At 41.9% G+C, this 144,179-nt stretch overlaps 2 protein-coding genes across 8 annotated transcripts; one reads left to right on the top strand and one right to left on the bottom strand.

The window, feature by feature from the left end:
• Positions 1-29,794: 29,794 nt before the first annotated feature.
• On the bottom strand, positions 29,795-92,370 carry CYRIB (CYFIP related Rac1 interactor B). Of its 7 annotated transcripts, none has more exons than XM_075211711.1 (13): positions 92,226-92,370; positions 62,095-62,198; positions 55,342-55,379; positions 45,466-45,554; positions 40,648-40,769; positions 40,205-40,310; positions 38,413-38,549; positions 36,898-36,975; positions 35,910-36,026; positions 35,149-35,228; positions 34,318-34,444; positions 32,195-32,265; positions 29,795-30,665 (listed from the first exon to the last, which is right to left on the bottom strand). In XM_075211711.1, exons 4-13 carry the CDS (start codon positions 45,536-45,538, stop codon positions 30,602-30,604), a joined length of 975 nt encoding a protein of 324 aa, XP_075067812.1. In that variant the 5' UTR covers positions 45,539-45,554; positions 55,342-55,379; positions 62,095-62,198; positions 92,226-92,370; the 3' UTR covers positions 29,795-30,601. The 7 variants fall into 7 exon arrangements, with proteins under 7 accessions (XP_075067812.1, XP_075067810.1, XP_075067809.1 ...); XM_075211709.1 differs by having other exon boundaries at positions 62,125-62,198; positions 92,226-92,369; XM_075211708.1 differs by lacking the exon at positions 45,466-45,554 and adding an exon at positions 44,581-44,663 and having other exon boundaries at positions 92,226-92,367.
• A 43,102-nt stretch (positions 92,371-135,472) lies between these two features.
• LOC142157610 (elongation factor 1-alpha) lies at positions 135,473-142,125 on the top strand. Its single transcript, XM_075211211.1, has 7 exons — positions 135,473-135,758; positions 138,016-138,195; positions 138,269-138,565; positions 139,476-139,626; positions 140,628-140,884; positions 141,240-141,474; positions 141,904-142,125. Exons 1-7 carry the CDS (start codon positions 135,612-135,614, stop codon positions 141,984-141,986), a joined length of 1,350 nt encoding a protein of 449 aa, XP_075067312.1. The 5' UTR covers positions 135,473-135,611; the 3' UTR covers positions 141,987-142,125.
• The last annotated feature ends 2,054 nt before the right edge of the window (positions 142,126-144,179 follow it).

The following is a 144,179-nucleotide window of genomic DNA, read 5'->3' as shown; positions in this document are numbered from 1 at the left end:
CCACAGCTTTAGACATGCATGAGGTTTAACTGAACAGTATTTAAGGAACCACAATTTGTAATTAATGAAGGCGGCAGTCCTATGACAAAATAAGAGACTCTATAGTGACTATGTTACTGTTTTAAACATGCATCATTTATGTATCCTTAACACACAGATATAAATACTCCCTTCTGCAGGGTAGTTATCCCAAAGACCAGGAGTATGGCATGCACTTTGAAATGCGCTAGCCAGGCAATTGGGCAATTATTTTGGTTTATAAATAACCCTTAAAGGGAAGAATATTTGATGTGTGTATTTATGTATGTATTTATGTATGTATGTATTTATGTATGTATGTATTTATGTACGTATTTATGTATGTATGTATTTATGTATGTATTTATACGTAACAATGTTGTTTAGCTGTTTAATTTGCACATAGTTCAATGTTCCTCTAACTTCTGTTTGTTTGGTGCATAGACCTTCATAAAAACAAAGTGTGTTCCGTCATTCCCCCTTTTGAGCTGGTTTATACAGCAAGCACAAGCCAGCAGTGTCATGATCACTGACACTGCTGGGTTGCACGGCTGTAGCTGCTGTCTCCTAATCACTGGCTGAGATTTCCTGACGAAAGCACATACATAGCTGTTCTCCGGGGGTAGTACTGTTACTATGTCCCCAGAGCCTCAGAAGTGCTGCTCACATCAGTATAACCTGTGCCAGTGCAGATTAATGTAGAGTGAGGGTTGGGTGGGAGCTTCTAAAAAAGAAGTTTATCTCTAAAGAAAAGACCTTTGGGAAAGAAAAGCTGCAAAGTACAGACAACTGTTGCATACTGTTGAATTGTAGATGTTTTTTCAGTGTACCAACTGCCTATACATAGAGGATATAGGCATTAGCTGTGCCATACCAATATTCAGCTTATTATTTCACTGAGAAATAACAACATCACTTAGGCATGAGGTTACTTCCGTGTCCTCGGCTCCACACTATTAGCAGTGGCACGAGACAGCCAGACAGTCCCCCAGAATCGGGACTATCCCACCTAAATCAGGACCCTTGGGAGGTATGAACTATGTACTGATAAGAGGTAGACTTTTAAACCCAATTTAATTGTTAAACGACTGAGGCAAGTATGGAGACAATGTGGCAACTACACTGATGTACAGGGCTGGAAGAGGAGGCAACATGTGAGACGATAATAAAAGTCTTCAGTCTGTTACTGAGGGTATTTCCACTGTATGCTCCATTCCCTGTTCCATTCTACGCATTCAGTGTCAGCTTCACATGGACCCTTCTGAGCCTCATTTCCATGAATCTGCATGTCTCAGACAAGAGGGCAACGTCCTTCTCAGCTTTCCATTATCCAGCGATCAGCTCTGGATTCCGGCCAAGCAGATTCCTCCGTAACTCATCCTATGTTACTAGAATGATTTCACCACCCCTCAGGTGCTATAAATACATTTCCCGGGAGTTTGAAGGTACTTGACTAAGCACATGCTTCTGAGTACTCTACAAGTGGAATTATATCGTCTACTTCACTCAAATAGAGAAAACGGATTTCTTTTCATGGCAAGAAGTTTATGGTGGATTATAGAAGGTGGGTTGATTAATGGCTTATTCCAAAGTTTAAGAAAAATGTGTGTAAAAATAAATCCCAAATCTCTTTTGCCTGAAATGTGGGGGTCCTATGATGAAATTAAACTTCCACAAAACACAACAGGCAGCATAACATCAATTTTGCTTCCTGCCACATCGGTCAATCATTTCAACCTATCATCGTCATACATCGATGCAGCAATACAACTGTGGCCACTGTTGGCTCTGAGGCTTTAAAGGGGTTGTAAGGGGTATAGTGAAGAACAATAGAGGCTCTGCTAAGGCCGTGCTCTGCAAACCATGTCCTTCTTGCCAACAGTACCATGAAAGGAGGTTCTGGTGAGGGACCACGAAATCCAGGTAGCAAAGCAAGAGATGAACGTTTATAAACATTTTTAGCCTTTAGAAACATGGTGCAAAGCCTATCCCCCTACACAGGAACAATTTGGCTCTTCCCACAGTAAGCGCCTTTCAAGCCCCCACTTTCATTTATCACAATATCCAGGGACTTTCCTGCTGCAGCCAATGCTATACCCAGCACTGTTTTGTCTAAAGCGGAGCTTCCCTTCAATTGCAGAGCTGTACATGTGGGAATTTTTCCCAAATGCATCCTCTATAGCCACGCTGCTGCTGTAGCAACCCCCCTTCTCTATGGGGACACTTGTTAGGGGGAACTTTACATCTCTCCTTTTACTGCTCCTTCTATACTGTAGCTTGTAATATCACAGGAGCCTGTAAAACATCTCCCACATCCAGAGAATTGTTGTCATCTGGCCACTGACACTGGTGCTGACTCCTCAGGGAAGAGGCTTCTATTGTATATGGATCCTCTTGGCTGTTGGGGGCTCTTAGTTATTGAGGACTCTCTACCCCTTTTCTTTACAATGTCTTCTTGTAGCAGTCGCCACACACTCGGCCCTGCTGGAGGTTACTTGGGGTGCCCCTGGTGGTGGGGGCAAAAAAAATCGACACTATAAGACATTTTAAATAGAGATGCTCACTGACCTCCGTGAACTGGTTTTGGTTTTGGTTTTGGATCTGGATTAGCTTCGTGTTTTGGTTTTGGCAAAAACGCCCTCGTGTGTTTTGGTTTTGTATTTTTTAGAAAAATACTAAAATATGCTAAAATTACATAATTTTGCTCTTCTTTTGTTCCTACATTATTATTAACCTCAATAACACTAATTTCAAGTCATTTGCAGTCAATTTTGACCACCTCACAGGTCACAATATTATTTTCATACACTTTCGGACAAATACTGCAGTGACCTGGCTGGATGGTAAGCGACAGAGCAATGACACAAACACACGGCAGTTCCTAGCACATCTAGGACACATTGGCAGAAAAGAACAATGGGGGTCCGCCCGATTATGTTGGATCTTAAAAAGGATTCCAAAACTCGCGAGGTCCACCAACGTAACGATAAAGTTTTGCCTTGTTTTCAAATCTGAGGGCGTACGACAGTACTGAGCCAGCTGGGCTCGGTACTCGGATCCCCTAAGTTCGGTTGTGTTCGGTTCTCGAGGAACTGAGCCTGAGCATCTCTAATTTTAAAGGATCCATTTATTATATGGCGAAAAGCCCATACATAGGTCTTTGCCCTATATATGCACACTATCGCCGGCAGTAGTCCTAGCCAACGTTAAGATTTGCCCGGTCTCGCCTATTTGTTAGGGATCGTGGTGATAAAGACATTGTCACAATCATTCTCCTGTTATCTTACCCTGTCCATCCAAACATAAAGCATCACCTAGGTGCTAATCATTGGCGTAACCAATGACCAACATTATACGTGAATTTATTTAGTTGCAGTGATTTGCATCAGTTTTGCCTTACAACTAATATATACACTTACATCCCAGCCTAGACATACGTGTCAGCGCTGCATATCTATCATCATCATCACCATTTATTTATATAGCGCCACTGATTCCGCAGCGCTGTACAGAGAACTCACTCACATCAGTCCCTGCCCCATTGGAGCTTACAGTCTAAATTCCCTAACACACACATACAGACTAGGGTCAATTTTTTAATAGCAGCCAATTAACCTACCAGTATATTTTTGGAGTGTGGGAGGAAACCGGAGCACCCGGAGGAAACCCACTCAAACACGGGGAGAACATACAAACTCCACACAGGTAAAACCATGGTCGGGAATTGAACTCATGACCCCAGTGCTGTAAAGCTAACCACTGAGCCACCGTGTTGCCCATATCTATGGATAATCAGGCTCCTGTCACAGCCGTGTAACTGAATTTCCCACTGTTCTCCAGTAATAGGTTTACATTTGTGGCCAATGATTTGATTTACCCTGAACAGAAGGCAGACATGGCAGCACAGTGGCCTAGTGGTTAGCACTTCGGCCTCACAGCACTGGGGTCATGAGTTCTATTCCCAACCATGGCCTTATCTGTGTGGAGTTTGTATGTTATCCCTGTGTTTGCGTGGGTTTCCTTCAGGTGCTCCAGTTTCCTCCCACACTCCAAAAACATACTAGTAGGTTAATTGGCTGCTATCAAAAATTGACCCTAGTCTCTCTGTCTGTCTGTCTGTGTGTGAGTGTGTGTCTATATTAGGGAATTTAGACTGTAAGCTCCAATGGGGCAGGGACTGATGTGAATGAGTTCTCTGTACAGCGCTGCAGAATTAGTGGCGCTATATAAATAATAAATGATGATGATGATGATGATGATGAATTGCCCTGTAAGTAAATGCACTATCTAATGTAAACCTTGGGCACGTTACTGTTGCCATGTCTCTTAAACGAATTACATCATGGACAGCTCCCACTGCTTCTTATCCCTTTCCAGAAAACAAATTCAGCTATTGTTTTATATTTATATAGATTTACGATCCGATACGCCAAACACAGGCTAGGATGCATTTCACAGTATAGAACAAAACGTCAGCAGCTGTACTACATTCTCTCTGCATTTTCTTTCACAGTCACAATCTGACAACAATCAATCGGGTGTCTGTTCTTTTCTCAGCAGCTGCACAAAAAGAAATAGTTGGGTTTTTTTAGCGGGGGGGGCAGTTATTTTTTGGATTTTCATGCCATCTTGCAGAGGGTAAATTGTCGCTGAGTATTCCCAGGAGAGGAGAGGAGGGGGGTGTCTCACACAAGACCTATCTTAGGAGAAATTGTACGTCCATTTCTCGGAAAAGCAGTGGTGGGTAAAAGGGTCTGCACATAAAAATGACAAAACCACATCCTACATTCGTTAACTGAACTTATACATGATCGTTTCCACATCACTGAAGCCAGCTCTGGGATACCATGAAAATGACTAGGCAGAAAAACAGGCATATTACATATTATGTGGTTGTCTGAAAAATATGCTATATTATACTAAATAATATATTATATTATACTAAATACTAGTTAACAAAGTAGAGAGTAGAAGGTGTCCTAACAGGTGAATGTCATACTGTACACAGTGCTCAAAAATTAGGGTAAAGTTATGGTCTTGTACCATAAGACTATAACCCAATAAAATTGCTCCGAGAGATAGGCTTTGGATCTTCAAATTATGGGGGCTATTTATCAAGACCCCCAGGTATTTTTTAAAGATTTTCTTTCTCTGCCTATTGCAACAAAATAAAATCTTTGCCCACCCAATATATTATTATCTTTTATTTATACAACGCCACAAGGGCAGCTTCGTACATTGGGTTAGAACATACAACAAAATGACATAAGTACGTACAGATAAGAACAATAGATACAGATAAGCAGAATAATAAATGCATGGATGTAATTAACAGAACAGACCGCATAGCAGACAGAAACAATTCAGTATAAGACAAAACAGTGGCAGAGAGGAGGGAGGAGAGTGGGCAGATCGGGGACAGGGTACAGCGCACTCACCAACATTTTACTCTGTGAGGGGAGGTGAAGTGTAAGGACGGAGGGGGGGCAGGGCGAGGTGAATAGCGTCTTTTTTGGCCACACCCTGCGATGGTATAGTGTTGTTTTGCCGGGGGAAAGGGTGGGGTCAAATGACACAACGCTGCACTGCATATCACATCATGGAGACTCCTGTCCTACCTATTTCACTAGGAATGGCCCTCTCTCCCAGGAGTCCAGGAGACCTATCTGGAATTCGGAAGTCTCCCAGATATCCGGGAGAGTGGGCAATTATGGAGTACAGACAGGAAACACAGAGTACAGACATGAGATATTGGGGAAGACTCAAGTAGCCGCAAAGTGTCTCCGGAACGTCCACGAGAGACTTCACGGTGGAGATTTTGACAGAAATCTCCGCTCATTTTACCTCGTACCTCTATGCACATCTCCTGCCTACTCCGTGCCGTCGGAAGACTCTAAACTGAGTCTAAGTGTAGACGGGTAAAGTATAGGACGTGAGAGGAAGACCTCCAGCTTTGAGCTCACGCAAAGTTCAAGTCCAAGTGTAAATGACTGTGAGCCCCTCCACCCAGCCAGGAACACCCCTAAAATCCACCCTCTCCAACCCTTTATCTCTCTCGATAATCTTGCACGGCTACTGCTCAAATGCCGCCATCTTGTGCCGTGGCAAATAACTAAGGCGGAGCAAAGCTGATTACGGACTACTCGGTGGATACTTTGCTCTTCGTAAAAATGTCCTCTGCAGACAGAATCCAATGAAAGAAATCGTAATTAAAGCATAATAAATAAATATTTTCATTGGTCGCTCCCTGGGCAGAGAGGTGTGGCCTGTGTTACTTTCTCCATGGAACTGAAAAAACCTGTAATCCAGGAATAATGTAGCTGGATGACAGACCCAGGGAAAGGATCAAGTTTCAGCTGGAGAAAAGACTCTTTCGTTACACATATTTCCTTCGACATCTAAACACAACTTAGATTAATGGGAACTTATAGCAGCCAATCAACAGTTCAAAGGAGCCCAACCAGATAGCTGTGAATAATGCAATGATGTTATTCCTGATCACTTAGGGGCACATTTATCAATCTTCTCATAGAGTGAAAAATAGTTTTCAATCCTTATCGCATTGATAAGGATTGAACTATTTCTCAAATTTATGAAAAACGCAACACAGAAACAGCATTTCCGATAAACTGCTGTTTTTGTGATAAAAAAAAACATACTTACCACGTCCTCTTCGCAATGCGCTGTCTCCGGATCTCCTCCTTGTCTTCTTCGTTCTTCTTCATACTGCAACTGCACATGCGCACAAACATCTCCGCTCTGTCTCTGCAACTATAGTTGAAGAGAGACAGCGGTGATTGACAGGGAGGGATCATGTGATCCCCCCACACATGCGCTGTCCAGCTCTGCTCTTCGGAGCAGAGCTGACAGCACTGAAATCTTTCAATTATGATAATGTACGTCAGCTTCAGTCAGCTTATTATGACAAGTTACCGAAAAAAAAAAAAATTTCGGAACTTGTTAGATTGTGGTAGGGAGCAGTCACCATACTGTTGTATGGTGATTGCTCGCAAAACGAAACAGAATGCAAAGCAGTAGATATCCACGATATCTTCTGCGATGCACCTTTCTTAAATATGAGTAACACTCCAACTTGCGTTGGAGTTCCGGAAACATAGAGATAGTGCACTAACACCACTTCATAAATATACCCCTTTGTCCTCAGTGTATACACAGTACTGCACAACGCCACGTGGGGCGACCTCTGCTCTAAACACATTCAGGAAGACAAATTAAAGGACAGACCAATGTAAGGACAGCCCCCATTCCACCATAATTATAAAGGAGCGCTACCTGCGGCTTTCTGCGGGACTCAGCTGTTTATTACAAATGTGTCACTTTTCATATGCACAGCTGCATTCCTGAGGTCTCTATATTAACCAGCTGTAGTGGAAAGTGTCCTCCTGTGAGTGCGTCTTATGGGGAGTGGAACGAGTAGCATTGTCAATACTGCATTTTTATTCTGCATAATTGTTAAGTAGCTCAGTATACTTTATAACAGAAAGCCCCCCTGCTGTGCGCAACAAAGTGTAAACAGGTTTGATTAATGAATATTTTGCGGCATCACATTGATTCATTTAATTATGTAAAAAAAATAAGATGCTGATTCTTTAGCCAGAACTTTGTATTTTTTTTATAGTAACTGAAAACATTGTATCCCTGTATGCAGATTATATAGACCACTGATGATTTCGGAGAGACCTGCAAAGTGCTCGCCCCTCCCCTCCTAATCAGGGCTAGTGAGTGTGAGGTTCTTTGTCTTTCATAAATCAAAGTCGGTCCCTACTCCTAAAGCCGCAGTGACTTTGGTACTAGTTCTTACTCTCTGCCTGCTTTTTGTAACCATACCTCCGAAATCCCAACTTGCAAGTCCCCGTCAGCGGGAAGGGAGGCGTGGCTATGTAACAATGGGGCAAGACTACGCCAGTGTGGGGGCATGGCCACAGCCCCAGAGGGCTGGACAGCGGGACAGAGACTTAAATTTGCGCTACACCTCCGGCCCTAGCTATTACTAAATAATTATAGAGAGGGATCTGAGGGGTGTTTTGGAGGGAGTGGGGGGTTTGAGTGACATGTGGTGTCTCTTCCGTTGATAAAATGTATGATATTAGCTTATTACTAAGGTTAAGGGTCCACGGAGTGTATCTGATTGCCCATCATTATCCTAGAGTGTAATGGGGAATCGATCGGAAGGACCATAAAAGTGACGGAGCTGCTTTTTCTTATCAGTACGGTTTGTATGAGTTTGTAGATAGACATAGGATGTGGTCTCTCGTATCGGGGTCATTAGACCCTATAACCTTTTGCCAACCAATCAATGTAAATAATTTCCCCTGAATCTGGTTAGCTGGTAAACCCAGTGCTTTTTTTTTTTAAGAAAAAAAGGTGCGGGAACTCACATCACGTAGTCAATCACTGTACACACACCCACACACGTCAGTTGTGTAACGAAACATAACGGTCGCCGCCCGCAGTAAGCACTCAGCGCGCTAACAAACGACCAATCACAAGCTGAGCAGCGCCACAAGCCGAGCAGCGCCATCACAACCAGAGCGGACGATGTACGCATGCATCTGACTCGACACACAAGCAGCCTGCATGCACCGTTTTAATGATTTTGCCACCAACCTTCTACGCTCGACAGGGCGATCGATTCAAATCCACGTGGACCAAACATCAAATGTTCAAAAATGACTTTCAAAACTTGGAAAATCCGTTGAAAAAAGGTGTTGGAAATAAGTTCCGGTGAGTTCTATGACAAAAAAATGCACTGGGTAAAGCCATTACCCGTTCAGAGAGAAATGTGATGCTTTTTTTTAATTGAATGTAGTCCTGTTCAATGTATGTAAAATGCAAGTCCTGGGAAATGCTAGAGGCGATTACACATGGACATCAGTTCTCAAAGCGGATTACATTAGGCCTCCACAAACCAGGTTGAAACAGGCCTAAAATCTAGAGGCCCATTATAATAATTGGTACAATTAATGTAATAAATGTTATTATTAGTAAAGCAACAACATCTTCCATGGCACTGCACAGTGAACAGCACATAAAAGGATTTATAATTTTTACATTATTATAACATTTACATAACATGGAGACACAACAGAAAAAAAAACAATGATCAAAAGAGCTTACAATCTAAAGGTAGTTGATATGCATATATATAGCACAATCTCAGTGCAGCCAAACAGTTTGTGTATTGCATTAGTATTACATGGCTGACCTGTCACCCTGAGCAGCACATAGTACGAGGATTCACCCTGAAAACTCTATTCAGAAATATGGACAAAGAAGTTGTACAATGCAATTCATCATCATCAGTCTTCCAAACACAGACACACAAGAGAAAATTGTAAAACCAGAGGATGTCCTAGTAAATTGGAGACAAGTTACAACTGTGGACTAATCTTTGGATTGAAATACACCCATCACTTCTACTATATGTACACAATATAATAACGTAATGACGTATACACAAGAGAAAAAAGTTTCAAGACAGTGTTATTAATAAAGGCGAAAGTTGCATTTACCTTATAAAATATAATTAATTGGAAATTAAATTAAATACAAACATCTGTTTTTCCCCCCTCCCCTTTAAAAATGAAATGGCAATCTTCTTCTTTCCTGCTGCAGTCCAAATAAACAAGTGTTACTAGCTATAACAAGCAAATCTGACAATAAAGCAAGAAGGAGCTGGGGGCCACAGGTGAGGTCTCGGAGGGCCACGTGCGGTACTAGGGATGCCTGTTGCCTTTTGCTGATATAAGTACTAGAGAGGTCAATCTTCAATCAGCCAATCGGACGCTGCTAGATAGTGTTGGTGATTGTCATCATAGCATCTCGTTGCACTAACCCTCCAGCATCCGCATGAGATGGAGCTTCTGACCGGCCGTAAGCTGCTTCTCTGGTACCTAGTTAGGCCCATGGATATAATAATACAACACAAACATTTATATTCCATAGGTCCATCTAGTGAGCGACAGCGGGCAATTCTGTAGAAAACTAACAGATGTCCGTAGCAGGCAGAGTCCTACAGCAACCAATGGGAATGCACCTAGGGAAGAAAAGAAGATAGTTTGACATTTTTTCCTCTAACGTCTTCCCCCATTCAGTTCATTGACACAATTTTGTCTCATTCTATCAATAAGGCTAAAGTGGTCTACCCATGGCCTTTACTTCCTGAGGCACATAGTGGTACTTCAGCCAACACTCGTTCTTCATCCTATAATACAGATGTTCCTGGTTGTAGGCACGTCATGGACTTCTCCTAACATACGACTGGACAACCCAACATCATTCAGGATATGTATCTCCATCCCATGATAGTAATCCTTAAAGTCCAAGAGATTGGCCTGGATAGGATTCCCTGTTATTCTCCAGTGTCTTCAACACTGCTGAGAAATCCACCATAGTCTTCTCCAACATCACCCATGAGCCAAGCCCAAGATATTCACTGAAAGAGTGCTAAATGCTGTCCATAAGAGAACTACTTTATCCCTCTTATAGACCCTTAGCAATAGCAAAATTTGAACGTTGTTGATGCATGACAACCTTAGCTGAAATCTCAACACAAAGACTAATGTTGCCTCTGGGGCAACTTGTGTTGGTATCATGCTCTAACCAAACCCCATCTCTTTTGGAATGTTACATGATCTCTACATAAATTGCTGCTCGTCAAATTGACCTTCAGTTTCATACCTGCAGCTCCCATGTATACAAAGTGTGGTGGGGGGGGCTTATGATAGTGCTCTCTAGTTTACTATTTTGGTGATTTTTCTGGACATGTGTTGCTTTGATTATGTATTGAAAACTTTCTAACAAAGTTATTATATCTGACAATCCTGCATGATCTAAACAGAACAGTCTATAAATTTAACATAACCAATTTTGGAAATACTTCAGGAACACTATACAATATAGCGACACTATGCTATACAACTACAACACTATACTATACAACAAGATATACTATAATACTATGTAATACAACACTAGAGAAGAGGAAGAACCATCTCGCTCACACCAGTTCTGGTTGCACAAAGGACATGTAAGAAGTAGGCATCTAAGTGCATTCGTAATTAAAAGCAAATTTGCTTCTCTCTGGGGAAGGGGGAGATAGACGAGGTTGATCTAATTTTGGGTTGGTTGTGTGTGCTCACCAGTCATGGATGTAAGTAAGGCGTCTCCTCGGTCGCAACCACCATCAATCAACCAAAATGTGGCAGCTTCTGGAGGAAGGGAAACAAGAAGTGAAGCTGGTGAAAAGAAGGACTTCTACACGAGCACCTGCTGGGGTCCTTGTTTATCTGTTTTAATTGTTTAAGTGAAACATTTGCAAAATCTGGTGGTCACATTGCCCTAATATGGTTTGGTCAAATAAAGGGGGGCAGGGGGGTTCGAACAAACATGAGAATTAGAGGTCATGGGCATTTATAAAGACACAGCAACAGTGAAAAGCAATAGAATACCATTGAGAATTGTGGATGTTCAAAGAGAAAATAGTCAAAACAAATGACATTTGACCATCCCTGTCTCACAAAGGAGCGCTTGCACTAGGACAATACCTCGTAGATCTCTAATACAGACAGGGGAAACGTCCACAAGACAAATCACATGGGGATCAATGGTTCAATTTGTTGAAACAAAATATATTTTTTTTAAAAAAAAAAAATTTAAGGGTACAAAAAATAGTTTATAAGGTACGGTGGTTGAATTTATTGATTTTTTATTTTTTTTTAATTAAAGACATTTTAAAAGTCAATTATTTTTTTTTAACCAAAAAAGACATTTAAAATAAAAAAATAATAATAAATTAAATAAATAACAAAAATGTAAAAAAAAAAAAGTGTGCCAAATTCTGAAACTTTTATTAGTGTAACTTTCCTGAGCAGTTTTGATGTTTGCAATATACTAGATTTCATAGAAACTCAGAATTTCCTTTAAAAAAAAAAATGTGAATTTTAGATATATAATTATAATTATTTATTGATAATGTTCATTTGTATAGCTCCAGCATATTCCTTAGCAAATTACAATTGGAAAATAGCAGACAAAGGTTACACAGTATTTATCCAGCAGACAAAGGGTACACAGATTATTTCTATTAATGTTTATAACATGATCTAGAATTCTACATAGATATGTTGGTTTTGCTCAGAACAACACATTATAGCAGTGGTCAGGGAACAGGGGTAAATTACCCCAAATGGGGTAAAAATTAAATTCCTGGGGGTAATGCTGCCAAGTCACATGCTGTCAGTTGGATTATAGACCCCTTTAAATGTGAAATTGCTGTTGTACCAGAAGAGCCTCAAGGGTTGGCAGAGGCACTTCTTGAGCTTCGATGTAATAATGAAGCACGTGTTGCATTTGAAAACAAAGCAGATCTGTCATATTTTTGGATGTCAACAGCTGCAAAGGCATCAAAATTGCCCATGAGGAGGCAGTCAAAACGTTGCTGCCTTTTGCAACAACCGACCTTTGCGAACAAGGATTTTTCACTCTAACGAACATTAAAACAAAGCAGAGAAATCGATCGGACACTGAAGACTGTATCCAAATTGCTCTGACATCAAAATGGCCCGATATTGATGCTCTCGTATCAAAAATGAAGCAACATCATTTCTCCAAAACCTGAAGTTTTGAAGTTGAAGCTTTCAAAGAAATTTTGAATAGATTAAAAAAAAAATTGAATTCCAATAATTAATAATATATGATTTCCTTCCTTTCAAATCAAGGGGGTAACGTCGTGTATCTAAATATATTTGGGGGTAAAAGCTAAAAAAGTTCCCTTTTTTAGCTTTTAGGAACCCATGTGACTGCGGTAGCCATGTACGGAGTTCCCAAAACTTGGGCGTGTTCGACCTCTTATGAGGTTTGTAGGGCAGGGAAACTTACCTTATCAATCCAGGCTTCTGTTGTTCCCAGTCATTGTCAAACCATTACTGTGAGTGCATTGTCATGTGCAGACCACAGAGCACACTGATAAAGATAACGATAACATTGCACAATGACTTTGTAGCCATAGCAACGGGGTGGGGGGCATTTCCCATGGCAATCCCTTGCACCAATTTCTCAATAAAGTGTATTCTCAGGCCAGATTCCATCCCAAGGCTCTGGAAGACATAATAAATGACATGTAATGCGGAAATATGAAAGGACGGCATTCCAATAGCATATATGTATAAGACCATTATAGTAATCAACAGCCAAACGCGCTCCCTTTATAAGTAGGCATTCAATGTTAGTATGGGAACTGATGTATAAAGGATGGGAGTTAAATAAGGAAGAGAAAAGGGGGGACCTGCTCCTTTTATCTCTTCCATAAAGACCTCACAAACACTGGTCATTATGGAGGATTAGGTCTCTGCGTTTAGGAGACTTGAAAGCTGGGGGTCAGCCCTCCTACCAAGGTACTTTTGTGATCGGCTTCCACTTGTTAACGATGCAAGAGGCACCTCCACCTTTGTGCTCCGGTCTGTCACTGCTTCTCTGGCTTGAGCAGATCTTTTGGTGATTTCTAAAGGCGGGAAATGAAAAAAAAAAACTTTCAAATACAAATTCTTGAAAGCGTTTCACAGCGAAGCTGACACGGGAACCAGTAAATGGAAAGAACAGCTCAGGTTTTCAGGATTTTATCATGTCTTTAAAAACATTTACTGCAAATTTATATGTGCGATACCGCGTGCTTTGGACGCAAAGATTAATTTTTAGATGGTCGATATGTAAAGACATGTGGCGATATATATAAGGCTACAAAGATTTCTTACCTAGCAGTAGTGTGTATTGAGTCTTTGTTTCATTTTGTTTTGTTACTATTTTGTTACCTTTTTGTATATATGATACAAGCATTCCATGGAATGAAATAGAGATTATGGGATAAATATTGCAAAAATTGCCTCTTGCACACCATGTTGCATTGTAAAGGGGGGGGGGGAGTATTTTTTAAATGTTTGCATAGCGTATATTTGAGTTTTTTGCACTGCACATGCCAGATAGTGAATATAAGAACTGCGGCTATTGAGATCTGCGACTTTTTGGCACTTACCACTCAGACTTATGCCTGAAGCAGTATGACGGGGGAGGTAAGGGGTGTTCTAACGTAGGCAATGTACAGTAAGGGCATGTTCGAGTAATTGTGTACGGATTCAAACCGGACGTAGTCGCAGATACGGCTGAAAAAGCGATTTAGTTTGCGGGTGGTGGGGGACAGGTGTAAAAAGCCGATGATGATAATTACAAACATACGAATTAGAGAATTGCTTGTAGTTAGAGGTTTGCAAATGACTCGCAGACAATTACTGAGTCTTTATTAATCACCATTAATTTATATAGCGCCACTAATTCCGCAGTGCTGTACAGAGAACTCACTCACATCAGTCCCTGCCCCATTGGAGCTTACAGTCTAAATTCCCTAACATACACACACACAGACTGAGAGAGACTAAGGGCAATTTAATAGCAGCCAATTAACCTAGGATAAGGCCATGGTTGGGAATTGAACTCATGACCCCAGTGCTGTAAGGCAGAAGTGCTAACCACTGAGCCACCGTGCTGTCCTTAGTCGTTCTTTTATTAGTCGCTCGGCCATAGATTAAGATTTGCCGAGTGTGGTGAAGCAAAGTTAAAAAAAATTCTTTGCATGCACATCAAGTAGTTGACCCTGGTGTATTAGCTAGGTTATTCAGTTTTAAATGACGCTTCACATCAATTGTGATCATAACATTTAAAATAAAAGGTTTTTGTACATGTTGGCAAGAGGAAGCGTCTGTTACTCATTCAGCGCTGAATACGGAGTACGTACGTGCGCTTACATGCAACTTTTTCCATGGCAAGTTACGCTTACACTTGCATTCTCTGAGTCCGTCCCGCGTGGTATCTGATTTGTTCCATAAACTGATAAAGTCAGTTGAGGTTTCTCATTGCATCTCATTCCCTGCAGCAGCGAAGATGAAAGGTTCAATGGTGACACAAGATTCCCCCAGGGTCTATTCTCTGTGTCCTTTGTATATTAAATCCTGTATTTGTGGTAACCCAGGACCTTGCCGTGGCAGAGGGCAGGAGTTGGATACACGTGCAGACAGTCCATCCATCCTGATGATGACAGGGGCCCCGCGACCTGGGAGTAACAGCTGTTGTCATCTAACAAGTGAGAAAATTGAATTTTCACTCTCACTGACTGCAGTGGAGGTCGGATTATCAGGGACACAGCCGGGCTCTCCGTCAGGTTACTAAATAATCATTTTGGTAGTGGAAGAAATGATACCAGAGATGATTGCCGTCCAAATACAATATAGCAGCAGGGTGCAGATTACTCAGTGTCACAGTAAGATTGTATCGATGCTCTCAGCATACAGTACAAATAACAGCACGGTTACAATGTAACAATAGTGAAGCATGATTTACCTGAAATAATTCTATTACTGATACATCTGGGAGCAAAATCTGCTGATCCAGAGACCCAGCCTTGGGGATTAGAGTACACGACTTTCTGTCCATTTCTGTCACTTCTATTACAAGAAAAGAGAGATATGTTGCAAAACCATTGTTTTGCTATTGACAGTAACCCTTGAAGCTGAAGTGGTTAGCACTTCTGCCTCACAGCACTGGGGTCATGAGTTCAATTCCCGACCATGGACTTATCTGTAAGGAGTTTGTATGTTCTCCACGTGTTTGCGTGGGTTTCCTCCGGGTGCTCCGGTTTCCTCCCACACTCCAAAAACATACTAGTAGGTTAATTGGCTGCTAACAAATTGACCCTAGTCTCTCTCTCTCTCTGTCTGTCTGTGTGTTTCTGTATGTTAGGGGATTTAGACTGTAAGCTCCAATGGGGCAGGGACTGATGTGAATGAGTTCTCTGTAATGCGCTGCGGAATCAGTGGCGCTATATAAATAAATGATGATGATGATGATGATAAGAAAAAAATGTGTCTGTCACGATTTCCCCTGCCTGCAGTCCAGCATCTTCTCCCTAGATGACGCTGAGCCTTCATCTGTTCTTGCCAGCAAGAGGTTAAACCTCCTTCATGTTTCCTGATCCTAATCACCTGCCCTTTAAGAGACTGCCTTTCCCAGCTGTCTGGGCCAGTTCATCAATTGTCTTTGCTGCTGATTTTCTCCGCTTAACTCCTGTGATTTGATCCTGACTTGCTCCCTGGTATTTGACTTCTGCCAAGTAATCATCTCTCTGCAAGTATCCTGCATCTCCAAAGTGCATATCTTTCTGCAAATACCCTGCGTTACCAAGTGATCATTTCTCTGCAAGTAACCAGCATTTCCTGCTCCACTGGCTAAACCAGGAATTCCAGTCTCCTTGAACCTGTCTGTGATAAGATAGCACAGACAGGTTGTATCAAGTAGTGGAGGAAAGGGATATGTTCAGATAAACCATCCTTCACCGTGTTCTCCACAAACACCTGCATAGACGTGTTGCCCACATAAGTAACCCTACAGCCCCTGCGAGCTTGTTTCCATTAGTGAAGGGGTCCATAATGTTATTGGGTACATTTTCCTGGCATGGTTTGACTCCCTTAGAATGCAAAGTCAATGCTAATCGCTGGTACTGAGTGATTGTCTTCACCAGGGCTGTCTTTCCTCCTGGGCCTGCTGGGCAGTTGCCCAAGGGCCCCGCGAGCATAGGGGCCCTATAGGCAGGGCCCAATAGGAAAAAAATCTATTCACCTATGTATCAAGGCACAGCTGTACAGCGTGTTTTTTAATGGTTAAACACTGATTTTTGTTGCAGGTACTAATAAATATAAACTTAATTTTATTGGTAAATTACACTTTTATTCCTGTGAGTGATTGTGTAGGTAGGGGCCCCAGTGCACTGCTTTGCCCGGGGGCCCATAAAGTTGTTAAGATGGCCCTGGTCTTCAACCCATGTTGCAGAATTTCTGTCCTTATGGGGAGGGGGGTGACAATGCCCCCATCCTCACATCACCTGGGGCCACCTAATTGATGAACATGACACTTAATGTATGTTGTCCATATGCAATGCCACTCTCAGCCATGAAATCGGAACCCAATCGAGCATTTATGGAATACCGGGCTGCTTCCCAGCTGTGGAACGATCTTCCGCGTTCAATCAGGTTAGCATCTACTTTCAAAGGCTTCAAGCGTGCCCTTAAGACTCATTTCTTTATTCAAGTCAATCAGTCCTCCTCCTAGCTCCCTTGTCCTGGCTCTCTCCCCCCAATTAGTACCACTCTTTTGTGTCTCCCCCTTCCCTTTAGGATGTAAGCTCGCAGGAGCAGGGCCCTCTTTCCTTGTGTGCTCCTTCTACTGTTCCATCACCCTCTGTACCTCTTGTCCTGCTTCCCTAGCTCTGTTTTCTTAAGCTTCGGCCTTCTTCTCGCTGATTTCTACCATCACTTTCACTATCTGTTAGATATAATCTGATTTGCTTTATCCTGTTACCTGTGTTTCTATATATTTGTGTATCATGTTGTGTATTGGCTCTGTTTTCTGTCTATGTAATGTATGGCGCTGCGGACCCTCCGTCAACCAGGCATCAATTGATTGACTTTCTTGTGGAAGTATGGTGCTAGATCCCTCAGGGCTTACACCTAGTCCAACGTCCTAAGTACCTCGTTATTGGTATTTCCATTTTTCAGTCTGCTCATTATTTATATCAGAAAACTGGAACACCCAATGATACATTTACTGATTATCATATGATACTTAAAATTTGTCAAAGCTCTTCCATTGCCATCGGGTTTCCTTTGACCATGATACGTATACAGCACAGTATTTAATAGCTATTTATCATTGTCACGTGCGGTTCCAGGATTTGTAGAAAAGCCATATAGCCCACAGAGATAGTTCCAGTTTAAAGGTCATTAATGTTTTGTGTATGGAATCTAGTGAGAACAATGACATTGACCGATTTACAAACTGTATATCCTGGGGAGTGAATTTCAAGAGTCCGAATTCTAGTAAAGTCAACTTTGCAATAGTTATAGCTGGGTAAACCCAGAGCTGGTGGGAGGTACTAGGCAACCTAGTTGGCCCTCCCCACCACTTCCTACCCTGTGCGGACCAAGCGGAGGGCAGCAACAGGTAGAAGTGGAGGATCACTCTCATTTATATTTTCCGATAGCCAGATAAGAATCAGTGATGGCATTGTACAGTATGGACTATGGATTCCCCTGATGCTCCTTCGCAGCAGAATATAGACTTCAGTGCTAGATATGAACCCCTCTGTCTCATTGCGACCAGGGGTGCAGAGAGGGGGGCGTTCACAACGTACTGTTGCCCAGGCCTGCCTGGGGAGCCTGGACCACCTCTGGAAGCAAGCAGACACGTAATTAATTACTTCTTTTTTTTTTATTTCAATTAAAAAAAATTCCCACCAGGTGGCGCCTGCGGGTCGTACGCCTGCGCAGGGGAGATGGTGAGGGGGGGAGGGGGGGGTGTTAAGGAGGAGAGAGGGAGCTGTTAGCTTCTCTCAATCCCCGAACAGTGTGTGTCATCACATCTTGTGAGTGTTTCCAGTTTCGCTGCTATTCTATTACGATTAAGAGCCATTCCTGGTAAAAAGGACATTTATAGACGACACCTCCTAAGAGTGAGAAGAGTGATGACCCTCCCCCAAGTTCCAAGTGGATTGTTGAAGTATTTAGAAATGAAGTAAATGGGGGAGCCTCCGACCTCGACTCCTTAGGACCTTAACCAGGGTTTAAAACTAGGGGCCTGATTCATTAAGGATCTTAACTTGAGAAACTTCTTATTTCAATCTCCTGGACAAAACCATGTTACAATTCAAGGGGTGCAAATTAGTATTCTGTTTTGCACATAAGGTAAATACTGATGTAGCACACAAATACTTGATAACTTATTTGTACACTGAAATTTAAAGTTGATATCTGTGTGTGCTACATGAAAATACAGTCAGTATTCAACTTATGTGCAAAACAGAATACTAATTTGCACCCCTTGAATTGTAACATGGTTTTGTCCAGGAGACTGAAATAAGAAGTTTCTCAAGTTAAGATCCTTAATGAATCAAGCCCTAGGTGTTCTAAGTATAGTACACAGGTGACACTAATATATGTCTCCCCCCAGGCTCCCCTCCCACCACGACCTCTCTATCACCGTCAACAGCACCACCATCTCTTCTGTCACCCAACTTCGCTGCCTGGGCGTTACCTTCGACTCCTCTCTCTCTTTTGCACCCCACATTGAATCCCTCGCCCAAGCCTGTCGCTTCCAGCTTCGCAATGTTGCCCGCATCCGGCCCTTCCTCTCTCAGGATGCCACCAAAATCATCATCCACGCACTTATTATCTTCCGCCTCGATTATTGCAACCTCCTCCTCTCTGGCCTCCCCCTCTGCCACCTTGCCCCCCTCCGCTCTATTCTCAATGCAGCTGCAAGACTCATCTTCCTCTCTCGCCGCTCCTCCTCCGCATCCCCCCTCTGCCTTGCCCTTCGCTGGCTCCCCATCCCCTACAGAATCCTTTTCAAACTCCTGACCACCACGTTCAAGGCTCTTTCCCAGTCCACTCCCCCCTATATCTCTAACCTCCTCTCCATTCACACTCCTGCCCGCTCCCTGCGCTCGGCCAATGACCGTCGCCTCTCCTCCACCCTGGTCAACTCTTCCCACTCCAGAATCCAGGACTTTTCCCGTGCAGCCCCCCTTCACTGGAACAACCTCCCTCGCTCCATCCGTCTCTCTCCCAATCTAAGCTCCTTCAAACGAGCACTTAAAACTCACCTCTTCCTTAAAGCCTACCATCCTTCCACCTAACCCATTTTTCCCTCTCTCCTCCCGGCCCCTTCTCCCTCCCATATGCATCAACTGACTCCCTTTGTGCCTGAGTCTTGTTTACCCTCCCTTAGGATGTAAGCTCACTTGAGCAGGGCCCTCTTCCCTCCTATATCCATACCCGTTCTTCTGCTCCGTCCTTACTGCATTAGCCTGCCTGGAGCCTCTGAAGTTTGGTATTTATTGTTTATTGTTCAGTAATGTCTTACCCTGTATAGTCTACTGTTTTGTACAGTGTACGGCGCTGCGGAACCCTTGTGGCGTCAAACAAATAAAGGATAATAATAATAATATTAATAATAATATATGTATAAACTCCCATAAATAATATCTGTATATAAACAGTGAGTGGGCTTTTTTTTGTAAAACGTGCATTATGTAGAGTGATGCAAGAACAATGAGACGTCACCCCAGGGACCCGGGTCTTGTATAAAAGCAGATGGTCTTTAAATGGTCCCAGAACTCCTTGGTGACGTATAATATCTATATAATTTACAGCAAGGTGCGCATTATCTTTTCATTTGAGCATAAAACAACTAATTTTATCATGTATTTAGAAGTGAGACAAGATAACATGAACTGATTGTAGATCATTATTAAATATTCAGATATTAATGCTTCATGGGCAGGTACAGCCACCCTCCCCCCACGGCCTTCCTGTTCTCCCTTGCTGGGGGCACTGGGGGTACCTGCGGGATGAAGCAGATGCTGCAACTTTGTCTTTTACCGTAATATTAGGAACTCCGCCCAAAACTAGTAACTGAAATTGTGAATGGGAATCAGAGGATAAAACAGTTACATAAATAGAGATAAATGGACACAACCATAACTACTGGATGGGCACAGACCCTCGCTGTGAATTATGTAAATCATGCAATAGCTTCCTGGCATTTCAACATCGCCCCATTATATAATGATAACGATCTGGAAGTGGCCAACGGCTTTCCTGCAGAAGAATTGAGTCAGTGGTTGGGGATTTATAGCGTCTCTTGTGGTTTTCTGAGTCCATCGGAGTGTGAAGATTTATGTAACAGAGATCACATGAACCGAAACTCATGCTGAGGTTATACTATCTGCTCCTCATTTACTGTCCTGGCAGAAACATCAGCTCTGCGTCTCCTTTAGAGTGTAAGCTCTAGGGATCAGGGCTCTCTTGCCTGTATTATTATCCTGATCTCTCGTGGATAGTACTGTGCTATGCTAATGGTGCTATATACATAAAGGATAATAATAAAAATAATAATAATACAGAGGACTTTATATATGGTGCAGTGCACACCCTGCTAACATTATATTCATATTAGAAGTCACCATGGTGTTCTGGGATAAAAGCATGAGGCTGCAAGCCGAGGTCACAGACAGATGACCCTTAATATCCACAATCATTTAAATACAGGAAATAATATCCCATGTTCTGGTAATTGTTTTTACATTTGTAAACAAGTTGCAGTTACATAACAAAAATCACAGGACAAAATCGCCCAGGTTCTACGCCTTGAATAATGAATTTGTCTCTTGATTTGCTGTCAGGCTGACCTTGTATAAGCATTGCATGATGAAATCAGCTGCAATGAAGTCAGGCTGCATGGACAGGATTAGACTGCCATCTGCTGGTCTGTTTGTGAATTTCACAGTATATTGTCGCTGGAAGCATCCATAAATATTTAGGTGCTTGGTAACAATTATTACATATTATATATTTAATATGTAAATGTTTCCAAAACATGGAATTATGAGCAGAGTAAGGCTGCCACCTTTTGCAGTTGTGAATGTGGCACACCCAAAAATCTGTCTAACAAAGAGTGGATGTTGAGAGAGTAAATAGTGAAGTGTAGAGAGTTAAAAGCTGGTCAGACAATCCTGAGACTGGGTCATTCTAGTACCCGCTGGTGTTAGACTTATGCGTCTATTTATGCAATGTTTTTAATATAAGGTAAATGCATGTAAACATATGTAAAACTAAAAGACATTGTATCAAGTGAACCGTTCTTACTTCTACTACAAACTGTTACATCTTTACATGCGTAGAGGTTGCATTGTGATTTCTTACTCCATTGCGGTCTGTTGAATATGTTTCAATGCAGTTTCTAACTCATACTTGCCAACTCTCCCGGAATGTCCGGGAGACTACTGAAATCCGGGTCGGCCTCCCGGCAGAGCAGGCACTTCTCCCGATTCCCGGCAGGCTCTGCAAATCAAATGGAGGGGGTGGGGTTTAGTGGTACCGTATACGCGTCATTGTGGCCCCGCCTGCTGTATTTATTGTCTTAAAAAGTGATGACGGCTCTGAGGGCGTGGCTAATGTTGCGATTCCCTCGAGCCCCGCCCCCACACACCCACCTGCCTCCCAGACCTCCCAAGACACAAGTTGCCAATGTTGGCAAATATGTTATAACTGTATGAAATGCGCAGGTTGGACCGTTAGAGTTCCAATAACTCACCACACTGTACGTTAAACGCGTTTAAAAATGCAAATATCTATGGTCTCACAATGATTTCTAGTTTCACATACGTTCATGTGCATTTAACATGCACTAAAATACATGTTATCCTGCAAAATTCTAAGGCCAGTAGGTAAGTAGCCTAAAAGAGCAGAAGAGTGTTACGTTTTTGTAGCCATCGGGCTGGTGTATTTTGATTAACTAACCTATCCCGTGGCTTCTAGCTGGTGGTCAATTTTTCAAACATATAGTACAGCTTTATTTGATCATTGATTAAAGTCTGCCGCTAGGAAATATTATTAAATGGAAACTATTTCTTATAACCCATTAGGAATGTTTCTACCTACTTTAAAGATTCTAATGTGTTGTTGTAAAAAAAAAAAAAAAAAAGAAAGAGAAAACTGTCAATATCTTAACATCCGAATTACTTTTTAGTCTGATAATTGTTCTTCCGAGGCGCCCACAGGTGGCCGTGCCCCAAATTTGCAGGTGTGGTGTGTGGAACCTCAAGTGGTTTTTCCAGGCATTGTAATAACGCAGAGTGTATAATTATACTCTGTGATCTTTCATTGAGGTCCAACAACAACCTCACAGCCTGAAATAAATGTATACAGAGGTCTCAGCAGGGTGAAAATAATATATTTTATATCACTCGCTTATAGACACAGAGTAGTCTACATAATTGTCTTATTTGGCCATTAGTTTTGAGATTTCAGAGAGTAATAAAGACATTTTTCCTATGGTTTTCTTGTATTAGACATTGTAGTGCCTACCATGGGGACTGCTGGTAACTAAGCACACGCCAATAAGCCGGTGTCTGCATGGTGCGAACACAACAGAACACAGGAGCACTCTTAGGCTTCCAGACTTCAGGCCTCTTTATTCCCTGACCCCAGGGAAAGAGACTTCAGGCCCACTTCCACACAAGCCAATGCTTTCTTCATAAACTGATCCTTCACTCCCCCAGAAAGCGGGGGGAGTGATCCCAAAGTCCTCCTGAGGGGCCCTCAGGAGGATTTTGGGATCTTGGAACCTAATGGTCACACTACTTTGACTATACTTAGGAAGTGGACTAGAGTCAGACTACCAGCTCCTGTCCATGCAGGGCACAAACAAACAAGTGAATCATTAAATAAATAGGTGCCCTTATTTGGCTTAGCCAAAAGGCCTTGGTAAAGGAAAAACAATTGTCGCCAGCAGTTTTCAAGGGCGTAGTGATAAGTGCCAGAGTAGACCATAGTTGTCACTTCTCACAATACATGACCCCGCTCCCCCTGCTAGGCTACTAGGTACACACAGCATTTTCTGTCAACAGGGCTCTTGGCCAGGTGATGAAGAAAGGCTGCCTATGTCCCCACAGTGGTGGTCCTCACTGCAGGGTATTAGAAGAGCAATCATTTTAGCCATAAGGCCAGGGTCATATTTAAAGAGACCACCAGGTTGGCAGAAGAGAATACTGCTATCTTAAGCTAGGTACACACTACACGGTTTTCGTCCAATAATCGGCTCAATCAGCCAACGACCACTCGGTCAAAAGTCGGGTCAGTGTGTGCAGTGACACGATGGTCGAAAGTCTGCCCAAATGGACGATTGTCGCCTCATTTGGTTGATCGTACCGTTTAATATTTCCGTTTCAATCTCGTTTCCGTTGTGTAGTGTGTATAACCTTCGGACCGATGTGTACGAAATTGCAATCATTGCTCACGACAACATGGCTGTAAAAAGTCGCTAAAGGGACGTCCGCTCTTCCCTTTATCGTCCTAAACAAGGCTAGTGTGTATGCAGTCCATGGACCGAGCCATCGGACCATCAATCGCATGTAAAATCGCTCGGCATAAAAAGTTGGTGGAAAATTCTGTAGTGTGTACCCAGCTTTACTATGCACTGCCCAAAGAAATTGCACAGTTCATTAACGTTAGGAGAACCCTATTAATCAAGAGCGAAATTCACCAGTCAATAATCTTCTCCTCTCACCTATTTTTCATCTTTAAATCTAAACCAGCGGTTTTGTTAAGCGCTGTCTTATTCCCCTTGCGAATGTCACTGCTAATTTTTTCATACAAATACAGTGTGGCTAAAATCATTATTGACCTGTTCAAGTTAATATTGGCCAGACTCTAGCAAAAACAGAGAACTCCACCAATATTACAAACTGAATTTATTAAGCTTATTTCACATAAATGTGTATTTGACACTTCAATCTTCTGTCATCGATGTTACAGGAGTCTCACATGACTCTGCTGTTATTAACATTGAGACGCATAGATTGGCTATTTATTAGCAGTCTCTCTGGGGCTATCTGATTGGCTAAAAACTGTTCTGAACCCACCCACTTCCTCTCCTACACATCTGTGGGTAACCAACCTTAAAGAGTGATTGTTGTTCGAGCCTAGTCAGCCACACCTAAAAATGGATGTTTATCTTCCTACGTTTATCTTTTTCTGCAAAATATACAATTTTAAGAGTATAATAGTTTTATTTTGCATTATAGGATTAAGATACATACTGAAACAGATGCTAAAGACCCTAAGGGGTATATTTACTAAACTGCGGGTTTGAAAAAGTGGAGATGTTGCCTATAGCAACCAATCAGATTCTAGTTCGCATTTATTTACTACATTCCACAAAATGATAACAGGAATCTGACTGGAGATGTTGCCTATAGCAACCAATCAGATTCTAGTTATCATTTTGTAGAATGTACTAAATAAATGAAAACTGGAATCTGATTGGTTGCTATAGGCAACATCTCCACTTTCTCAAACCCGCAGTTTAGTAAATATACCCCTCAGTTGTTTACTTCCGTTAATAAATGCTACGTCTAAGTTAAAAGATGTACAAAGGGTCAGTTATTTCCATTTATCCATTATAATTGTGGTTAGTTTTGGGATTCTTCTTCTTAAAGGAGAAACCCGTCTCCACTAAATTTGCATTCTAATACTCTCCCCCCAATTAGTTGAGCCAATAAGATGCTGCCTTGAGTTGGACTGTCCATTAGGTATCCTTGGCTCCCACCTACGGCCCAGCCGGCGCATAGGGGCCTGGATTTCTCAAATTTATTTTTATGTGGGTTTGTTTTTACAAACAGGTATGAGTGCCCAAACCAGTATCTTGCCTACGTCCTCATGGGGTCTTACACAAGCTCTTTTCCCACAAATCCTTTGCACGATACTCATCCTTATCGCTGCCCCCTCTTAGTAAATTCCTCAGGCTCCCGGGTCTGGATAATATTTAGGGTGAACAGGTCTCGGCTGACCCTCTTATCCAACCAGCCAAGACCTGACGCAGAAGTTCTGATTTGTAACACTACCATTTCTCTAGAACAAATATGAATCTTAAATGTAACAATATTGCTAAATGTGACAACTTTTAACTAGATAAGATGCTTAATAGTGTTCCAGAAATGTGTCTGTTCTGTCCAACGTCGGTGACATTTGTAAACAAATTAGAGCAGTGGGACAGGTTCAGACGGCGTTTTAATAGTAGCTGAACCTCAGGTTTGGACTTAGAATTTAAGCCATAAATTGGATATTGTGTTATAAAACTAGCAAAGGATACTAATCTCTTCTGAAAACATGGTGCAAATCAATACACTACAATTGTCTCGTAACTGGCTCACAAATGACATTAATAAACTGTGAAAGAGTTTATCCCAGTACTGGAATCACTGGTTAATAGAGCGCTTTGCATTCCTCTCGCAGCTCTGCAGGAAGGAGCTGATCATTACACAGCATTCTACAGCTGTCTGTGGCCTCTGGTATCACAGCGAGTCCTACATTCCTGCTGGCACATAGTACGACTCCTTCCCCGCTGTGACCATACATAGACTGTACTTATGCTGCGGGAGATACCGGCCTCACAAGTTTATGGGATGTCATGTGCTAGCAGAGGCCTTACGAGACGGTATAGATCCGTTTCGGTGATTAGATGAACATCGATCTGGACAGAGCATCATTGTGAACTAGAAATACACAGGCAATAGTTGGGTGTTGACAGATTATCGGTGTAACCCTCTGTTGGGAGTATCACCGCTGCGCAGCAGACACGGGGAAAGCAGAACGCTAATGTGTTAGTGATGCTTATACCCGTAACCACACAAAACTTTAATAAACTCATTTGCATTTTCTCAAGTGGCAAAACGGTCACAATTGACCGCTATGGGGCCCCTCCGAGGAACCTGCTCTCAGAAGAAAAGAGAGATGGTCTCAACTGTGCACAATTATCAGGGGAACGCTCCATGCCATGCCGGAGAACAATGCGAGACATCCCAAAAACATGAGATGTGCAAACAAGGTGCTCGTTACGCATGCGATCCTCCCTCTCACCAAAGAGAACACCCCCATCAAAATCATTAGAATAGGGATTGATGATCCCTACAGAGAAGTACAACGAAAGCTACACACACCGTGACTGCTACTTGCAGTTCTGTATTCCAGTTACAAGACGCTGTCTCGAGTCGGAAGTCAATCAAGCTACACGGTGACATTAAACATTGGAAAAAACAGATTTAGAGTTGTTTTAGCTCAGCTCTAAATTGCAGTGGTTTTTTTTTTTGCATGCATTTACCCCCCTTGCACACCATCATGGTTTGCCCAGGTGGAAACTTGAACCCTTTAGCTGAATTTGCAACGAACTGTAAATGAAGCCCATAATTCACTATGAACACACACGTACTTTTCCACCATCCCGACCGAAGACATTCTTACCCCATAGGTCAGACAATAAGCCCCATTCATTGCAGCAGGGGATGGGTGCTACACACACACACCTGCCACTGGTGCTCACGCCAACAGGTGTTTTGAGAGGGGGTAAGGGGATAGTCTAACCTTAAAAGATACTAGACATGACTCTTGTGGTGCAGCCTGTACAACCAGTATGTTCTGAGGTTGTCAGTTCAGTGTCCATGAGGAAACCCTGTGTATTATGGTTACTAAGGCCAGGGCCCTCTTAAGACCATCTTGGGCCCCCGGGCACAGCAGTGCACCGGGGCCCCTATATATACACAAAAAAAAAAAAAAAAAGATTATATATATGGGCCCTGCAGCCCAGGGGGGCCCGTCAGAGGAAGCCAAAAAAAAAAAAAAAACCTGGAAAAAGAAAAGAAGAAAATACTTACCGTGCTGTCAGCTGGCGATCTGGCTCCCTCCATGGTCTCCTCCTCCGTCGCGCTCCGCAATGGGTGTCGGGCGGGCGTGATGACGTCACACCCGACATGCACTGCGAGCGCGACGGAGGAGGAGACCAGGGAGGGAGCCGGATCGCCAGCTGACAGCACGGTAAGTATTTTCTTCTTCCAGGTTTTTTTTTTTTTGGCTTCCTCCGACGGGCCCCCTTTGCTGCAGGGCCCCCGGGCACCTGCCCATTGTGCCCTATGGGAAAGACGGCCCTGACTAAGGCGTCATTTTAGTGTCCATGATATACCAGTACCGCGACAAACTACTATTTTCTCCCACCCACCCCCAGTGCCCGCTAGTCCCTGCCCCACATACCAGCAGCAGTGACTCCATACATCAGCAGCATCCCCACAGTATTCCAGCCCCAAATATCAGCTTCTGCGTTGAACCTATGAAGTGACACTATGCTCTCGTCTGGGCCAGTTTTATTATGTACAATGTTCACTCAATGGACCACTTCCCACAAGTTGTTTCAGAAAACTCCAACGCAATGTCCTGGTTTTGCATTTATCCTGACGTTATTAAACCCTTTGATCTGTAACTCGAGCACCCACAGGACACTACATCAGAACTACAACTCCCAGCATGCTATTCCAGCCTCTGGCTGACCAGTTATGTTGGTGCAGTTGGAGAGTCACAGGTTGCCGAAATCGATATTAAAGCCATGTATACTGTAAACTATATTTAGTTTGTATTATTGACATAATTAACGCTTCTTTTCTGTATCTGTCACAGTGGTGCAGAGATTCACACATTATCAGACCTCAAACCACCAGCTGACAGTTCATTCTTGTACCATCAGGTGCTTCAGGCTGTGAACAGTTGTTTTTTTGCACAATATTGTCTACATGAGATATAATGTCTCATATAATACAAGTTGGTCCCCCCAATAGCTGCTGGCAACCAGCAACGCTCTTCACCTAACCGGATGTAGCACTGAGGTCTTGAGGATTTCGGATTATGTGGGATAATTACGGACAGATTTATTCATGGAAGAGTAAAGAAATTCTCATGGGTTTGTTGGAGATACTTGGTACCTTGTAGGACTTCTAACCACAATATCACCTGTTGGCCCTTCCAACTACCTGTCCCAGTAATGACCGGTCCATAACAGATGGACATTAGGTCAACTATTAATAACCAGATGTGAGATTGTGCCATCATCTACACCAACTGCACTCACCAGTATTGATTAGTTGGATAGTGGGTCAACATCTTCACCAATTCCAACCACAAGGCCTAGCCAGATAGGTCATTGGTAATTGAAAGTTTTAACCAGAGAAGTTGCGCCATCGGTTTCCCAAAATACAAGTACTAATTTACTTAATGGACACTAGATTATTGCCTGAATTAACCATACCCACCAGATTATATTATTTTCTATTCCAAATGCTAGTCCTAAATAGGGAGAGGACTGGGCCATTGTCCAGCTGGTTACGGTCATCATCTATACCAGTGGTCAGGGAACAGGGGTAAAATACCCCTAAAAATGACATTCCTGGGGGTAATGCTGCCGATTCACATGCTGTCAGTTGGATTGTAGACCCCTTTAAATGTGAAATTGCTGTTGTACCAGAAGAGCCTCAAGGGTTGTCAGAGGCACTTCTTGAGCTTTGATGCAATAATGAAGCACGTATTGCATTTGAAAACAAAGCAGATCTGTCATATTTTTGGATGTCAACAGCTGCAAAGGCATCAACATTGCACATGAGGAGTCCGTCAAAAAGTTGCTGCCTTTTGCAACAACCTACCTTTGCGAACAAGGATTTTCCACTCTAACGAACATAAAAGCAAAGCAGAGAAATCGATCGGACGCTGAAGACTGTATCCAAATTGCTCTGACATCAAAATGCCCCAATATTGATGCTCTTGTATCAAAAATGAAGCAACATAATTTCTCCAAAACCTGAAGTTTTGAAGTTGAAGCTTTCAAAGAAATTAATAATATACGATTTCCTTCCTTTCAAATCAAGGGGGTAACGTCGGTGTATCTAAATATATTTGGGGGTAAAAGGTAAAAAAGTTCCCTGATCTATACCAACTACACCCTTCAGACACAATCAGATAGGAGCTGAACCATGTCTATCTCCAATGCCAATCCAGACCCAACAAAGATTGAATAATTTTTTTGTTCCAACCATCATTCCTGGTCAGATACATCTCGTGTCGGTTTCCTGCTGCATCTACTTCCCCTGACCAAACAGAGATTGGGTCATTGTCGTGTATGCTTAAAGGTTCTCTATATATCTCTTCTCTGGTGTTCACAGGCCTTTTAAATTTTGCAATATGCAAAACTTTTTTTTATCCTGGGTGCAAATAAAAAATAAAATTGTGACTCCGTCGTTACATAAAATGCATCAAATGACTGTGACAAACCAGGCCACGCATTAGAAAAAATGAAAGCAGATTTCTTTTATTATTTTAACAGCCATCCAGTGGACATAAACATGCATACGTAATTCTGTTACACACACGTCACATTATTTTATGTTAGTCATCAAAGATTAAACATACAACATACATCCTTACAAAAAAAAAAAAAAAAAAAAGTCAAAATGCAACCTAAAAACTTTTTTTTTTTTCTAATTAAAAACAAAAACAAAAACCATTGTGCTGGGTACCATTTGTATTTATACAACAGTTAATTTAAACACCTTTTTCTTGGCTGCACATTTGGAGGGGGGGGGGGGGGGTGGGAGCCGCAATAGATTTTTTTTTTTCTTGTAATCGTATTTATTTTCTTAACAGCAGAAAAAAAGGCAGTTCCACCATGCAGTTTTAAGCAATATTAAATATTAGTTTCTTCTCTGGGAAAACAAACCAAAAAAAATAAAGTTTAAAAATATTTAGTTCAAGTCACAGAATCCCCCCCCCCCCCCCACCCTTTTAAATGCAATGTATAAATAGCTGCCACTGAAACGGCCACTTCCGAAACGTTATAACTGCCTTCCAAGTTTTATTTCCAACAATTTTTGGCACAAAAAGAAAAAGACGGAACTTAATTATAGAACAAGAAAGTGGTTTTTAAAAAAGGTAAGGATAGTCGGGTAAGGGCAGGGAGCGCGGGGCAGAGGGAACCGGGAAATAAAAAGAGGCGGCAGAAATGGTCATCGCAATCACTAGAATCCTGTACGTCTCAGTCATTGCAGAATACTGTCTTGTGCCCACAGCAGATATGCACTCGGCGACCACCGTTATTGCAGCATCGCCTTGATTTGCTTCGAGGTAGTCTCGTCATTCAAATGTTTCGTCGTGTACCTGTGGAACAAGAGGAGAGGAGTCCGTTAGGCCACGCGTTTCGCCTCATATTGTTCAACGTGAACAACGAGTGTCAGTGACACTTGACAGCAAAGCGACACGTTATGACCGGCGTCTACCGATCCCCAGTGAACTGAATGGCTGTAGTCTACCTCCACTGTCTCTAGGCAACGGGGTGCTCTTTAAATTTAACATAAATTAAACCAGAAAGTACAAATGCATTCCTAATACAACACAAGCCTAACCATAGAACGAGCAGGAAAAGAAACCAAGTTAACGTTTGTCATAAATAACCGCTGTTTAAGGACAAGAGGATATAAGCGGTCACTCCATAGGTTGGTATTATTATTCACCCATGGGACTTTTAAAGAGAAAGGCACCCCACTACTAAAGCTCAGGCTTTGTACTGACAATAGAGACCCCCCCCCCCCCCTCAATATTAGACCACTGAACTAACACTGAACCTCATGCATTGGTTTCCTCTTCTCCAAACGTACAAAAGAGACAAGCGCTAATGGACAGAATGGTGTATGTAATCTAGGGTACAGTTTATATGTACTGATCAGCTGGCAACAGTAGTGTAACCCATCACATTTTCCCAATAGACCGACACTGTCCCACCGGAACTGCTGTTGAACAGAGATCTTACATTTGTGTTGGGGCTTGTTTTGTAAAAGAGTTAAATTCCCTGTGCCAACTTCTAAATATAGTAAATGTATTCTGTAATCGATAAACATGAATTGTACTCTAAACTATATAGGCTATTGTATCCATTAAACACCTCTTCAACCAACACAGAGCAGCACATTAAACAGATATCTGTACAGATAACACGTAATTAATCATGTTCTATTTACAGTGTGCTACAAGAAATCATGTTCTGGGCAAACAAAACTATAGATAAGCGAGAGGACATCCTATGTCCTAGCAGGAACACGCTCACTGTGCTCCTGAGAACATCCTGTGACATCATCAAACTGCCAGCTTACAGGACATTGGCACTGAATGATCACATGAGCTCAATGTCAAAGGTCATACACCTGAAATTGGATGGCAAAGAAGAAACCCTACTGACAGCCTTCAATTGTGGGCCAGACTAATATTCCTAACCAGAGGGACTTTTGAAGAGGGGATGCTTATAATCCCCCTTTTATTTTAAGAGTCTCAAATGTAAAGTGTGTTGTTCATTACACTAAATACTGAAGAGTTTTTTAAACAGTTACAAGAACCTAGGACTATGATAACGAGCTGTAAACAAACTGCCTGGGCTATGGGACTACGCTCCATTACCTCCTGAACAGATGCTTTACATCAATGGCTGAGGTGGTCTTGGGAAAGAGACAGCGAGGAGACTCCGGTGACTCCCACTGAACACTAGGAAATGAGAAGTCACGGCCCACTGGCTCGGAGCACTTGTACATAAACATATATTATAGCAGCCTCTCCTTTACACCCTCGGATGGCTCCGCGCTAATGACCAGAGACTGACATCTTGTAATAGGAAACACAGTTGTGGCTGGATACTGTACCTGAGAGCGTTTAGCAGGCCTTCTACACTGTTGGGGGGCTGTTCTTTCAGAACCTTAATGCAGCCTTTCATCTGAAAGCACAAAACATGAATGCATTAAATGTCTGACTACTAACGTATCACTTCATTATGACATACAATATGTTATAACCCGTTTGTAAACCATTTCAGGCACATAAACTGATACATGTCAGATACAATAGGAAGTATTTCGGACACAGGGTAACCCCCAAAGCGACTAATCAGAACATTAATGTCACTGTGGACTTTGCACTACATCCATCACAACTAATTGCCGACTAGTTCCTTTGGTTACTTGTAAACTTTAGTAAGTGCAATAAGGGATTTCTTATAACAGAAGTTTTAAATGGTCCTGGATAATGATGGTTGCTATAAATGAGTTAACAGAACTAAACTGCTAAGAAATAAACTTATCATAGGAATTCTGGCTATATGGATACAGATCCTTACTCACCCCCGCTGGCCAGCTAATAATGCCTTACGCACCCCCTGCTGGCCAGCCAATGATGCCTTACCTGCCCGCCCCCCCCTGCTGGCCAGCCAATAATGCCTTACTCGCCCCCGCTGGCCAGCTAATAATGCCTTACGCACCCCCTGCTGGCCAGCCAATGATGCCTTACCTGCCCCCCCCCCCTTCCCTGCTGGCCAGCCAATAATGCCTTACGTGCCCCCTGCTGGCCAGCCAATAATGCCTTACGCACCCCCGCTGGCCAGCCAATAATGCCTTACCTGCCCACCTCCCCCCCCTGCTGGCCAGCCAATAATGCCTTACGCGCCCCCTGCTGGCCAGCCAATAATGCCTTACGCGCCCCCCTTCCCCCCCTGCTGGCCAGCCAATAATGCCTTACCTGCCCCCCTCCCCCCCTGCTGGCCAGCCAATAATGCCTTACGCGCCCCCTGCTGGCCAGCCAATAATGCCTTACCTGCCCCCCTTCCCCCCCTGCTGGCCAGCCAATAATGCCTTACGTGCCCCCTGCAAGGCCAGCCAATAATGCCTTACGCACCCCCGCTGGCCAGCCAATAATGCCTTACCTGCCCACCTCCCCCCCCCTGCTGGCCAGCCAATAATGCCTTACGCGCCCCCTGCTGGCCAGCTAATAATGCCTTACGCACCCCCTACAGGCCAGCTAATAATGCCTTACACACCCCCTGCTGGCCAGCTAATAATGCCTTACGCACCCCCTACAGGCCAGCCTGCTGTTCTCTACTTGACCCCCTCCCCCCCCTCCCTAAAGTGCTATGGACAAGTCCAAATCAGTCTCTGAATTTAAGGGGTTAAGAGAACCCACAGATCAATTTCTCACCGTGATCTGCGGGTTTTCTGATTCTGCCAGAGGAAAGGGATCACGCATGCCCATGTATGCGCTCAGGTCACTAAGTCTATGGGAAATGCAAGGCATAGGGGGATATTTTAGAGCCTCTATCTCTCTATTCCTGGCACTTAGAAAGCTGGGGGTACCCTTGTTTGAAAGAGGGAAGTTCCCATCTTCCAAATGATACCGGTTTGTTTATTGTCTGATTGAAAATGGTCAGCAGGCAATAAACAAACGTGATAAATAAATGTGACGTATTTTGCATTAAGTTTATGTTTTCCCGATATAAAAATCTGAGCATTATTTTTCAAGGGGATGTGAACATATTTGAGAACTGTAGGGGTGTCGCCCACCAGAAAGGTTAAGAGCCACTGGTACACATATGTGATGTTGGGGTGAGAAGCTCAGGGGTTCCCCAGGTTACTGATGACTGATAAGATTGAAGGTGTGATCATGCTCTTGGCCCAGGGAGCTTAAAATGAATTTCTGGCCTAACGTTCTCAACTTGAAACCTTGGATTTGCAGTGCAGCATTTCGGTAAAGGCCTTTCAGCCGGGGGTGATTTCGGGGTCACCCTGAGTCGGCAGTCTGCACAGCACCGCGTTCAGCCACCGAGCCGGCTTAGTCTGTCATTTCTGATCAGTTCTCTCCACGCCGGAAAGTCTTTCAAACTTTCCTGCTGACTGTGTGTTCTGCTAATGGAGAGCGGGAACGGACTCGCAGTGTTAATGCTCTGCCTGACGCGGGGGAAGCTGCTCTGCTTTTCAATATTCAGAGGGAACAAACGTACATCAATCTTTGACATTTTGGCAAAGGCTCCCACGGGATGCACGTGGTCATACAAGATGATTACTCCCACCATCACTCTCAGGCAGAACGACACAGTCTCTTCATTTGTAAACCGACTCCTGTATTCCCTATAGTAAAGATAAAGAAAAATGATATTATATTATATTTATCTTGCTTTCTATTTAGCTTATATACACCATTAGCCCATTTTTCCTTTGTATTTGTTGAATGTAAACAACAATCAATAAATGTTCTTGTTGCAGGACTTTATCTAGCTTCTATAAAGGTGTTACTGACTATCAAACTGAACTACACAAGCACAGAGCTGTTGTTCAAAACCCTACTTCCCCCTGGCCAGATAAGTGACACCGACCAATGCGAGCCAAAGTTTTACATGCTTGGAAGCAACCAAAAAAGGCAAATTGCTCCTGCTCAGTCCCCGTCTGTATTCACACCATGTGAACGTGTTCCGCAATGCAATGTACAACAGACAAAGGGGGACTTCAGTCAACAGACATGCAACCAAAACGGTTAGCGGCTGCTACATGAAACGGGGGAGGTCGGACAGCAATATCTCTGGGACTGGGGGGAGGTGAGCTGCATCGCTGACCCCGGACACATTATCCGCCGCACACACACAGTAAGGTGGTTACTCCAGGTGACCGGAGTTCCCCCTTCGTCAGGAAAAAAGTCACCTTTATAAGACAATCAGTTGACAACAAGTTTTCAATATTAAAAAGGAGTCAAATTTAAACATTATGTAACTCCATTTTGGAATGAATGAATTCTGACTTTAACCAAGAGAAGCTGGATAACCAGGGAAATAACTTACGGCGTCTCCAGCATTACCCGGCACACGCTGGCCATGGTACTTAAACAATCAGTGGTATTTTCTATAGGTAAATTCTTGTTCTGTGGAGTAGTAAAAGGAAAAGAAAAAACCATTAAAACCATTAGATAGCAATACTGTAAACATCATTTATAATGGGAGTTGTTTTGTTACAATAACTATTTAAGTTTGGTTTATCATAAAACTAAAAATCAGTTATCTACAATGGGAATGGGATCCGCACTGGCTGTAATAGGGCAGTCCCTGGAAACGATGGCTCTTCAGCTGCTATTAATGATTTATAATCCTTCACAGTGTCATGGACTACCATGGCAACCACAGTCACATGATGTAGTGAGCAGAGAGGCTTTGGACCATCCCTCTGAGCGCTGTTTGTTCTGAGTAATGTAAATTCCTCCTCCTCCCCCCTTTGCCTTCATACAACATGCTAAGAGCTGTGAGCCGGTGTGTGTGACTGGCAGCAATATTTTGTGACCACCGGAGAGATTTTGAAAAGGACATCATAATGTGGAGGAGGATTGAGAAGGAAAATGCATGTTTAAGAAGGTACTTAACTTGCTATTTAAAGAAAGAAAACTTCTCTCTGGTGTTGCAAGGAGAAACTAAAAAGGAAAATCGAAAAACCAAGAGAGGCGCAGAATTAACCCCCCCCCCCCCCCCCACACACACACAAGATACAAACTTCCTGATGTGCGCACTTTTCCCACTGTACATATTACCAGCTGCACGCGGCTTCCGCTTACCTCTGATACAAACTTTGTTGTAGCATCACTTAAGGTTTTTAGCATGGGCGTCGCCTCGGCGTAGAATAACGACATTCTATTGGCCAGTTCGTTATTTACCTCGTTTTCACCCTCTGCCTTTAAAAATAAACCTTTAATTAGCAAAACGGTTCTGGACGACCGCAACACAATCTCTGGTACCAGCGGTATAACACGCGGTAGATACTAGAAATATATTGAATCATGTTTTTGCATTGCTGGACGTCTGTCTATATATTATGTGAATGAAGAGACACATGGTCCTCACATCTATTATTCATTACGGAGCATCAGGTAACGAGGGGATTCATTTGAGATCTGCACACGCAGTTTTGTGGGAAGAAAAGGTCATTAACGTCACCATCTGGAGAGCTAATGAATAATGCTCAGACTGCGTCAACCCATTCACAACTAGAAAGAGAGAACTACACAGGATGCCTCTAACAACCAAAGACCGGTATTTATGTTTAGGGCCATGGCAAAAGCAGGAGGTTAGAAACACAGACAGACGGGCGGTGTGTGTGTGTGTGTGTAAGTGTGTGTGTGAGCAGGGGCACACACACAGAGTATATGTTATACAATGTAGCACAACTCTTTGCTGCTTTCTATATCTACGAAACTTAAATGGTAGTTTATTCAATCTATGCTGTTTGGCCCAAGCGACACCATCAGAGTCCAATTCGGTCAAACACGAAATCTGTGCATTCAGCGTCATTCATGTCGGTACCGATATCAGAACACTTATTTATGCAAAAACTAAGGAGTCTGTGAAGTAACATTACATGAGTCATCTACCATTGGACTATTTTTTTTAAATCCCCTGCTTGGAATTCTCATCCAATACCGGCAGCTACCCCCCCTCTCTCCCATGTGGCGACAATTCTGTAAATATGAAAGTCTCCAAGAGGGTCTGAGAAAACCGTCCCCCTACTCTCCGTTCTGACAGAAGGAAACCACGTCACGCTCTTACTGGGACATTGTTAATCCTCATACGACTCAAAGTTCTTCTGTAATAGCTGAAATCGTTCTGTATAGCGGGATTGGTCATCTGGAAAACAAAATATTTGTGGGTTATGGGTGTTCTCAATGGAATGTATGAGGTTATTCAGATTTTGCGCCCAACTCTGAATCAGGCCCATTACGTCTGTCAAATTAAACACCAGATATAAATGTGTATGTCACTCTCTGCAATGCTGGTTCATTTAACCTCAGACAACTTTAACATGTTAGATTGTTTGTGCCCTCATGCATCTTTTACTACACACAACTTTATCTTCCAGGATCTCTCGCCAAAACCGTTCTACCATTTAGTCAGTTGTGTATTTTCATTGTACACAAATTTGCCTTTGTGGTTCTTCAGTCCACAAACGGGTGCCAATTGCAAAGAAAGAAAATAAAATGATATATGCACCACTAGATCACATGTACTGAAATTCTAAATTAAAGGAAAAGATCCTGTTCAAGATTTTCAGGGACTGGTCCTGGGAAACTGGGACACATGGGAAATCTATTCATGTCGGGTGCTGCCAAGCAGTGATCCCACCGCTAGTGAAGTGGGGACTATTGGGGGGTTAATTCAATTGACCGGGAGATATTTTTTAACACAGCGTTAATCCATTTTAGCGCGGTTTTTTTTTGGGGTCATTTTCAAGCGGGTTAGATTTACCCGCTATTCAATTCCATTTTTAACACTACTTTTTTTTTTCTTTTCATGAAACGGTCCTCTCGCGCTCCAGTAGAACGTCTATTGAAAAAATAAGATGTTTGAGAGCCCGCCGCGTTAAATGCTACTCTATTGTTTTTTAACGCGGCGCATTAAAACAGGTCAATATGCTTTTTTATCTCGCACCTCTTTGGGATGTGCTAAAAATAAAAAATTGAAATGATGTAATAATGAAAAAAAAAATGATAAACTATGTTTATCAGTAATGCATGACATGTAAAAGTTGATTTTCTTGTGAAAAAATAATGAAGAAAAAAAAAATAAAAAATAAAAATCACTAATTAAATATATTTATGTATGTTTTTGGTACAAATATGTATGTACTAATGTGTTTTGACATGGTATAGGTGATTCTATAGTAAAAAAAAAAATAGTGAAATAAAAAATATGCTAAAGAAAGTACTATTATGTAGATATTATCTATAGAAAGGTTGTGTAATGCAAAAAATGAAAATGTATGCAGTCCTTTTTTTTGTGTTATACATGAACATGTTAAACAATCCCCTTCACTCCCTTAAAAACTCGCAAACACCAATGATTAACGCACGCGGGCAGAGTTCCCTCTTTTTCAATTCAACGCTGCGTTAACTACAAACGGTCACTATAGCAGTTAAAAACCTGCGTGTGATTTTTTTTTTACCGCTGCAGGGAAAAAAAAAAAAGTCTTACGGTCAATTGAACATCCCCTTAGGTGTCACCGAAAAGAAAGATTCTCTGCTTGTGTCAGTTAAGCGTTGAACATTCCATTATATTTGTTTGTACCTTGAGCTCATCGAAGCGGAGAGTGAAGTGAAGGATTTCGGCAAACTGTTTGGCAAGAGCCTGCTCTCGCTCCAGGTGCTGTGTGGGGGAGTACGGGGTGCTGGTCAGCGCTCCTAGGAGGCCACGCAATGCAGCTTCTAAACAAGGTAAAGACAGAATATGATAAAGTATTACTAGTACGCTGGAGGAACAACAGTGTGAGTAATAGGTGTAACCAGTTCACCACAGTGTGAGGACGACAGCCCTATGCACAGTATTATATAATATATAGGTGTACTCCAACCAAACTTGCTCTTCTTATGCACCAATGCAGTGTCAATAAGACTGACAGGATACCTCTGGTGGGGCACATAAAAATATTCTTATGAAGAGAAGGCAAACAAAGCCACTGTACTAAACAGTGAGCCCTGACAGCACACATACTAAGAGAAACTAGGTAAAGTCCGAGAACAAAACATCTTAAAATATCAATCCCTTAATATTTGCATTGTGCAAATGAAAAATAAATTCTTTATTGCCCATCAAACTTTGTGCATGTTTAGTAATAAAGTTAATAATACTTATGGGAAGATCTTGTATCCTGGATATTATGGCAACAACAAAGCATAATATTATGTAGCTCACGTGCAGAGGTGCCACATGAAATGTACACAAATGAATGTCAAACACTTTTTATATGCAATTAGCTGTGCACAAGATAGGCCACAGTCATGTTAAAAATAGGACCCTGCTATCGCTGCTGGAACACACAAGTTATAATAACTATTTAGACTTACACTGTTGGTGAACAAAAAGTATTTTCCTCTTAAGGCTAAATAATTATTAAAGGACACAATCATGAGAATTATATATACTTTCGTGGAGTTCTTATTTATTTAATTTAGTCATGTCTGTATTTTTAGGGGCTCCATTAAAAAAATTAAGACCCTAGAAATCTATTTCCCCCATATAGGCCCTATTGTTTCAATAAGCGTTTTCTACATAAACTCTCTCGCAGAGTGTAGATAGCGCATAACTGTCCTGAAGGTCTTACCAAACCCCCTTCCAGAGTCAACCACCGGACCCCCACCCACAGCTGCGTTACACAAACCCCAACCTTAGGTTAGGACCAAGCAACACAGATTTTCACACTACTCTGTTCCAATTCGTGACGTTAGTAAGATGAAGTGGGCGAGGAGGACGGCTACGGACAGAGGCCACATTACGGACGCCCCATCAGAAGACGGCCGGAGCTTCAGGACAGATATGTTCACTATATACAAGACAGTGATTAAAGAACACAGTTACTGAACAGAAAAGCCAGGGGTGCACCCAGAGGCGGGTTCCTTGTACCTGGAAACCCCCCTTTTCAGCCTGGGGCACTGTTTGCTTGAGGTGACCGACCCCGTGTGTATGATGGGGAAAGGAATTACCTGTGTATATGATAAGGATAGGAAGAGTTGGAGAGCAGCCCAGCAATGTCTAAAATTATAGCTACACCCCAATACATACTGGTCTTGGCCATTGGTGGCATGGTGTGGAAACCCCTCTCTAGAAGTCCTGCATTTGCCCCCGAAAGCTGTACATTTTTACAGTTTTAGTTTTAGATAAGTCTTTTGCTCAGTCTCTATGGCCTTTCACACATCACTATGTTGTACGAGATTAATAAAGTGAAAGTGGTGTCTATAGGGTGAGATCTCACTGCTGCATTAGACTCTTGTACAGAGATAGTGGCTCTGCACACACAGCGATCCCACTTACTGAAGGAGAGAGTATGTGGACGCTAACCTCCATGCATGGAGACAGGACTTACCTAGTCTTTGAGAGAATTCATAGAATTTCTTTAGTTTGCCCACTAGAGGGACCACGGCTCCCCACGCCTTTTCTTGTAACTTATCATCAGTAGCATGTTGTATCGCCTTTCAAAAAAAAAAATAACAAAAGCTGATTTAACTTCCAAACACAAAAAGCAGAAACTCAAATGCAGAGATGATAGCAACAACGTCTACTGCGTTCTCCACAGCATGCCTGGCCAACCTGCGGCTCTCCGGGTGAAACTACAAGACCCAGCATGCTTTGCCAGTGGATAGCAGCCAGGGTATGCTGGGACTTGTAGTTTCACAACACCTGGAGAGCCACTACGGCAGGTATCACCAGTCCTTTTGTTTTTCGCTTTTACAAATGTGGTTTAAACGCATATTTTAGTACATTTGTAAAATGCGATTTTTATTTTAGCAAACGTTATAAATAATTCACCTCTCGGATCTCCAGACCTGCTCCTCGGTATGACTGTAAATCATCCAAGATTCCTTCTGCGTCCTTTAACACTACATTCACCTGATTATAAATATCCTTTTCGGATTCTGTAGGTTGAGCATCTAGGTGGTATGAAATCACATTGATCATTACCAAAGATATTAAGGTGCAAGAGAAATAACAGAGAGAAGCAGAAAAGGCGCAAACCTCGGATGTTAGTGTATGCATGCTAACCCCAATTAACACAAATTCCTTAACTAGTATCATGTAATAAACTAGGATATAGTTTCTCAGACTGACTTCGTTCACACAGCTGTATATCTGTATATCATGGTTTACAGCATGATGCAAGGCGACTATATGAAATAAATCACATGAGTGGGTTATGTTGGTAGGAAATATATTTCATGTAATGTAACATTGTGTCACATGTCAAATATATAATGTATGTGTCCTATTTCGGGGTGATTGTCTATTTGTTCTTCAGAGACTAAGGGGTAACACTGATTACTCAGGAGACACCTCATTAGCTGTCCTCTAACACCCATTGTCTACACCGAAGCTATGCGAAGACCCCGAGAAATGGCTCCTAACCCTCCTTAGGGGCCACATCCTGACAGTGTTTACTCATGTGCCCGCTCAGAGACTATGCTCTAACCCTGATAATCTACTCATGTGTCCCCTCAGAGACTATGCTCTTACCCTGATAATCTACTCATGTGCCCGCTCAGAGGCTATGCTCTTACCCTGATAATCTACTCATGTGCCCGCTCAGAGGCTATGCTCTTACCCTGATAATCTACTCATGTGCCCGCTCAGAGACTATGCTCTAACCCCGATAATCTACTCATGTGCCCCCTCAGAGACTATGCTCTAACCCTGAATAATCTACTCATGTGCCCCCTCAGAGACTATGCTCTAACCCTGAATAATCTACTCATGTGCCCGCTCAGAGACTATGCTCTAACCCTAATAATCTACTCGTGTGTCCCCTCAGAGACTATGCTCTAACCCTGATAATCTACTCATGTGCCCGCTCAGAGACTATGCTCTAACCCTGATAATCTACTCATGTGCCCGCTCAGAGACTATGCTCTAACCCTGATAATCTACTCATGTGCCCGTTCAGAGACTATGCTCTAACCCTGATAATCTACTCATGTGCCCGCTCAGAGACTATGCTCTAACCCTGATAATCTACTCATGTGCCCGCTCAGAGACTATGCTCTAACCCTGATAATCTACTCATGTGCCCGCTCAGAGACTATGCTCTAACCCTGATAATCTACTCATGTGCCCGCTCAGAGACTATGCTCTAACCCTGATAATCTACTCATGTGCCCGCTCAGAGACTATGCTCTAACCCTGATAATCTACTCATGTGCCCGCTCAGAGACTATGCTCTAACCCTGATAATCTACTCATGTGCCCGCTCAGAGACTATGCTCTAACCCTGATAATCTACTCATGTGCCCGCTCAGAGACTATGCTCTAACCCTGATAATCTACTCATGTGCCCGCTCAGAGACTATGCTCTAACCCCGATAATCTACTCATGTGTCCCCTCAGAGACTATGCTCTAACCCTGATAATCTACTCATGTGCCCGCTCAGAGACTATGCTCTAACCCCGATAATCTACTCATGTGCCCGCTCAGAGACTATGCTCTAACCCTGATAATCTACTCATGTGCCCGCTCAGAGACTATGCTATAATGCTGGTTATATACTCAAACTCTCTTAGAGGTTATGTTTTAATACCATTTTTCTACTCATTAATCTCCTCAGACGCGATGTTCTAACAATAGGACGCCTGCTGATCAAACGTTAAACAACAACAACTGTGCTGATTATATTTTATACATTTCAATGTGTAGACTTTAGTCCGTAATGTTTCATGTGCACTAATGCATGCAAGTTAATGCACCGTTAAAATGTGTTAAAACATAATACTGGTAAATGTACATGTAACAAAACTGTATCCACCACTGTTATTACATTCTAATCCACTTATAAAGGGAAACATTAATGTCATGCTCAATGTAAAACAGCAAACTGTGGTGAGCAATGAGATGGATTCATGAATGAACCTGGGCATTACGGGTATAAATGTTCAAAGTGGATGAAATAAGGTTCTGTACACTTAATTCAATTACTAAGCCCACATTCTTCCCCATAACACTTGTATGTAAGTAACAATCAACTGTAATGACCCAGTGATGTGCGAGTAGAATTATAGGTCCTTTGTGTTCATGGAATGTAATAGATATTAATTCAAATTGACAGAAGAGGCCGACAGTTTCAGTGAAAGTACCGAGGGAATTTTGAGAGCTGCAGAAGACTGCTGTGTAAATGAAACATAGGTGGGTAAGATGGTACAGTAGGTAGCCGTTGGTAAAACACAACATGCATAGTACAATGCCACAATGTATCAGCACGTTAGATCAAGACTTGTTTTTGCATTTCAGAACTTTAATGCATTATTTATATGCAATAATGCATTCAAATCCTTTCTGTTGAAATTTAGGATTTGTTTAACCGGATTCAAAGACGCAACTTCAAATAGATTATAGAATAGCTGTTTTAGGGCAGGAAAACCCAATGCCTTATGACAAAGATAGTCTCCCAGAAACTAAGGGGAACCCCAAGTCTCTGCGGCACTCTCCTTGAGGTCCAATTGCCGCCATATTTGTTTTTATCAACCATTAGCATTAAAGTGCATTTAAAATGGTTTACAGAACGAACGCTGACATGGGAAAATGACGACCCTTGTGTATGAGCCTATTAGGCAACAAGTCTTGATCTTAAACCGTCTAAAATTTCTGCACATTTCCAAAATAAGAAGAGGAAAAGAAAGATGTAATATAGGCCACAGAACATGAAATAGGAACAGTAAGGTTTGGGTGAAGGGGCTTGGAGAATTCTTAGAGGATCGTTAAGATACGACACATTTTCTAGTAGAACACAACACAATACTTTACATGAGAAACACTCAAGAGACGGTAGAAGGTTAAACAAGCAACAAGGCTTCCCAGCTGTTTACACCAGGCCACAAAACAGGACATTATAAGCCAGAGTTCTAGAATGAGGACATCATTCATGGGACTTATAGTAAAAACAGTTTTACCTTAATCTGTAATAAATCTAGGAGCCATTTTTTATTATTTTAAAATCAATTAAAAAGGACCTCTGTAAAAAGCAGGGACGCCCAAGATGTAACACAGTACACAAAAGCACCCACACAGAGTACAAGGAGTCAGATTCGTCCATCTAGTATTAAATGTGTTGCACCATTTGCAAAAGAGACACCACAAACAAAATGTACTCTGCATTCTTGTCAGAGAGTACCAGCTGTCACACGGCACACTAGGATGTTAACACAGAACATACATGACCTTATTAGTTGCTTGCAGAACTATGAATATCTTCCGACTACGTCAGGTTTTAAAAAACATTTGCTTGGGTACAGTGCTAGGACCTTCTGTTACAATCAGTCCAGCATGCTATGTTTTTGGAGGTTAAATTTTCTCCTTGGGTTCCTACTTCAATTCAAAAAGGTGTGTGGGAGAAATTAAGATTGTAAACTCCACTGGGGCAGAGACCGATGTGCGTGATTAAAATCAAATTTCACAGCACTGTTCAGTATTGTTTGGTTACTTTTTCGCCATACGAAACAAGTTCTCTTTAGAACTGAATAACTTTTTGCAGACTTCAAGAGCCGTGTAAAAAGAGGACGATATTGCAAAATGCACAACGAGATTGGGTAAAGGCTACAAATTATTTGAAGAGCGTGTACCCAAAAACTGTAAAACCAAATGTCGGTCGGTGGATGATTTCATAGTCCTGATAACCAGCAGACGGACGCTGAGTGCGGAAGACGAGAGGCAGTCTACGGCAGGCAGAGAGGAATAGATATATAAAATCATATTCTCACTTTCAAAATCAAGGAAAAAATTTGGCCCTTGCTCAAGATCTGTACATGTCAAAACTTTAAGAAGGTTCCCCATGTTAAGATACCTGTCGAGACAAGAATGAGAAAAAAAGACAAAAGCAATGTCTTTATGAGACCGATCACCCTAAATACAGGAGAAGAAAATCAACCTGGAGGACAAAGTTTAGAGATCAGGGTCTTCCACCCCCTGGAGAACCTCAGGAACGTATATATATATATATATCCATTATGATCACCAGTAGTTCCACCAATTGCCTTACGTCAACAGAGGCGCTGAGCAGTGCAACAGAACCCTCAACTAGATAACTTGGTAATACCAGAACAGCTGTTATACAAATTCTGGGACGTGGATATACATTCCCGACTTAAATTGCTATCGGCATCTCTTATAAAGAACAACTTTGGGCAATTATATTCAGACTAATCACGGTCCATTAATGTTTCATGGGATTCGCTGCACTGCAGAGATACCACTGTTGAGAACAGAATTCCCTACGGTAGTTTGGTGCTTGTATTAATACTGAAAGGAAGACTGATCACAAAGGACCTTCAGGGGTGGGGGTTTCAAACCAGGGGTCGGCAAGCGAGGACGTTGGAGAAGTTACCATCTACTCCCACCACAGTGTAAAAATGGTCGGAGCAGAAGCCTGGCAACGTCCGGCAAAGCCACGCGGTTGCCTATCCCTGGGTCTTCAGGATAAGAATGTCCTCTTTGGAAGGAACATAACCCAACCTCTCGCAATATGGTGTTTTGTTTCTGCCAACTGGCAGACGCTCATTGTGGTGGTGAGAATGAGAAGTCTGAGCATGGGTTACCATTTGGAAACACACCAGCTGTGGACAGGGGGGGGCTTCGGAGAGACTTACTTTCAAAGTCCAAGAAAAAATGAGCAGCATTGTGGTCTAAGTCTCTGGTTAGCACCTTAATGAGATTACCCATTGCCAGCCAGCCCGACCTACAAATAAAAAATGGCAGCGTCATTCATTTCCAGTAAGTGAGGGAGATGAAAGCCGGCGTTCAGTTACAGCTTCGCCTCTCTTGTGGTTTCCTATGTGTGCACATGGAGAGCAGGGGGGGCTGGTGGAAGCCTCAGCAGGGCGACATGTCCATGTTAAACACCGGGAGAAAAGTCATGTTATTACACAAACAGTGACACATCCGAGCCAGGAGCCGTACAGACAGGGGCAGGTCTGCGGAGATACATTTACTCATCCTAGATTGCACAGAGTACGAGGACACTATGCTACACAAGTAACATCCTGATATATTCACACCATGATTGGGGAAATGTTTGTTTTGTTTCAATGTGGGACTAAAAGACAGAAACATTTATAAAACCTGTAAAAGAAAGGGGGAAAAAAATACACGCACAGTGTGCTACGTACTTATAATTGTGATTAGGACTTTTTATTCCCAATTTTGCAGTCTCTAAATTCTGGAGGTAAAAATGCGAGTGGGGGAAGGGGGGGGAGGTGCAGTTTACAAATTGTAGCAACACATAGTCATTAATATTGTGCGTCTGCAACGTGTTTAACATAGAAAACAGATCACCAAATAACAGCAGGAGGTGAAGGGGGGTTCTGTACAGAGAAGTGCGGCCAACTTATAGCCATGCGGCCAGTAACAGGAGTAGTAAGACATCGGGAACCCAAACTTTCAAAAAGTTGCAATATATTTATTCTTAATAAATGGCATAAAACTGTTGTACAATAATCGGCATTTGCAGGCTGAGCGCTGCGACGATGAGGTCTCTGTAAAGCAAACACAAAGTAAAGAAAATGGAAATAATCAGCTCTAATTGTTCATAATTTTCCATAAAATGCGAGATATAGTAAGACCGTACAGTGCACAATATCTATCTTCACTATAAACCTGATACTTAAAATGACTTCAATAAGCTGCAGCAAACTGTAAACGATATTATATCACCTTCCAATGGTTGTGACAATTGCTCTATTGATTCCGAAAAATCATTCAGAAGTTGCTCATTGCACAGGGTCATATTTCTGCAAAACCTATTCCACAAATCAAAAACTAAATGGTCAATGCGTGGAGGTCTTCCCTGGCTCTAGATTTGACCGGCTCCTAAATTCTACAACATCGTGCTGGGGTCATGAGTTCAATTCCCCTCCATGGCCTTATCTGTGTGGAGTTTGTATGTTCTCCCCGTGTTTGCGTGTGTTTCCTCTGGGTGCTCCAGTTTCCTCCCACACTCCAAAAACATACTGGTAGGTTAATTGGCTGCTATTAAAATTGACCCTAGTCTCTCTCTATCTGTGTGTCTGTCTGTGTGTGTGTGTGTGTGTATATTAGGGAATTTAGACTGTAAGCTCCAATGGGGCAGGGACTGATGTGAATAAGTTCTCTGTACAGCGCTGCAAAATCAGAGGCGCTATATAAATAAATGGTTATGATGATTATATTAGCAGCTTCCATTGAGAGAAGAGATTGCAGAATGGAAATATTCATTTGTGAGCTGACTGCATATTACATGGGGTTTATCACGTCAGATTAGGGTTACAGGATAAGCTACATACATATATAGAGGAACCATTTCTAAAAGAAACAAAAAAGTATTATGTAATGACCGTGGAATTCACCTAGAACACAGGATTGTTTGGCAGCGCCAGTGTCCCCCTAACATCATTCTCCTGCTATTAATCCAATTACATTTCTAATGTAGGAGGAGCTTGTTGAATTGGATGGGCGTGGCCACTGCTTATAAGCCAGTAAGAAGCCACTTAGTGAGCTGATGAATGGCTTGTGGAACTCACATTGACCAAATCTGGCAATAAGGAGGACGGCAAAAATAGAATTAACATTTGTTGAATGTTTACGTGTACCGGTCATACCTCAGTGAGGCCACAGCAACCAATCAGATTCTGCCATTTCTCCAATGTAGTTTGGAATATAAAAGTAACACATCTGATTGGCTCCTGTGAGCAGGCCCACCTTTATTTCTTTACATTAATGTGCGCCCCTTTGTGTTTCCAGGGTAAGCATGGGTACTCACCCTTTGGTAAGCCCGGTCCTATATCCCAAACCTGCACGGCAATAATATAACACTAACTGGGGGCCGTGACCATTACAATATCTCTTGTATCTGCTTCTAACAGCTCAAAAAATACATAAAACAAAACCTTCTATTTGCAGATAAAAGTCACAAAGAAATGAAATGCAGGGTGAACTTCTCAGAACAAGAAGATGGCAAAAACAGCTTTGTTATATAATACATAAAACTTTGATGTAAGATAAAAATATCATTGTTCAAGGAGAACTATAGCCCAGAATATAAGTGGTTTCAACCAATATTACACTGTTATTACACCACAATGCCTGCACCTGGCGGAGGGCACCGATCCCCCCAATATTACAGCACCTGTGTCAGCCACGTACTGATAACATCTTCCACCAGCCCGGGGCCGTGTGAGTGTAAGAGCAGGTTAATAGGTCGGTGTACCAGAGGGCTCCGAGGGATATCACCATGAGAGAGTATCACATAAAGATAAAAAGTATCTTACAGTGTATCTCCCTGTGTACACAGAATATTAGCGATTATTATAGGTGTTATTCCCACCATATAGTGGAATGTTCTCACAAATTATCAGAAATATATAGCTAAAAATCGAGAGGTCCCGATAAATCGGAGGTCAATAGAATGTGGGTTTTTTTTTTAAAAAAATATCTTTTGGAATCTTTCAAGAGTTTAAAATATCAGTTTCTAATTACTTCAAATTTGACTTTTCTGGATCAATGTTCTCCTTCAAAAGTCTATTATAAAGCACAGTTCTTGTAACAACGTGAACATGACAAATAATCTGTATTATAGTTCTGTACCAGCAGGGGCGCTATAATATATATTTAGAAAATACACAATCATCACCATTTATTTATACAAAAATGGTTCAACACCCTGATGCTTTTTGTCCTTTATTGTGTTGGGACAGCACGGTGGCTCAGTGGCTACCAGTATGTTTCTGGAATGTGGGAGGAAACCAGAGCACCCGGAGGAAACCCACGCAAAACATGGGGAGAACATACAAACTCCACACAGATAAGGCCACGGTCGGGAATCAAACTCATGACCCCAGTGCTGTGAGGTAGAAGTGCTAACCACTGAGCCACCGTGCTGCCCCAACACAATAAAGAAAAGGACAAAAACCATCAGCGTATTAAACCATTTTTGTAATTACTCTTATTTCCCGACTCCCTTGTATTTCTGGCAGTCAGCCCAGCCCCCCGGCGTCTTATCTTAAGCAGGTGGGACCACAGCACAAATGTACAATCCCCGCACTAGAATGTGTCTCCCATCTACACTAAACCGTGTGGTTGAGTTTAACAAACCCCACCTGACATGGGCACTTGGGAAAATATAAACATGTTGAAATTCCGTGGGTCACTTGTAACTGCTGGAGAGGACTGGTAGCCTTTACTTATCAACATCAAATATCCCCGTTCTATTCAATCCCTCCGATCAAGGTATGGGCACAAAGACCACACAGAGCAGGTTGTGGGAATGTGACCCACCCAGCAAGGACACAATGATAAACTTGACCTACTTATGTAGAGTAAGACATAGGGGCTTGTCAGGTCCTATTACAATCACTCCCCCCCCCCTGCTGTAGCCTTATGGGAATGGATGATGACAAGCTCCCTGTCAGGACCGGACAGGCGGAAAGCAGATACTGGAATTAAAAAACAAGCCTTGCACGCATGCCCTTCAAGCTGCCAATATCACAGCGTGATACCGAGGACAAGTACAACGTGCAAGGACAGCAATGGACCAGGTCATTGGTAGAGTGCGGTTACTAAGCACACTAGAGGGACTACTGTGGCCAACGGTGCATAAAATGTTATTGGATAGATATATACTGACTGCTAACGGCATCTGCGAAGCGCTCTGCTATGGAGCCCTGCAGCACACAGGGGGTTAACTAGTGGACCTTACACTAAGACGCCCTAGACCAATGTACACACAATAGAGGACCTAGAATAAAACTGTATAAAAGCGATCCATAATATTCATTCCACACCCCAGTACCAAAACCAACGCAGCTCACTGCGACCTACAATTGGAAGAGATTTCATCTTCACTCTCCTCTTATGCCTATAAACAAACTTTTGTTTAATTTAGAGATGAGCGGGCTCGGATTCCGCTAATCCGAGCCCACCCGAACAGTGCGGATCCGAACACTGTTCGGATATTTCCGGCGGGCAAAAAATTGAAAACAAGGCTCTGTCGTCCAAGTCTCGCGTCGAATCTCGCGAGGGGTGGGAGGGAGGGCCCAGAACAATTCCATCTTGTACCTCTTTTTTTGGCATTATGAGCTCAAGCTACCTCGGTGCAACCTTTTGGCCTAAAAACAATATTGTGAGGTGTTCAGAATAGACTGGAAATTAGTGGAAATGATTGTTATTGAATGTTATTGAGGTTAATAATAGCGTAGGAGTGAAAAAAAACAAAAAACACAGAACTGGTTTTTAGCACTTTTTATGTTTTTTCAAAATAAATCCGAACCAAAACCTTTCGTCAGGTGTTTTGCGAAACAAATTCGAACCCAAAACACAAAACACGAGACACCAAAAGTGGCCGGTGCACATCCCTAGTTTGATTATAATTCATTCCGTTTTTCCTTTCCGAAATATTTAAATGCAGGTGAAGTACTATGTTAGCTGATATTAGGAGAGGGAGGGGGGGTGTAACATTTTTATTGGGTTATTCCTTACTCAACCCAAGTGTGTATTTTTTGTTTTTTAAATTCCCTTCTCCAGAGTTTTTGGTAGGAGAGTGGTGTCTGATTATATTGTGTGAGTAAGAGAATTTAGGCTGTAAACTACGGGATTGATGCAAACTAATTAAAATATTCTCTGTAAATTGCTGCATAATAGTTTGGCGCAAGATAATTAATAAATCACAAAATAGTATTACATTTCTACAGGTCATGTAACATACATTTCTAATGTACAATGTCAATGATAGCGTCGCTTTAAATATTGGTTTTTTTTATTCATTTGGCTTTTTTCTTTTACAGATTTCCCATACTGACAAGTAAAGCAGGGCTTCCATCAACAGAGGAAACGTTTCTGTATGAGAAGGCCAATCGCAGACAATTTAGAAACTTGGCACCACCATAGATAAGGACATCTAGACGTTGTGAAACACGTCTGGGAAAGAAGGGACCATGGATTAATCAACCTTTGCACAGGTTTCTAGGTTAACCATAAACAGCCACCATAAATTACGGGAACTGTGTAACAAATTTAAAAAAAATAATAAAAAAAAATGAAGTCTGGATCACACAAAATATCCAAACGCTCCCCCACTGACAGTCAAAACAGTTCTGCACCAGCTGAAAGCTATGCCAATTGTAAAGAAATTCTGACATCTAGTGGTAAGTTTTGAGAAGGCAATGTGGAGCGACAACCTTCTTTAAATTAGCGGAGGGGGGGCTGCAGGTACTCTCTGGCCTCGGCCACATTCACAGGAATTCAGCCTATCAAAATAATAGCAAACAGCCCCCTCTTACCTCTTTGTTAATTGCCGTTTACTTTCAATTCATCAATAAAAAATAAAAAAAATTTGACCCACAAAAGTTTTTTATTCGTTTTATTTATTACTGTTTACATAGCACCAACCTATCATGCAGCGCTGCAGCTTCTTATTCACTTCTTATTCACACTCGAGCTTCTTATTCAGAAAAGCTTATTTTTAAAGGATTAAATCAAGTTTCACATCAGATTAACACTAAAGGGGGCCCCTTATACAATCTGCAATAGTATTTAGCCTGACCCAACAAAGTTTTGCCCATGAAATCAGGGGGCAAAGTCACCATATTTTAACATTTTGAATAAGTAACTGAAGTTTTGCAAGGGTTAAATGCGTTGGGCCACCAATTTGACAGTTGGAATTAATACAGGGTGGTCAGTTATATATAAAACATGTCTTTTGCCTCGCCCAACACTGTTTTGGGCATGCAATCAGGTGGAAAAATGGGCACAGATAGCATTTTGAATAAGTAGCTGTAGTTTTGCAAGTGTTGATTTTTTTTTATTAAAACTTTCAACACAAATAAATCCCAAATCACTTTGTCCAAAATAAAATAGACTATATACAACATCAAGGGGTAAAATAGACCAATACGACCGAAACTTCACATTATCATAATACCCAATTCTCCTACAATCCCTCCACAAAATCTCCTGCATCACTTCAAATGAGAATAATTATATACATCAAAGAAACATGACATCCTCTAACAAAATACTCTGCATTACACCCCGTCACCAATCTTTTGTTATAACCGCCATCAAATCTGCCATCCAAAAAACAGAACAGGACAGTTTTAATAACTGCTCTGAATTGCTGGATAGCTCACACATGCTGCTTGAACTATTTTGCCATTCAGAACATAAGAGAAAGCAACTGTTGACATTGAAATTATTTGCGCAATAATTATTTATTGATTAAAGGGGCAAAATGAATTTAATAACTTATGAGGGAATAAAAATTCATTATAATAAGAGGACAAAATTATTTAATTATTATATTATTCGGGCAATATGTAATGCCAAAACGTGCAACATGAATAATTAAATCCACCATTAACAATCTGTTAATATTATTATATATTCACATCTTATAAGTTATTAAATAAATTTTGCCCCTTAATCAATAAATAATGATTGCCCAAATAATTTAAATATCAATGGTGCTTTCTCTTATGTTCTGAATGGCAGAATGGCTCGAACAGCAGCAGTTTGAGCAATCTCGCCACTCACAACCCACTCTTTCGTTTTGGCCGTTTGGATGGGCGTTTTGCAGCTGTTTTGAAAACCCCAGTTTAGTAAATCTGGACGTTTGTATGTCCATCATTGTTAAAACCAGGATAGCGGTTTTCTAAAGTGGTGGTTTTGAAAAATGTCTATTCTGGCCGTTTTAACGGTAGTCTGGGCTCTAGTAAATCCCAGACTAAATCCCAAAATAGCCAAAAACCGGCTGTTTGACCAAACTGCCCTTTAGTAAATCTAGCCACATGTGTAAAATCTAACAACTGCACTAACTAAAAACAAGAGTCCTTTCCAATAGCCCCCCCCCCCCCACTCCTCTTTTTACCTCCACTCCCCCCTTCCTCCGCATATTTTGCACATTTCAGTCCACTTAAATGTATGTAACTTGCTCGTTCTTTTCATGTTTTTCTGTGTATTGGCTCGGCCAAGTGTACAGCCCTTGCTGCATTTATACATTGTAATTTGCTATGGCCTGTGTCAGTACTTACTTGTGGAAAATATGTGTTGGTGTTTTATAAAGTTCTTAAAAAAACAAAACAAAACCTCCAAAGAGAGACTCCTGAGACGAAGCTTCAAGAAGACGGTGCTAAGAAACAGCACTGGGTTTCCCATTCCCAGACCATGGTCATCCTTCGGTTTGTAGGCCATACTCCTCTTGATAAAGTTCAACTTGTTCATCCATAACAGCTGAAAGATCCAGGAACTGACTTCATCTCGGAAGTCTCTTTTTGGAGTCTCCCCCTCGGCGGGTAGCTGGCCTTCAAGTCTGGGTGCACTCCTTTCTCAACGCATGGTTGGATGAGTGTCCCGTAAAATATCTTTGAGTTAAGCATAAATACCTCCTGGGCTATGTGGTTCAGGGTTTGAAGGTGACAAGGAAATGGCAGATCAAACAACTCCTCTAGGAGGGTGTTGGAGAGGAGGATTTTGCATACTCACTTTGATGCGCCCCTGTTACTAAAGGATTGCCCAGGTGATATGTGCTCGAAGGGTCTGTCTTTGGTGAATTCAAAGCGGATTCCTCCAAAGTTTATAGATGTCACTTTGCTTGCGTTTCACTAGACCTCTACGTTGTCCATGGGAGAAATGTTATAGGGAGGTGGAGAATGGACGACTTCTTGCTGCAGTGTCCTTTTAATATAGAGATTTACAAGAGAATGTCCCACACTTTAGGCCTTCCCTGTCTTTTGGGACTTAGTTACCCTGACTGGGTGTATGGAGCGCTCAAAAGGTGTGGAGATTTTGAGTTAAGCACTTGTTTTTTAGTTAGAGTAGTTGTTAGATTTTACATGTCGAATGCACTGTGTTTAGTGTCCATTAGGGGCAAAACCCTTCCCTGTAGTCAGGTGGGGGATAGTATTCTACACATGGTTTGGAAAATAAGTGAAATGGCGAGGGGCCGGATGGGTGCTGGGAGCGACTCTGGCGGAGGTTGAGACCTCCCTAGGTGGTAGCTAACATCTGGCAGTCTCTCGATTCTTCGCCATCTATCCTGTTGTTTCACTAATAGATTTTGTGGAAATGTGGTTTTTTTTTTAGTAAGGTTTACATACATTTAAAGTTTATTTTCATTTCCTGACTGTAAAGGCTGTGTAGGTGGTAATATAGATTGGCGATGGGGTTGTTTAAATGCAGATTATTTTGTTAGAGGACGTCATGTTTCTTTGATGTATATAATTATTCTCAGTTGTGAAGTGATGCAGTAGTTTTTGTGGAGGGATTGTCAGAGAATTGGGTATTATGATAATGTGAAGTTTCGGTCGTATTGGTCTATTTTACTCCTTGATATATAGTTTTATTTTGGACAAAGTGATTTGGGATTTATTTTTGTTGAAATTTTTAATGAAAAAAAAAAAAATCAACCCTTACAAAGCTACAGCTACTTATTCAAAATGGTATCTGTGCCCATTTTGCCACCTGACTGCTGCCCGAAACAGGTGTTTTATATATAACTGACCACCCTGTGTTGATTCCCACTGTCAAATTGGTGGCATTTAACGGCATTTAACCCTTGCAGAACTGCAGCTACTTATTCAAAATGATAAAATATGGTGACTTTGCCCCCTGATTTCATGCCCAAAACCTTGTTGGGTCAGGCTAAATCCTAATGCAGTTTGTATAAGGGGCCCCCTTTAGTGTTAATCTGATGTGAAATCAGTGATCCAACTTGATTTAATCCTTTAAAAATAAGATTTTCTGAATAAGAAGCTGGAGCATGAATAAGAAGTGAATAAGAAGCTACCTTCAGCCTCGTTAGCGGGGGATTTAAAGGAACCGGTATAAGGTATGATTTACCATTACATTTATAACTGAACTGATATGGACCCAGATAGGGATAAAATGTAAATTAGGACAAACGCTAAACAAAGGTGGAGAATTACTACATTTACTTTTTGTCTCAATTAAAAAATAAAATATAGATAGATGGTTATTTTTAGTGGGGTTTTTTGGAACATTCAGATCTCCCTGTAGTCTTTTTACACAAGCCTCAATTCAGATCTATCTTTGTAAGAATAAGTGGTAAGTACAGGTATGGAATAAGCATCGTTCCTGCGGTCTTCTCTCAACTCTGTCACCTGTACAGTATACGATGTTTGAAATGACGCATTTGTGATTCAACACACTTGCAGCTAGCAGTGATCCTCCGAGACAAGAGTCTGAGCAACCATATAGTTATCACTGAGATCAGTCCGGTCTCTAGTTAGAGCCATTAAAGCAGCAACAATGCTGTTATGTATCACAGTTTAAAGCCTGAGAAACATCATTAACTTATGATTGTTCAAATCCCTTTATTTGCAATATAGCAGAATGAGACTATAGGAACAGTTTTCACATTAAATAACTGTTCTGATTTAAATCGGAAAAAAAAAACACAAGTTAGTTGAGGCAATTACATTGTATTAAAGAGTCAGCAAATTATATATAAAAACGTCATTAAAAGGAATAACACTCACCTACTCCCAGTGTTGCAGTCGTTCTATTAGCTCCCAGCCTGGAAAACACAGAATAAAACAAAAATAGTTATTGAACACAGAAACCACATTCCAGTCACTGGAAGCTTTAAGGAGTTGTCAATTGGGGGGAAAACAATAAATAAAAAAGGTCTCAAATAGAACATACACGATTCAACAACTAAAATACAACCCTGAAATAAATCTGGTGCACTTCATATGTGATAGAATGGTCTTCTCTGCCCCCTGGGATTATAACTATAAAAGTAAGTTCCTGAATATCTGGTCTTAGGGACAGAAGGGAACAAATATGTGACATGTTGTTTCATAATGTAACAAGTTAGATTTATAACCTTCTTTTCATATAGAGGAACCTGTGACAGCATAATCTTCCTGCAGCACTCTCATGGGAGCCTGACATCATTACTCTGTGCTGCTGGGAACCCTGCTCCTTCCACTATATAACTCTCAGTCTGTGGCTTCCTGCTGCCTCCATTCCCCTCCTCACATCATGTCACTGTCCCTGTCACATGCAGCCCTGTCCTCACTAACACATCACTCATCTCCTGATATACTCTGTGCTGCTGGGGACCCTGCTCCTTCCACTATATAACTCTCAGTCTGTGGCTTCCTGCTGCCTCCATTCCCCTCCTCACATCATGTCACTGCCCCCTGTCACCCGCAGCCCTGTCCTCACTAACACATCACTCATCTCCTGATATACTCTGTGCTGCTGGGGACCCTGCTCCTTCCACTATATAACTCTCAGTCTGTGGCTTCCTGCTGCCTTCATTCCCCCCTCACATCATGTCACTGCCCCTGACACATGCAGCCCTGTCCTCACTGACATAACTGCCTACCACATGATAGGTGCACTCAGATCCTGACATACTTTGTACTGCTTGTAATTTGTTCTACCACTGGCCACTTTAAGACAAGGTTCAGATGGACACACAAGAGATGAGGAATGTTAGACTAGGGCCTGAGCACTGTTTTGTTAGAACACATTATTAATTAGCTCTGCTGTGACTTGTACCTGCATGATATTACTGTGGTTTAGAACAGAGATGCTTCTAATGCTGCTCTTTAAGAGTAGCTAAATTGCAAAATATTCCAGCATGTCATTTATATTACATATGTTACATACAATTAATCATTCCCACTATATAAGATATTGCTAAAGAATTATTCAGTCTGTCAGTATTTGTAATGCCTACGTATGTAAGCAGGGATTGTTAGATCATCATTTTATATGCTAGCCTGGCCACATGTGTCCAAGCCATTACTTTTTAACGACCAGTTTCTATACTCATGTTAAAACAAAATTCAGAATGCTCTGCTTTGCAAATGGACTGAACCATGCCTGCCTTACAAGGGTGAACTAAATTATATTTGTATACACAAACATATACCTCCACTACATCTATCTCCTCTCATGCCCCAGTCCGTTCATCCCCCCGTCCGTCCCAGTCCGTCCCCCCTGTACTGAGTAGTGTTTTCCGAAATGTTACTTTTTACATTTTTGCCGTTTGCAACATTTAAATGTATTCCAAAGCACAATGATCTGTAAAACGCTTGTAAAGACACCTACCAATTGTGTTAAACACACATCTAGAAATGCCAGTGGAAATAAGACACAAAGGCTCTGTTGTCACACACACTAAACTTCCCCTAAAGACAGCGTACATTCAGAAAAAAAGTCCCCAAATTGCCCGTCTCCACCTATCAGATCCCCAAACCCGCCGGCATTATGTTGCACAAACCTTGCACCCAAATGCACTTAAAGACTTCATCATCAACATTTATTTATATAGCGCCAGCAGATTCCGTAGCGCTTTACAATTGGGAACAAACAGTAATAAAACAATACTGGGTAATACATACAGACAGAGAGGTAAGAGGTTCCTGCTCACAAGCTTACAGTCTATGGCACTTAAGAAAAACTTAAAAGATAGGTACAACATGAAAACGCTTTTACTGACCCTTCCATAGGATGTGGAGTAAACACTTCTGAAATGTATAGATATATTTGAACCCTTGATTTAAAACCTGTTACAACTATTATTTACCACTAAGTGGCAGCACAGCACCTAAAATACAAGCAGTGGATCTACTACTGATAAAGCTTCACGTTACAGCATCACCAATCAAAACCTGTAGTAACCATTATTTACCACTAAGTGGCAGTACAGCACCTAATATTTAGGCATTGGATCTACTCTTGATATTATCTCATGCTACAGAGTCACCAATCAAGTCTAAACAAACTCATGTTGTCACAGACAAGAAATCTCACGGGCACAATGCACAGACAGAATTTCTCCATTGCTGCCGAGAGGAAACACAACACAATATATGTACAATTTAAAATGTGAACCATTTAAACAGGAAAATCGTTGAATTTTACGCCAATCAGAGCAAAACATTACCTTCTGTTGCAGCAAAGGATGGAGCGATACAGAAAAGATCCAGCCACACACAGATATACACGTGTACAGGTAATCTGGCAGCGCAGGTATACAGCAGGGGAATACTAGCAGACACTGGTGTAAAGCAGCCACGATCACTTCCTGTACACCAGCGCTGGTCACACTTACTGCTAAGTATCTGTCACACCTCTGGTGTGAGGTTTCCGTGGACACGTTTGCAGTCAGTTTTACCACATCCACAAGAAGAGACGTCAAAAGGCTGTTTTTGGTGCAATAATTCATGACTTGCAAAACTTTTCACTTATTAAAACTGTGAAGAAAACTACAGAAATAAATCGCTCTTAAATGTATACGGCAATCCTGGGGATGTCAGCATCTTACAGAACAGAGCGAGAACTGTGTAAAGGATGATTACTGCAGTCACTGTACCGCTAGGACAGAAGAAGACTGGAAAAGCTGCATTTAGCACCTAGTCCATCGTTCAGTAAGTATAGAATAGTGGAGAGATCACCATTTATAGGACCACTGTAACTGCACAGTAAAGCACCGCAGGCGCAGGTATAATCACCCGTGAGTACGTACCCCAAGGCTAGTACAGGTATTGGCGGTGTTAATGTAACCTCTGCAGTCACGATTGCCTCAGAGAACTTACACACTTAAGGGAGACGCTTATAGGTAAGTAGAAACTTGGCACACATGGTGCATGGATGTGAACGTAGGGATCATTGATCCCTCTGGGGACAGCATTATCATTACACACGGATGCTCAAGACGTGAACAAAGCTTGGCGTATCTTTGGTGTACTTGAGACCAGGGCGCAAAGAGGGGAGGGGGGAGTAGATATAAAGTACTGGGGGCTGGGCCTGCCTTTGTAGTGGAAGGAGCCAGCGACCAGGTGTGGTCACGCCAGCTTCGGTGGTCATGTAAGGGGTCACAAGAAGTTGATGTACCGGGGCTCCAAATTCCTTTTACCAGAACACCTAACAGTTTGTAACAACAGACAATTCCCACAGAGATCAGTGATCCCTACTACAGTATCGCTCCCTACGCTTCATCTGAAACAAAAAAAATACTCGAGATAACTTGATGATCGCAGAGCTAACAAGACTTCACCTTCTGCTTTCAGGATGCATAGGATTTATTTCAGTAAGAGCAGAAATATAAGAAATGGTTTCTTGCAAATTGGCACTAAATGCTAAAACTAGTGGTAATGTCGGGCTTGGATGCAATTATTGCCACGTTACATTTTAAAACAATGGAATCAGGTCTACACACAGCTGTCCATTGTGTGCTCAGTGTAGGTAGGAGATCACAGCAAAGACCGATTTGTAATATTAAAATATTTCATTCTTATAATTATCTTGCTGGGAAAAAAAAAAATGACACATGGATGTACTGACTACAGGTTCAGAATAGGATATGTGATGGTCCTTCCACTTCAACATTACACCAGCTACTCATAGGAGTCTTCTTATTACACTGCCATAAATTTAAACTGTAACAATATTTAAAATTAAAGACAACACCCCAGACATTGAAGGAATTTTAAGCAGCAAAGCGTGTGGCTCTTTAGATACCATAAATGTCTATTCTGGCCGTGCCGGCGTGCTACGTAGAATTATTCAGATAAATACTTCTGGTCTAGAAGAATTTCACATCCGGTTGTTCAGCTCTTTTGGAACTAAAAGTCCCAGCATGCCTGGTTGGGAACTGTAATGCCACAACAGCTGCAGACCCACGTGCTAATAACCTCTGTTCTACTGAAGCCACTTATGCGAAATTACATTATCCCACTGAGAAAACGCTCACAGTTGTTTTATTTATTGAAGGACTTCTGCTAGCTGACACCAGAGGGCGCTGTGACACACGTAGTCAATGAAAAGTGAAAGAATGATTGACAGCCAAGGCACCCGCATCATCTAAAACAATACTTTGCTTTTAAGTTGTCTTTGTATGAAGGTTGAGAAAAACACACAGTATAATCTGCACAGATAACCTTAAGCCTTTTTTTCCCATAAATAATATATAAATATATTTATATATATTTTGTGGACTGAACATATATTCCAATGAATGCGGCCTATCGATTTATCAGTAAGCAGTGACATCACAGAGGTATTTGGCAACTTGATTGGCTGCACCGTTTAACATTGGTTCAGCCCAAAAAGTGTGTGTAGAATACAAGTGCGTCTTAAACAGTCTTGTTTTCTAAATTAAACATTTAATAACTTACACACCATATACCCCCGCTGGACATTCATTTTCTGCCCCACAGAGCTTACAAATTAAATAGGCGACTGATTTTAGGCATCAATGCAGCCTTCAGCTTGTCCTTCAGTACAAAGCATCACAGTCACCGGTTCACCAACCTGTTATCCAAGACCATTGTCCTAACTCTCCTCTAAGAAGCCCCTGGCTGTCAGCAATGATGAGCAGAAGACACGTATAAGCAGTATAAGCAGCAAATAGCCAAAAGGGCATTTTTTTGGAGAGAGAAAGGAGTCTGGAAAGAAACAGATGGTTCATCACGTTCTACTGAACAAAATAAAATAAATGCACGGCGAGGACCCCCGGGCCAGCCTGAAGCTTGGGATTTAATATCTGCAACTTCTTTTGTTTGAGGCCGGCAGTGAACGCAGTGGTAGCGGCTCTCAGAATAGCGATGCAGTGATTCACTGAGGATAAGGCCATCGGTGCAGATGCTGGATCTCTCAGAAGTACAGAACGCTTCCTGAACGCCACTGAAATACAATCTCTGCAAGCGGCATTTTGTTTTCAAGGGGAAAAAAAATAAAACAGGACTGTATCCTGTCTACCGTCAAATCTAACAAGAGACTCCTCTTACTTAGAAATATAATTATGCTGTTGCGCAGTCAATGAACAGTACGGGCTGCCAGACTCAAGCGCACGCAGCAGTGTCTGATTCCAGCTTTGGGCATCTCTAAGGTAGGCGTTTCTCTATCATATCACTTGCTCCAGCTACAGGTCAGGTGTAAGTGGCGATCACTAGTGAGAACGGCTGTGTATGCAGCTAGAACATGTGTTTGCAATCAGGAGTAACCGCAAAAATGCATTTTAAGTACAGTAGATGTTAATAACTTCCTAATGTATTTTATGGGGAAAGAAAAAAAAAACTTTTTTTTTTTTTTTTTAAAATGTTTTGTCATTAATCACTATATTATTAACAGGTAACATTAAATATATATTTTTTTTTTTTCTGTGCATTCTGCTGGAGTTTATATTCCACATATGTATAGGACGTATCCCACAGAGCGGACCTAGACCCGTATTCACCCCCACACGTATCTTTACATCCGCTCCTTGCTGAATATGGACGTGTGTATGCCCCATTTACGAGAATACATTTGTTTTGCGCTCCTTTATGAATCAGTCCTTATATGAACAAATAGAGCTGCGTACTTTACTTTACTCTATGTTCCCTTTTTACAAATCATAATATTAACTCGAGCCATGGTCTGGGCAGTTATGAAATGTAGATGAGCATCCCATGTACTGGTAGGAACCTGCTCACTGTGCTCCCGAAAATAAAAGTAGTTTAGCACAGTCGCTCCTGAATGGCTGTGAAAGATTACGAGAGAAAACGTTGAGATCGGCCCACAGGACAGCCGCCACTTTCTAGTTTGTATTACACCAAAGCAAAAAAGTGTGCGGCCCAGGCAAAGTTTTGCAGATTATTAACGCTCAAACAATTCCTGGAAGAGTCAAAATATTATAATTAGGTTTTACTATTAAGTGTTTATTTGTTCTTCTCATTGTATTTATTGAAAGACAATCTCAGTGTGGGATGAGCCAAAATTGAGCGCCCCCAGTTGACTAGGAACAGGTAACCTCACAAAGACATGCAGTATTACAAAGTAACAGTCTGCAAGAGAGAACGTCATCATCAGCTATATATATATATATATATATATATATATATATATATATATATATATATATATATATATATATATATATATATATATATATAGCGCGCCACTAATTCCGCAGCGCTGTACAGAGAACTCACTCACATCAGTCCCTGACCCATTGGAGCTTATAATCTAAATTCCCTACCACACACACAGACACACACACCGAACGTCTGAATTTTGCAGGAAATGTAATCAGTTATGTGAGGTTTGTGTGTAATATATAGATATATTCCCATTGTGTGTCACCTGAAAAAAACTGAGAATTCAAGACCAAACAGATCAGTCGGAGGAGTTATGCAGCGACTATTTACTGGAGAGATGCACAAGTCCTTTCATGCAGGCTCTTCGTGGTGATTCAATGTCATGTGAATACAGGGGGGGGATTTACTGACTTGTGAAAAGGAGACGGCTGAATAATTTACCAGCAGATGAGGCTCTTCGAGTGGTCCGGAGAATCCCCTCTACAGCAGACGAGGAGGCGCTCGTTCCTGAGGATCTGAAATTAAGCACAAGCCACAAATTGTCAGGAAACACAAATCTAGTCGGTACTACGGCACTAATACAGGGCCTGATTCATTAAGGATCTTAACTTAAGAAACTTCTTATTTCACTCTCCTGGACAAAACCATGTTACAATGCAAGGGGTGCAAATTAGTATTCTGTTTTGCACATAAGTTAAATACTGACTGTTTTTTCATGTAGCACACAAATACTTGATAGCTTATTTGTACACTGAAATTTAAAGTTGATATGTGTGTGCTACATGAAAAAACAGCCAGTATTTAACTTATGTGCAAAACAGAAAACTAATTTGCACCCCTTGAATTGTAACATGGTTTTGTCCAGGAGACTGAAATAAGAAGTTTCTTAAGTTAAGATCCTTAATGAATCAGGCTCACAGTCTTCATCCAAAGCGTTCAGGCCTGAAACATTACAAAACAGCCACTCTAGTACAGTCAGATCCAATCTGGCTTCTGGTATAGTTGTATACATAGACTATATGACTTGCAAGTGTTCTGATGTATTCAATGTCACTACGAGTACTGCCTACAACTACACACAGTGTCACTCACACATTGCAATATGTGTTTTATGCTCGGGGCGGATTCAGAACAACAAATCCATGGCAAGATCACCCCAAAATACTCCCTGTATTAATATTATATTATAAGTGGCTGTAAAATCGGGACCCATGAAGCCTAAAACCCAGCTAAGGACCTCCGGACATAGGAGCTTTCTCTCAGCCCCGCTCACCAACCGGATTAACACGCGCTGCAGATGGATTTATGGAAGAAAGTTACGATATATACAGAAAAGCATGGACGCAAAATGACGCGCTGCAGTCACGTCCAGAGACCACACAAGTACTTTCTTCTTCTTGTGGTTTACTCAACACTACATACAGCGCTGGTTATGCTAGGAGAGAACATACGTAACTACTTATCAGGACAGACGTAAGGAGCTGATCACGTCCAGCTTACGAGAGAGAACTGAAACATGTGATAGGATAGAAACATTCAAATATCTCAAAAGATTCAGGAAGGAAAAAAACGATTTACAGAAAGTGCGATCGATCCTTGGAAGCGTTTCCAGCGCTTGTAGCGAGGACTCTTACAGTAGCAGAATAAAAGAAACATACATCTGGCCTGTATAAGACATAGACAGAAAATATTACAGGGCATTAAATATCTCCCCCCTTCCCCAGCTTTACTATAACTTCACGGCACTGCAGTCACAAGCACCGATTAAATCCAAACCAGTCACCACTGAGGATTATTTATTCTTGTGGGAGCTACATTTAGGACTTGGTGGCATCGTGAAGGGACATGGTGTCAAGTCCATACGTCGCACTACCGGTTCAGACCACAAGGTGGCAGCTTCTGTTTGCACATTGGAAGAATGGTGCTAGCGGCGCCCAATGGAAAGTGTTGGCTGATGAAAGATCTCCGCCACGTCGGGAGGGGATATAAAAACCACATTCAGGAGAGTCCTCAATAAATGAGAACAAACATGTTCTCTTTACTTTTTAAGAATTCCATTCAAGTGATTGTGTCTTAGAAGATTATCAAAGACTTCAAAGCACTTCAGATCTGCTAAACGTAAATAAAATAAAAAAATAAAGTCTGGTTGTTTGCACCCACACAGACTCGGTATCCCATGTAAACGGGTGGATCGTGTGAAAACATGAGGACAATGTCACAGAACTGCATTTGTATTGCAGGCACACATTTCCGCAGCTATGAATATGACCCTTCCAATGCACAACCCTCTAGTACACAGTAACCCTTCCGATTGCTGGATTTACACACACACACACACACACACACACACACACGTACTAACATCACTGGCAGGTCACAATATTGGATTATACAAGATTCGCTCCAGCCATTTGTTCATAAAAGAAAATACAGTCTGTCATCCTCTTGCCTTAAGCCTGTAAATGGCACCTGAATGGACTCTCCCCATACACAGAGTATAGACAATCAGTCATGTCTGTATTCACACTGCATTCCTGTGTATGAAACGTTGCATCATATTACAGAACTGTATATTACGGACTTTTAAACACAGGTGCCGAAAAACAGCGTTACTTAAAAACAACCAATCACCGACAAGTGGCAGGTACAATAAAACTAGTATCCAACAAACTTTAATGTGATTTACCCTATAGAAATATAGAGGATAGCATCCAAATAACTAAAATGTTAACCAGTGACACTGTTTTATTAATAATACAGAATAGAGGGCCAACATATTACGCAGTGCTTAACAGAGTTTTTAATCGTTCACATCAGTCCCTGGCCCATTGGAGCTTACAGTCTAAAGCAGGCCTGTCCAACCTGCGGCCCTCCAGATGTTTGTGAAACTACAAGTCCCAGCATGCCCTTCCAGCTATCAACAGGTTGTCTACTGGCAAAGCATGCTGGGGCTTGTAGTTTCACAACATCTGGAGGGCCGCAGGTTGGACAGGCCTGGTCTAAAGTATCTACCAAACACACACGCACGCGCACATATACACACAGACACACGCGCATATATACAGACAGACGCACTATACAGACAGACGCACTATACAGACAGACGCACTATACAGACAGACGCACTATACAGACAGACGCACTATACAGACAGACGCACTATACAGACAGACGCACTATACAGACAGACGCACTATACAGACAGACGCACTATACAGACAGACGCACTATACAGACAGACGCACTATACAGACAGACACACTATACAGACAGACACACTATACAGACAGACACACTATACAGACAGACACACTATACAGACAGACACACGCACATACTACAGAATCCGTGGCACCAGTGCAGTATTACGAATCCAAGTACCATCCTATTAACAGACATATAAACTTGTAAAATGTAAAAGTCTTTATAACAGGATATCAATAATGAACACAAGTCTGTGGCAGGACAACACTAGTTCACAGCTTCAACAAAAATAACTTGCCTGAGGATACATAGAAATCCCAGAGAGATTTCAGTAATGACGTTGAACCAGTTTCAGGGTCTCTGCTTATCGCCCCTCCCTGTGTCTGAGATTCACCTGGAGGTGATCGTGTAGGAATGTAGGACCTCATTTCACGCAGCCTCTCTGGAGGAATAAGGTTATTTGCTGGGTGTTTCTCATAGTGCTGTTCAGTATTGGGAGTTCCTCTCAGAAACAATTTAAGGGAACAGAGTTTCCAGAAGAACCACAGACCTTCTGGAACGTAGAGGCCATCACTAAGCTAGTTTAGGGTCTAATCCTGGTGGAGATGCAGCTCCTGGTATACCAATATATAGTTTTCCAATATAATTGGACCAGGACAATTTCTGTAGAATAGGTGGGACAAACGTGAGGCTATTGAGATGATTCTTAAAGAATGGCCATTGTCTTGTCACATCATGATGCAGCCTAATTACTTGCAGTCTTGTTCTCACTAACATGAGTCCAGAGCGGACGTTCTTCCACAAGAGCAGTAAACACTCACCTCCTGAAATTATCTGTGCTGCTGTGAGCACTCTAATCAACGATTGTTCCAATTCTGCTCACTACACAACCAGGAAACATCGAGACACACAGGAGACTAATAACAGAACTCACATTCTAAGCGCACAAAAATATTATTAACAATCTCTGTAGACGTTAGACTGACGATACGCCTACGTTAAAACAAGTGAAATGAATATTCTGCAAAAGAGGAACTATGACGATATGTTACAAGTTTATGGGACTATACATTCAGTTCCTCCAAGAAAAGAACAAACTACAATAAATACTGGTCACATAATTCCTTGGCTATAATTACATTTATTGGTGGCTTTGCGCACACACGCATTTTTACCACACTGAAATAATCACCCAAACATTACAGATCAATAAAGCATAGGAGGCAACACTGGTAATATGTCAAGACCCAACGAACCAGACTATTATACCCACAAAGCAACACCTGAATACTCTCGATTATTTAAACAGCGTTACCGCTCTGCTGAGCACCAGTTACAAAACTCCACTATAAAGTCATCATCATCATTTATTTATATAGCGCCACTAATTCCGCAGCGCTGTACAGAGAACTCACTCACATCAGTCCCTGCCCCATGGGAGCTTACAGTCTAAATTCCCTAATATAGACACACACAGACAGACAGACAGGGAGAGACTAGGGTCAATTTTGATAGCAGCCAATTAACATACCAGTTTGTTTTTGGAGTGTGGGAGAAAACCGGAGCACCCGGAGGAAACCCACACAAACACGGGGAGAACATACAAACTCCACACAGATAAGACCATGGTCGGAGATCGAACTCAAGACCCCAGCGCTGTGAGGCAGAAGTGCTAACCACTGAGCCACCGTGCTGCCCCATCCTTCCACCTTACAACACTACTCGTTCACGTGCCAAGCAAACATACTTCACTTCTCTAATACCCAGCCAGTCGTCTAACATCCAACCTGCCACCTTCAACGCTCTTCCTTGCCCACGTCTACCATGGCCACCTTCCTTCCTCACAGACCATGACCAACGACTTCAAAGACAAAATCATCACCATTCAACATTCCTCATGCTGGATTCTGCCCACGTCAACAGACCCTCAGGTCATTCTCCCCAGTACAGTACTGAGGACGGAGAATCTGCACTCATCTCACCTGACAAATTGCGCCTTCAACCTAACTTATCTCCCACCATTGCATACCGACATCTAACTCACATCTTCAACCGGTTTTTCTCCATTGGTAAATTTCCATGTTCCATTAAACATGCACTTATTGCAACAATCCAAAAGAAACCATACTGGACCCACCTTCTCTTTCCCACTACCACCCTATTGTACTCCTCCTCTACATCTCCAAACAACCACCTCACTTCCTCTTCTCGACTCTCTGCATCTGTACGTCCGTCCCTAACATTCCACGGAGGTTACCGTTACAGAGGTGAACGATGATCTACTTACAGCAAAGTCTAAGGGTCACTCCTTCATACTTATTCATCTGATCGCTCTGCTGCTTTCACTACTGTTGATCCTACTCTTCTCATGCACACTCTGAACTTTTGTGGCTTTCAGGACTAAGTTCTTCCCTGGCTCAAACTGCGCCTTCAGCGTCGTCACCTCTGGCACATCCTCGACCATTATCTGTTGAAGTCACGCAAGGCTCCTCTACTTTTATCACTGTATAAATCTTTCATTCATCATTCAGCTTCCAGTATCATTTGTCCGCTGACGATACCCTTGTGTACTATCTCATGGAACCAACAGTCCCTCTGTTTTCCATCCCCAGATGGATGTCCCAACACTACCTAGAGGTCAAAATGATCAAAACAGAGCTCATAGTCTTCCCTCCTCCCAGAGTCATCACGCCCTTTAATCACTGTTAGTATAACCGCAATTTCTACAGTGTCCCAAGCCCGCTGTCATAATTCACTCTCTGCTTTAATAAGGATATCCAGTCTCTCCGACAGTCCTGTCAACTCCACCTTCAAAATATTGCCAGAACACTTCCTTTTTTTTACCCAAGATGCAAACAAAACTCTTTTGCATTCTGTCATCTCCCTCCTCGACTACTGCAACCCCTCCTCACCCATCTCTATCCCCACTTCAACCCACCTTAAAAGCTGTGGCAAGACTGATCTTCCTCTCTCACCGCTCCACATCAGCAGCACCACTCTGCAAATCCCTACACTGGCTCTGCGTCCTTCACAATTCAAATTATTCACCCTCGCCTACCAAGCCCTCAACCTCACTACCCCTTCATGTATCTCAAATACACTCCGTCACACCCTCTTAGATCCAACCCTGACCTACGTCTCACCTCATCTCTGTTAAACACCACTGACTGCCACCTACAAGACTGCTCAAATACCGCTACCAACTTACTGACTTCCCTACCGTTCCTGATCAGATTATCCCATAGTCATCAAATTTTTAAAAACTCTCTGGAAACCTTTCTATCCGTTAGAGCTTACACTACTCCCACAGGTACAACTTCACAACTGTCCTAGTACCTGCTCTGAGCCATGCTCGTTCCTCTTGTCTCAGCTGTGCCATTTTCCCCATTAGATTGTAAGCTCTCATGAACAGGTCCCTTCCTACTCTGTCATATCTGCATTTATTGTGTTCCTGTTTCCTCACTATCCCACTCTGCAAAGCACTGTGACACCTTCCAAATCAACACTAATACTGTACAGGAGTGTGCAAGTCAGAAGCAGAATGGCTCCAGAACAGAGGTGGGTTCGCCATATGTGATGAACTACATATCTCAGCATGCCGAGCCTGCATCCCGTAGTTCCACAACAGCTTAGGCTATGGGTTGCTTCAGCATTCTCATAATACACGCTTGGTCCTGAGACTTCCTTATTTCGAAGGCTTCACACATCGTGTAATCACAGAAAAGGGGAAGCCGACAGTCCGGAATGAGGAAGCGCCCGTACAACGCCTTCCTCTCTGCTGCTAATAAACCGAGCTGCTTCCTGCACTGCGAGTGTCTATCAGTCAAACATTAGCATGCAGCGCAATATATTAGGGTTGTTCGCGGCAAAGAAAGAGTTAAACAGAATTCACACAAAAACCACTAATATGCAAATAATACGACCGAGATAATGATGTAATAATGCTGTAATGTGCAACAAGACCAAGACATCCATAGCCAGCAAACGCATAGGAAGTGAAGAGCCCATAGTGTGTGGCAACACCAATACTCACTGTTAGGCTGGTCATACGGATACCAGTCCTTGCACAGGCTGAACAACCAGTTGCAGTATGGTGACTACACGTGTGAAATGCAGCTTAATAATGACAGGTCCCAATGGTCCATCTGTGAAAAAGTTGCTTCAAAATCCATCTGGTTGTAATCAACAAATGTTTGCACTACTGCAGCTGCTGGTGGAGCGCACACTGTACCAACCATATTGTAGAAGTGCAGCCTGTGATCTCAGCACCCACAGCTGCATGGCCGTTTCTTGCTCAATTATTCCCTCTTTATTTTTCTAGCGCAAACATATTCCATGGTGAAGTAGCGAATGTTTATTCATTCACATCAGGTTTTGGTCCAGCGAAGCTAAGTCTAATTTCCGTACCACCCATGCACAAACATACGCTCACACACATACAAATCGGCAATTTATTTAGAAGAAAACGGACCTGGCACCATTATTTTGGAGTGTGGGAGAGAAACCCATAACTGCTTCCTAACCGCTATTCTGCACCAAAGTGGGATTCTTTCTAACTGCACAAAAACACCACATCATCCCTTCATTTCAGCACATAAAACTTAATACAAAAATTAAGAAAAAACGAAAGCCCTTTATTGAGGCAGCAAAGAGAATCATATTTGACAGGTTCGAGGAGCAATGGCAAGTTATTTGTTTGGCTTTTGAGACCTGACCTTTACTCAAGCTAGGGGAGCCTACATTCCCCCACAGAGATAATTCTTGGAAGTTTTCCCGATCTGAATACTCGAAATTGTCCAGGAACCAAGTTCAAGAACGTTTCATTTATCAAGGATGTTGCATGTTGCAGGAAGAGAGATGGTCAGCAGGGCAATACAGACGTAACATGAAACTACACATACACACAGGACACTAGCTGTAAAACGCCAAGAATTATACTTAATGGTGATAAATGGAAAAACAGCAACTGTCAATATTTATTAGCAAACGTGGCCATGGTGAGCTCTATTTGAGTAGTACAGAGCTGTACATACTAACAGGTAAATGAAAGGGAATGCAATTGTTTAAAGAGCAGATAAAATTAGTATTTGAAAACAGCCCTTGGTGAGAAGGGGGAGGGTGTGATTCTTCCATTAAAGCCAAAAGCCACATGCTCTCTTTCACTCCTCTATTGCAGGCAGGGTGTGATTGACAGCTTGGCAAACTTACTGTGCAGAAACGGTGTGATGGATCAGTAACGCCACAAGGACGAGAATTCCGAGTTTCCTGACACTGTCCTAAAGACGTGACATAAGCTACCGTTGTCTGCAAGGGTGGTTACCCACTGGCATTAATGGCACTTACCCCCTTCACCAGCAAAAATGCCAACCGATTGACGGTTCTCATGAAAAACCAAAAATATGAAAAATATGTCAATTTCATCAAACGCAGCATATAAGACACCCCGACTCATCAATATTCAGTCAAACAGATTTTAATTAAGAGGCTTTCCCGTTATGTTTGTGACACTTTCAGCTGCTTGCGTCTTCTTGCTTTGAAATAGATCATTACCATGCAAGGAATACAATATACCTCCCCAGGAATGAAGACCTAATCCAATCGGTTGTTCCCGATTCTATTTCACAAGTCTCTGGTGTTTAATTAGCCTGCTCTTTGGGGAGTTAAGCTCACCACTGCAAACTACTGTGCGTTCATTAAGACAGACTTCAAGGCAATCTAAGCTACTCCGTGATGTAAAATTAAATAAGCACTTGCATTAATGTGTTCTTTCATGCATTTGGACAATTCAGGTGAAATCTTTGAACGCAACGCTCATCAGCGCTGCTAATGTGATCAGTTGTGTTACTAGGCAGAGACAAGGGGTGAGGGAGCCGAATGCTGAATCTGAACATTGTAGGGAGGCTGTAAAAGCAGATTAAACTATGTGTCCAACGAGAACACGGGAAGAATGAGAAAGTAAATGAAGCTCAATCTACAGAATATATTGCTGCTGGGTAAACCAGAGATGATCAGATTAAATCAGTCTTCAAAAGAACTGCTCTGCGTTTTAATTCTGAACATGTGAGGCGGTAATGTCTTTCAGAAACCAACATTTGAAATTCAGAGGAAGCGACTGTCCTTGGTTATACCGCTAAACCATTTTGAGAAACATCCTCTATTTTTAAACAGATGATTTTACCCCCAGGTAGCGATTTTATAAATCGCTACCTCGGGGTAAATGTATCAAGCTGAGAGTTTACCGGCGGGTTTGAAAAACCAATCAGATTCTAGCTATCATTTATTTAGTACATTCTACAAAATGATAGCTAGAATCTGATTGGTTGCTATAGGCAACGTCTCCACTTTTCAAACTCGCCGGAAAACTCTCAGCTTGATACATTTACCCCCTGGAGTCTAGCAACAGTTCACATCTCAAAATAAGTATTGCACAGCATCATGTTGATTGGCTTCATAGGATTTGAAGAGTAAAAACAGGAGTAATACTGTTTCCGAAGTTAGTTTTTCAAACATTGTTTGGGAAAAGTCCTCATTAATGAAGCATGACCTCCGCATAATTGTTTTTTTTTGTTTTTTTGGGGGGGAGGGGGACAACTTGGGAGTGTGCTTTGTTCTCGTTTTCTCTGCACGAAGGATGAGAACGGTTCAGCGCAAGCCAATTCTCAGACTGGGGTAACATGGGGTGTCCCGGGGAGGGTAGGCTACCTCTATTTGCTATACACGAGAGGGCTTGCTAAATCAAGAGTATTGTCTAAGAGTTTTGGTGAGGGGTGTGACTACTTGTATAAGTAGCTGTAATCTCTATTTTTATCAACCTCACTAACATCACCAATCAAAAGAGGATATCTCCCCCTATGGGGTCCAAGCTAGAACATTCACAAACATACATTTTAATTTGCTCATGCACGGTCTTTGAAGAAAAAAAAAGAAAGAGGAATGAAGGAGAGAATATGCAAGTATTGTTGTTCAAATTTATCTCAGTTAGATATTACGCTGCATAAAGTACACACTGTAACAACCCGGCGCCTGGCCCCGCCCCTCCCTTGTGAAGCAACCTATCAGGATACAGAATCGATCTCACAAAACGCAGCTATCTGGGTAAGCGGCTGACCACTTTCCATCCACTCGTTTAAAACAAAAACACAATAGACAAAAACTATTTAAAAATGCTAATTAGTTTTTATACATTTATACTTAAGAACATTTTAATGAAGTAAGAAGCAGAAAGATAGAAAAACATAACTGGTATTACAAAGTATATATGTACGCAATGGTTCTAGCAAAGAATTAGGTTTGATACCACATATGGCCGATTGCCTGACTTACATTGTTGGGACGAAATGTGAAAATCTTGAATGTAATTTCTCATGTATTCTAAGGATATCACATACACCTACCCCATGAGGCAGGTACCGCTGGCAGTATAACTTACGTCTGGATCTTCTCTGGCTTCTAGATTTGACCAGGTGGCTGTGGAATAGAGTATGTGTGAAAGATACGTGTTTCAGGCTGACCTTTTCCAACAGGATGGGACATGTACTTTTGTAAGATGAAGACTGCAGAAATATTTTCAGTGTGCGGCATATTACTTTCAAAGCAGCCACACTGCTTCAATATGAAAATGTTAAAACTTCAAAACATTAAATCATGGTGGGCACCATCACAGAGAATTAATTGGCTGCTATCAAAATTGACCAGAGCCGCTCTCTCTCTCTGTCTGTGTGTCTGTGTGTGTGTGTTAGGGAATTTAGACTGTAAGTTCCAATGGGGCAGGGACTGATGTGAGTGAGTTCTCTGTACAGCGCTGCGGAATCAGTGGCGCTATATAAATAAATAGTGATGATGATGATGACTATATCTAACTTACATCTACATAGCCCTTTCTCAGCCACTAGAAAGTAATGCCCAAATGTAGTAATGCACAATTGTATATTATCTACAAAACAAATATATCAGACATAAACTGCTTGAGAAGTGTATCAGTATTGCTGATGAAGCTGGGATATCGCGAAGAGGTTGGGGAATGATTTTTGCCTGTGTACACCAGACTTCCTGCCTGATAGCCTATTGAAGGATGCAACATCAAGCCACTCTATACAGTAACACTCAGAATGACAAGGGTGCATTGAGAGCCCATTAAGCTGTCTATCGGCATGGGAACTTGGAAGCACGGAAATTTGTATATTGAATCAACTTGAATTTAAGTAGGAGCCCATTTAAAACTACATTCCTTTTGTCAGCTTGGACAAAACAGTTGTATTTAATAATTCAAGTCATCTCCCTGCCTAGTTAGCCATGTGATTCCAGATTTGCTCGTGGCTAGCTATGTTTAAACATGTTTGCTCATAAAAATCTGTCATTCTAGCCGCTGCTTTCCATCAGGGAGATTTCTGCAGCAAAATCGCATCCAAGATGTGTCTTAGGGAGTAAGTGCAGATCCCAAACAAAAGAATACGGACCCATGGCTCGAGGATACACTTAAACATTTCACTTTACACAACCGAAAGGCATCTCTCTCTCTCTCTGTGGAAGTGGGAGCCCTGTGCCAGAACAATAACGTCAGTCAGCAGAACATTGCCCACCAGACATTAGCCTGTCGCTGCTTGCCTGAATTGGATGGCTTTCAGATACTCTAATATCTCCTCCGCACCTGTGTGCACCAACTCTAACTTCAAGTTCACCTCCAGCAACATACTCTCTTGCTTCTCTCAAAACAGCTGGCACGGAACGCATCTCTATGCCGATCACACACACTGCATTACGTTCCCTGAATTTTATGCCTGGGGAAATTATTCACATAAACGCAATATCCAGCAGGAGTAGAAATCTGTTTGCTACACAAGTACAGAAAGAACGGCAGACAGACCAAGTAGGAGCTGGAGATGAATGAAAACACAAGGCCATAAAAGACATAACATAACAGTATTACTAAAACAATTTTTTCGATAGATTGTATAATAGAAAACAAAAAGCTTTTAAAGTGTAACTAAATTATTTTCATACGTTACAGGAGAACAGTTTTGCCTTTGCTTGAGTGCAAAAACAGTTTTATTTACCGTACTTAGAAAATCATTCAGAAGTTGCTCAATGCACACTGCCATTTTATTTGTCCATTCCACATCCTATGTCACTTAGTAGAAATGTGTAAATACCCTAAGCTTCCTTCCCCCACATCTGACAGATGCTGATCACGATCAGTGGGATGTTGTGAACATAAGAACACAGCAATTAGAGCTACCTAAACAGACACAATCACTGTGCAAGATCACATTAACATAAAGGGTCTCTCATTTGGGACCTAAATTATGTCGGCATCATGTTCAACACCCATGGTTCAATCTTTTTCCATTAAAGAACTACACTGCAGGGCAAAAGGTCATCCAAAGCCACATGATGTAATAATATTACAAAATACGTTGTTCGCATATTACTAGGTTTGCTACAAGAGGATTATAAAGAGTCTCTATTGGTGGATGAATGGTTCCATATTTTGCACATTTTGGAGAAAAAAAGCTTCTTGAAAATCGCAATCAGAAATAATCATAAGTCTGGAATCTTGGCTCACATACAAGAGGAGTATCTCCAACAATTTGCAATGCACTGAGGTATTGGTTTCTATGTCGTCTTATGAGTTAATTTGGAACAGACTGCGTTCTATCTCATCTTCATCTAATTTGTGCGAGAGCCACGTGCAACATAATCCGCCCAGCAGTTGTGTCCTAATTAACACACAAATTGGAAAATCATAGCAAACAATCAAACGGATAAATGATATCCATACAGGAAATCAAAATGGCTTAATTTCAAAACATGCTGTAACGTGACTTCCTAACGCTTCGCACTCCCAAATAATGACCTATTTTATAAAAGTGCAGCGATGGATGCCCATTTTCAGTACTACATGACTGGCGGGGCATACAAAAAAAACAAATAAAACTTGTCCACAAAGAAGGTACTAAGACAGGCGATTGTGATCAATGCCATTCAGGAAATAGCAGCCCATTCTCGACAATGGTTGACCGTCTTGTCACGGCTTGCAATGCGTTCAGAGCACAGACCAATCAACGCTCTGATAACATGACAATTCGATAAACATCTCAAAACACCCGTTACTGGCTGCAAGAGAAATCAACCATTAGTATCGGGATCCAGGGCTGTGCCAGGGTTTGGACCCTTCCATCCTAAGACGATGACGCTTTACTATTAAAGATTAAAATAAAACTATTGGTGGACGTGTAATCTCTCTCTTCGGTAAGGATGTATAAACCTACATAATTTGTACTATGAAACGATACAGTGTCAGAAACAATAAAACCTTGCCAACAGTTTTATTGTTCTCTTATTTTAAACATTCCTATAACATCTCTCTAAGATATGATGGGTATGTAACAAATGTCGGACTGTTACTTATCGCCAAACACAAATGGACGAACACAACTGCATGATAAAACAGTTTGACCTTTGAAAAAGAACACAACAATAAACCACAGAACCACAAACACCCCCCCCCCCCCCCCCATGCTGTGACATTCACCTGCGCAGCCTCTGGAGCAGACAAGCGATGTATCAACCGTCTGTTGCAGACACATTATGGAACAGAGATACTCTGTAACTAACACTAACAGCAGGTGGAAATCCCCAAATTATATGGACAACATGTGATACACACATATCTACGGTACTCTGCGATAGACAAATATGTGCAGGTCTCCATAGACTTCATCCACAGCTTCTGCCATCTCTCCTAATTAAGAATATATAACATATTTGCACCTGTAACAGCCATTGTTCTGTTACATATTACCAGTGCTATTAAACACCTGTGTATTTCTACTTACTGCCAATTGTACTTATTATAATGATGAATCAGTCACTCCGGTCACATTTCATACAATCTTTAAAGTGTACCCATCATCTACACCCAGTGGGGAGAGTTATTCCGCGTTCAGAAGCCACAACATCACAGAGGTATGAGGTACATAGGAGCCACCATACAGCACAAACTATCTGATCTTGGTACATTTAGTGGCAGACAATGCAAGAAAACAGAGTGCAAAATTTAGGAAATAAACCTACAGAAATGTATCTGGCAATAAGGGGCCAGGAAAAGGGGCAGATTCCAGGGGGAAAAAAAGTAACATCCAGGAATTCAAAATTATCGAGGGTTGACTGTACTTTTTATTTTTTCTGAGAACTGTGTTAAATGGAGTATACCGTACAATAATTGGCTTTTGCTATGGTCAGTAGCTGTAACTGGCAGCTGTTCGATGATCGGACTGTGAAATACCAATGTACGGGTCTGCAGGCTACTTGTTGGCAAAACAACACGCTATAGTAATTATTATAAAACAGACACACAACGTCAGCTATGAAACAAGCATGTGAACATAAAATATATAAATAAAATATTCGGGATGGCTGGACGGCCCTATAGAGTGCGTATAAAAGAATCGGTTACTGAGTGTATGGAATATATTCACAATTTATTAATCCTTAAACTGTTTAACAATCCCACGACTATGATCCTAACATACACTCTGGAAAGTGATTTATATCATGTGTACCCCCCCCCCCCCTGTGCGATGGTCAATGTTTAGCAAGTAACCCTAAATTGTGCGAATTGATTCCCACTAGTTCGAGTACATTTTTACCAAGCTACACTATACATTTAAATAATTAAAATTCCCCTTCTGCTTACTATTCTACGGGGCATATTCAATTGTTCCGAATCTCCGCGGCGTAAAAACTATTACAGTTATTACGGTAATAGTAAGCTGGATTTCAGCTCGCGGCTCAGGGAGCTGAAATCCAGCGAGAAAACCACTGTAATAATGGCAATAGTGCGCGGAGCGCGCGATTTTTGCAGTTTCCGCCAACAATTGAATATGCCCCTATGTTATAGTATAATAAATGTAATATTATTTTGAGTTATAATTAAACAGACCTTTGGTATAGGGTGAGAACCTAGGCTCTAATACGATGTCCCGCTGTTGAGACGATAAGTCTACTTTAGGAGTCAGAATTATTCCTAGAAAGGGCTGTTAACCGCTACAGCCATAAAGGGCCATCCTGTGAGTTGGTGCTCTCTAGCAAATATGGGCATCACTAATGGGATACCCACATTGTGTCCTAGCTAGAAAGGGCAACTAGTGTAATAAATCAGAAAGTACAAAGCTTTTCATTCATTTCCTCATATGAACCTGTTCCAGTATATCCAAATCTATTAACGGACAAAAACACAGGGCTGACCTAATTAATTCAGAGGCAGGACGTATACATCACTAAATCTATAATGCTCACAGGCACTGGAACTGCCGGCAGAGTCTCTATTATAAATCATCAGCGACAGAACACAGGCCAAACATCTGACTCCATCGTGCCAGGCTCGGCCATAAAGACAGCTCAACGCGCGGAGCTAGACCCAGTCAGGAGAACTTTGTTTAAAAGGATAATTCCACCCAAAACAAATAGTTTTTTGTTTTTTTTATAGATTGCCAAGAACATATTAAAGGCGACACAGCTACCTAACAAGACGGCAATAAAACAAAATAAAAAAATGTCGTTACAAGAGTTTAGTCTATTTTTGCACAAACTTAGTCCAGGAAACGAGAGTAGTGGACCAATAATAAACTAGAATTCAGGAGCCAGTCGGTCAAAATGTAGAAGCACCTTATTTTTTTAACAATGGTAAAAGCATGGAAACATGAATGGTAATGGCGCCTATTGGTTCCAGTGACACCGTGGCGTTTCGTGGATGCTTTAAATGACCGCATTGGGGTCAGCGTGATCTCAATTCCACCCCCATCCCTCCGAATACAAGTACAAGCACTGATTACCACTACATGTAAACACATTATCCTAAAGCCAGTGAGTAACAGAGTCTTAAGGAGCTAGGGAAATCCTGTTTACTTGGATGGTAGCGAAATATTAAAACCAAATCAATAACGTAATTTTGCAATAATCATCTAAAAGTGCAGTAAAAAAAAAAAAAAAAAAAAAAGATACGCTTTTTTGTTTGTATTTGTCTTTTTGTTAATAAAGACTTTTATTTGTATATTATACAAAGCTCTATGTGGTTTGTCAGCTATATATTCGATTAGACTTCGTGAGAGATATGATTTGTCCCCCTAATATGAGACTATTGTATTAGTCTACCAGGCTAATTTCCTTAAGAGGTAATAGTAACAGAAGGTTCAGCTTTGGTATCCAAAAATTATTATTAGAAAGGGGATATCAGTTAGGCAGTGTGATCTTATTCACTGCAAGCAGAACATGTCCATTTAGATTCCCTGTTTGCTACATTACCGCAACATCACAAGAGGAGCTCTGATTGGCTCCTCTTGTGATGTACTTTTATTTTACTTTTTTTTTTTACTTTGTGTCGGTGAGTCCCGGGTTGAAAAACCTGGATCTCACCGTTCACACTGGCATCTACCCGGGTTGGAACCAGGAATAACCCTGCAAAAGACCCAGCTTCAGTTCCCGAATCATCCGACCCGGGTAGATGCTTGGACCCCCTTTCACACCAAGCCTAGACCTGACAATCATACCCAAGTCTTTTAGGCAGTGTGAAAAGGGTATTACATATATGGGTGAAGTAGGGAGCCCACAGACAAAACATGACGCAGACACGCGTTTCACTAAAATAGCTTTACCAGGGCAAATAGGGCACTTTTTAGGTCTACTGAAAGGAAACCTTATAGAACACATCTTCTACACACCAAAGTATGTGACAGCTAAGCTGGACAATCCTCACTTTATTGCTTAATGCTCCTCCACAGAACAATAACAATTAAAGATGTCATTACACAGAGACAGACTTACTGTACTCCCTCAAAATTACCCAAGTATATAAAAAATATATTTCTATGAAAAGAAAGCTATGTTTAGAGGTTACAGCAAGATATACATACTGTGACAGGATCACTATTAAATAACTTTTGGTAAAAATGTATTTAAAGCAAATAGCGCAGGGCACTTATTTATGTAATTGCACGTGCACTTATTTTTGATATTGTGTATATTGTGAGATAGGAAATCGTTATTTCTGAGACCAGGGGAAGAAATTCGTCTCTTGTTTAACCTTGCTATAGGATATGCCTATTTCTGATGTATGTATCTGACACAATGAGCCTGTGTTTACCAAGTCTTTGGTGTATTGTGATGTTATGAAGTAGCTTGTTTTGGGGTTTTTTGTTGTTCTGTGGGAATGGGTATTCGGCGACTGTCTGAAGTATTCATGCCAGTCAGACCTTTTGACTTGCTAGTGAGTCTCCTGCCTCTGAAATAAGATCCAGGAAATCACTACAAGGTTTTTAAGAATTTCATAGCTAAGTATAATTAGTGGCTTTACAATGTATGTAAATCCATGTTTGTGTAAATAGAGTACATCCTGATTCTAAAAATAGAACTGTATAAAAGGTGAGCTGTGTGAGCATGTAATGTATCATTCTGATGTTCCATCTGACCTGATCACTGATACCTTAAATCAGTGGAACTGTAAACATCACTCTGCTTCAAAGACCTGTTTGATAACTTCTTCAATATCGCTGTAATCCTGTGAACTACAGATTAAACCCTAAAATCGAATCCGTTCTCCGGCTGATTCTGAGGTTTGGACCCAGGCTTTTACAGTACCACCGCTCTGCCTGCTACCTGCAGCTCTGGTCAGTGTGATAGGCCAGGGAGGATCCATAGTAAGAGGTCCGGAGTTACCAGCCCAAGTGTACCAGCACAGGAGTACACTAGCAGTGACAGTTACCCAGTAGGAACGTGGTTCTGAGCGCCATAAAGGAGTTCAGTGGTGGCAGCATTATAAGCCCCTCCTACTGCGGAAAGAGGCCGCATTTGGGATAACGTCAGGGAACGGTGGCAAAGTAAGCCCAGCCGGTTCCCAGCAACAACAGACAGGGTGGCATCGTGTCACACATACAAAGATAGTAAATGTACAACTTTTTAAACTGCCAATGTCCCCTTTAAGCCAAGATTTGGAATTTCAGAAACCGCATTTCAGCCATTAGAACTATAGAATCAATTATTAACCAATGTATTCATCAACAATGTCCAACCACGTAGGAAGACTTATACAACAGAGACTTCATTCCAAAACATTACACATAATAAAAGCGTACAATACAACATAAATGTTTTAGTTCGGACAAGAGCATTCCAAGACCTTGATATCACATCGTAATGTACACCGTAAGCTCACAAAGATGATGTCCGTACGGTGCATACCCAACAAACACTCTAACTTGTCAAGTGGCCAGAAACATTACGCAGTGCTAGGAGTACACACTGATTGACAGGTGGAAAGACCACACAGGAAAAATATGAGGATTTGGTCTGAGATTTGTACCATGGAAAGTGGAAGCACAATGACCAACATATAAATATAAATATATTTCAAGCACTCCACGCACGGTCACATCAGTGTTTTCAGTCTGTCCTGTAGGGTCACATCTATATCCCGCTATTAAAGAGAAATATTCGCCAAATATATTGTACATTTACCTTCAGAACCTCTGCTTTGATTCTAAGGACTTTCGTATGCACCTAGTGTTTGCAGAGATGCCCACATACAGCTGTTGCTTCCTCATTATAGAGAGAAGGGTGCATCAAGCACTGGATAACAGGTGGATGGCATTCTGAGAACGGCACATAAATCTTCTGAGTCAGGCTGACATTTTAGCAGCCAAGAAAAGGGTGCGTACTGGAGGAAATCACTCGGAAAAGCAGAAAGCCACAAAGCGGGATATATTGTAGGAAATATTTACGCAACTCTACCATTATAACACACTAATTTTAAACAAACGTCAATTAGACTGGGTAGGGTTCAATTTAACCAAGGCCGCAACTGTGGGGAGCCTGTACTGTGCTAAGTTATATGGCGGCGCTAAATAAATAATAATTACATGCAATCACCAATAACAAATACTACTATTACTGAACACGAACTTATGTCTGTGGAGAAAAAGTGCTCTATATATACACAAAGTAAAAGTAAGAGCCGCCTACGCTGAGAGCCTGTGACAACTCATAGTATCATGTCACACTTCCTCTATGCAGTGACAGAAAGGGGAAACGTGACAGCTATGTATGGACAATGGGGTTGAAAACTCTCAAATGCAAAAAAAAACAAAAAAAAAAACAACCAGTATCAAAACTTGCATGATTGACGCCCATCTTAGCGCTGGTGCGTCCCGCTGACTGTGCACAAAATGCAAACTTACTTTGACACTTGCTGATATACTCACCAGTCCACCCAGATGGCTCGGTCTATACATAGTCTCTACAGCACTGTCTATTTCACTGCATGTTTCCAATTGTGCCGTGATAAATTGTTATGGTATTGGTGTAGGAAGGTAAGTAGTGTCGACTTAATCATTTAAATGTGGCATTTGTAATATTAAATACACTGGTCTATATGTGCTGGACTGAGCATCCTTTTGCCCCACGATATGAACCCCAGGGAAAGAAATGGTTAATGCCATAGAGCAGTCATTACAATCCAGGCCTTTACACCAAGCATAGAGCACAGTCATGACTAGCCCTACCTCTGGTCCAGGTGATGGGCTACAGTGGCCCTCTGAGCGTTGGGGCCCCCCCAACTCCTTCCTGCTTTATTGTTAGATGTGTTCGTTACAGCTTGTAACACTTGTTTAATATGCCTGCTGATGTTATTCAGTACAGCTCCACGGAGGATGGATAGATGGAGGTATCCAGGTTAGGGGGTGTCCAGGAGGATTTCCCTATTGGTCAAACATGGAAAACACTTTAATCCCTTCACCTGCACACAGTTGAGGCAGCCCTTCTGTTGTCTGAATGACGACATGATACCACCGAGGCATGAGGTACTGAAGGGATGCCTCCGCAGTGCGTATGTGCTGGGTTCACTTCAAGTACCATCTTCCATGCATGTAAAAACCTCATCTCATTCTTGTGTTTCTACTCTGTGCCGACACTACAAGATAACCCCCATCTACTAGAACTGCAACATCTGGCCCTTTACAGAAGACCCCTCATCTCCCCAATAGTGTAAACGTGCAAAAATACTTCTATGGTGTCACACAAGACGAAAAATGATTTGCACTGCCCCGATGTTATTGGCTAGCAGCAGATGCACGTACGTTTTAGGAGACCCGAGAGATCAAACTAAAGGCTACAAAACCATAGGATTTACAAGCTCATCATTTACAAATTTCAATATTTACAAAAATGCCAAAATACAGTTTCATCAATGTTCACCAGGAAATCTGTATCTATGTGCAATGGGGGAAATTACAGAGAGTGCAAAAAGTTCCTTTTTTGTGAGTTCTCTGGTATCGGTGCAGCCTCTGGTTATATGCAAAATGTTTTCAAAGAGCAAATAACAAGATCCAGCTATAATCATCTGTTGGGCATATTATATACAATGACGGGATCATGACACAAACAAATTACTTAAAATTACATGAAACAAAACAGTAACGATAGTCCTGGCCCCATGAGCTTACATTCTAAGAGACGTGGGGGCGAGTGATACATTCAATTGCCAATGGTAATGCTGGTACCTAATTTTTAGTTTCCCTAATGTCTCAGATGATTACACATTTGACTAATTCTACATTATGTTGTCTATCCCCAAAGCAATTGTGATCTTTATTTGACAATACTCCCATCTAGGAATACACCCAATCACCCAGACGGGTGTGACCCAAACCACCACTGGTACATGCTCCTAATTCCCACTTCACCTTTACTGGTGTAAATAAACTCTTCATATTTACTTATTAGCGTTAACGTTCTTCCCATCGTTATAACTCATTATAAGCTGAAAAGATCAGTCTAATTACACAGCGAGGAGAAGAGAGATCCCCCATATATCCACGTCTGGTAACTCATTAGTTTTGTAACCTCTGTTACAGGAAGTAACGCAACAGGGATATGTGTACACTGTGTATGAATGTTACATGCAGGAATAATGAACACAATGGCATTGTGCATCTCATCACTGTAAGGTCAGATACAAAATTGCACACGGAAAATCATCAGCTATTTATATAATCACCACTAATTCCGCAGCGCTGTACAGAGAATTCACTCACACCAGTTCCTGCCCCATTGGAGCTTACAGTCTAAATTCCCTAACACACACAGACAGACATACACATAGAATATGGTCAATTTAATAGCAGCGAATTAACCTACTAGTATGTTTTTGGAGTGTGGGAAGAAACCGGAGCACCCAGAGAAAACCCCACACAAACACGGGGAGAACATACAAACTCCTCACAGATAAGGGGTCGGGAATCAAACTTATGACCCCAGCGTTGTGAGGCAGAAGTGCTGACCACTGAGCCACCGTACCAATGTATATACTCCAGCTTCTGAGGAGGAAGAAAGATCAACACAAATAACCCAACCACAAAGGCTCATTCCCAACTTTTCACCGAGGTGCAAGCATGACATGGAGTAGTCATTTTTTTGTTTGTTTTTTAGAAAACTGCGCAATGCATTTTACAAAATATCGGTATGTTTCTCATGTACTGTATGAACTGAAATAAAGGCAGATTTGGTGCACTCAATAGTGTCAAAAAACTTAATTATTATTGTTTATATCTATAGCACCAATCATATTATGCTGTGCTATACAGAAAACATGTAATCATTTCCTTATTAGCGTTCAGTCCCTGCCCCATGGAGCTTACAGTCTAAATCCACACACACAGAGAAAACCGACACAATTACAAGCAGTACATACAAACTACACACAGTTGCATGAAGGTATCCTAAAAACAAGGCTTTGTTTTTCCTATGAAGTGGAACTATGCAAAAAGGAACATTTAAACATCAGTGATAACTAGGTAACATATAAACCATATCCACACTGACTGGGACTCATTCACAACCTGTAGAACACCTGTAAATAACACTATTACCCACCTCCCACAATATGCCTGTGCTATCTCCATTCATATCACTCAGAGAACAATGGGACTAGTTCACCAACATGCATTCAGGTCAGATAACGTCACACTTTACATAAAAGGACCAGGTATTCCTGGGCAGGTTACCAGCAATACAGTATGACTGTATCCCTTTATTGTTTTTGTAAGTTGTATTGGAACAATGGAACTTGTACCTCTGTTTACACTAGAAGACACATTATGTTTGTTTTATTGTTTGTATGTGTTACAGTTGCTATTGCTGAATATCATCAACACTTGAAGTAATACTACAAGATGATTACAATCATCTTTTATTGATAATGCTCCAACATATTAAGCAGCTCTCTACATTAATGGGGTTATGTTATAAACAAGTGACATACAATGACACAAAACAGAAGGTAATGATTTTATACACACTCAATAGGGGTTAACACAAGCACCCAACCAAATTGGCAAACTGAGGGGGGTTTCCTAGTGCCTGGAAACCCCCCTCCAAGCCTGAGGCACTGTATAAATGAGGTGGCTGGACCCTGCCCCCGCTTCACACGGCTCTGCTTGAAAAGGGAGAGCTGCATGCACCTAATAGTAGTGTACGCAGCATTGCCCATGTATATTATGGGGATAGGAAGAGTTGGAGAGCAGCCAAGCACCATCTAAAATTATAGCCACACCCCCATGCATGCTGGCGACACCCACTGGTGGTGTGGTGTGGAAACCCCCCTCTGCAAATCCTGCGTTTGCCCCTGCACCCCCCCATTTATTTCTGTGGCCCATTCCACCACATCAGTAAGAGATTTAAGGGCTCCCCCACACCACAAGCCAATCACATTACGGCTAGCATGGGCACCCGCTTGTGATTGGCCGAGTAGTTACGGACACTCTCCGTAAATTATTTCTGCTCTCATTCTGTGAGAGTTTGCCCCATCCTTTGTGAGGGGGGAGGGGGTTAATTTTAATTCCCAATGGTTAAACAAAGATTTTCCCTTTGGGTTACAACAAGATCAAGATTTCCTCCCCCCCCCCCCCCCCCAATTAATAAATTGGTAGACAAGGGTTTCTGGGGGAGTTATTTAAATAATTATTTAACAATTGAGTCCTCGTTTTATTTACATTTTTAGTATAACGCAAGAGGATTTTCAGGACCATTATACTGGGAACGCCTGGGACGGCAAAGTATTCAGAGGGACAAACATTTCTATTACTCCAGCACAGCTAAGGGATGTCAGGGAGAGCACCAGCAGTGTAATTAAAATTCCCAAATCACAAAGTATGTTTTACAGTTTTTGGGTTTGTTTGTGTTTTTTGTAAAAAAAAAAAAAATTCCGTTAAGATAAAACTTGAACAAGTTAGCTATTTCAATGTATTTATTACATTTAAATCTGTCTCTTCATGTCTCTGTCCCTTCCCAAATAGTCTAATTAGAAGAGAAGAGATAACTACTGTAATACATACCTCTAGACCAGGGGTAGGTAACCTGCAGATGTACAATCAATGTGAGAATTCATGTCCTGATGGGAACAGTGGGCACTTTTAGCCACAACACAGCCGCAGAGTCGAAGGTTACCTACCCTGATGTCATTCCGATTTTCTACCCCCAAAAAATGAGTTATTAACATGACGACAAGATCATGGTTATTATATTATCATCATCTATTGATAAAGCATCTACTTCATCCATCGCACTGTACAATGTGGAGATAAAACCAGCAACAGTTACAATACAGATATATAATAAGACACAAGGGGAGCATGAGCTCTGTTCACAAGAGCTTACAATCTAACGATAGTAATAGTCGATTTATAAGATGCCATTACTACAGCCATTACCACTGTAAGCCTCACGCTTACAGTGATATAACAATCACAATAACAATGGCCTCTCACTCAGTTGTGTGTGTTCCCTTTTTGTCTTTCATAATGAACACGAACAGTAAAAGGTGCTGTTTATAGCTCGTTTCCTTGTATTTGTCAGAAGACTTAAATCACTTTAATAAAGCGAAGTGTATCAGCTACATTTATCGGCGCAATACATTCACTTTTACCAGAAAGTTTGACACAGTTAATTTGTCCTCAAAAAAAGGAAATTCTGCAAACCCGGTAACCAGAGCATTAGTCAGGATGATGAATCACAAACCCCCAGGTAGGAGAGGAAGCGGCCTATGGCAGCCCCTTGATACTGTGTATTGTATGTCAGCTTCAGTAAAAGCTCAGATACTGTCAACCATGTCACTAACATCCAGATCCCTGGCCTGAAATGTGCCCAACAAAGTATACATAACGGCCAGTAAGAAATGTCAGTAGTAGACATAAATCAATTTCACAGCAATTAAAATCTGAATATATGGTGTAATTCAGAAGTGAAAGAATCCTCTTACACGGCTGTCTACACATTACCATGACAACACACACACTTCATATCACCATTTAAACTGATCCAATAAATGTCTTCAATAAATGTCTATGAGCAGCACGGTGGCTCAGTGGTTAGCACTTCTGCAGCACTGGGGTCATGAGTTCAATTCCCGACCATGGCCTTATCTGTGGGGAGTTTGTATGTTCTCCCTGTGTTTGCGTGGGTTTCCTCTGGGTGCTCCGGTTTCCTCCCACACTCCAAAAACATACTGGTAGGTTAAGTGGCTGCTAACAAAATTGACCCTAGTGTGTGTGTGTGTGTGTGTGTGTGTGTCAGAGAATTTAGACTAAGCCCCAATGGGGCAGGGACTGATGTGCGTTTTCTATACAGCGCTGCGGAATAAGTGGCGCTATATAAATAAATGATGATGATGAATGATACAATACTTAATACATATTACAGCATTAAAGGGTAACTGTCGTCTACAAACACTGGGGGCAGCCACTGTGTGGATTAATCTAAAATACAGCCAATCAATCCACTACAGAACTAGTGCCAGACTGTGTAAACCCCAGGAGCTAGGTAACCCAAGCACTAAAACACTTACTGCCGGTGCCTATATTTTGGGAGTCCTTCCTATCCATGACAACAGCTTCAAATCTTTCATGGTCCCTTTAAAAGATACCGCTTGCTCCTAGACTCGTTCGCCTAGCTCTTGAACTGTACATTATTCTGTCTTCCCTAGTGTCAAAAATGAGGTACGAGGCACAGATTACCTCATGCCACAGGTTAATGTGTGTAGTTGATAAACACACAAAGTCATGCACGGAGCTTCTTGTGCACCAGACCATACAATGTTTGTCAATAAAACCTTTAAAAGAAAGCAAACCTGTCAATTCTAACCCTTATGCATTATTATTACACCTAAGGGTTTATTAGCACATTTAAAGCCATCCCCTCATGCTGGTAGAACATAAAACAATACTAGCACAGAAAAAGCACAATGTAATTAGCTGGAAAGCTGCATCTCGCAGAGACAATGGACGTTACACATTAGATATGGCAATCGCTCCCAGCAGCCGGCAGCCCAGTGAATATGGCAATCCGCTAAGTGCTTGTTTGGCTGTAGAACATCCATATCTCATGTAAAATCACAGGGAGGATTGGTCCTGCTAATCAGAGTATTTATATCACCAGATTACAGGACACCGCATGCCTGTGGCTGCAGAATAGGACTGAGCCAAGGTTACACTGTAATAGCAAGCCATAATAATACCTTATATTTACAATACGCCTTTCAATTAGCATACATGGCAGACTCTCAAAGGGAGAGAGACGGCAAGGGTGGTATTCGCTTACCAACCTGTAATTGGGTAATAATAAGGCCTAGGGAAGATTAAGTCATTGACCAAGATCACACGGACAGTGGACTGTGCTGGAATGAAAACTAGCAAGCAGCTTCATTCATATATTCCACTTCACTCCTATGAACGAACATACCAGATGAACGCATTAGCAAACGTGTTTCAACATTTCCCATTCTGCATCACAAACGATACAGAGACACCTTTTGAAGCATTGACTAAAGAAATACCCTACACCTACTAGAAATCTCGTTATCAGTCATACTAACTAGGGAATTTAGATTGCAAGCTCTAAAGGCAAGCATTAAAGTACAGCACTGAACACTCATTTACAACACAAGCTAAACATGTCGGTTGCAGTGGACCTCAGGGACAGAGATAATCAACAGGCAATGTAAAGCAAACAATATCATCAACATCATCAGCTATTTATATAGCGCCACTAATTCCGCAGCGCTGTACAGAGAACTCACTCACATCAGTCCCTGCCCCATTGGAGCTTACAGTCTAAATTCCCTAACATAGACACACACACAGACAATATGAGGCCAGAAGTTAGCAAGCAAAGATTTAACTGTAAAGATTGCTTCGTTCGGGGATTTAAATGACAAATGCACAGCAACAAAAAGCAAAGTGTGGAATGATTACTACGAATAATAATTAAATTACAGCGTCATTTGAATTTATTACCTCTAAGGATGATCAAATAATAAAGAAAAAAATACACATGCCTTAGAGAGAACATGCTGCCTCTAGGAGAGCTGAAGCCTTACATAACGCTTAACAATGCAATGCAGATACTAGTCTCCTACCACTCATTACCTTGTATAGAACAGGACATAAAAATGTTCCCTGTGTTAAGTCCAAATATTAGTCACCGCAGAGAGGGGGATCTAGTCGCTGGGCATGTCGTGCAAAGAGATATCCAGAGATTATTATTCCCATGGGTAGAAATAAAACACTGCTTGATTTCAATCTGCCAATACCAAGGTCACATAAAGAGCAACCAGGCATCTATCTATCTATCCTGCCATCATGGAGATTGGAGGAGTTGATGGTGGAACGATGATGTTCCAAAGTGCTTAGGGTTAAAGGTGAGAAAGGATGTCTTCAAACGAATGCGAGGTCAACAGCAAGGCCAGATGAAATCATAAGAGCACACCTCTTTTCCACGGTTTCATTACAGCGTACTCCTTGCCTACACACACAGCGGAGGCGCCAATGTGTAGGCTGATCTAATATTTCGGAGAATAAACATTCTAGAAGAAGTGGCATCTCCGAGACATGAAGTGCATTCCACTCCACTCCTTGTGAATCACTCCAGATGGGGCAAGGTGACATATGCAAGAACGATAAGGAAGAACAGCATAGAGAATTATAAATAATTGAGGATAGTAAGGATATAGATCATTCCCTGTTTGAGCACATTTTCAAAAAGGGATCAATGCTCCCTAATTCCCCATTGTGAGCTCATACTTTTCAGAGGAAGAAAAAACACAGACAATTTGGCAACAGGGATTAACTCTAGTAGCAATCTTACTATTCGGTAAGATATATCCATTGTGTCATCGCTGGTTCAATCTGTATAGATGACAGGGGGTGCACTACAAACATGGATAATGATACAGCGCTATTTGCTCATGCTTCCTCATTCCAAACATCTATAATGTTGTGCCTCTGGATTTAACTCCCAAAATAAAAAATTATGTGTGTATCATAACGAAGCAGAAAAGATCTCCTCTATGCTTTGGTCAAAGCAAGTGTTCTGTTGCGTTAACTGTGACATTTACAGCAGGATGTTACTTATTTAATAGGCGCCAATCAAGTTTTGTCTGGGCAGACATATTTTAACATGATCAACCGACAATAATTCCCAGAGACCGTCCCTGGAAAGGTCTTTATTTTTCAAGAAAATATTTTATTCATCTGGGCTGTATAAATAAATATTTGCTTAAGAGTATTTAAAATAAATAAATAAATAAAAAAGATTATAACGAAGTTAATAAAAAGTAACTATGCGCGCTAGATGCTCAATGGTGTCAGCTAGAATATTGTACAATTATAAGTTACTTTATGGTGCAGTATTTTCCACAAATACGAAGTGCTGCTTCCTCATTCATCAGTTCTACGTTCTCAATGTCACGCAGACTGAAAAGATATTTCCCCGCATTAGTTAGAACTCCCATAGAGGAGTATTTATTGCTCCTTTGAAAAGGAAAATTCCAAACAAAAATTATGTTTTGCCAATAAAATCCCTCCTTCCCCCAATGAACAGAATAATTTGGGTTACATACAGAGGAGGAATCTTCCTAGGACTATACCCGACGCTACACAGAGGAGATATTTAAATATCAATTGCCCACAAACACACGCTGTGCCTTGGAGCTGATTGGATGAGCTATGACAGCTAACCAATCAGGTCCACTGACCTGTCTATGTATGTAGTTTACATCCAAACGATTATGAGTCGTTAGCCTGAGATAAGCATAGAAGTCACAGGTATTGGACCCATCAGAATTACTACATTGGCAAAATGTTGGTTTTAGGAGTTCTCATTAAAGATATATCGTTCTTTTATCTGGACTGAGTGAAGATGAAGGTACAGAGTAAATAGAGGACAGTGAGGAACAAACAAGTGTAGCACATGCAAGTCCAGACCCAAGCAAAAGTGGTACATACACCATTTGGATTTGCAGACCAGCAACAGCAGGGGTGGTTAGTGGAAAGTTTTATATCTGTGTAATAGTCAGAGCTGTATGAATCTCAGTGGCCAGGAAGCCAATCTGGATACAAATTGACTTCTGGCGCATAACGTACAAGAGTCATTTCGATTAAGGTGAATGGATACACAGCTTCACTGGCTACTTACAGGGGTCCTGCTGTTTCCTAAATGTGACAGAGCCTACATGGGGAATAATATTAGTATAATATAGTATTTTGTATATAGCACAAGAATATTCTGTGGCTTCAAAATAGGTGAATGACTGCACCACAGAGGAATTTTGGATTACATTAATAGGATCTACAGGATCTCTTGTACATCAGCTGGTAGACCTTAAGAAGAAACTGTGGGGTAAAGCAGACAGAACGGATTCAGAATAAGCAAAAGTACCCCACATACACAACAATGTTTTCTCATCATATCCGATGCAGTCTTATAATTACACAAAACGGGTATTAAAATAGAAGATCTTAACTTTTGCAAAAAGATCTTGGCATTAAAATTCATAGCGTAGGTGACTCGGTAAGGAGACTATGATTAGGCAAAAGTAAGGTGACATGGATAAGTCAGGCAAGCATAACCTGATGACATTGGCGAGACAAGAGAAGGATGCGTGAATTAGCGCAGTTTAGCCAAGCATAGGATGAATATGGTGACACTAATTAATCAAAATCTAGATTGGCACCGGTTAATTAAAAGCAGGATAATTAAGGTGGTACTGGTGAGGCAAAGGCAGGAGATGGGTGACCAATGTAGCACAGGTCATTAACTTGAGCAGTTTGTAATGTGGCATTAGTGATACAATAACAGAGAGGGCAAGGTGGTAATGCCACGTCCGCCATGAGCAGGGTAGAAAAAGATAACAGTGGTGAGTAAGGATAAAAACACAGCAGCTGTCAACCTGAACAGGGTGGATATTGTGTAGTGATAGTGGCAAAAAACGGGAAATCAAGACCAGAGCGGTAAACGGGGGCACTGGTCAATCAGGATGATTGTAGCTACAGTGGCACTGACCAGTAAAAACAAGGTGGGTGGGGTGGGTAAAGTAGCACTAGTCAGTCAGAAGCAGGAGGGGCTAAGTTGGCACTGGTCAATCCTCAGGACAATAGCTGCTAAGGAGCAAGGAGGGTAAAGGTGGCAATGGTCAGTAAACACCAGGGGATGTAAAGTGGCACTGGTCACTCAGGGCAAAGGGGACCAAGGAGACACTGGTCAATCATGATCAATGATGTTGGCTGAGGTGGCACTGATCAGTCAGGGGCAGGGTGGATAAAGTGGCACTGGTCTGGCAGGGGGAAGGTGGCACTGGTCACCTGTCAGTCGGGAGCAGGGTGGGCGTAAGGTGGCATCGGTCAGTCGGGAGCAGGGTGGGCGTAAGGTGGCACCAGTCGGTTGGGGGCAAGTGGTGTGTAAGATGGCAGTGGGCAGTCAGCACCAGAGAGGGGGTAAGGTGGCAGTGGGCAGTCAGCACCAGAGAGGGGGTAAGGTGGCAGTGGGCAGTCAGCACCAGAGAGGGGGTAAGGTGGCAGTGGGCAGTCAGCACCAGAGAGGGGGTAAGGTGGCAGTGGGCAGTCAGCACCAGAGAGGGGGTAAGGTGGCAGTGGGCAGTCAGCACCAGAGAGGGGGTAAGGTGGCAGTGGGCAGTCAGCACCAGAGAGGGGGTAAGGTGGCAGTGGGCAGTCAGCACCAGAGAGGGGGTAAGGTGGCAGTGGGCAGTCAGCACCAGAGAGGGGGTAAGGTGGCAGTGGGCAGTCAGCACCAGAGAGGGGGTAAGGTGGCAGTGGGCAGTCAGCACCAGAGAGGGGGTAAGGTGGAAATGGGCAGTCGCAGGTTGAGAGCACTGGTAAGATAGAGGCAGGAGGAGCAGAGGGTGATATAAGATTATTTCATCCCCGTGGTTCCCACCAACAGTCTGTCAGCTCCCTCCAGTCACTGTGCTGTCCAGTCCCCCCCGCAGGGTTCCCCCTCACCTGCTGGAGCGGCCAGGACGGGGAAGGACGGTCCTCGGGCCTAGTGTCGCTGCTGCATCTCCATTCACAGCTTCCTTCTCATTGAAGCTCCCGGCTCTGACACACACTGCAGCAGGCAGGGGCGGACACGCTCAGCCGTCTCTCCGCCTCCTCGCCTGGCGGCTGGGAGGACCTGCCGCTGCGAGGTGAGGGTGTACCAAGATGGCGGTAAGGAGAGGACTCCTTCCGGTCGCCATGTTGTGATTGGCAGTGACGGAGGATACGCGCTGGGTGGCAAACTCCAGTATGTGAGATAGGGACATGAAATCCCGACATTTGGAAGGGTTGCAGCACTGCATCACCTACTCTGATACTACATAAAATAAATAATAATTGTACTAGAAACAATTAATTGGTAAACCATAATCCTAATTAATGAAAGCAATTTAAACACAAAGGTATTCTAGTATTTTAGTCTTAATTTTTAAATCACTGTTGGTCTGTCACTCTTCTGCACCTTGTCCTTGCTATTTCTAGGCTTGGATTGTATGGCTATATATTTAATTTGCCTTTAATATATATGATATTTCAGATCGAATTATGTTTACCAGGACATTGTTAGGGAGCTACTGGTTTTAATGTAACTATTAATCTGCATTGTAATATTTAGTTTATGGAACACTGAATAGAACAAGATTATTTTACTATTGGTATTGTGCATTTTAGTGACTATTTGTGATTTGTTTTCGTTTATTAGTTAAAATAAGTATTGTGAACAATTTTGGGCGAAAAAATAAATGGTAACAGCCCTGAAATGACGAAACATGGGCTAGAGAGGTGGATTCCAATCTTTTTCAGTTCAAGGCACCCTTAGGGTCTCCAAAATATTTTCATGGCACCATAAGCCAAAATAATTACCAAGTAGTCCCCCGCCTTGCTTACCACTGGCCCTGACCGAGGCACCCCTGTGAGATATCCAAGGCACCCCAGGGAGCCTAGGCGCACAGTTTGGGAACCACTGGGCTAGGGTAATGTCAGATTTATGAATGAGCTCAGGTTGCATACAATCGTGCTGGCAAAATTGTAAGATTAAAACAAACTGAACCCAGTTCTTAGTGGAGAATGAGGCGAGACAGGCAGCTGTTGAACAGTCAGCGCTGTTATTGATGTTTATTAAGACTAGTGTTGTCACTAGACTTCTCCGGTCCAAATATTACTATACCTCCACCCCGCCAATCTGAGAGGGAAGATTCAGGGGAATCTGGGTTACAAGAATGTGAAGGTTCCAAAACATGCTGAACTAAAGGCAATCAGTGTAAATCACTGGTATTTGGTGCTCACAGATCCAGCTTGGGAAGGGCCTGGGATCCATTGATCGGATGCCAACAAGCTTTGGAAGCAGACGTGTTGTCAAAACCAAAAGGGGGTACCAGAGACCACCAACCCATAAAATAACTACAAAAGATCACCCCACAAGACTTATGGGGAATGTTTCTACTGGAAGAATCACACTACCTGCCTGAAGATAGGCGCTCACTTATCTAATCTCCCTATTTTTTTGGCCTCGATTACGCCAACAGATTAAACAAAATAATCCTATTATATAAAATGTCCCTAATTAATAGGGGAGTTATTTTCTGTATACATATATTTTTATATGGAGATACATATTGTTAAATACTATTTAATATATTTTATTTTTTTAACATGGATTAAAAATTATCTGTACATGGCTATAGCATATGGTGGCGATATATAAATGAAGGCTAAATAATACACCTATGCTCAGTAGCATAACATCTCATGGAAAATACAGCATTAATGAGTTCTCCAACAACGTAAGCAAGAAAATAAAGCTATAAAACTAGCAGCAGCCTAACTGCAATAATTGAGGCCAACTGTACAAAACAAAACATAACTCAAACCCTTCTGCTTCCCCTGGCAACCTTCCTGCATTGCTCTGACCTGTGAACAGCCTATAAAATAGTCACATGTAATAGAATGAGAAAGCAGAAGATATATCTTTTATTGCAGTTCCCTATTTCGCTCCACAGGAGCGGCAAGTCACACTTCCCTGCTTCCCACAGTCTATATTTTATTTCAGAGCAAAAATTAGTTTACATGGAAGATGGATATCACTAATATTCCTGTGCATGACCCTGAGTGGACATTTAAGCCTAGTAATGTGCACTAGACCTAAACAGATTTTTATTAAAAAAAAAAAACTAAAGTATTTTTAAATGTGTAGGTAGACACAGATGGATGCGTTTAGGGGGTTTTCATAATCTAAAACTGCTCCTATACAGCACAGAGGCTGTCACACCATAAACAACATATAGTACTAAACGTTAATAAGTGAATAATTAAGTTCAGAAGACACTTTAACAAATTGTTGCACTGACTTCATTATTTAGGCTGGTGTCAATTTTACATTTTGAAAGCAATGTTGAGGTGGAACAGAAGCACAAACAAGTGATCTGGTTCTCCAAGCTCAGAGGAAGATCTTCCTCCACTTCTAATCTTCTTCCTCCACTTCTAATCTGGATGATCATTTGGAACCTAAAGGCTGAGAGGGAAACTTTATATTTAGATAAGTTAGACCTAGGGCAGTGTTTCCCAAATCTAATCCTCAGACACCCCTAACAGCATGTTTTCTAGGTCTCACAGATTCACAAGTGAATTAATTAGTATCACTTATGGATAACTTTTATAATGTGTCAGTCAGTAATGAATACTTTTGTGCAGGAGATATGGAAAACATGCACTGATAGGTAGATAACTGAGGACCGAATCTGAGAAACACTGCCAAGGCCAACGGTGAAAGATATTTAATGAGGCACTTAAGGAGGTGATAATGTGCCACGTTCATAGTAAAAAGCAATGCAGAAAGAATTGGCTTTCCCAGAGCCAGAAATTCTTGGGGGGGTATTCAATTGTCCGCGGGATCGAGCGCGGAAAAACGATTACCGTTAATATGGTAATCTCTCGCTGGATTTCCCTGAGCTGCGAGCTGAAATCCAGCGAGTAAACTACCGTATTAACGTTTTTTTTTGCACAGGATTACCGTAATAACGGTAATCCTGCGCGGACCGCAGGATTTTCAGCAATCCCGCGGACAATTGAATATGCCCCTTCATGTCTAAAAAAAAAAGATGTCTATGATTTTCTGTACCCAATTTTGGAGAATACAGCACCTAAACCAGATGCAGCAATTACAAGCCAGGAAAATATCCACAGAGATATGGACAATGAGATTAGAATTTTTCCCTTAGGTTAGATGGACCTCAGACAAAAAGGGAGTTGGTCTGAAGTCATCTATTGCTATTACTGACCTTTCGAGAAGCATGAATTATTGACTCCAATATGATTAGTCGACAAACTTTTTACCCCAAGGACTATACACAGGACACGCGGGACAAGGGGTTCATTACAGTAAGGGCAGTCAAGATATGAAATTCATTGCCAGGGAAGGTTGTGATGGCAGATTCAATAGATATGTTTAAGAAAGGGTTAGACAAATTTTTAGCAGAAAAGTGTATCCAGGGATACGACCGTGAATTAAAATGAAGGATAGTAGTGGATATAGGGTATAAATAGGACTGCAATATTTAGTCTGGGGGGATTTTCACAATTGAAACAGATTGGCGGTTGCTTACTCTGGATCAATTTCAAATATAAGTGAGGGATCGCAGGAGATCCAAAATAGGTTGAACTTGATGGACTGGTGTCTTTTTTCAACCTCATCAACTATGTTACTATGTTAAACTTGTTTCAGAAGCCTCCATTGACTCAATGAGTTTATCAGCACAGAGTATGGGGCTATCTCTTGGGGCCAAGAGAACTCTCTGGCTCAGACTGGGGCAGGAGAATTCACATTTCAATCTCCACTTGAGCACAAATGGTTATTCAGATCCAAGCTAGATCAGATCATTGCCAAAAGCAAAGCAGGGGACAAGAACTCCCTTTGGGGAGAGAAGAAAGGAGCCAAGGACTGCAGGGAGAAAACTCAGAACACCACCCTCAGAAGGGGACAGACTGGCAAGATTCTGGCCTTTGTGTGTCAATACGCCTCAATACCAAATGGTAAAGATGGTGTTGACCAAGGCACATCACATAGAATGGGTAGATGGAAAGATGGCTAAAATCCAGACATCTCCATAGAAGCCATATCTTCTGCGAATAAAGCATCTGATAGAACAAGGCCTCCTGATATTTACATATTCGGATGACAAGGAAATAATATTGAACCCTTTTAAATAATCCTGAACTGTCTCCAAGCACAGGGATGTTTGGTGACCTGAAAAATAAATATATTGGCTCTCTCTAATGAGGAGGTTCCTGGGAAAAAATGTAGACAATCAATTTCTCATCTTTACCAGGCAATCATCAACTAGACACTGAGGAGGATCAGGCATCACCACATAACTACTGTAGAATGATGGAACTCAAAGTAGTCCAACTCTCCCCAGTGACCTTACAGGATTCCATCAAAGGATAAACAATCATAGAGAACGTTGTCAATCAGTGTTGTCAGCTAAGTCCGCAAGGTGGTACTCATAGCCTCTCCTGGCAGGATTGGAGAAAAACCTCAGCCCTAGCACCTTGAAAGACCAGTATTAGGTCATCAAAAACGGTCACCGCATCCCCTGATTGGAACCTGTCAAGCACCTAAGACTCAGGTTACACTGAAATTATTCCCATCAGACTTTGTGCTTGTACTACAGGTACTGACAGAGCCACCTTTCTAACCATTCGGTACTATTGAATTGAGGGAACAAATACTAGATACTGTTTTCCACATAGTCAAAACTTCAGCAAGGAGGACGGGTGAAATCCAAGCTTTGTGAGCATCAGAACATCACGTTGTTCTTCAACCTGACACAGAATGAATTTCCCAAGATATTAAATGTTCCACTTCCACCAAGATACAGTACTACCCTCCTCCGACAATCCTCAGAATCCAAATCAAGAAGCGTCTCTGAAGGTAGATGTGATGTGTGGCTCAATGTCACGTCAGAAGGGAAAATGCATTATATACTCAGCGTAAATTTAATTTTCCTTGTCTGGAGACATGGCAGTGTGCATGAAATCCCATCGATCTGTTGTTGGTCTTCAAGATCGGCCAGTTCACAAAGACTGGCAGCATTTCCTGACGTTCTGCCTGGTGGAGAGGATGTAACCCTTTCATTATGGCAAGTATAAAATACATTTTCTTTTATACAGGCAAGCTGAAGAATCCCAGGAAACACATACCTTTGTAGTATCATGATAAGGATATAATCAGAGGAGTTAATACTCCTAAGTAGAAATCATCATCATGACCATTTATTTATATAGCGCCACTAATTCCGCAGCGCTGTACAGAGAACTCACTCACATCAGTCCCTGCCCCATTGGAGCTTACAGTCTAAATTCCCTAACATACACACACAGAAGGACACACAGACTAGTGTCAATTTGTTAGCAGCCAATTGACCTACCAGTATGTTTTGGGAGTGTGGGAGGAAACCAGAGCACCCGGAGGAAACCCACGCAAACACGGGGAGAACATACAAACTCCTCACAGATAAGGCCATGGATGGGAATTGAACTCATGATCCCAGTGCTTTAAGGCTGAAGTGCTAACCACTTAGCCACCGTGCTGTCCACATCTACTATATAAATGCCTAGTGGCGTGTGTGGAAAAAAAAAAACAAGCTGCAGCGCCACCTGCTGGGCAGAGTTATACACTGACCTATATATTTCTTGAAGGAGAAGTGACAGTTGGGAGTGTTTGTTGTTTGCCGGGGGTGACAGTGGGGAGTTTTTAACACCTTAAGTAGCTTGATGAAGATGAAGGATGAGGTGATGGAAAAAAATGATGAGGTGGTGACATGTGGACAAAACCACGTTAAAAAAGGGCGCTTGCGTCGGAAAGTAACGCTCTTCCCCTGAGGAGGCCTGGGCTAGGCCCAAATGCATGACAAGAACCTTTTTAACACCTTAAGTAGCTTGATTTGACTAGAATGCATGAGTATCATGCACGGGTTAACTTGTCTTCTATAAGTGGGTAGTTTTGATTTTGTATATCTCTCTAATGAATAAAACAATAGTTCTGCCATTGCTCTGATATCTTACATACACAGTATCAATAAATAAATATTTTTCCCCTCCTGGCAAAGCAATGTGTTCTTTTACATTGTCTAGGACAGGATTTGTTAAGCCACAAATTCAAAGGGTGAGCTGTGTTAGACTCCTACAGCTAGATCTGTAAGTCAGCTTGTAGGTAGCAACAACTTATATTGTAGCCCTGAAATGCACAGCTACAACGCCCATATAGTGAGACGGCCTCCGTCAACGACTGCTTGTATCATGGCAGAGACACTTACAGGGGTACGACACACAGCTATTTTTGGAATAGAACTATGTCCAAGTCAGAAAACACAAAGCTGTGTTGTATCCCAGCACAATGAAACAAAAAGTGCCCAATCATATAAAGGCATGGCTTAGAAGCACAGAAGGAAGCTGAAAATAAATATATAATTAAAAGTTGCTTTCCTTAACGGTAAAAAGGGCATTATCTCCAAAACAAAAGATTCCAGTTGTTTGATTGTGATAAGAATGTGATACATTCACTATTATAAATTGAACAATGTTAATGTAGCTGCATTCTCTATAAAATACTCAAAGCATACTCAGGTAGTCCGTAATATAACCCTATCATGGTAGCAAGGTTATCTTTCTTCCTCTGTCAGCCACAGTCTTGTACCTTGCAAATAAAAGCTATAAAAGTTTCATTCCAAATTCTTTCATCAGCTGGTGAGGACAACTGGAGACAGCGATGTGGCCAATCAGAGGGTGGCAAGAACTACATTAGGTAACTACGTTACCTAAATTGTACTATGGTTGGTTTCTCACGGGAGATACATAATTTTCCCTCCCCTTGTTCACTATGCACAGGGAAAACAATTATCCCCAGCACATTCTACAATGTGCTAAATACAAGGAACTTAATAGAATACTGGTCTATTAATGACCACAACTGCAATTTGAATACCAAGAGGTGAATCTGCATAATAAACTCCAACTTGATTCTTTATATTTCTATCTTTAAACAAAAAAAAAAAACAACTACAAAGTAACCAGCCACCATGTATAGTGCTGTATTGTATTATTCTACGTTGTGTTGTACCTGGAAAATGTTGCAGTTGTGTCCTGACAAGTATACAAAAACAAACAAAGGATCCACAGTTGTGTACGGATACCCCAGAGATTGCTGAGTTATTCCAGGGACATGGAGGGATCTGGAAGGAAAAGAAAGAGGGGAAATAGTATTTAATATTTAGGCTGAATTTTGGCTCTGGAAATATATTAATAATGATCAACATTTAAGTGTTTCCTGCTTTCGAACATTTGTATGTTCTATATAAATAATAACCACACACACACACACACACATTAATTATACCTAGGACAGATAAAAAAAAGAGTGCAGACACTACTGCACACTGTATTCATCTACTCATCATAATATTATTTCCAGTTAAGTCCCACCCACTTCCTCATATGCCCCACCCCTTTCCAGATCTGTAAATCCAGTTTGGAAACATGCAGTTGGTGAGAGGTGTGTTGCTGGGGTCTAAGAAATGAAGAAAAGAAATATAGAGTCCATAAACAATATAGTTTGTGGAATGCATTTGCTTGAAGGCTGTAATAACTAATGTTCAAAATGTTCCACAAAGTAATGCACTTTCCTTCAACCCATGGAATAAAGGCTTAATTCGTATTTAAAAAAATATATATTGACGCCATAATAAAATCTCTTCTTTGACTTCAAAACACTTGGGGGTATATTTACTAAACTGCGGGTTTGGAAAAAGTGGAGATGTTGCCTATAGCAACCAATCAGATTCTAGCTGTCAATTTGTAGAATGCACTAAATAGTGACGGCTGCATACGGGAACCTCTTATGTCAAGATACCTGTTCCGTTAACGCGATCTCAGAATTCCATCAGTCCTAATAAGTTCTCAGCAATATAACATAATGGGAGTATTATTTGTGTGTGCATCAGGACAACAACCTCCAAACCAAGATTTTTTTTATTTTCAATCATATGCTACACCTTCATAGAACAATCATCATCACCATTTATTTATATAGCGCCACTAATTCCGCAGCGCTGTTCAGAGAACTCACTCACATCAGTGCCTGCCCCATTGGGGCTTACAGTTTAAATTCCCTAACACACACACACACACACACAGACAGACACAGAGACAGACAAACTAGAGTCAATTTGTTAGCAGTCAATTAACCTACCAGTATGTTTTTGGAGTGTGGGAGGAAACCCACGCAAACATGGGAGAACATACAAACTCCACACAGATAAGGCCTGGTTGGGAATTGAACTCATGACCCCAGTGCTGTAAGGCAGAAGTGCTAACCACTACGCCATCATGCTGCCCATGTTTCCAAGTCCTCCTAATTTAGTTTTCCTTCTCTTCTGACTATAACCTCGCTATATTGCTTCCATTTTTTACTATTGCTTTTAGTGCTGTTATGGGATGGGGGAGGGGGGGGGGGGGGGGTTTCAAGGACGTCTGAAGGGATGGTGATGCTCAGTAATGCTGCTGCCACATGCTTCCTCAGGACCACCTACACCCACTGTATTTACGCCCTAGGACACAACTTTAAGGGTGATATGCTCCACACATTGTGGCTTTAACCTGTAGCGAAAGGTTTTTGTTTTTTTGGATATTCCAATCCAGATTTACAGACATCTCCTCACACTTACTAAGAACTTCTATGCCTGCCTTCCTGCCGAAGGGGCAGGCGCAGGCTGCCAAAGTTCAGTCCGGGGGGGCGCACAGGCGGCCACATCACATGCGATGCGGCTGCGTCATTGATTACGCGGCTGCATCGCATGTCTTGTGATGCGGCCTCTAATATATATGAAATATAGTATTCAACGGGTGGGCAGCCGCCCCAAACAGCCGTCAGACTGAGCGGCCCGGGGGCCTGATGCCGCTCTGCCCCCCGGCCCAGCGCGCCCCTGCGAAGGGGTCACTAAGCCTGAAGGGAAATTTGTAAATCAAGGTTTTTTTTCAGCTGCCAAATAAGCAATTACCAAATATTAGTGTTCCCCTTCTTTATGGTTTGTACTTAATTAATTTATGGCCATAGAAAAATTAACCTTCATTCTGAATATTTATTTGGACCACTTACATTCGCAACCTTAAAAACTTACCTTCCTGTTTTCATTTTTCTTTCTTATGGAACCTACTAGATTTGTTCACTTTGTACCTTTGACCCCTCCCCAGGTTTAACCCCCCTTTAATTTGGGTTTTGTCTTCTTTTGTCCCTCCACGGTTTTGCATAACTGTTGTTGGCTACGTAGCGATAACAAGTCGACCCCTTATTTTCTTTACAACCCAATAAAATATTTTGAAATAAAAACAGCTGCCCACGTTGCTGTGAGTTCTAGTTTGTGTAGAACAGATTACTGTCTTAAGACAGAGTAGTGCAGCTGTGCGTGGGAGTCTTTATCTCTTCTTGCTGGAGATTGCATTATACTGTTTAGCAAATTAAGGATAGATGCATATAAGAACGAAGCTAAACTAAGTCATGTCTTACACACACAGACACACAACCTTTCACCATCATCACCATTTATTTATATAGCGCCACTGATTCCATAGCGCTGTACAGAGAACTCATTCACATCAGTCCCTGCCCCATTGGAGCTTACAATCTAAATTCCCTAACATACACACAGACAGACAGACACACAGACTAGGGTCAATTTTGATAGCAGCCAATTAACCTACCAGTATGTTTTTGGAGTGTGGGAGGAAACCGGAGCACCCGGAGGAAACCCACACAACACGGGGAGAACATACAAACTCCACACAGATAAGGTCATGGTTGGGAATTGAACTCATGACCCCAGCGCTGTGAGGCAGAAGTGCTAACCACTGAGCCACCGTGCTGCCCAACCTTTTGAAAAAAGAATATTGTTTATATAGCGCCAATCATGTTACACAGCAATGTACAGAGAATAAGCAATCATTTGAATATAACTTCTTTATGTTTTTTTTTTTTAAAATAACCTTTTACACTTCCTGATAAGATTATATAACTTTTCACTTTTCACATCATGCAGCCTATTCACATCTTTGAAAATCATAATTGAAACAGTTTCGAGTGATTTACAATCATAGGCAAAAAAAATCACTCTTAGCCCTATAGAAGTTATATTCAAAACAGCTGTTGAAGGTGACGCTACAAAAGCCAAAATAAGGACAAGTGTATAAACAGCTTCGTATCGAAGGTCATTATTGTAAATTACCAAGAGATCCAACTGTGAGTTTAAAAAAAATGATTGAGGAATACATTGAGCTTGCTCTTTTGGAGGGAATAATTACAAAATCACCAAGCGGTTTTCTAATCAATGATCACCTATTAACTCGTATTTTATATTCTTTGCCTAAGGTTCATAAAAATGTACATGATCCTAAAAGACAACCAATTGCGTAGGGACCTAACAACTCATTATTTCAGCCTTTGGCTAAGCTTATTGATTGTTATAACTAGGCCATTGTTTGAAAAATCTCTACCTGTCTTAACGATACACAAGACTTTCTGCTGAAGTTGAAGGATATCGAACAGCCAGATGGACGCGGGTGGTTAGGTAGGATTGATGTACAGAATAGGTAGACATCAATACCACATAAGGGAAAGAATGGAGTGCGTTAAGCATTATTGAGGGAAATTTTATCATTGGGGTTTGTGAATTTTTTGGCATATCATGGTTTGTGCTTGAAGAAAACTATTCCAGAAACAAGGGACAAGTATGGGAGCAAATATAGTCCCATGTTAGGCTAATAATTTTTTTAATATTATGTAGATTGCATATTGGTTTAGGTATGTTGACAAAATATTCTTTATATTGTTAATCAGACGAAAGAAGTCTCATGAACATGATATAAAATGTAAATGAGGCACAAGATACCATTACGTTTACACTGAGAAAAATGCTAAGACTATTTATTTCCTAGATGTACTGGTTTCCGTAAGGATAGGAAAATGCAGACAGATTTATACCATAAACCCACAGATAAGAACTATAGTTCTGGTTCATTAAGGATCTTAACTTGAGAAACTTCTTATTTCAGTCTCCTGGACAAAACCTTGTTACAATGCAGGGGGTGCAAATTAGTATTCTGTTTTGCACAGAAGTTAAATACTGACTGTTTTTTCATGTAGCACACAAATACTTGATAGCTTATTTGTACACTGAAATTTAAAGTTGATATTTGTGTGCTACATGAAAAAACAGTCAGTATTTAACTTATGTGCAAACCAGAATACTAATTTGCACCCCTTGCATTGTAACATGGTTTTGTCCAGGAGAATGAAATAAGAAGTTTCTCAAGTTAAGATCCTTAATGAATCAGGCCCAATGTGCTACATTTTGATAGTTTTCACCCACCAGGGGTGAGGACAAAATACCAGTTTATCATGGCACGCCGGAATACATGGCATGATGTAAAATCTGAAAGAAGGGCTGAAGAGATGGTGGATAAATTTGCATAAAAGGGATATGATTAAAAGTTTTGGTTAAGTTAAAACATAAGGTTGTTAATTTACTTAGAGAATCCCTGTTACAACAAAATAAAGTGTTGAATTCTATCAGTAGGATACCATTTGTAAGTAACTATGAAGTATAAAAAAAGGACGGACATCATCAATTTATATGGCGCCAACATATTCCGTAGCGCTGGCCAATTAGACATGTACGTAGTAAACAGTTTTAAGAGATGCCTTGGTCAAGGCAGATGTTCATGACCCCGTTGTACAAACTAGATTGTTACCCCGATTGTTTCCATGTAGAAATTGCGGACATTGTAATAGTTTAACTAAAGGTGTATTTGTTTCATCAGCATCGCAGTGTAAACCAACCATTACTAGTATACGAGACATGTGAGAGTGAAGAGCAGGGCCGGATTAAGGGAATGGAGGCCCCTGGGCTAAGGGCGCCTCCATTCCCCCGTGAGGCCCCCATTGTGAGCCACCCGCCGCTCCTGTCCCCCATGAGGGCCCCCCCCCCAAGTGCTTACCTGTCACTGTAGTCCTCCGTCCCCGGCGCACTGTAAGCTCCTTACTGAGGAGATCTCGCGAGAGTTCACTCGCGAGATCTCCTCAGTAAGCAGAGTACTGAGCGCCGGAGATGGAGGACTGGACTGACTGTGCTCAGCAGCATTGATCGGGCTGGGGGCGCCCCCGGACCGATCAATAATGCTGCTGCGGACTTTGAAGGGCCCCCTGGATGCCCGAGGCCCCTGGGCTATAGCCCAGTTAGACCTCGGGTTAATCCGGCCCTGGTGAAGAGCTGTGGATTTTGGTATGTGGGCCAAATATCAAGTGCTGCAAGACCAAGACTCCTAGACCATAAATCTACAGCTGGGTACACAGCGATGCAATCACCGTGCAGATCACACGATAAACAACTGTTTGGCCAGATATTGTAAGAGTGTTTACACTCCCATGATTATGATTTATCTTACCAAAACCCATCATATCTGTTGATTTGGTTTTATAAAACTACCTAAAAATTACGATGGAACGATGTCGGACAAATGTGGCAGTGTGTACACACACATGACCAGCAGCGTAGGCAGACATCCATAGAGTGTGTACAGAGTCACGATCTTTTCAGCAGACGTTATGAGAGATGAAGATCACAGATCTGAAGTTAAATCGTGTAGGTGTGTGCACATGAATCTGCATGATCACCAGGACTTTCAGTTGTTGGTACAATCGTTACAGAATTCGCAACTGAAGTGTGTACCCAGCTTAACATTAGAACCTTTAGTGTAGATGACAAAGGTAAAAACTTTGAAAGTCAGAGGCAGCACGGTGACTTACTGGTTAGCACTTCTGCCTCACAGCACTGGGGTCATGAGTTCAATTCCCGACCATGGTCTTATCTGTGAGGAGTTTGTATGTTCTCCCAGTGTTTGCGTGGGTTTCCTCCGGGTGCTCCGGTTTCCTCCCACAGTCCAAAAACATACTGGTAGGTTAATTGGCTGCTATTAAATTGCCCTTAGTCTCTCTCAATCTGTGTTTGTGTATGTTGGGGGATTTAGATTGTAAGCTTCAATGGGGCAGGGACTGATGTGAATGAATTCTCTGTGCAGCGCTGCAGAATTAGTGACGCTATATAAATAACTGATGATGAAAGTCCAGTTGGAAGACATTTTTTTTGTAATAGGCATAATATATCTCAGGTACATTGTCAGGTTCTATAAGGGGTCAAGCTGCCACCTCCAGAGGGGCCAATTTGAAAAGAATATTGCTAAAAAGACATTTATAGTTTAATTGGGGGCACTATGTCCAAGAGGTCTAAATATTTAATTCAATTTAAGATGTTTTTTCTTTTAAATAAGTAAATGTTTGGCTATATGATAATCTGTTTTTATGTTTGGGAATGTTGATTCTAAGAGATATGTTGTGTTATATGTGCACATATGGAGATTTATGCAATAAGCAACAATGTCTGTTGATACCTTGTGTCCATGTTGTTGGATAGTTATTCATTTTTCTATATAAAATAAATATTTAAGCTGAATATTATTTTAATAATGATTTAATTAATGCATTTAGTTGTTCTGCATAAAAAAGGAGCATTTGCCTGTGTGTACATTGTATATCTTAAGAATGGAACATGCTCCCGAAATGTTATATATTATTCCTGCAGTTTATGCGTTTCAATAAAATGGAAACATTTTTGTGAAGCCGGATTCCCAAGTGAGCTGATGTTCTCTGTGTTTGTATGTATAAAGTTTGGTGGGCAGCACGGTGGCGCAGTGGTTAGTACTGCACTGGGGTCATGAATTCAATTCCCGACCATGGCCTTATCTGTGAGGAGTTTGTATGTTCTCCCCGTGTTTGCGTGGGTTTCCTCTGGGTGCTCCGGTTTCTTCCCACACTCCAAAAACATACTGGTAGGTTAATTGGCTGCTAACAAATTGACCCTAGTCTGTCTCTGTGTGTGTGTGTGTGTGTGTGTGTGTGTGTGTATGTTAAAGGATTTAGACTGTAAGCTCCAATGGGGCAGGGACTGATGTGAGTGAGTTCTCTGTACAGCGCTGCGGTATTAGTGGTGCTATATAAATAAATGGTGATGATGATGATTAAGCACTGTTCCACCTGACAAGGGGAGCAAGTTACGCCAAGGTCCTGGAGATTTGGCAACGGCATTTTGGTCGGATTCAGGTTGTAGTAGTAGTCGTGTCTTTCTGTATGCCCCAGTAGGACCAATTATTCTGACATCCATAACACCAGTAAATTTTAACTTTTCTTAGCTATGCTGTGCGTGAGCAAACATTTTATTATTATTTTTTTTTTTTTTATTTCATTAGTGGCCCTGGGCCACCTGAGGGTTTGAGCTGTGGAAGATGGAGAGCGCTCTGCATGATCTGCTAGGGATCGATCCGGAAGCGAAGTGCTAATCAGACAATCGAGCAATTGTATAGAGCAGACCTGGCCAAACTATGGCTCTCCAGGTATTGTGAAACTACAAGTCCCAGCATGCATTGTCAGCTATCGGCTGGCTATCTACTGGCAAAGAGCATGCTGGGGCTTGTAGTTTTCGCAAACACCTTGAGAACCTGAGGTTGGCCAGACCTGGAATAGAGGAAACAACATTAAATACATTCATTGTAGCGTTGGCACAGGTCTATGGATTATTACTCATTGTGATGTCATTTCCGAAGTACGATTTTACAAAGAAGCTTCACTGTGTTGTAAAGACATGGTATTGTTTAAAGATCATTCCAAGTTGTCTTATGAGTCATTGCTTATTACATCTAACAGCTTTCATGTTTGTCTTTATCATGTTTGCTTTGTTACAATCTCACGTTTCAGTTTCTATCTCACACATCCGTTGGACTGTATCAGAATTGTTTGAACGTTTGATATTTTGTTGCAGAGGGCGAAATCTATTTTGTGTCTGGTCTGAAATCGCTGCAGGCTGCAGGTTAGTGATGGCAACAAAACGTCTGACTGCAATCTATATGTGTGCACAATTATGGGTCAGCTACATTAAGTGATACCATGCCATGTGATAAAGTCACTCGGCCTGACCTCAAGATGGCCAAGTTGAAAACATATCAGGTTATTTGGAGTTCAGGCATTTGTGGCCAGCTTTAGAAACTCATTCAGAAGTTCCTCTGCGCGCACTGCCATATTTCTGTAAGAGAGTTTCCTTCCACCACATTTCAGAGGAAGGATGGTTTCCAGTGACACCGAAATGTCAAATGTGATCACGTTTGACATTCGGTAGTAACCAGTCCTTGCATGTACAGTCATGAGTCAATGGACAAATCTTCAGTGAACGCAAATAAATAGTGCGGACAGAGTCCAAAAACTGCTACTGCACTGCAAACACCCCCCAGCACAAGCACAACTGGATATGGGATTATTGGAACCTATGGATTCCCATTTCCATACCTGTTTACAGGCTTTTACTATTGTTGAACATTGAACAAACATCCCTTTTAATAGTAATACATTGATGTTGACCTCATGAACCTCACACAGAACAGTTCCGTTATCACAGAATGGACTTTGTTCTCTGTATAAACAGTACAGCACTGTAACGAATCCCTCCCCACCCAAAAAAATAAAAAAAAAGACCTTTATTAAAATCTGCAGCTGAGATTGTAGAACTACCAAGAAAAAAAGGAATTTATTCCATTTTGGAATAAGGCAGTAACATAAGAAAATATAGAAAAAGTGAAGCGCTGTGAATACTTTTCAAATACACTCTACATGGGTGTGATTTAATCATTATGGCATTGTTTAACATAGCAATTTAAATGTATGACACAATGTTATTTTAATCACCTTATGGCTCCACCTCTAACCTTGGTGCCATCGTGGGAGGATGGGCGTCGATTTCTAGAATGCTCAGGGGCCCAAACGGCTGCACCAATTTTTCCCAAACTCAGTCCACAGGGAGCACTAACAGTGCAGGTTTCCATATCTCCTTGCTGGAGCACAGGTGTATTCATTACTGGCTGACACATTGTAACAGACCCACAGGTGGTATAATATATCACTGGTGACCTGGAAAACCTGCACTGTTAGGGGGCCCTGCGGACTGGGTTTGAGACACACTGGGCTACACTGTTGAGCGATAGCTCCACCTCCAAACATCTAATTTCATTATCCAGATTGGGACAACACCCTCTTCTCCTTTCACCCTCACTGCTTAGATTCCACAAGTTGCTCTGGCCCACAAGATATAAATCCATTGAATTGCCAGTCTATCTTTGTCACGGTTTCATTTTGCTTTTGTCTTGCATCCCTCTTTGGGACCTCCCAGTTGGAGGACTTTACAGACTGGCACAGGAGGAGATTTAGGGAGTCTACTGATCATTCAGTGTACTGCTTTGAACATGTGCAGGGAGTGACTGTGGACTAGGCTAATAGACACAGTGGTTTAGGATTGGAGCAATGTCTTGTTTGGTACCCTTAGGTCTCACTGTGGATGTCTGCAAGACAGTCACCCACTCCTTTCCTTGTTCTTCCAGCCCTCACATTGTCATAGTAACATAGTTGATGAGATTGAAAAAAAAAAAAAAAAGACACCAGTCCATCAAGTTCAACCTATTTTGGATCTCCTGCGATCCTGCACTTATATTTGAAATTGATCCAGATTAAGCAACCGCCAATCTGTTTCAATTGTGAAAATCCCCCCAGACCCAATATTGCAGTCCTATTTTTACCCTATATCCACTACTATCCTTCATTTTCATTAACGGTCGTATTCCTGGATGCACTTTTCCGCAAGAAATTTGTCTAACCCTTCCTTAAACATATCTATTGAACCTTCCCTGGCAGTAAATTCCATATCTTGAATGCCCTTACTGTAAAGAACCCCTTCCTTTGCTGGTTGTGAAATTTACTCTCCTTTAACCTTGCATCTTAGATTGCCATTAAGTGTTGATATACATTTTGGTAGTGGTGTTCAGTTGTCCGTTAGGGTAGGGTGGAAATTGCCCTTTGGGCTAGTCCTATGTGCGAAAAAAGGCGCCTGGGCAGTTTCGCCAGCGGCAGATCACCAATACTCTAATTTTAAATGACTTCACTGTTCTTATAAACGTATGTTATCATCTCCTTCCTCAACTGGCTACAGAGAGCAAATACTTGATTCCAATAGAAGGGAAAAAGTAAACATTGAAACCGTGTTTTCTTACTATTTACATATAGAAAACAAATAGTTTTGGGGCAGATACCTCACATTATAGCGTGCTGGGGTGACTTTGTAATTAAACAACGTTACTTCCTATAAACTGGATACAACATCGCCTTCGTCCAGTCTTTAGTTCTGCAAAAGATCTCGACAGACAAAGTGTTTGTGAAAGTTCTGACATGCCCATTGATTGATTACAGATGCAAAATCAATGTGTTTACTCAGTACTTGCACTTTCTACACAGCGAATATCCCCATTTGGTGTGTGCTTGGCACCAAGCAGAGCCTGCAAGCGCCTCTTAATTATTCATGTACAGCTCGGCTTCAATAAGCTTCCAGCATCCTCTCTGCTTTCTAATGATCTCTGAGAAAATCAATTTCTCTAGTTAAGAATAAGCCAGAGAAAAGAGACTATGTAAGCGATATACTTAAAGGAGCAGTTTTATTAAAATACATTTATCTTGTCTGGTAAAGTAAAGAAAAAAATATAAATTATTGATTATAATATATATATATAGTGCCACCAAATTACAGCGCTGTAGTCCCTATCACACACAGACACTAGACATTTTCGCCAGAAGCCAACCAGTACGTTTTTTGGACTCTGGGAGGAAATAGGAGCAATTGGAGGAAAGCCGCACAAACACGGGGAGAAGATACAAACTCTTCACAGATAGTACCTTGGTTGGAATTGAACTCATGACCTCAGCGCTGTAAGGCAGCAATGCTAACCACTGTACTTCACATAGATGGACCAGGATCAGTGATAGTGTAGTGTAATAGCTCATCTTAGAAGGGACATCAGTCTGCTTCCTCTATTCCTCATAGCTCTCCTGCTGTGCGATCCTTCGTAAGAAGGCTGCTGGATTTAATGCTTTCTCCCGGAATAACAGGGTCACCAATTTTTTTGGAGTGTTTTTTGCCACCCACTTAGTGCACAAGGTACTATGTAGTAAATAAAGAGAGGGTTTGGCGACAAGTCATCTTTAAAGTTTAGTTCCTCTTTGAAAAAAGAAAATGCAGCACATTCTACCTGCAATATGAAATAAAATTTAAAACGCATACGTATGTGGGTGCATGTTTGCTGAATGCTGTTCTTCTTTCAATAGAACTAGTGGTAAAACTACCTACGGGACATCCAACCCAAGTCTTCCGAAGCCCTAAACACACGATTTCAATGCTGCCCGCACTTACCGCTGTTACCTGCGGGCTGCGAGAGCCGATAAAGGTCTTCCCACATCTGGATATTTCATTCCCTATATTATTCTTATATATTTTCAAGGGAGGCGCCAGTTCTTTCAGTGAGTGTGGCACTTTTATGATGGCTACAAACTCAAAATTATACACACTTTGCTTCACTCAAACATATTTATCTCTGGATAGGGCAAACCAATTCTTAGCACTATCAGTCATTATTGGCTTTATCACATCAAGCAGAGCTTGATTAAGACCAAATGGGGCCTTATGCAGAGTAGCGACCCAATGGCTCCCTTGTCTGATCTCCAACCCCAGAGCCACCAGTCCATTCACAACACCCAGGGCACAATGATTAATACCATCAGTGACACATACATTATAACAGTCCCCACACAATTATACCAGCAGTGTTTTCACAACCCCACGCATTTCACATATTATACCTGCAGTGTTCCCATGACGCATTTCACATATACCTGCAGTGTTCATAGGGTGGCCGGCAGAGATGCATTACATCTGGGATATCAAACTCTGGTCATCTGCTAAACCATTATGTTGGGAGGGGGGAAACTACTGGGAAATTACTTAAACTCAAGTAGTTCACAGTTAGAGATAAATCCATATTTCAATAAACGACAATTTTTTGCAACATCAAGATATTTTTATTTTATTTTATTCTACTTCTATAATAAGATAGTTTTTAAGGTTCATGCTGTGTCTCTTATCTCTGGTGTTATATTAACATCACTTTAGATCTGATTTGAGTGACATTTTTGAGTGACCTGGATTTTAAAGATATACAGTATATATATATACAGTATATATATATATATATATATATATATATATATATATATATATATATATATATATATATATATATATATATATATATATATATATATATATAATCTCAAGTTCTATGCTTCATATTAGGTAGGAATATACAGGATTGAGAAACCTCAGGATTTGACCTGTCTGTTTATTCAGAGCTCTGCGCATATGCGGATATCTGAAGATATGTTACATTTCCTTTGGCGTTACAGCCGTGTAGTTTCTGGTAAATTCACCTTTTAACATGTCAGTATGTGGTTACCCACCTTGTGGGCAGCTATGAATATTCATGAGTACTAATGAGAGTGTGGCCAGCCTGTGTACTGGCAGGGAGCGTGCTCAGTCTGCTGCTGGGAATCATCCTGTGACATCATCAATCTGCCAGCTCTGACCAATCACAAGATCAGCATCACAGTAACTTCAATCTACGCCAGCATCTAATTTAAATCACGTCCAAGACATTTGTGACCCAGAGAAGGCCATGAACACACAGCCAAATCTGTGGACCCGGCATCCTTCATTATGTGTGTAAGTGGCATAACGCCCAACATTTATACACGGAAATTTGGAACATAATAACCCCAGCCATTAATCGGGCCAAACCCCCACTTTTGGCAACCCTCCCATAGGCAAACCAAGGGGGGGGGGGGGGTTCCTAGTGCCTGGAAACCCCCTCCAAGCCTGGGGCACTGTATAATTGAGGTGGCTGGACCTTGCTCCCGCTTCACCCATCTCTGCTTGAAATGGGAGAGCTGTGTGCACCTAACAGTAGTGCAGGCAGCATTGCCCATGTATATTATGGGGATAGGAAGAGTTGGAGAACCGCCAAGCACTCTCTAAAATTATAGCCACGCCCCCATGCATGCTGGTCACGCCCACTGATTGAGTGGTGTGGAAACCCCCCTCTACAAATCCTACATTTGCCCCTGCCTCCAGCCGCTTGTATTAGTCTTCACCCCTTTCAAGGTCCTTTTCTGTTTCTCTCCTAAAATATTGCTGCAGTTTTAGCTTAATTTATGTTTTAAATTAATCATGACAGCGAGAGGACATCAGGACCGTCTCTAATACATGCACAGCTGTTGTGGGATCTCCGGCGTCCCCCACTGTCCGGAGTTGGCGCATGTACCTTGAATCCACTTTGGCACTCCACAGCGCATGCCCCCATACCTGCTCAGTTATCCACAGAGTGGAGGACAAAGATCTGAAAGGTGACACGTTGAACACACCGAGAAATAAAAACAATTCGGCACAGGCAGGTTGGTGAGAAGCCCCAATAAGCACAGCGCCCTCTTGTGGCCTTTGCAGGTCTTATGTTCTGCTGGTCTTAATTACATGAGTCACTTTGAACTTTTATTTGACATTGCCCAAAATGCGCCTACTGGCAAAAGTGCAACTGGGAGATGCAAAATGCAACTCATACTGTAACCTCACAATGGCAGTGATCAGGTGTCATCCTCCACCTTCAATGGTTGCAATGTGATCAATTTAATAATCACTTGTTTCCATTACACAAATGTGGCACAATGAATGTATGTTCCCTCACTCTCAGGATTGTTCTATGTCTTATGCAAGTTGTGTCCCTGTATAGATTACAGTAGACCAGTAATGTCCCTAATACTACTTATTACAGCAGGGATCCCCTATACATTATACCAGCAGTTACCACAACACATCATACAGACGCCTAAATGACGGGCAACACGGTGGCTCAGTGGTTAGCACTTCTGCCTCACAGCGCTGGGGTCATGAGTTCAATTCCCGATCATGGCCTTATCTGTGTGGAGTTTGTATGTTCTCACCGTGTTTGTGTGGGTTTCCTCTGGGTGCTCTGGTTTTCTTCCACACTCCAAAAACATACTAGTAGGTTAATTGGCTGCTACCAAAATTAACTCTAGTGTCTCTCTGTATGTGTCTGTGTGTATTAGGGAATTTAGACTGTAAGCTCCAATGGAGCAGGGACTGATGTGAGTGAGTTCTCTGTACAGCGCTGCGGAATTAGTGGCTCTATATAAATAAATGGTGATGATGATGATGGCAAGCTACACTGCATCCAGGATAACAACACTTAAACAAAATCTGGCTGATAACAGCCCTATTGGGGGAAAAAAACAGAAGGAAGAAGAAAGTCATGTAAAAGCTAATAAGTGCAATGTCGCATGAAGGTGCAAAACCTTTCAGCAATAAGACAACAGGCTGCTCATACCCTGTAGATTAGTTCACAGAAGAAATGTAATTCTTATAGTCAAAAGAGGAAAACATTGGAGTGTATATTCTATAAGATGTAGCATGGCTGTGTAATATGATTGGTGCTATATAAATAAAGGATAATAATAAGTATATCTGCTCTTTGTACGTTCCTCCTGCATTTGAGCTCTGCAGCGTAACATCCTCTGTGCTGGGAATCTGGGACAATACGTTCCCTCTGTATGAATGTTCTGAGCAAGAACAAAGCAGACATCAAAGGAAACAGGATTTTGCAGAGCATACCCCATAGATTCAGCAGGATTTTATTCATATTGGTTAGAGGCAAACCGAATGCTTCTCTATCACTACACACCCAAAAAGAGCCCTCACAGCACAGGTTGTGTTAGGAAAATACAACATTATAGAGGTGACTGTTCCACGATAAGAAGATATACTACGTTCAGCCTGTCCGTGCAGATACTGTATCTAGTCTCTGCCTAATTACTGGACAGTCTCCGGTCTGTGCTGCTCCCTATTGTTCTAAACAGAGGAGGAAGAGGCTCAGTGTTGGGATGATTGACAGTCACTTAGTGTAGGTGAGAGGAGAGTGACGCTGAAGTGACGCTTAAGAAAAGGTGAGTGATGCTGATTAGGTGGGCACTTGTAGAGGTGAGTGCTGAGGGGTGGAGAGAGGAGGAATTAGATCATACTTGCCTACTTTTGAAATCTATACTTTGGGAGATCGGAGTACAGATCATGTGACAGAGGGTAGGAGGGGGCGTGACGACGCAATTATGTCACTATAGCCCCGCCCCTACCATAACATATAGAAATTCAAGGTATTTAATAGCGGAAGGGGGGCTTAATGTTGTGATTAAGCCCCGCCCCCACTATTCAATGCCATGAACATCGTCATTTTACAGGGTCCGGGAGGTTTGCCTAATTTTATGGGAGGACTCCCCGAAATTCTGGAGCCTCCAGGAAATTCCGGGAGAGTAGGCAAGTATGAGGTAGATGCTGCTGTGATACGGGTATTAGAGGGATTAAATGCTGCCGAGAGGCGGGTATTAGAGGGATTAAATGCTGCCGAGAGGCGGGTATTAGAGGGATTAAATGCTGCCGAGAGGCGGGTATTAGAGGGATTAAATGCTGCCGAGAGGCGGGTATTAGAGGGATTAAATGCTGCCGAGAGGCGGGTATTAGAGGGATTAAATGCTGCCGAGAGGCGGGTACTAGAGGGGGCAGAGGCTGCCGAGAGGCGGGTACTAGAGGGGGCAGAGGCTGCCGAGAGGCGGGTACTAGAGGGGGCAGAGGCTGCCGAGAGGCGGGTACTAGAGGGGGCAGAGGCTGCCGAGAGGCGGGTACTAGAGGGGGCAGAGGCTGCCGAGAGGCGGGTACTAGAGGGGGCAGAGGCTGCCGAGAGGCGGGTACTAGAGGGGGCAGAGGCTGCCGTGAGGCGGGTACTAGAGGGGGCAGAGGCTACCGAGAGGCTGGTAGTAGAGGGGGTAAAGGCTGCCGAGAGGCGGGTATTAGAGGGGGTAGAGGCTGCCGAGAGGCGGGTATTAGAGGGGGTAGAGGCTGCCGAGAGGCGGGTATTAGAGGGGGTAGAGGCTGCCGAGAGGCGGGTATTAGAGGGGGTAGAGGCTGCCGAGAGGCGGGTATTAGAGGGGGTAGAGGCTGCCGAGAGGCGGGTATTAGAGGGGGTAGAGGCTGCCGAGAGGCGGGTATTAGAGGGGGTAGAGGCTGCCGAGAGGCGGGTATTAGAGGGGGTAGAGGCTGCCGAGAGGCGGGTATTAGAGGGGGTAGAGGCTGCCGAGAGGCGGGTATTAGAGGGGGTAGAGGCTGCCGAGAGGCGGGTATTAGAGGGGGTAGAGGCTGCCGAGAGGCGGGTATTAGAGGGGGTAGAGGCTGCCGAGAGGCGGGTATTAGAGGGGGTAGAGGCTGCCGAGAGGCGGGTATTAGAGGGGGTAGAGGCTGCCGAGAGGCGGGTATTAGAGGGGGTAGAGGCTGCCGAGAGGCGGGTATTAGAAGGGGTAGAGGCTGCCTAGAGGCGGGTATTAGAGGGGTAAAGGCTGCCGAGAGGCGGGTATTAGAGGGGGTAAAGGCTGCCGAGAGGCGGGTATTAGAGGGGGTAGAGGCTGCTGAGAGGCGGGTATTAGAGGGATTAGATGCTGCCAAGAGGCGGGTATTAGAGCTGGAACATACAACCTGTAACTGAAAAAGATGGAGATAAATACAGCTTGGGTTTATGTCACATTAGTATCTGTCTTTCATGAACAGTTTAGTATCTGTGTGCAGCTCCATGTACCCGCTCCTGTGTGCAGCTCCATGTACCCGCTGCTGTGTATAATCAGCTCTGTGTACCCGCTGCTCTCTATAATCAGCACCCGATGTTCCATTACTGCCATCGTAGGAACTGGCTACGGCAGACAAGCTCTTAACTTTCAATCATAGCACAACGTATTTTCACTACCACTCTCTCTGTCCATTAAAGCAATTATCTTCAATTTATAGGGACATTATGTACAGTTCAATAACATCCTTCGTATCTTTCATCAATAAACAGTATATGGAAAATCAAATACCATACGTACACAGAATTGATGAAGAAAATTTTGCCATCACACTGCTGTGAGACGATAAAAAGATCTGTTATTGTACTGGTACATACAATGCAGAAATCTCAGGTACACACATTTTCATTTGCTGTGAACCTATAAATTGAGCAACTTTTATTTCTGTATTGTTGTTTGAGAGGCTTGTTGGTAACAGCAGCTGATAGAGAGGGCTACCAGTGGTGCCCCCATCGTTATTGCACCATTAGTGCTCTAATATTGCTCATACAAGTTGGGTATTAGTGGAAGAAAATTATGATTGTACCAGAGTTGTCCCTAATAAAACGTATTACAGCAGCGATCCTTTACCGCTTATACCAGCAGTTGACACCACACATGTTTCAGAACCTTCATTGATGGTTAAGATTGGCTGGTAGAGATGCAGAAGGCAGCTGCACCCAAGCACAACATTGGTTAAAAAAAGTTTAAAGGGCAGAAGACTACAAATATGTACAAATACATTATTCTAGATAAACATTTATTCCGCTGCTAAATTTACTTTGAATGACATGGAAACAATTTTCTTCCGTTAGAAGCCGGTATACTAAAATTAGTTTTTGTTTCCTCGTCTGAATATTAAGCAGGAATTCTCATCCCGGGACCCAGCAGCTTATCAGCAAGGGATGCAGGTAGCTGTGCTACTGCTGCCAGGAACAGGAATATCCACCCACCCTAGTTCTGCAGAGGTATCTATACATATATTGTAAAGAAATTAGAGATGCTCAGGCTCGGTTTCCCGAAGACCGAATATACCCGAACTTAGCAGATCCGAGTACTGAGCTGATCCGGCTCAGGTACCTTCGCGCTTTTTCGGATTTGAAAACGAGGCAGAACATCAGTTATGTCGTCGGATCTCGCGATTTTGGGATTGCTTTTTAAGATCCAACATAACGGTGGGAGGGAGGGAGGGCGGACCCAAGGACAATGGGAGGGCGGGCCCAAGGACAATTCCATCTTGCACCATTTTTCTTTTCTGCCACTGCTGTGTGCCAATGTTTCCTAGATGTGCTAGGAACTGCCGTGTGTTTGTGTCATTGCTCTGTCGCTTACCATCCAGCCAGGTCGCTGCAGTATTTGTTTGAAAGTGTATGAAAATAATATTGTGATCTGTGAGGTGGTCAAAATTGACTGCAAATGACTTGAAATTAGTGTTATTGAGGTTAATAATAATGTAGGAACAAAAAAAGAGCAAAATTATGTGGTTTTAGCATATTTTAGGGGGTTTTTTTCCTAAAAAAAAAAATCTAAAACCAAAACTCACAAGGGCGGTTTTGCTAAAACAAAACCAAAACTCGAAGCTAATCCAGATCCAAAACCAAAACCAGTTCACGGGGGTCAGTGAGCATTTCTAAAAGAAATACAAAGATACAATATATGGAATTGCTTCCTATAGTATATTGGATGGTATTTACGGAATGAAAAACTGACAGCTCCAGTTTAAGGCTCAGTTGGTTGCCAAGTAGTTATAAATATTAAAAAAAAAAAAAATCTGCAAATGCAATTTTATCTAGGCACAAGTGCATATGTAGCCACTTTTTCCGTACTGCTGCGAAGTCTTCTCACTGATCGAAGACAATAATGTCTAGAGCTGGCCGCTCTCTGGCCGATACAAAAAGGTCTTATTAATATTCATGATCTGTTACTCTAGCAAATCTATAAAGATGGCAAGGAATCATGTTTAAATCATGGTGCTTGTATTCTGCAATTTATCAGGAATAGATTAGAAAACCGTCGGCCTGGCCAAGAGGCATGAACATTATTGCCAGATAGTCGTCTAGGAATTGCGTTGTGATAATGGGCAAGAGAGATCTGCAGCACAGACCGATCTCAGAATACGGCGCTTCACCAATGTTTCTTCCACAATACAGTAAATACCAGTTACTAGAAAATAATACAAAATAAAACTAAAAATGCATTTGCTCAACTGTGGATTGGTTGCATTGACAGAGACCTCAGGGCTGAAACACAAAAGAGAAGCAATGAATAGGAGACCAAGTACACAGGTGTTCTAGAATGTTACAATTTTTACGAACAGGAAACGCCGGCATTCTGCAGGTATCGGTGACACGTAACCTTCACTTGGGAACATGATTTCCCGATCGTACAGAAGCGCTTCAGCTGTGAAAGCATTGTCATGTGACCAACCCAGGGCTTTCTAATATCTTTCTATCTTTAAACCTGATGTACGCCTGGTGCGTATACTACAGGAGCAGATCTCAACACATATTGAGGGGTCTAGGACTGTTTTTACGGGTGGCTTTTTTGAGCGTAAAATACAGCCTACACGAGTTCAACTTAACCTCAGGCCATCTGTTCTTGAGCGCCCCCAAAATACCTTCCGCAGTAATAAATGTCTGCTCCAACGCATATTAGGACTGTGTAAGAAATAATGTTCAGGAAAGGAGACCCCTTCACTGCGTCCTGTCCAATCAGTTGCCGGATTTCATCTACAATGTTGGACGCCAGACTTGTGTCATAACTAGAAGCTCTCAAATCCAGTATATCTGGGAAATAGAGCTTCAAGGGCTACTGTATACTCGCAGATCCCAGTGGGGGGGGAGGCACCACCATGCTACATACCTCCCAATTCATGGGACAGTCCCCATTTTCAGATGGTGGTCTTGGGAGAAAGGACATGGCAATGGTGGATCACGGCGTAGTTGGGCAGACTGGGGTGTGCTCTGATTAGTCTAGATTTTCCATTTGGAAGTGTTGTGGGGGTAGATGGTTTTATCAATAGACATTTGATGGAATTATCCATGGCTACAAGAAAATGGCTGGGGAAGTCAATGACTGTTGTGTGTGATCTGTCTACAACTATCCAGGCCAACAATAGAGAAGGGCACCTAGAGAAAAGTGTTATTATAGTGCAATCAAGGGCTTAATAAAGCTGTAATTGGTCTCTGAAGAGCTTAGAGATGGTGCGAATATGAGATTGGAGATAGGTGTAGGTCAAGCGATCAGTTCATTTTCAGAATTCATAGAACTGTCAATGACTAAGTTCATTTATAATACTGAACCTTAAAATATTTGAAAAGGTTTCTAATTCTTTGAGAATGTGAAGTGCGTATGCAGAGTTTAATACTGACTTGATGTTAAATGATGACTACTCTCTTAATCTCTCTAGGTTACCCTATTACCAACCTCTACACACCTAACACAAGACAGCAACCCTATGACCAACATTGCTGTGTGACTGATCATTTGGCCCAACGAGTACTTTTTAACTTTGCTACATCATATTGCATATTGGTCCAGCTAGAATGCATTTACCCTTGTGTCTCAAACTCCCATAGATTGTAAGCCTGCGAACAGGGTTCTCTTATCTCTCTGTCTGTATGTATTACCCAGTATTGTTTTATTACTGTTTGTTCTGAATTGTAAAGCTCTACGGAATTTGATGGCGCTATATAAATACACTTTGATGATGATGCTGGATCTCTCACAACCCTACAAATTGTAATATAGTGAAAATTTAGGACAAGTCCCTAATCCACCCAAAACTTGTCACTACTTGCCCTGAACATCCCATTTTCTCGTAGGTCACACGTACAGGGATAAATATGTGTAATGTATTATAACATGGAAACAGGAACTTTCCAAGGATAGAGGACGAACAAATACATCTTTATAAACGGAACTATATCTGTTACAAAATACAACAATGGGCTGGAGATTATTATTATTATTATTAGTCTTTATTTATTGGGCGCTACAAAATTTCCATAGCGCCATACAGAAACTTACATACCATACCGTACCATACAGGGTAAAACAGTACCGAACATTAAACAAAAAATACCAGGGGGTAAATGTATCAAGCTGAGAGTTTTACGATGGGTTTGAAAAGTGGAGATGTTGCCTATAGCAACCAATCAGATTCTAGTTATCATTTTTTAGAATGTACTAATTAACTGATAACTAGAATCTCATTGGTTTTTCAAACCCGCCGGAAAACTCTCAGCTTGATACATTTACCCCCAGGACTTCGAGCACGCCAAACATAGCTTGCACAGTGACGTTGGAGTAGAGGAATAGGTAAATAAACAAGAGGGCCCGGCTCGTTAGAGCTTACATCCTAGAGGGAGGGCAAATAGACAGGAGGTGCAAAGGGAGTCAGAGGAGGGGTATCTAGCGCAAGAGTAGCTAGTAGGGGGATGAGAGAGGGTGAGGTAGTCAAGCATGGAGAGAAGTTTAGGTGGACAGCTGGTAGGTTTTCAGGAACAGATAAGATTTGAGTCCCTGTTTGAAGGAGCACAAATTAGGGGACAGTCGGATGGAACATGGGAGGTCGTTCCAATGAAGATGGGCAGCCTGGGAGAAGTTCTGGATTCTGGAGTGGGATGAAGTGATCAAGGTGATGGTTATTTTCCGATCGCGAAGAACAGGATAAAGTGTGAATGGAGAGGAGGTTGGAGATATAAGGGGCCATGGAATAGAAGAAGGTCTTGTAGGTGAGCGTGAGCAGTTTGAAAAGGGTTCTGTAGGGCAAGGGGAACCAGTGTAGGGCAAGGGGAACCAGTGTAGGGCAAGGGGAACCAGTGTAGGGCAAGGGGAACCAGTGTAGGGCGACGCAGAGAGGGGAGGCAGAAGAAGAGCGGCGGGAGAGGAATAGGAGTCTCACAGCTGCTTTGAGAACAAACCTAAGGGGGGCGAGTTGGGAGAGGGGGGAGGTCGGTGAGGAGAAGTAAAGAACATTTTGTACATTCCCGTTTCACACCACGTTTGAATTATTTTTGCACAAAGGAACAGAGAGATTTGAGACTTTTTTATTGCTATTATTTGTGTATTTTATATGTGATTGTATATGTTATTTGGCATAGGTTTTATCCATTTTTACATCTCATTAGCGCCATCTCCACCCCATTGTTGTATTGTGTAGCTTGTTTTTTGGTTTGGTTTGGATAGGCCGTATTATGTTGAGAGTTTTGCGACGGGCATCCTAACCTTTTGTTTGTTGCATTCAGAACTATATTTGTGTTATCAGATGCAGAAGTCCAACACCTAGGAACTGTATGCATATCTCCCAACATGAAATCGGGACAAAATAAGCCCCGCCTGATCTGCTTAAACTCCGCCCAGTCTCCAACCAGAAACACCACCTGGTTTTGTTTCACCACCTTTTATGGCCCTGGAATTTGAACGGTATGTTGTATGTAGGAACCACAACCCATTTAAGGGGCTGATTCAACTAGCTGTGAGGTTCTATAGCAAACTTCCCGAATTTCTCAAGTCGGCGTCCGGGAGCTGCCTGGGGGAGGTGAGCAGTTCGGGGGTGGGTCTATGCAAATCACGCCATTTTGGCCCCTCCCCGTGACATAATGATGCAAACAGCGAGGGCGGGACCAAATGCCACAATAATTTTGGATCGAATTCTGCCCATAGATGCAGGAGGCTGCCACACACTCCTGGGAGTCCAGGAGACCTTCCCGGAATCTGGGAGTCTCCTGGACATTCCGGGAGAGTTGGCAAGTATGTTCTATAGTCACCTCTGTGGCAATGTCTATGGACGCCATGCGATGCTACTGAATCTATACGCTAATTGAATCAGCCCCCGTAAGAACATCACACCTTTTTTTCAGGTAATAATATTTGCTCATAAATGAGCAATGTTTCCTGCACCGTAATATCCAGTTCTGTGCACAGAAAACACAAGGTGAGATTCCTACGGGATCTCGCTGCCAGCCCCTTTGTGTGGGACTTATTTGCTGGGAAACATATGAACAATTACAACATCATATAAAATGTCACTAATAAATAATAATATTATTAATATTCCCAAAAGAAGCCTCTGAGCATCCTCACTGCAGCTGATAAATTACCTGAAATGAGTTTCGCAGCCAGACGATGAATGATACTAATCCTCTGTTCATTACTAGGATAATCCGACAGACTGGGAGCGATTTAGAAATTGAAAAATTAACTTATCCCCTAAAGGCAATAAACCACAGAAAATCCCAGAAAGCACTGATAGCAATAGCGTAGTAGCCACGTATACAGCTACTACGGGGGCCCCAGCAGCAGGGGCCCGCCTTTCCTGTAGAAGCCCCATGTGTTTATGTGGTTTTCTCATCCTTGGGTGGAACATGGGGCCACAAAGTGACAGAAAGTCAATGAAAAACAACATCATGAAATGATTACACTGCATGGTGATGATAGAAAACTACTCGATCCCTGATTGGTCCAATTCACAACAGGATTCTGCTCATCTAGAATCCGGCAGAACGTACTTGTCAATGAACAAATCATACCTCCCAGCACACTCAATTATTGTGGGACTGTCCAGATGTCTTTAATCCCAAAGGAGGTGTGGCCTATAAGAAAGTGGTCGTGGCTTCACCTGAATGTGGGTGTGGCTGGATGAACTGGGACGTGCTTTAATTTGCCCCAATATTGCTTTTTTAAATGACCTATAACAGGAAATACTCTGGAACATTTATAAACAAAGGTGCACTGGAAAAAAGTTAGATTCTAAGTGATATTATTCAAGTACAGTCTAGGACATGAAAGCCATCTAGTTGCTATGGGTTATGGCACCTTTTCTTTGTTTACTTTGCGCTATATAATTAACCTTGACTTGTGTATTACATGACTACAGAGAATACCATGGCTTCCTAACCTAGTATCGGCAGCGATATTGGACAACTGGCCTGAGCTGATGAAGATTAGCTGGATGTATGATAATACGATCAAAAATTATCATTATGGGCAATGTTGGAAGAAGATTCGTACTGACCAGTTATCATCCAATCACATTAGTGGACAGACCGCATCTATACAAAGGTCAGAGAGGTCCCAGAACACACTGCGGTGGGTTACTGATGGCGCACTCTCACAGACGCCATCTTTATGACAGCCCTGTTGCCCGACCAGCCACGTTGCATCTTTCAATCAGGTTCGTGATCATCTTACTTGAATTATTAGTGTGTTTTATTAACCAGCAAATGCACAGTTAGCCAGAATGAATAGCAAGATCTTGTCCAATTCTTCCAACTATACACATGTGTGGAGGTCAGACTGGGAAACTGCTGAACAACAGTCACAAGAAGCTTTGGAAGCCCAAACCATTTTCACGCAAGTGGAGGTGTTGCCCATTGCAACCAATCAGATTCTATCTACTGTGTTCTAGAATGTACGAGATAAAGGACTGCTTTGATCTGATTGGTTGCTATGGGCAACACCTCCACTCTTCCTCTTTAGACGGTTTAGTTACCCCTGGCTCTCAGCCACTGACACAACTGTATCTCAGCAGGGTTATTACAACACCTACATGTGTGAACCAGCAGGAACGGACGAGTAATACTGGACATACATGTGATTGTTCCGTAAAGCACCAGCGCATAAGAACCACATTTGGAGACACCAGACGTATAAATGTAGAAGTTCTACCCCCCCACCCCCCATATTGTGGACCAGGAGACTAATTAGTATGAGGGAGCAGCAGAGCTAGCAGCAGACTGGAGTGTAAGGAGGAAGTGCATTATAAATATACGCACATACCAGCACTAATGAGGAAGTACGACTGACTAACCCTTTCCTCGCTGCATGGGAATCTCCGCTCCATTGCTGGACTCAAAATGTTTTTTTTGTTTGTTTGGTTTTTTAAAAAAAAAACAAAAAAAAACAACACAGGAAATAATATAATTTTATTTTAAATTTTCTGCTTGCATTCAAATACTTTTCAATCTTTTTACTAAAGCTGCAAAGCACGCCAGGAAATGTACACGTTTATTGCATGCTGATATTCCACGGGACTTATTTAAAACATGGTGTAATGGGCAGAAATCTGTAGTAACCCATAGCAACCAGATATTACGGATATTATAAACACAGTTTAGTGGGATCTCACTTTGGATTGGTTGCTAGGGGTTACAGTTCCAAAGCAAACCTTTCACAGGATCCTGTGGATTGTGGCAAGTTAGAAGCATCCACGTGCAAGATTTGTAGTCCTATTCACTCACATTATCACGAACATCCAGTTTTACTGGGACTCCGACAGTTCTGTAATACAGAACCGGCAAATGAATTTCGTCACATGCCTTGGAATGGTGGCAGGGGGGTTTGTAAGCAGGAGGACCAATCACAAACCGCAGCCTCTCACTAGCAGCTTCTGATTGGTCCTCCCTCTCACCCCTTCTGATTTTTGGGCCAGGGTCAGGGTTGTGAGAGGAATGGTGGCATGCGATAGGTGTTGGCTTTAAATTTTCTATCCTTTCTTTTTTCTTTATAAAGATAAGGGAAGTAAATAATATAGCAATAGTTCATTTACCTGCCCTCCCACAATGGCTAACAGTCACTGCAGGGGATCCTTGGGAGGGAAGGGCTAACATTCACTGCATCCTTGGGAGGGAAGGCTTTACTCAATCTTGCTAAGGTGCTACAACCAGAGAATTGCACAGGTAAGTGAGCGGAATCACTTTAATGCACCAAAATATCCCAATTGGCCAACTAGACTTTCACTTTGTAGACTATGCTGTTCTCAATCTTCTGTATCATAGTACTACTTCACTTTTTTATGTGCTAGGTGTTTCTCTATATTTCTTCTTATAAATGGGCTACCTAGCAATACCACTTCTCTTTTCCTGCATGCTGGATGTAATTCTCAGTATCTACTCTTACCCTGTATGAATTAACATCACATTACCACTTCCCCCATTTTGTAGATGTCCCAGAATCCGTTTTGATTGATGAATCTGTTTGGGCGACTGCACAGTACAACTTCTCCCATACTCGTCTGTTCTCCCGCAATGTCCAGAAGACTCATGAATGTCGGGGAGTTTCCCTGGAGGGCTGGGCACCCTCCCCAATCCAGCATTATTTGCTTTGGAAGTGATCGGGGCCTTGATGATGTGAATCACGTTATCATGAACTATATTTATCCATATAACGTGGTTCTTAGTTACTGATACAAACTCCCCCAGTAAAAGTTTTTATGTTTTATGAAGCGTCATCTACAGACTGCCCGCGGCACTGAAATATTATTTAATACGTTTGTTAAAGCTCTTCTTGGATTTGCTTCGTTCTTTGTAAGGATATCCTTGGGTCTATCCTAAGCATGTTTAAATTGCTCTACTCTCTTACCCTCTACCACCTCTGATGGGAGGCTATTCCACTTATCCACTACCCTTTCTGTGAAGTCGTTTTTCCTCACATTTCCTCTGAACCTACTTCCCCCCAGTGTCAGTACATGTCCTCGTGTTCTAATACTTCTCTTCCCCCCAGTGTCAGTACATGTCCTCGTGTTCTAATACTTCTCTTCCCTCCAGTGTCAGTGCATGTCCTCGTGTTCTAATACTTCTCTTCCCCCCAGTGTCAGTGCGTGTCCTCGTGTTCTAATACTTCTCTTCCCTCCAGTGTCAGTACATGTCCTCGTGTTCTAATACTTCTCTTCCCCCCAGTGTCAGTGCATGTCCTTGTGTTCTAATACTTCTCTTCCCCCCAGTGTCAGTACATGTCCTCGTGTTCTAATACTTCTCTTCCCCCCAGTGTCAGTGCATGTCCTCGTGTTCTAATACTTCTCTTCCCCCCAGTGTCAGTGCATGTCCTCGTGTTCTAATACTTCTCTTCCCCCCAGTGTCAGTACATGTCCTCGTGTTCTAATACTTCTCTTCCTCCCAGTGTCAGTACATGTCCTCGTGTTCTAATACTTCTCTTCCCCCCAGTGTCAGTGCATGTCCTTATGTTCTAATACTTCTCTTCCCCCCAGTGTCAGTACATGTCCTCGTGTTCTAATACTTCTCTTCCCCCCAGTGTCAGTACATGTCCTCGTGTTCTAATACTTCTCTTCCCCCCAGTGTCAGTACATGTCCTCGTGTTCTAATACTTCTCTTCCCTCCAGTGTCAGTGCATGTCCTCATGTTCTAATACTTCTCTTCCCCCCAGTGTCAGTGCATGTCCTCGTGTTCTAATACTTCTCTACCCCCCAGTGTCAGTGCATGTCCTCGTGTTCTAATACTTCTCTTCCCCCCAGTGTCAGTACATGTCCTCGTGTTCTAATACTTCTCTTCCCTCCAGTGTCAGTACATGTCCTCGTGTTCTAATACTTCTCTTCCCCCCCATGTCAGTGTTTGTGTGGGTTTCCTCCGGGTGCTCCGGTTTCCTCCCACACTCCAAAAACATACTGGTAGGTTAATTGGCTGCTAACAAAATTGACCCTAGTCTCTCTCTCTGTCTGTGTGTGTTAGGGAATTTAGACTGTAAGCTCCAATGGGGCAGGGACTGATGTGAGCAAGTTCTCTGTACAACGCTGCGGAATTAGTGGCGCAAAATAATTTAATTATATACACATTACCTGCGTGATGCCTACCCCGCACTGCGATGCAGCCATGTCAGTGATAGGCTGAGAGCATGGCGCTGTAAAACCCCACCCACTCCCAGCCCACCTCTAAGACCGAGGATCAGCATCACAGGCAACGTGGAGATCCCTGACCTCTGCCCGCTCCACACAAGGCAAGAATCGGCAGGGTAGGTGTGATAGAAACAACGCCTTTGAGGGAAATCCTGGTGGTGGTGGTGGGGTTATGTAACCTGGTATATTATATAATTTATAAACATCCCATAATAATCTTGCTCACCACTATGCTAAAGGACGCCACACAATGTAATCCGCTCGTGATGTCTCGATAACCAAACTAACCAAAACTGTTGCAATTTAAAACACAGATAAGGATTAGGCAAAAAAAGGCCGATCGCAACCTTCTCCTTACATTGTACAATGTGATGACACACACACACACACACACACACACTGATACAATGACAAGCCAACAACATATACTATCAACACCAAGTTGATTTTGATTGGGCAGGAAGATTGTTTGGGGGCTATACACACTGAGATAAACCAATTAATTTAAAATAACCAAACTGGCCAACACGATAGCAAACCTCCAAAGTGTCCTGGTTGGACGGGACAGTACCCATACGAAGAGACTGTTCCTCCGATCAGGCCTTTCGTCCCGATTCCAGGACAGTTCGCAGATGTGGCTGGCAGGTGCTGGGCACACATGCCATTGGTGTGCGTGGCATTGAAAGGTTGGTTGTACTGGAGAGGGTTGGAGGTCGGCTCAGCGATTCCGCACTAACATAGCATTTCCCAAAGTGAATGGACTTGCACAAGCACTTTATGACCAGCGTACGCTTGGCCTGATTCCAACTTGGCCTCAGCGTTCATAATCGTTAACGCTTGGCATAATGTAATGATGATTATACACTATGCGGTTAATGAAAGCTCCGCAAAGCTCCCCTAAAGCAAGGTCAAGTTACCAACACTTAAACAATTCTTTTTCGACGCCGGTGTTGCTGAGCCTCCGTCATAATGCAAATAAATTTTATTTTTTTATTTGAAACAGTCAGCACTTCTTAAAACATAGGTCATCTTTCTACTGAAACTGTAAATATTTCCCTTTATCTAAAAGGTTAATGGCACAAGGGCGCGTCCGACAGCAAAGAACAAGGAAGAGGTAGTTAAAAAATACCAAAAAACCACTCTTGAACAATTTTGATAACAGTAGGAAGTGATGTCACCATATGATTGGTTGACAAATACTGAAAATTAAAATGAAACACTTTCACTACCTCAGGCTATAGTAATTTTCATAAATCCTAAAAGATTGATTAAAGAACATTGTCTGCCAAGCCAATATTGTGTTCCAGACAGCAACTATCCAGCCAATCACATCTTCCCTCCCATTTTATCCCCCCCCCCCCCCCAGCATTAATAGGAATCAGTTTCACTTCATATTAGAATAAATAAGAAGACAATGGTCTTGTAAAGTGAACTAGGCTGTTCTCCTGCAGCTACTTCACCAGTCATAATAAAATATATTCGGGTTTTTTCACATACAAAACAAGAGGTAGTACTAGGTGTATCCCTTATCGTGCAACAATATACACAATCGTTTTTGCATTGGAAGAATCTGTATGGCTGCAATTCGCAGAGTGAGTTTCCAGCATCCCCCAGGGAGCACACCAGGCAAGGAACAGTTAATAATAGCTACTAATACATACTCAATTGTCTTTTGTCAGTATCATACACTGTCATCTGGTGCTCAATTGAAATACTGTGTCATTTCCAAACAGGAAACAACCAACACGTTCAATGTCACAAAGGTTAAAACAATATCAAGTCTGAAAACAATAATAATAATATTTACAATAACATAAGAAACATAAGAATCTGTGCATTGTACTACAGGCTGCGAGAGTAATGCATGAACACTGTAACATTGCAATACAGGAATGCACTATGCAGAGCATATGGATAATACACAATCCTTATTCTCAGATCCCATTATCTCTATATCATCATCACCACAGGTAAATCATTCACATGTGTTATAGTAGCCTGTTCCCCATGGGTGAGAATTATAAACCATCAAGCAAGGACATAATAATGTTCTAAATGACAAGATGTGACAGGTGCAATCAACACATTTGTGTCATTGCTAAAAAAAATAAAATGCAAGACAAGCTTAGATCATTGTCAATGTCACAAGAAAACAATATAATACATATATGCATTACACACCAACATACACAAGAGGTAAGGCATGCACAGGACAGCCACACAGAAGCATGCAGCCACCATGTATAATGCAGGATTAATCTGGATGCAGCACACTGTACCTTGGCTCAGGACACTGCTGATGGGGATGGCAGGCTGCTCTCTGCACTACTGATGCCTGAGATTTCTGCAAGAGAAGCTTCCGGGTTGGTTAATCTGAGCGTCACAGCTTCAGGTCTCTTCAACAGCAGCTACTGTGAAATATATCTATAAAAGGAATAGACACATTGCAGAGGAAGAGGAAGCTTACCTTAGAGAGGATGGGCTCACCCTCCCCTCTGTCTGTGTAATAACACTATGAAGCAGAGAGAAGCTGCTCTCTTAACAAGACCTGTCAGATCCTCAGCCATGCAATTGGATTAACATGCTGCACAGGGGAGGGCTGGCAATTTTTGGCCAGGGGGGCAAGACTCCACTCAGCAGCCTATGTTAAATAAAAAAAAAAAAAAAAGTCCAAGGTAGCCCATGGGCCGAAATTGGGACCAGCCAGGGGGGACAGATGTCCTCCTGCCCATCAGCCCAGCCTGCCCCAGGATTGGTGCAGATGAAGGGTTAATAGGTTTAAAAGTGTTGGGGGTGGGGGTCAGCTGGTCAGTGGCTGCAGGTACAGGCTTCTATTTTGTATAATGTGGGTGTTAGTGATTAATAACAGGTGCACAAATCATACAAAATGTTTATAGTTGATTTACCTCTATTATCCTCTCTTTTGCAATTACTGCACCTCCATTTTTTTTCCTTAAGGGGGCGCTGCTGAGGCCCTACACTTGCAACATATCTATTACAACACAACACACACACACATGTTTTTAATTGGAGGTTGGCAAAACAATTGTTTTCCAGCTGCCGCCTATTGTACCATAAGTACTCTAAGCCCCCATTTTCTGTGTTGTATATTTATTATATATTTGTACATTTTTTGAGGCTAGAAATATATGTACAATAACACCAGCTTGACAAGGCATCTGTCAGACGCAGGAGGATGTTAAACCGGAAAATGCAAACTTATATAAACTAACTACAATGCCCCCTGCAGCTTGCTGTCAGCCAGAAAAAAATTGTAGGGGACCCATATATCAAAATGTGAAAATCCGTACTGCTCCTGAAAGAGCTTTTTCCTTTTCTCCCTATATATGTAGGGGTAACAGTGTCTGACAGGGAGGGCTGGTACTTCTGGTGCCTGGATTTTGGAGAAGTTTGGGTACATCCTGGTCAGTTTACTCTCAATTTAAGAAACAAAACCATATGAATTTATGATACAATATGGGTACTCTCATTGTTTAGGGTGAGGACCATCCTATTAGCAGAAGTGTCAGATGGCTTATTATGAATCTGCAAATGTCTGTAACGAAAACTTCTGCATTTTATTTATAAATAGCAGTCAGTATTGTGGAGTCTCATTGTACTGGCTGATAGTGTTCTGGGGGATTCCGTGTATAGATAACTCCTTCCTTTTGCGCACCTGTTGTTGTGTAAAAATTGAATAAGTGACTTAAGATTTGTTTACATATCTATAAATGTCACACAGGTAAAAGGAACACGTCTGAAAAAACTAACAAGCAAACAATACATTGTGTGAGCCCCATTCTTCTCTACCCTGGTTCTGATAAATAGCCTCTAATGAGTTTTGAAATAAGTCATCACTGCAAAACCAGAAGATTTATTTAAATTTTAAAACTTTAGCTGGAGACAAACTAAAAAGGGCATTTTATATGCTGTGGTGGGTGATGAATGTCATCCTTCTGTATTTCTTATTAGCCAGAAAAGTTCTGTTTACTCAGAAAATAATTATTTGCTTTACCAAAGCTGCCATATTACCCCTAGTGTTGTAAATAAACTGTTGTAACTTGCACCATGTATGGGCAGCTCTAGCAATGATTCTGCACAGAGCCAGACTGGGACTCTAAAGCCGCCCTGACATAAAAACCATCCCAGCCCAATTATATGGCAACGCCTGGTTAATGCCTTACAAAGGGTACAACGAAAATAACACTGCAAGTGCTGACTCAGAATCCCTTCAGACAAGCTGTGCTAACACAGAATCCCTACATGCAGACTCTTTGTACTGTTTAGGGCTCATCAGTGTTAGTCTCAGTCCTGCTAGCAATATGAGAATATTCGTCTACCCTCACTGTGTCTGTTAATGTTGCACCATATGTAACTATTAGCCATCTCTAAAGGTCATAATATCATCATCATTTATTTATATAGCGCCAACATATTCCATAGCACTTTACAATTGGGGACAAATACAGTAAGAAACAAACTGGGTAAAACAGACAAAGAGATGAGAATGCCCTGCTCGCAAGCTTACAATCTATGGGACAATGGGAGTTTGATACATGAGGTTAAGTCTACATTTTGTATTTCGGCCCAGCCAGACTGCAAAGGTGAAAGTGATTCGTAAGCTAAATGATCCCGTCACACAACAATGTCGGTCAGGGGGTAGTTGTTTTGTGTGAAATTGTGTAACGGGTGGTAATAGGGTAATGTGGTGAGGTTAAGAGGGTGGTTGAGGAATATTATAAGCTTGTCTGAAGAGGTAGGTTTTTAGAGAACACTTGAAGGTTTGTAGACCAGAGGAAAGTCTTATTGTGCGAGGGAGGGAATTCCACAAAGGGGAGCAGCCCTGAAAAAAGTCCTGTAACCGGGAATGGAAGGATGTAATGAGGGTGGATGAGAGACGCCTATCTAGTGCAGAACGGAGGTGTCGAGTTGGGAGATATTTTGAGACAAGAGAGGAGATGTATGTTGGTTCAAATATTTTTGTTATTTAATTTTTGTCAAAGTACGCAATTGGAATTGTCTATTAGAATTGCAAATAATATGTAAAAAGGAGAAAATGTATTGTAGAGATGCTCTATATTAAAAAACTGTGACATTTCCAGGGATAATTTTTTTAAAACTTTGGACTGTGTCAGGAAATTAGGTTCAGTGCTCAGCTACGGTGAGTGCATCACCTAATGTGTGTTCAACATTAATTATAAGTAATATATCATTTTATCACACCTGGTCCTGGCTGCTTTCTCTGTTGCATTTCAAACAATTTGACAGATATTTATTGTAAATACAATGTAAGAATCTTGCACTGATCGCCCTGCTCCCTCCAGGGCAGGAAAACATTTGCAACATTCACAATAGAGGAACAGGTGCATTTTGTCATTATAAATATGTCACAACCAGTGTGCAACATGTTTTATCCTAGTTTATTAATCACTTTAGCCCAGACCTGGTTATTACAAATATAACACATTTTCACACTGAATTAAATTTCCCTAAAAACACATAGTCCAGGTCACTATCATTGGAAAATAAGTGGGAAAACAGGTGCAGGAATTTCTGAACAGTTTTCTAAAATCAGGTGACAGCAAAAATAAGACATCATCATTATCATCATCTATTTATATAGCGCCACTAATTCTGCAGTGCTGTACAGAGAACTCACTCACATCAGTCCCTGCCCCATTGGAGCTTACAGTCTAAATTCCCCAATATACACACACGGACAGAGAGACTAAGGGTAATTTAATAGCAGCCAATTAACCTACCGGTATGTTTTTTGAGTGTGGTAGGAAACTGGAGCACCCGGAGGAAAACCACGCAAACACGGGGAGAACATACAAACTCCGCACAGATAAGGCCATGGTCGGGAATCAAACTCTTGACCCCAGTGCTGTGTGGCAGAAGTGCTAACCACTGAGCCACCGTGCTGCCCAGAATTATGTATAGAATGTAGTCTTCCCTGTGCAAGATGTATAGTAATTTATATTTATATATATATATATATATATATATATATATATATACACACATACATACATACATATAGCATGCAACGCACTTAAGTCTAGTAAACTGTTCTTTACTGGGAATAGTTTAAAAAAGTAACGGGACTTGGAAACGCGTTCTGACACTTTGCTTCACGTCAATTTCAACTTCGCCTGCAGCGCTAATGCTCGCTACAATACAGTGGACACCTGCGGGATCAACCATTAAGAACATAGTGCACTATGCTGCAGGGAAGCATTGAGTACATGCATCGAATGCTCTGCTAGAGGAGAGGGGAGAGTACAAGCTTCTGTCATTAAACAGGCGTTTCTAGACGCTGGTGCGACAGCCTTCTGCGCCTGAACTGCGCGGTGTTATTAGTGCCAATGTTTTTTTAGCTTTTTTTTCAGCAGAAAATATGTTGTTAAATTTGGACCTTTTTTGTACATTCATCACAAAAATGGAAAATTAAAAAAGGTGCATTTCTAAGAAGAAAATATAAATAAAACAGATTAAGATTAGACACGTGTGTTTACCTGGCAGCATATTTTGGTCCAGATTACTATCCTCTATCTCTGGGTGAAATTGGTCCCGCTGGGATTTATGCTGCTATTATCCTAGTAAATCTCTTTCACTAATGGTTTTATAAAAAGTTCCTCATTTTTATCAGACTCTTTTTTTTATGTTATAACAAAAAGGCCACAAGTGGGGGAGGGGATCAGGAAAGGTAAGTACAGGATTTACAGTACCTCAATCATTCCATCACTACTACTACAGTAATGCACAGACCACAGTAACTGACCTGTTTTTTACGCTATAGAAAATGTATGTTTTTGTGCATTTTTGCTAACAAGTGTAATGAGGGTTAATAACCATGTCATAGAATCATTGTAATTATGTCTGACTTTCCTGTGCCTGGGTGTATTTATCATAGAAGCAGCCTAGGCTCATACCAAGGGCTACCAGTATTCAAGGCGGGGGGGGGAGGTGATGAATGGTCTTTATGCAAATTTGATTTACTTTTTCCCCTTTTAATCTTTCTATATAATATAAAAATAACGCAGGGGGACATAAGTACATGGGGTGCAGAGTAACTGCAGACTCTGGGGCTCAGGGAGGAGGTTGAGCGTACTTCTGAGCTCAGCGATGGCAGATTATGGTGTAAGCGGATAGGGCACCTGTGCCACATGGAAGGCTGGGCATACAGACCGAGTTCCTTGTTGATCCATGCAGTCATACCCACCTAGGCTGAATGTGACAGCAGTAGAACTGAATTTAAATCAAATTAGGTCGTAGCCACGGTGCATTGTCAGGTCCCAACTGTTTGTGGAGGATGTTGGGAGTTATACTGTAAGGATCAATGGTGAAAGATTCCCTTCACCAGGCAATAAAAGTAAAGTTTAGCTATTATGTTTACAGCACTTTCTTGCCTTTGTCTGATCCAAACATTCAGAGTCATTTATGAAGTCTGGTGGCTCAGTAACTCTGCAAGAAAGTGCAAGTAAATACTAATGCACCACATTTGTTGAAAAAAAAATAATTAATAAGATTTGTTAAAAATGTCCCCATGAGCACCTTGTAACTTTCCTACGAGAGGTCTGACCTGCTGCATGTACACATCACACCTGCTTTTGAACCAAAAAATTGTCAAAAAGCACTAGGACCCCCCCCTCCTCTCTCCCTTGTGACATCACCATCTCACCTGGAGATCTCCTCGGTTAATTACATTGTCTGATTGCAAGCAGGTACTTCCCAGCAATTAACAGCACCTGGTTTACAGGTGGGGCTTATCGTGACAGGTATTGATTATTGATAATTCAGTCCATGTCATGTCCCATGTTCACTAATTGCATTGATGTTAATCACTGCCTCCAATCAGTGAGTGTAATTCACAGGAATCTCCACTCAGGCATTTATTTTAAGTGTTTAAACTGGAGCAGCGAAAAATGATGTTTGCATTAAACAAAATATTGATGCAGGTAGAGCCCTATCCACTTGTTAAATTAATTTAACCCTGCAGTAGAGTCTGAGGCTTGATCTGCACAGACCTATTACTTAGGTCAGTGTTGGCTAACCTGTGACACTCCAGGTGTTTGTGAAACAAAAAGTCCCAGCATGCTTTGCCAATAAATAGCAGCTTATTGTTGGAAGGGTATGCTGGGACTTGTAGTTTCACAACACCTGGAGTGTCACAGGTTAGCCAATACTGACTTAGGGAGTGTGCACCTGAACTATGTATCTGTGTAAGTGCAGGGTCATTGCATTAATTTATTTTATTTTTTTAATCAGGTTTTGAACGTTTACCATGCAAGAAAAGAATTATGTAACCGGCACAGATGGATATAGACCATAAATATGGATGTGTCTGTCAGGGTCATTTTAATAAAGGTACAATTGCCCCAGACAAGGACAGGGGGCAGATGATTGCACTTGGAAATGGAGCCTTTATTGTAGAGTTTATTTCCCATCTGCCCTTTGCCCTATGAAGATAAGAGATCCCTTATATCCAGGGTAATGTAGACCTTAAGGTTTGAATATGGACACGTTACCCTATTATTAACCAAAGTCCTAAATCTATACCAAGTGTGATATAATCCAGGTTTAACCATAAACCAGGCTCCTGTGTCCTAACAGCTCTCTGACCTTACTCCCTAAATTCTATAAATGTAACAACCCATCACTAATCAGTCAGAACATTTGCTCTCGAGAAAACTACATATATTCTTATATTTTGTGGATACAGTTTCAAGTTTCAACTAATAATTGGGTGCCCACCTGTGTCTTAAAATGATTCTGGTCTATATGCAATGGGTTAAAATACAATTAGCTGGATTGTGGTAACCTGAAGCACATACAAACCAAGAGGATTCAGCTGGACTCAGTCCAGCCCATTAACCTAGTCTGATACTATATAATCCAGCTGGACCTGGGTGTCTTTGCCAAACAAAGTGAGAGAAAAGTTGAGGTTTATCAGGCTGTAGAGAGAGAGAGAAGTGTAGAGCAGAAGATGTCTGAGAGAGGGAAGACTCACCTGAACATTGTCATTATTGGTCATGTGGACTCTGGTAAATCCACCACTACTGGTCATCTTATCTACAAGTGTGGGGGGTATGACCCCAGGTCTCTGGAGAAGTTGGAAGCTGCAGCTGGTCAGGTAAGTGAACTGGTGGTGGGTAAATACTTATAGGGTGATATTTATACCTAAGTCAAATACTAGTGTTTAAGTATATCTGTCCACTCCCATCTGGCTTGAGCAAACTGTATAATATGTTAGTGTTACTCTTAAACAAATTCCACAATAACCGGACTTTTTTTTTTTATGTATCTGACTCTATTCCAATCTTTCTCAAACTCCGTCCTCATGGCCCCTAACAGTGCAGGTTTTCCATATCTCCTTACTGGAGCACAGGTCTAATCATTACTGACTGACACATTGTAACAGATACACAGGTGGTATAATTATGTGTCAATCTGTAATGAATACACCTGTGCTCTAACAAGGAGATATGGAAAACATACACTGTTAGGGGTACCTGAGGAATGAGTTTGGGGGAAACACTGCCCTCCCATATAGGGGATGGGTGAGGCCAGTGTCCTAAAGTTGGCCAGGTGACTGGCATGTTCTAGACCAGATCTAAGTAATCCATTTTATATTTTTTTCTCCTGTTGCTGTAAAAATATCTTCATGGTTTGGTAGGGTGCAAGGTTTGTGCTAATACCTATAGGACTGACCATGTCTAAATTATTCCATCTCTATACAATAGTGTGGTGTCTTCTAGTGCCCTGTGTCTTAAACAATTAAATGCTGTTATGTACATAATTTCCATATTGGAGTTATTTTTTTACTACCCTAAGCAGCCATATATATTAACTGAAGGGTGTTCAGTAGCAAATCTTGTCCTGTGTGCCAGCAAGGTATAAGTATTCATTACCCTAATCCTGGGTGACTGATATCCTCTTATGATGTAAGGGGCAGAAATTATATATCCATATAAAACTTCTAACTAGTTTTAATAGTTTTCTGTATTCTTTACCTACCATTGACAACCTCTGTTCTTTAGAACCCAAAATCTATTGCTTATAAAAATAGTATTCTGTTGAGTAACATGGAAACCATAAATGGATTTATTAATACTCGTTGTAGTAAGTGGAACTACTTGTATTAATGAGCAGTCAGCCTTGGTAATGTTTGAGTCTTTCATTCTTACTGATACTTGATGACTTCCTACCTAGATTACAATAAGAAACATTATTTGCTGGCTTCACAAATAGCTGTGTGGTTTGTCTTCCCCATAAGTGCCAATCTGACTGCGCCTCAATCCATTTCTGCTTTACTGCTGCGCAATAACCTGAGTACTTATTAAAAACCTTTAACTTGTTACTTTGCCCTATTTTGGTCAAAGGGGCAGCAGTTCCCACTGTACTATGTGACTGACAGTTTAGTGTTGCTGGAAGATGCAGTGAGGACAGATTTGGGAGCAAGTGTGAACCCTCTAACCCGGTCTCTCTCTTGGTAGGACACTACAATGATATGTCTCCCCAGCATTGCCCTCTTACATAGCGCCGTCTGTCGGCCTGCATTGTGAAACATCAATATAATGCCAATGTTTGAAGGAAGCTGCTTGCAGTAATCGGTAGCTCCAGATACTTTTTAAGGCTAAAACAGAATGTAACTTTAGAAGCCTGTAGACCAGCTGTCTATGCCATGCATGTACTAATGGATATCTTGTATTATCTGGGCACAAAAAAGTTTTGTGGAACCACAAATCCCAGCTGTTATGCTCGGATGTTCACTCTACAGATGTCTGCCATTGGCTGGCAGGGCACACTGGGGTTTGCAGTTCTACATTAACCTAAGATCTATGGTCTGGCTATATAATCTATAGATTGGGACATGCTTGCAGTAGTTGGGTCGTTGCCATGAATATCTTACTATACGGTAAACGCTGGCCCTGGATGACTTGTATTTGTAAAGGGCCACAGTGACTAACGTTCAAAGACTGTCCTCTATTTCCAATATGGAACTGTGCACTAGTTATTTGGCTCATGGTGAACTGTTCACAATGTAACTTTAATGTATAAACTTTGAGTACCTTAAATGTGTACATAATGTGTAAATTCACAAATACCAAGAACCATGGGGTGAGCAATCTACCGCCCTGGGACTTGTTGTGCCATAAATCATTGCCAGGCTGCCGTGTCCTTCAGCCGTATTACTGGCAGGAAGTCTGTACGGGGAAACCTCACCAGTTTGCTACTTGTACGGTTCTGGTAAGCTCTAATATTCAGATTGTTTAGTAGCTACAATATAAAACAACTTGTATTGGGTTAAGTGGTCCTTATAACTAGTTCTAGTGAATGGCCTGCCAGTGCCAACACTGCTTGATGACATTAATGAGAATCTTTCCTAGATTGGGAAAAGCTCCTTCAAGTTTGCCTGGATCTTGGATAAGCTGAAGGCGGAGAGGGAACGCGGGATCACTATCGATATATCGCTCTGGAAGTTCCAAACTAACAAATTCACAATCACGATCATTGATGCTCCTGGGCACAGAGACTTCATTAAAAACATGATCACTGGTACTTCTCAGGTAGGAATTCATGTGGTGGATTGTGTTTGCGTTGAGCGGCTTCTGGAGTGTTACTAATCCCCTCTTATTTCAGGCTGATGTCGCTCTTCTAGTGGTCTCTGCCGCCACTGGTGAGTTTGAAGCTGGGGTGTCCAGGAATGGTCAGACCAGGGAACATGCTCTTCTGGCCTACACCATGGGCGTTAAACAACTCATTGTGTGCGTCAACAAGATGGACATGACTGACCCTCCGTACAGCCAGAAGAGGTTTGATGAAGTGGTCAAGAATGTCACCCTGTATCTGAAGAAGATAGGGTACAACCCAAATTCCATCCCATTTGTACCAGTGTCTGGTTGGAACGGAGAGAACATCACTGCCCCAAGTCAGAAGGTAAATTCTCTGCCCTACATAGGGGTAGAGGAATAATACTAATGTAGTTTGTGGGTGTTCTATAGATCTCTCTATCTTGGTATTAATCACTTGCATGTCATACCATTTTGGCTTCTCTATTTAAAGTTCTCAACATTCTTCCAATGCACTATGATGTCCAGGTATTGCGAAGAGTTTGCCACCAAATGTATAAAGGTGAAATATTAAATTGACTTTTGTGGCTTATTTCCCATTACATGAGGAGCAGGAATCAACCCATAAAACTCAGTCTTAATTTGGTGCCTCCCCATATAAATGTGCCCCACCACCTCCAAGGATATCCTTGGTTAGGAAACTTGTCTCGAAGTTGATTTCTATATCTGGTCCTACCAACTTGATAACAAACTGGTAAAAGTAGGACGATACCCAGATCATGGACTGTGGTCACAAAGCACCAAAGTTGTTGCTCATTTGTCAGCATTAGCACCTGTAAAATATTGTTTCAGAGAAGCACAGTAATTGGAATTACTGCCTCACATCGCTGAGGTTGTAGGTTTGAGTTAGACTTGAGCCCTATCTATGTGGAGTTTGTTCCTGTGTTTCCTTCCACACTCCAAAGACACTTAAGTTACTTTGCTGCCAATGAGATTAACCTTAGTTATGTGTATCTGTGTTGTAGGGAATATAGATTGTAAGCTCCACTGTGACAGGGTCTAATGTGAATTAAGTATTCTGTAAATTGCTGCATAGCATACAGGTACTATACAAAAACCTAAATTGGTGCTCAACTGTCTTGTGATGAGAGCCAAACTGCTACAATGATCAGTTATTTTCTGGTTAAAATAAATGAACCAATGGCTAAAGTTTTATTTTTACCACTTATTTGAGCACTTACATCCACACTGACTGTGTTTTTTTTTCTTGTCCTTAGATGAACTGGTTCAGAGGTTGGAAAGTGAAAAGAAAAGAGAGCTTTGCTAAAGGACAGTCTCTGCTGGAGGTCATAGATTCACTCGTTCCTCCAGTGCGTCCAGCCAACAAGCCTCTTCGATTACCCCTGCAAGATGTGTACAAAATAGGTGGTACGGTCCCTTTCCTCCTGTCTGCTATACCTGGACACTACACATTGAGCTGGGAAGTAGATCTGTCCGCAGAATCCAGCTCTGTTTGTGGGAGACATCTTGGAACATGAACTATCCCGGTGGCCCCCTACATCCTCCCCCCTCATTCCTCTATTCCACATGACACCATGTTTCTACCAATGTCTAAAAGCAATCTGCATCCCACGTTGCCCTCTTTACTGCAATTTTTTGCTGTATATTTAAAATGTGCTTAACAGTACTGCTATTTCTGAAGCTTCTTTCTCAAAAGCCAACTTTTGATAGGAGGGTCTATTGTGAGGGTCCAGTCTTGGAGTCCTGACTAAACTGTAAATTAAATTGGGCAAAAACCTCTTCAAATGCAGTGTCTAGCGAATGAATATCATTCATGTGACCTAAACTATTGTAAACATCACTTAAAGTGTATCTACATGGTGGAAGCATTAATCCTGTGACCCTCTCCTTATGCCACCTATCGGTGACTTTCCTGAGGTACTATCTAATGGTCATAAGGTGACTTGTATTCACTAGCGGCTATAAACTACATTCTCCAAAATACTTTACACTTTAATGGATGGTAACCACTGAATTACTTCCCCCTACAAAGCTATAGTGGTTTGGGGACATGACACTTCAACAAATCGCCCCGTTGGCAAACAGGATTATCTGCATTGTAATGGTTTCTGTTCTGACTTTGGTTGAGCTACAATTTTTTTTTGTCTTTGCTATGTTTGAACCACTAGTATGCTGTTTCAGATGTTTGGATATAGATTTATGTCCCCTTCAATATGCAAAACCATTCCCCAGACATGTATAATGTATAGTGTCCTGGTGGACACAGCATGCAGCAGTGAACCCTAGACTTATTTAGATTTTTTTTTTTTTTATATATTTAAAGACCTTTGGCAAAACCTTGCCACCAATCTATATAACCACTCATTAATACATGGCTTTTATTCTTTGTGCTTCCCTGTCTCTGTAAGGAATTGGCACAGTTCCCGTGGGTAAAATTGAGAGCGGGATCCTGAAGCCGGGGATGACCATCTCCTTTGCACCATCAAACTTTACTGCCGAAGTGAAGTCTATAGAGATGCACCACGAGCCCCTTCAGACGGCGTTCCCGGGATATAACATCGGCTTCAATGTCAAAAACATTGCGGTGAAGAACCTGAAGCGTGGAAACGTTGCTGGCAATTCAAAGAGTGACCCACCCAAAGAAGCCACCAGCTTTATAGCCCAGGTAAGGAGTAGTCCCATACATTATGCCTGATGGCCTTCAAGGGCTTATGGGTAGTCTCTCAACCTGGTGATGGAGAGGGCTGTCCATAGCATTGGTTACAATAACCATTGGCAAAACCAGAAGGCTGAAGTTTTCTTAACCAACATACATTAATGTAATGTGCCCCTTGCCTGTGTGGGGGGCATAGATGCCAAAGAGTGTCTTGTTGTTGGCCTAAAATACTATTATTCTTGGTAGTTAGTCTAACATTGGCTGATGCAACGTGTCTCTAGATTGGCAGTGTATAGTAGGCTCTCAATCTGTTGCCAGACCTCATGTTGTAAGTCTCAATGTCATTTTTTTTTTTTTGTTTAAGATGATCATCCTGAACCACCCTGGTTTCATCAAAGCCGGATACTCCCCAGTCATAGACTGTCACACGGCTCACATTACATGCCAGTTCTCAGAACTTCAGGAGAAGATCGATCGGCGATCTGGAAAAAAACTGGAGGACAATCCTGCTGTACTGAAGTCAGGAGATGCAGCCATCGTGAAACTCAAGCCCATCAAACCCTTCTGCGTGGAGAGATTCTTCGACTATCCGCCTCTGGGTAATTATCCCACAGTCTGTCTAATTCAATGAATGCCCTAAACTGGTGTTGAATATTGATGTTATCACAAGGGGGGAAGTTTGAAACTGCAAGAAGTACTGAACCAATACTATAAACAAGATGTCTGCTCCTATCAGTTAGGTCATAAAGGAATAAACTCGTAGAAGATACTTCAATAGTTTACAAACCTAAATATTAGTACTTTGCATGGGTATCTGACATAAGGGCAGGACATGAATCGGGAGTCGACAAGGTGGGTCGATCATAATTCTCGCCATGCAGTGAAGAAGAAACAAGGGAGTGAGAAGGACATTAATAGGAGATTGCTGTTCCCTCATCAGTGATGGAACCAGCCTTTAGGATGTATAATTATTTGAGGGACTGGTATGTTACATTCCGTATCACCTATTGTCATCACTATCTTTCCAGGAAGATTTGCTGCACGAGATTTGAAGCAAACTGTTGCCGTGGGAGTCATAAAATCGGTGGAAAGAAAGGCGAAGTCTGGTTAGACTAACCCCAATTCTGACACATCAAGAAATTGAGGAGTTTATTTTGTTAATGTAAAATGTTAATAGAACCAGCCGAGATCAGTGTTGTGTAACTGTTCTGGTGTGATGGTCTCAAGTTAATTAAAAGATCAACAAGCAACTGGTGTAGTAGTTTGGTTTTCACACTTTTCCTAGTTGTGCCATAAAGCTGACAAGTTGGTCTACAGAAAACTCAGACTGTAATAAGGTTGGTGTAACATTGGTTGCCTTCAGTTTCTGGCTGGGAACTCAACCTGTGTCCGGTCAGCAGATATTTTAATACTAGAACAATGTTTTGACTCCAGCACTTGTCCACTTGGCCAGTCTTGATCATATAAAGGGAATTAAAATGTGTTGTGTTGGCAAAGCCTTACAAAAGGGTTCCTCCAGTATTGTTATCAGGACCAACATGTCCTGCAGGACGGGGTCTTTGCCAAAATGTGTAATCCTTGTGTTCATCCAGCTGCATTAAGATCAGGAAGGATAAGGGTCAGTTACTGTGGGGCTGAAGTGTATTTTATGCTGAGAACTTCTTGTAATTTGGGTGTCTTGGTTTGTAACTAAAAAATATTGGAGCCCTACCAATAAATTCAGTTGAATCTACGTGCAATTGGTGTAACACTTGGCTGCATAAAGAGCACAGGAGCCCTGACGCCCTCTGCCAAACCCCCTTCCCCGGAAAGCCAGTGAGCGTGGGACCCAGGCTGCTGGTGACTGTACCTTATGGAGGGTAACGCACACTAGCAACCAGATTGGAGTCCATTAATACAATGGCTACTGCCCTGTAAGCCCATCTTGTATACTAATTGTCCAATGGGCTTTAAGTTTGTAGAGTGATCACCTTTAATGAGTTGGGTGAGGTGTCTTTTCTTAGATTGGAGGGAGCCCTTGGACTTTTCAGCTTTCTGTAACATTCCCTCAAAATACAAAGTACAAACTATGGTTATTTAATAACAAATAACCCCCATAAGTCCATAGACTTATGACAAGAGCTGCCTATTGGGTATAAATGTCAGAACCGTTATCAGATATTCTACTAAACACTTAGAATCTTGCTACAGGCTGGAACCTTGGTACAGTTGTCTTGTGTATATGCTCAGTTTCTGAGATACTACCATAGGTGTTGTATACTATGTCCTTCACCTTATTTTCTGAGTCTCCTGAAACCCCAGTGCATCTTCCTCATCTTCAACAGTAAGTTTGAATGCAAACTAATTCCGCATGGATCTGTTAGTATTTCTTGACATGTAAATACTATCATACCTCACATGCAATTTTACATTTGTCAGGGAAATATTTAACATTACATACATTTCCTGTAACTGTGGCAGAAGTGCATACATGTGAGCCATGTGTAACGATGGTGGAGCCAGGAACAAGCTCTCTGGTCCCTTCAGTGGTTGTGGACAACAGGGGTCCAGACTTACAGCCTTCTGGGTAAGGGGTACAATGAGTTATATTGGCTGCTGCACTAAACATCTATCCTGGTCTGTGAGTGGACGCTGCATAGGTGACCAGCCTGAGTCTGTCATGCAGTGGTCAGATGTCCCTACACTCCCAGGGATACGCTGCTGCTGACTTGCTGTTTAGGTATTAAATGTCAGATGGTGTAATTTGGTTCACTCTTGTACACTAGAATTCCCATAAAGAGCTGTTTTTACTGAATTGAATGTTTAGATAAATACTAACTCAGAAAAGCTGTTGTACAGTTGATTGACATTCTCTAGGGACAAACTTGTTCAAACCTGGGATTGTCACTTGACAACTAGGATTTTATATTGGTCTCAATGTCCAGTATTAAACTAAACAATGTGCAGTAGTCATAATGTGAGGATGTGGTAACAGCACACACTGCGCTTCCCTCAAACTTGCAAGAGGTATTAGTTTGGGGTAGGGTCACAGAGCAGGTCTTAAGCTGGGCCCAAAATACAGGGTTTTCAACTAATTATCATGCTGATCGTATGACAAACAACCATTTGGTCATATATAGCATTAGTGTGTATGCTCCAACAATAATGTTTCAGCATAACAAAGCACCTCGTTTCAGTTTATTAACTTCCTAAAAATCATTATCAACGATGTTGGGCAAATGTGGAAGTGTGTGTACACCTGCACGACCAGTGTAGGCAGATATCTGTAGTCACCATCTTTACAGCAGATGGTTATGACAGATGA

This window comes from Mixophyes fleayi, chromosome 5, assembly GCF_038048845.1.
Source record: "Mixophyes fleayi isolate aMixFle1 chromosome 5, aMixFle1.hap1, whole genome shotgun sequence".
NCBI classification, from domain to species: Eukaryota; Metazoa; Chordata; class Amphibia; order Anura; family Limnodynastidae; genus Mixophyes; species Mixophyes fleayi.
This window is presented reverse-complemented; position numbering and strand designations above follow the sequence as displayed.

Bases quoted from the DNA above. Each gene is read 5' to 3' on its own strand.
- CYRIB (XM_075211705.1), bottom strand. The intron at 36,976-38,412 runs GTACAAACAAAT...TTTGTTTTCCAG, and splicing joins TCCGCTTCGATGAGCTCAAG to ATGACCAATCCCGCTATACA. The intron at 36,027-36,897 runs GTAAGAGCGTGA...TTATTTTTAAAG, and splicing joins TGAGGATTAACAATGTCCCA to GCAGAGGGTGAAAACGAGGT.
- LOC142157610 (XM_075211211.1), top strand. From the start codon at position 135,612: ATGTCTGAGAGAGGGAAGACTCACCTGAACATTGTCATTATTGGTCAT. The intron at 138,196-138,268 runs GTAGGAATTCAT...CTCTTATTTCAG, and splicing joins TGATCACTGGTACTTCTCAG to GCTGATGTCGCTCTTCTAGT. The intron at 141,475-141,903 runs GTAATTATCCCA...CTATCTTTCCAG, and splicing joins CTTCGACTATCCGCCTCTGG to GAAGATTTGCTGCACGAGAT.